At 38.2% G+C, this 140,695-nt stretch overlaps 11 protein-coding genes, 3 long non-coding RNA genes and 2 pseudogenes across 37 annotated transcripts; 9 read left to right on the forward strand and 7 right to left on the reverse strand.

Annotated features, from left to right (window-relative positions):
* Positions 1–518: 518 nt before the first annotated feature.
* Positions 519–14,597, forward strand: LOC111345929 (uncharacterized). 17 transcript variants are annotated; one of them, XM_088741045.1, is made up of 25 exons: positions 519–730; positions 1,263–1,301; positions 1,812–1,871; positions 2,075–2,113; positions 2,365–2,424; positions 2,628–2,666; positions 2,918–2,977; positions 3,181–3,219; positions 3,471–3,530; positions 3,734–3,772; positions 4,024–4,083; positions 4,287–4,325; positions 4,577–4,636; positions 4,840–4,878; positions 5,130–5,189; positions 5,395–5,433; positions 9,553–9,612; positions 9,816–9,854; positions 10,106–10,165; positions 10,370–10,408; positions 10,659–10,718; positions 10,922–10,960; positions 11,212–11,271; positions 11,961–12,065; positions 12,592–14,597. In XM_088741045.1, the coding sequence occupies exons 1-25, from the start codon at positions 709–711 to the stop codon at positions 12,660–12,662; spliced, it is 1,287 nt and encodes a 428-aa protein (XP_088597171.1). In that variant the 5' UTR covers positions 519–708; the 3' UTR covers positions 12,663–14,597. The 17 variants fall into 17 exon arrangements, with proteins under 17 accessions (XP_088597171.1, XP_088597178.1, XP_088597176.1 ...); XM_088741052.1 differs by lacking the exons at positions 10,659–10,718; positions 10,922–10,960; XM_088741050.1 differs by lacking the exons at positions 10,370–10,408; positions 10,659–10,718.
* LOC148718404 (uncharacterized) lies at positions 14,274–15,614 on the reverse strand (annotated as a pseudogene).
* Positions 15,615–15,743: 129 nt separating this feature from the next.
* On the forward strand, positions 15,744–20,405 carry LOC148718405 (uncharacterized; annotated as a pseudogene).
* A 14,650-nt stretch (positions 20,406–35,055) lies between these two features.
* On the forward strand, positions 35,056–61,423 carry LOC111323464 (uncharacterized). Of its 2 annotated transcripts, none has more exons than XM_022926814.2 (16): positions 35,056–35,280; positions 35,968–36,540; positions 40,159–40,248; positions 40,556–40,636; positions 45,381–45,479; positions 50,505–50,741; positions 52,997–53,206; positions 53,519–53,613; positions 54,213–54,613; positions 55,085–55,358; positions 55,703–55,853; positions 56,384–56,449; positions 57,164–57,496; positions 58,044–58,185; positions 58,525–58,646; positions 59,260–61,423. In XM_022926814.2, exons 1-16 carry the CDS (start codon positions 35,071–35,073, stop codon positions 59,560–59,562), a joined length of 3,387 nt encoding a protein of 1,128 aa, XP_022782549.2. In that variant the 5' UTR covers positions 35,056–35,070; the 3' UTR covers positions 59,563–61,423. The 2 variants fall into 2 exon arrangements, with proteins under 2 accessions (XP_022782549.2, XP_022782550.2); XM_022926815.2 differs by having other exon boundaries at positions 55,703–55,790.
* LOC148718406 (uncharacterized) lies at positions 38,740–42,329 on the reverse strand. Its single transcript, XR_015993649.1, has 2 exons — positions 41,844–42,329; positions 38,740–40,608 (listed from the first exon to the last, which is right to left on the reverse strand). It is a non-coding gene; the product is annotated as an uncharacterized LOC148718406 (long non-coding RNA).
* Positions 60,318–71,858, reverse strand: LOC111323465 (serine hydroxymethyltransferase, mitochondrial). The gene is made up of 16 exons (XM_088740189.1): positions 71,707–71,858; positions 70,639–70,818; positions 69,869–69,948; positions 68,991–69,106; positions 68,336–68,420; positions 67,804–67,885; positions 66,978–67,100; positions 66,766–66,834; positions 66,225–66,295; positions 65,992–66,055; positions 65,403–65,504; positions 64,752–64,851; positions 64,422–64,465; positions 63,986–64,097; positions 63,553–63,660; positions 60,318–62,581 (listed from the first exon to the last, which is right to left on the reverse strand). The coding sequence occupies exons 1-16, from the start codon at positions 71,740–71,742 to the stop codon at positions 62,451–62,453; spliced, it is 1,503 nt and encodes a 500-aa protein (XP_088596315.1). The 5' UTR covers positions 71,743–71,858; the 3' UTR covers positions 60,318–62,450.
* Positions 71,859–71,967: 109 nt separating this feature from the next.
* Positions 71,968–81,068, forward strand: LOC111323453 (disks large-associated protein 1). Of its 2 annotated transcripts, none has more exons than XM_022926800.2 (6): positions 71,968–72,278; positions 72,771–73,362; positions 77,161–77,252; positions 77,710–77,784; positions 77,959–78,042; positions 78,172–81,068. In XM_022926800.2, the coding sequence occupies exons 2-6, from the start codon at positions 73,071–73,073 to the stop codon at positions 78,409–78,411; spliced, it is 783 nt and encodes a 260-aa protein (XP_022782535.2). In that variant the 5' UTR covers positions 71,968–72,278; positions 72,771–73,070; the 3' UTR covers positions 78,412–81,068. The 2 variants fall into 2 exon arrangements, with proteins under 2 accessions (XP_022782535.2, XP_022782536.2); XM_022926801.2 differs by having other exon boundaries at positions 71,968–72,179.
* An 876-nt stretch (positions 81,069–81,944) lies between these two features.
* On the reverse strand, positions 81,945–84,264 carry LOC111323454 (LITAF domain-containing protein). Its single transcript, XM_022926802.2, has 2 exons — positions 83,911–84,264; positions 81,945–83,075 (listed from the first exon to the last, which is right to left on the reverse strand). The coding sequence occupies exons 1-2, from the start codon at positions 84,207–84,209 to the stop codon at positions 82,967–82,969; spliced, it is 408 nt and encodes a 135-aa protein (XP_022782537.2). The 5' UTR covers positions 84,210–84,264; the 3' UTR covers positions 81,945–82,966.
* Positions 84,265–84,841: 577 nt separating this feature from the next.
* LOC111323452 (uncharacterized) lies at positions 84,842–94,185 on the reverse strand. 3 transcript variants are annotated; one of them, XM_088740188.1, is made up of 8 exons: positions 94,034–94,049; positions 93,881–93,942; positions 90,960–91,096; positions 90,352–90,506; positions 89,766–90,260; positions 88,057–89,093; positions 87,185–87,233; positions 84,842–86,532 (listed from the first exon to the last, which is right to left on the reverse strand). In XM_088740188.1, exons 3-8 carry the CDS (start codon positions 91,053–91,055, stop codon positions 86,415–86,417), a joined length of 1,950 nt encoding a protein of 649 aa, XP_088596314.1. In that variant the 5' UTR covers positions 91,056–91,096; positions 93,881–93,942; positions 94,034–94,049; the 3' UTR covers positions 84,842–86,414. The 3 variants fall into 3 exon arrangements, with proteins under 3 accessions (XP_088596314.1, XP_088596313.1, XP_088596312.1); XM_088740187.1 differs by lacking the exon at positions 93,881–93,942 and having other exon boundaries at positions 94,034–94,185; XM_088740186.1 differs by lacking the exons at positions 93,881–93,942; positions 94,034–94,049 and having other exon boundaries at positions 90,960–91,106.
* LOC148718407 (uncharacterized) lies at positions 91,875–93,707 on the reverse strand. Its single transcript, XM_088741545.1, has one exon. It carries the CDS (start codon positions 93,705–93,707, stop codon positions 91,875–91,877), a length of 1,833 nt encoding a protein of 610 aa, XP_088597671.1.
* A 459-nt stretch (positions 94,186–94,644) lies between the features above and the next one.
* LOC111321420 (uncharacterized) lies at positions 94,645–97,917 on the forward strand. The gene is made up of 2 exons (XM_088741249.1): positions 94,645–95,591; positions 96,710–97,917. The coding sequence occupies exons 1-2, from the start codon at positions 95,375–95,377 to the stop codon at positions 97,729–97,731; spliced, it is 1,239 nt and encodes a 412-aa protein (XP_088597375.1). The 5' UTR covers positions 94,645–95,374; the 3' UTR covers positions 97,732–97,917.
* A 3,474-nt stretch (positions 97,918–101,391) lies between these two features.
* Positions 101,392–104,684, forward strand: LOC148718408 (uncharacterized). 2 transcript variants are annotated; one of them, XM_088741250.1, is made up of 3 exons: positions 101,392–102,547; positions 102,691–103,023; positions 103,831–104,684. In XM_088741250.1, coding segments are annotated over exons 1-3 (567 nt in total). In that variant the 5' UTR covers positions 101,392–102,314; the 3' UTR covers positions 103,832–104,684. The 2 variants fall into 2 exon arrangements, with proteins under 2 accessions (XP_088597376.1, XP_088597377.1); XM_088741251.1 differs by lacking the exon at positions 102,691–103,023 and having other exon boundaries at positions 101,392–102,623.
* On the reverse strand, positions 104,450–105,297 carry LOC111323455 (uncharacterized). Its single transcript, XR_002694164.2, has 2 exons — positions 105,157–105,297; positions 104,450–104,831 (listed from the first exon to the last, which is right to left on the reverse strand). It is a non-coding gene; the product is annotated as an uncharacterized LOC111323455 (long non-coding RNA).
* A 49-nt stretch (positions 105,298–105,346) lies between these two features.
* On the forward strand, positions 105,347–107,950 carry LOC148718409 (uncharacterized). The gene is made up of 3 exons (XR_015994043.1): positions 105,347–105,840; positions 106,245–106,398; positions 106,495–107,950. It is a non-coding gene; the product is annotated as an uncharacterized LOC148718409 (long non-coding RNA).
* A 10,569-nt stretch (positions 107,951–118,519) lies between these two features.
* LOC111323451 (GDP-fucose protein O-fucosyltransferase 2) lies at positions 118,520–122,730 on the forward strand. Of its 2 annotated transcripts, none has more exons than XM_022926797.2 (4): positions 118,520–119,222; positions 120,497–120,563; positions 121,360–121,666; positions 122,353–122,730. In XM_022926797.2, exons 1-4 carry the CDS (start codon positions 118,552–118,554, stop codon positions 122,628–122,630), a joined length of 1,323 nt encoding a protein of 440 aa, XP_022782532.2. In that variant the 5' UTR covers positions 118,520–118,551; the 3' UTR covers positions 122,631–122,730. The 2 variants fall into 2 exon arrangements, with proteins under 2 accessions (XP_022782532.2, XP_022782533.2); XM_022926798.2 differs by lacking the exon at positions 120,497–120,563 and adding an exon at positions 120,610–120,676.
* Positions 122,731–126,597: 3,867 nt separating this feature from the next.
* Positions 126,598–139,599, forward strand: LOC111323460 (KAT8 regulatory NSL complex subunit 1). 2 transcript variants are annotated; one of them, XM_022926806.2, is made up of 8 exons: positions 126,600–126,832; positions 129,187–130,796; positions 132,868–133,589; positions 134,127–134,232; positions 135,173–135,255; positions 136,677–136,811; positions 137,457–137,752; positions 138,202–139,599. In XM_022926806.2, the coding sequence occupies exons 2-8, from the start codon at positions 129,730–129,732 to the stop codon at positions 138,952–138,954; spliced, it is 3,162 nt and encodes a 1,053-aa protein (XP_022782541.2). In that variant the 5' UTR covers positions 126,600–126,832; positions 129,187–129,729; the 3' UTR covers positions 138,955–139,599. The 2 variants fall into 2 exon arrangements, with proteins under 2 accessions (XP_088596896.1, XP_022782541.2); XM_088740770.1 differs by lacking the exon at positions 136,677–136,811 and having other exon boundaries at positions 126,598–126,832.
* The last annotated feature ends 1,096 nt before the right edge of the window (positions 139,600–140,695 follow it).

A 140,695-nucleotide genomic window follows, 5' to 3' on the forward strand; every position in this document is an offset into this window, starting at 1 on the left:
ACAAATGCAAATTAATCTTGCGTAACCTCACTTGTTTACTTGAAAATCAAAGTTGAATGGTATCTTTTACAGAATGGTTTCAAATACAGAAAGAGTTTGCAACACCATTTGAAGAAATGTCGCCACCAGAGCTAAACAAAATGTCCTCAGAAATTTTATCTGTCAGTAAAAAAACGAGATGGCAGTTTTTACAACAAAAAATCACTTACTGCGATCCGAGCCGCGTTGGATTGTTACGCGCAGGAAATGTTGAAATGTTGGAATCGTATGAATTAAAATCAATTTTTGGTGGTGTATATTATCTCACTGTTTTAGTATATACTAAAACAACTATTCACCTCAGTGTCGGTGGTTAGCGGTGGATATTTACCTCGCCGCTTCGCGGCTCGGTAAATATCCACCACCAACCACCTCCACTTCGGAGAATAGTTGTTAAACACATGAGATAGAAAAAGGCTCAATTGGTCAGCGGTTGATAGGGCTGAATTGTTAAGCATGGTCTATGCCATCATAAGCTTTTCTAATCATTACGGTGGCCAATTTACCATTTCAACTTTGTTGATATATCCAAATTATTTCGTTACTCCCACCGACGCAGCCCCAAACAGTTTCTTTCGAAACTATCAGCCTTTCATCATATAGTGTATCTAAGCTTTCCTTGCGACCATTTTTTACAAAGTCGAAGGAAACGAGTTCAATTTTAACTTCATGGAAACACGTCGAGAAGGAGGTAAAAACAGTGCTTGTATATTCGAGTTGATGAGCAGTCTCAGATACTCTATCTCTTTATCTCTTTGTGCCATAAGGCACATAAGGCTTTGAAGTTGTCTTTCCATCCACTTCGGCGCGTCTTGGATTAAATAGTCTGGGCTATTTTGTCAAAATGTATCGGTAATTCTCCCTGCGTTAAAAATGCTCGACTTGGAAAACGTGACAAACTCCAAGATAACTGATTTCCAATGTTCATTGTTTGTTGAAGATCACTTGCAGAGCTCATCCCTTGAATTTTTATAGTAAATGAAAGAGCACAAACTCATTGGAACACATTGTAGTCTAGCATTTTGATCAAACACTATGATATACATAAGAAAACACATGTGTGGACAATTTTTCTATCCCCTCTACTCTTGTTCCTCTGAGATTTCAAGGTTCTGACTGGTATTTTCCTTGACTCATGATCACATGTAAATCAGTGACAGTGCAACTTAGCATTAATAACTACATCAATCATTGCTCATATTTTTATTTCCCCATATAACTAGGTCCTTTTGGTGGTGGAGGAGTGCCTCCAATAGATGGAGGTTGGTGTTACATCAATTTATAATAACACAACTTAGTATTAATAGCTGCAACAATCATAGCTCTTATATTTTTTTTTCCCATTTATCTAGCTCTATATGGTGGTCAAGATGCACCTCAAGTTCATGGAGCTTTGTGTGGCATCAATTTATAATACTAACACCTTAGTATTAATAACTGCAACAATCATAGATCTTATATTTTTTTCCCCCATTTATCTAGCTCGATATGGTGGTCGAGGTGCACCTCAAGTTTATGGAGGTTTATGTTGCATCGATTTTTAATACCAACAACTTAGTATTAATGACTGCAACAATGATAGGTGTGCCTTAAGTACATGCACCATAACCTCTGAACAAAGCATTAACTGGTGTAAGAGCTGAATTGTTTCATTTAGGATCCATTTACTTGAAAGAAGTGAATAAAAATTAATATAGTAATTAACATCATATAGTGATTTAGTATTTATTACTATAAGAAACATGGCTCTTCTTTTTTTCCTATTTATCTAGCTGCAACTAGTAACCCATGGGTATCCAATATGCCCATGACACAGCCTTTCCAAGGGGCAGGTTTGTGTTGTTTTTTTTTTTTGTAATAATAATAATTTTCAAACTACTGGAGGCCTAGATGTTATAAGAATCTAAACTACTTATCAGGCTTCTTTTAAAGAGCCGGTATGGAGGTTTGTCTTGCATCAATTTATAATACTAACAACTTACTATTAATAACTGCAACATTAATAGCTCTTATATTTTTTTCCCCATTTATCTAGCTCCTTATGGAGGTCAAGATGCACCTCAAGTCTATGGAGGTTTGTGTTGCATCAATTTTTAATACTAACAACTTAGTATTAATAACTGCAACAATCATAGGTGCACCTTAAGTACATGCACCACAACCTCTGTACAAAGCATTAACTGGTGTAAGAGCTGAATTGTTTCATTTAGGATCTGTTTACTTGAAAAAAGTGAATGAAAATTATTATAGTAATTAACATCATAGAGTGATTTAGTATTTATTACTATAAGAAACATGGCTCTTCTCTTATTCCTGTTTATTTAGGTGCCACTAGTAACCCAAGGGTGTCCAATATGCCCATGACACAGCCTTTCCAAGGGGCAGGTTTGTGTTGTTTTCTTTTTTTGTAATAATAATAATTTTCAAACTACTGGAGGCCTAGATGTTATAAGAATCTAAACTACTTATCGGGCTTCTTTTAAAGAGCCGGTATGGAGGTTTGTCTTGCATCAATTTATAATACTAACAACTTACTATTAATAACTGCAACATTAATAGCTCTTATATTTTTTTCCCCATTTATCTAGCTCCTTATGGAGGTCAAGATGCACCTCAAGTCTATGGAGGTTTGTGTTGCATCAATTTTTAATACTAACAACTTAGTATTAATAACTGCAACAATCATAGGTGCACCTTAAGTACATGCACCACAACCTCTGAACAAAGCATTAACTGGTGTAAGAGCTGAATTGTTTCATTTAGGATCTGTTTACTTGAAAGAAGTGAATGAAAATTATTATAGTAATTAACATCATAGAGTGATTTAGTATTTATTACTATAAGAAACATGGCTCTTCTCTTATTCCTGTTTATTTAGCTGCCACTAGTAACCCAAGGGTGTCCAATATGCCCATGACACAGCCTTTCCAAGGGGCAGGTTTGTGTTGCTTTTTTTTTTTGTAATAATAATAATTTTCAAACTACTGGAGGCCTAGATGTTATAAGAATCTAAACTACTTATCGGGCTTCTTTTAAAGAGCCGGTATGGAGGTTTGTCTTGCATCAATTTATAATACTAACAACTTACTATTAATAACTGCAACATTAATAGCTCTTATATTTTTTTCCCCATTTATCTAGCTCCTTATGGAGGTCAAGATGCACCTCAAGTCTATGGAGGTTTGTGTTGCATCAATTTTTAATACTAACAACTTAGTATTAATGACTGCAACAATCATAGGTGCACCTTAAGTACATGCACCACAACCTCTGAACAAAGCATTAACTGGTGTAAGAGCTGAATTGTTTCATTTAGGATCTGTTTACTTGAAAAAAGTGAATGAAAATTATTATAGTAATTAACATCATAGAGTGATTTAGTATTTATTACTATAAGAAACATGGCTCTTCTCTTATTCCTGTTTATTTAGCTGCCACTAGTAACCCAAGGGTGTCCAATATGGCCATGACACAGCCTTTCCAAGGGGCAGGTTTGTGTTGTTTTCTTTTTTTGTAATAATAATAATTTTCAAACTACTGGAGGCCTAGATGTTATAAGAATCTAAACTACTTATCGGGCTTCTTTTAAAGAGCCGGTATGGAGGTTTGTCTTGCATCAATTTATAATACTAACAACTTACTATTAATAACTGCAACATTAATAGCTCTTATATTTTTTTCCCCATTTATCTAGCTCCTTATGGAGGTCAAGATGCACCTCAAGTCTATGGAGGTTTGTGTTGCATCAATTTTTAATAATAACAACTTAGTATTAATAACTGCAACAATCATAGGTGCACCTTAAGTACATGCACCACAACCTCTGAACAAAGCATTAACTGGTGTAAGAGCTGAATTGTTTCATTTAGGATCTGTTTACTTGAAAGAAGTGAATGAAAATTATTATAGTAATTAACATCATAGAGTGATTTAGTATTTATTACTATAAGAAACATGACTCTTCTCTTATTCCTGTTTATTTAGCTGCCACTAGTAACCCAAGGGTGTCCAATATGGCCATGACACAGCCTTTCCAAGGGGCAGGTTTGTGTTGTTTTCTTTTTTTGTAATAATAATAATTTTCAAACTACTGGAGGCCTAGATGTTATAAGAATCTAAACTACTTATTGGGCTTCTTTTAAAGAGCCGGTATGGAGGTTTGTCTTGCATCAATTTATAATACTAACAACTTACTATTAATAACTGCAACATTAATAGCTCTTACATTTTTTTCCCCATTTATCTAGCTCCTTATGGAGGTCAAGATGCACCTAAAGTCTATGGAGGTTTGTGTTGCATCAATTTTTAATACTAACAACTTAGTATTAATAACTGCAACAATCATAGGTGCACCTTAAGTACATGCACCACAACCTCTGAACAAAGCATTAACTGGTGTAAGAGCTGAATTGTTTCATTTAGGATCTGTTTACTTGAAAGAAGTGAATGAAAATTATTATAGTAATTAACATCATAGAGTGATTTAGTATTTATTACTATAAGAAACATGGCTCTTCTTTTATTCCTGTTCATTTAGGTGCCACTAGTAACCCAAGGGTGTCCAATATGCCCATGACACAGGCTTTCCAAGGGGCAGGTTTGTGTTGTTTTCTTTTTTTGTAATAATAATAATTTTCAAACTACTGGAGGCCTAGATGTTATAAGAATCTAAACTACTTATCAGGCTTGTTTTAAAGAGCCGGTATGGAGGTTTGTCTTGCATCAATTTATAATACTAACAACTTACTATTAATAACTGCAACATTAATAGCTCTTATATTTTTTTCCCCATTTATCTAGCTCCTTATGGAGGTCGAGATGCACCTCAAGTATATGGAGGTTTGTGTTGCATCAATTTTTAATACTAACAACTTAGTATTAATAACTGCAACAATCGTAGGTGTGCCTTAAGTTTATGCACCACAACCTCTGAACAAAGCATTAACTGGTGTAAGAGCTGAATTGTTTCATTTAGGATCTGTTTACTTGAAAGAAGTGAATGAAAATTATTATAGTAATTAACATCATAGAGTGATTTAGTATTTATTACTATAAGAAACATGGCTCTTCTTTTATTCCTGTTTATTTAGGTGCCACTAGTAACCCAAGGGTGTCCAATATGCCCATGACACAGCCTTTCCAAGGGGCAGGTTTGTGTTGTTTTCTTTTTTTGTAATAATAATAATTTTCAAACTACTGGAGGCCTAGATGTTATAAGAATCTAAACTACTTATCGGGCTTCTTTTAAAGAGCCGGTATGGAGGTTTGTCTTGCATCAATTTATAATACTAACAACTTACTATTAATAACTGCATTTAATCATAGCTCTTAAAATTTTTTTCCCCATTTATCTAGCTCTATATGGTGGCCGAGATGCACCTCAAGTCTATGGAGGTTTGTGTTGCATCAATTTTTAATACTAACAACTTAGTATAATAACTGCAACAATCATAGGTGCACCTTAAGTACATGCACCACAACCTCTAAACAAAGCATTAACTGGTTGGTCATTTTACAGTATTTTGCATGTCACGGAGGGCACAATTCAGAAGAGAATATCATGGATTGCTCCCCAGCTTAATATAATTCAGTTCCCTGAGGACTTCTAATGGATAGAACAGCTAATGATTGTTTTAAATCAAACTATTTCCAAACGACTTCTTCCACATGTGGGGGGAATTAGTCATTCATTTAGACTGTCACGGAGGGGACCAGAGAAACTATGAAAACTGAAAGTTTAAATTTAATGTCAGATTTCTGTGAATGTATAATGGCAGCAACAATAATTTAGTACATAGTTTATTTAGATGTTAATAAATAATAAAACTGCCTTAAATGGAAAAGGCCTTCCTCCTCTCTTACATTGTACAGGAACAGTAAGTGCTCGTGGTTATTGTCACGGAGGGGACTGTCACGGAGGGGACCTTTTGTCCAGTAGGCAGCAGTGATCAATTTGAACCAATTTAAACCAATTTTCCAGCCTTAATATGAGTTTACAGCCCCAGTTTAATTAATTTTTTTTCAAGATATTCTTTAAAGCTTGACCACATCAAAAAGGTTGGCCATCGTATGTATCGTCAAGCCTTCAGAAACATTTAATTTATGGCTGGAAAGTATTCTGGAAAGTTGTGTCATGCTGTTTTGTTCATATGATACAACACATTTCTTAAAAAAACCTTCATGTCTTTTTTAGTTTTTATTTGGAAACTTTAGGTTAATGTAAAGTACTCAAGATAGCACCAGTGGTTCAATAAGACCTGGTGCATACAAAAACATACAACATTTTTAAAACTTACATGTATAACTAAAAATGTAAGCAACTCAGATATTTCAAGGTTTTGTGTCTCTGTCTCTCTCTCTCAATAAAAAGGCTTAAAACTGCATTGTAGACTGCAAGTATGCATGCATGCATGATGTGCAAGATGTAAATAATTATAATAATTATATAAGCTGAATATTGAACAAAAGTGCCACAGATTCAGAGGTGATAATGACTTACAAGTTTTAATACTTGTATATGTACTGTTGTACAGCTAACTGTTGACAATATCCAGTTAATACTAAAGTAGTCTAAAATCCAGTACACTCTAAGTGAATAATAATTATAAATAAATAAATAATAATAATAATAAATAAACCTCCAAAAAGCTCAAATCTCATTTTCATAAATACTCTGAAAGACAGACAGTTATCATGGGCTTTCTTGTGCTCATAATTAGTGCTGCTTTTTGAAAAACAGGTGCACTTTCTCAACTTCACCCTGCACTGAAAAAGTAAATGGGCGATTGCCTTCCAGCATTACAGGACCATAAAAAATACAACTGCAATGCACCCTGTCCACGTCATCTTGTCTTGGCCAGTCATTTTCTGGCAATCTTTGTTGGCAATCTTTGCGAACTCTTCAGCACTGTTTACAACTTCATGGCCTTGCAGAATTGTTCTCCAAACAGCATGCTTAACAGCTCCTCCAACTCCATCAACAGCCCCTTTACCATGTGCTGTCTCGAAGAAGCTCCAAGTTGCCTGAATGCCAAAATCAAGAGGATGGTACAATACATTGGCCAAGTTAAATCTGTTCTTGAACTGAGAGGCAGCTCCATCACTCCAATAATGCACCTGTTTGAAAGCAACTTTCTCACTAACAGCATTCAAAATTGCTTTGTTGAACACATAAACGCTTGCTTTATCATGAGACAGCTCATCTGAAATAAGAGCGTATGAGAGATGCTTCAGTTGCTTTTGGTCATCTTTGTAGTATACCACTGCAGTAAATACTGTGACTGCCTCATTGGACCAGTGCGATGCCATGATTGCACGTTGGTGACATAGCTGAAAGTTTTCTGAAAAATCCTCATGAATAATGATTTCATCTTGTTTAAGTTCCTCCTTGAGGTGCCTTACCTCTTGAAACTGACGCCTGATATTGTAGACATGGGGACTAAATGGCCTCAGCTGGGCTTGCAGATCTTCCTTGGCTTCACCAATAGTACACTCCACAAGATTTTTCTTCACAACCCCTTCCACTGTTTGCCACTGATAATATGATACTAAACTATCCTCATCTAGATCTTCAAAAAGACGATCTGTTGGCTTAGTGATGCCACAGCTATTGCACACTCTGTCAACACACTTGCAAGAGTCAAGACTGCATACTGTCTATGCAACAGCTTCTTCACTTGATATACAGTCAGATGTGCCAAGTTTTGACAATCCCAGGAGGAGAAGATCTATATTCTCATGATACTTACAAATGCAAACTTCCTGGCCAAATGCAGATGATGAAATGACTTGGGGAGGTCGAAGTTCTGCAAACTTGGATTTGGCAATCTGAATGTTGCTTTCTTCCTTGAACAGCTCGTGGGCTTCTCCAATTTTGAACAAAAGCAATCTTTATTGCCTGTGTTCCCCTTTACCATCAGGTAGTTTGACAGACACATAATCCTTCTTCCCTGGAGGCATCCTGCTGATGTCATCTCTTATGTAGAAGTCTTCTACCTCTTGTATTTGATCACTAGTCAGAGCATCACATCTTTTCTTTCTGTCTTTCTTGTGTTCTTTTCTACTCTTGGAGTTGTTGTCACATAAATCTACCACTGCCTTTCGTTTTCGGGGGGACAGATCTTGAACCATCTTTGCTAAAACTTGTACTTTTTTTTGAGGGCATTTTGGCAGGTGCTTCTTTGCTCTGCTAAGTGCCTTTCCAAGCATCTGGGGGCTGATCCTATCAGAATCTTTCGTTGTTTTCTTGACTGACTCTGCCATTTTTTTTTTCTCTGCTTTCTTTTCTTTTCTCTTTCTTGGGCTCTAAGAACTTCAGGTTGAGTTGCTTTTTTCTTCAAGTAATCCTTTTTCTTTCGGTCTCTATCTTTCTTTTTAACCATCTCATCATTTTCATCATTTTCTTTCAATCTTTCTCTGTATTTCTTTGTCCTCTCTTTAGAACTCATTTCAACTCTAAAGCAACTGCCAGTGCTGTGGTGATCATGCTCAGAGCCTACAATCCCAAAATCCTTTACTTTTTCTCCATGTATTAGTCATGAAATGTGCAACCCTTCCTTTGACAGTAAAAATGTACTACTCACATCCACTTTTGATGTGAATTAACTTGAATTTTAAACTCAATAGTTACATTAATTTCTCTCTTAAGTGAGGAGAGTATAGTTTAATTGTTACATTACATTTATCTTCAGTGACAGTTAATTTTTCTCCATTACAGTGATGTCCCCTCTGTGACAGTAATGTCCCCTCTGTGACAGTAATGTCCCCTCTGTGACAGAAAAGTCCCCTCCGTGACAAAAAATGTCCCCTCCGTGACAGAAAAGTCCCCTCTGTGACAAAAGTTCCCCTCCGTGACATTTTTATCTTTTTAAAGTAATTAAAAGGAAAAAGAAGTGGAAGAAACTCTTTACCACTTTTGAGTTTGTATGCCTATACTTCAATAAATTAACAGAAGTTCCTGCAGTTATCCCCATTTATTTTAGAAAGATCATAATTTTTGTGGGTATTTTTGTCACGGAGGGGACAATTCAATGTTGGACAAAGCATTACATCTCTTCCGCACAAAGCCAAGAAACAAATTTAATAACATAGGAAGTCTGGGTAAACAACTTAATGTCCTGACAGTTATTATTAGATTTCTTCTCAAGACAGATGTACAATATTTATTTAGTGTATGTCCCCTCCGTGACAGGTTTTTTGGTATCAAGGTTAATTTATGATAATTTATGACACAAAATTATAGTGCTGACATCTCAAAAGTATCATTTTATACAAATTTGGCATTTAACCAGTACAGAAATAGAGCTTAATTGTCCTTATAGTCAATTTTATTTCTTAAAGCTTTATGTCCAAAATACTGTGGAATTACCCTGGTGTAAGAGCTGAATTGTTTCATTTAGGATCCGTTTACTTTAAAGAAGTGAATAAAAATCAATATAGTAATTAACATCATATAGTGATTTAGTATTTATTACTATAAGAAACATGGCTCTTCTTTTATTCCTATTTATCTAGCTGCAACTAGTAACCCATGGGTATCCAATATGCCCATGACACAGCCTTTCCAAGGGGCAGGTTTGTGTTGTTTTCTTTTTTTGTAATAATAATAATTTTCAAACTACTGAAGGCCTAGATGTTATAAGAACCTAAACTACTTATCAGGCTTCTTTTAAAGAGCCGGTATGGAGGTTTGTCTTGCATCAATTTATAATACTAACAACTTACTATTAATAACTGCAACATTAATAGCTCTTATATTTTTTTCCCTATTTATCTAGCTCCTTATGGAGGTCAAGATGCACCTAAAGTCTATGGAGGTTTGTGTTGCATCAATTTTTAATAATAACAACTTGGTATTAATAACTGCAACAATCATAGGTGCACCTTAAGTACATGCACCACAACCTCTGAACAAAGCATTAACTGGTGTAAGAGCTGAATTGTTTCATTTAGGATCTGTTTACTTGAAAGAAGTGAATGAAAATTATTATAGTAATTAACATCATAGAGTGATTTAGTATTTATTACTATAAGAAACATGGCTCTTCTTTTATTCCTGTTTATTTAGGTGCCACTAGTAACCCAAGGGTGTCCAATATGCCCATGACACAGGCTTTCCAAGGGGCAGGTTTGTGTTGTTTTCTTTTTTTGTAATAATAATAATTTTCAAACTACTGGAGGCCTAGATGCTATAAGAATCTAAACTACTTATCAGGCTTCTTTTAAAGAGCCGGTATGGAGGTTTGTCTTGCATCAATTTATAATACTAACAACTTACTATTAATAACTGCATCAATCATAGCTCTTAAAATTTTTTTCCCCATTTATCTAGCTCTATATGGTGACCGAGATGCACCTCAAGTCTATGGAGGTTTGTGTTGCATCAATTTTTAATACTAACAACTTAGTATAATAACTGCAACAATCATAGGTGCGCCTTAAGTACATGCACCACAATCTCTAAACAAAGCATTAACTGGTGTAAGAGCTGAATTGTTTCATTTAGGATCCGTTTACTTTAAAGAAGTGAATAAAAATTAATATAGTAATTAACATCATAGAGTGATTTAGTATTTAGTACTATAAGAAACATGGCTCTTCTTTTATTCCTATTTATCTAGCTGCCACTAGTAACCCAAGGGTGTCCAATATGCCCATGACACAGGCTTTCCAAGGGGCAGGTTTGTGTTGTTTTCTTTTTTTGTAATAATAATAATTTTCAAACTACTGAAGGCCTAGATGTTATAAGAACCTAAACTACTTATCAGGCTTCTTTTAAAGAGCCGGTATGGAGGTTTGTCTTGCATCAATTTATAATACTAACAACTTACTATTAATAACTGCAACATTAATAGCTCTTATATTTTTTTCCCCATTTATCTAGCTCCTTATGGAGGTCAAGATGCACCTCAAGTCTATGGAGGTTTGTGTTGCATCAATTTTTAATACTAAAAACCTAGTATTAATAACTGCGACAATCATAGGTGCGCCTTAAGTTTATGCACCACAACCTCTGAACAAAGCATTAACTGGTGTAAGAGCTGAATTGTTTCATTTAGGATCTGTTTACTTGAAAGAAGTGAATGAAAATTATTATAGTAATTAACATCATATAGTGATTTAGTATTTATTACTATAAGAAACATGGCTCTTCTTTTATTCCTATTTATCTAGCTGCCACTAGTAACCCAAGGGTATCCAATATGCCCATGACACAGCCTTTCCAAGGGGCAGGTGTGTGTTTTTTTTTTCTTTTTTGAAATAGTAATAATTTTCAAACTACTGAAGGCCTTGGTGTTATAAGAACCTAAACTACTTATCAGGCTTCTTTTAAAGAGCGGGTGACCAGTTATTTTTACCAACTTTTCAAGTTATAAATATTACTGGCTATTATTTCACTGAGACCTGGGACTGAAATATTTACTGTTAAAGTAGTTATCCAACGAGTTTTTTAATTTTTATGGAAAAATATCTCTTTTCTCCTTCTAACCAGTGTTGTGAAGATATCTATTGCATGTTACTGGTTTGAAAATGCACCGTATGTTAAAGAAATCCTGCTATGTTTTCCATTCCATTCTTATGGCCAAGCAAAAAGGGTATAAGCATCAATTGAGAAACGTTGCGGTTGGCAACATGGCGTCCACACTTGGAAAACCTACCCCGGTGGGGGCCTATGTGGCCGGCACACCCCAGCATGGGGAAAGGTAACAAAGTTACCTGCCATTTCTTATTTTTTACCTTCTATGAAAAACTTCAGCAAGAACCCTGCTTATGAGATAACATTTTCAATGTTCTAGAATGTTCTTGAAACATGTTATTATGCAGGCAGATCATAAAAGATTCTGCATGCCTGCTTTCGTACGGAGTCAAAGGCCATAGATTGTTCATTTTTATTTTGCTCTTCCTTTTCTCCTGTTTTTAAGGCGGTCCCAGAAGGCACTTTCCTACAGGAGACTTCATGCAACATGTTATGAACTTGGAGAAGAGGGTTCAGAACATGGAAAGGACTATACATCCAGCAGGAGTGGGTAAGTAAAAGAAGTAAAATTGGTTCCTGAATATGGCGATGCCATGAGAAAATTGAGATGTAAGAAGACAGAATTGTCAAGATGATGAATTATAGAGTGTAACCTGTATTTAATGGCACCATATTGAGTGGTCACCCTGTATCAAGAGGTCCGTTGTCAAAGTCCCAAATTTGTTTCCCCTTAATCACAGCACCTCTAATGAGCAGACACCTCTCCTGAGTGTTGGTGGTCAGTCACTGAGTCCCTGCAGTCTGTTTGTATTTTCCTCCTCCTCTATTGAATGGTCACTCGAGTAAAATCTTATTAGTAAAATTTTGTCCTCTTTAATCTTCCAAAATCAATGGTAGAAGTATTATTGGACGTTCAATTATGGCATAATTTGGCGTTTTTTTATAGTAACCCTCTTTTGTATAACCTGTATTAAATTGGTCACTCTACCATTCCCCGTGGGTAACCCTTTGGTGTAATTTATCATAGTCATGTGCATCTTAGTGATTAGTATTTTTTCTTTATTTATTATGCAAAGATGTCTGCATGAATTGCAGTCAACAAGAACAAATGTGTAACTGTCTTTCAAGTTCCACTGGATTAGTGTAGAAGTAGAGGATTCACCGTAGCTGATTTATCGCCACAGGTTTACTACGAATCAACTTAACGGCCCGCTCCCAGTTGGCTTGTTAGCTCAATTTTTTTTTTTTTTTTCTATTTTCTAGTTGATAATGAGGTCATGCAGACTTCGAAACGTCGTAGTTTTTTACCGTTAATTTTTATTATCAAATGTTTTTCTATTTCACTTTTAAATTGTAGATCATGTTTATATAGATTAAAATAGATTGTAACTGTAATAATAGATTGTAATAATATTATTATTTTATCTGATAGATTTACCGTGTCTAATTAACAATTGGTTCATGCTTTAGCGTGCACTATCGAGTTATGGAGCACGCGGGAAGTTTGGAGAGCACGAAAGAAGCGTAAGAGTTGCCCGAGGCGATAGCCGAGGGAAACTCTAGCTTCTTGAGGCTCAGTTACACGAGGCTCAGTTACACGAGGCTCAGTTACACGAGGCTCAGTTACACGAGGCTCAGTTACACGAGGCTCAGTTACCACTTCATTACATCCATTTTGAAATCGCCTGAATACAGGACTTGTCAATTCAAATATTGTACTGATGCAGTACAGGAACTTATATATTCACCGTAGCTGATTTATCGCCACAGGTTTACTACGAATCAACTTAACGGCCCGCTCCCAGTTGGCTTGTTAGCTCAATTTTTTTTTTTTTTTTTTTTTTTTCTATTTGCTAGGTGATAATGAGGTCATGCAGACTTCGAAACGTCGTAGTTTTTTACCGTTAATTTTTATTATCAAATGTTTTTCTATTTCACTTTTAAATTGTAGATCATGTTTATATAGATTAAAATAGATTGTAACTGTAATAATAGATTGTAATAATATTATTATTTTATCTGATAGATTTACCGTGTCTAATTAACAATTGGTTCATGCTTTAGCGTGCACTATCGAGTTATGGAGCACGCGGGAAGTTTGGAGAGCACGAAAGAAGCGTAAGAGTTGCCCGAGGCGATAGCCGAGGGAAACTCTAGCTTCTTGAGGCTCAGTTACACGAGGCTCAGTTACACGAGGCTCAGTTACACGAGGCTCAGTTACACGAGGCTCAGTTACACGAGGCTCAGTTACCACTTCATTACATCCATTTTGAAATCGCCTGAATACAGGACTTGTCAATTCAAATATTGTACTGATGCAGTACAGGAACTTATATATTCACCGTAGCTGATTTATCGCCACAGGTTTACTACGAATCAACTTAACGGCCCGCTCCCAGTTGGCTTGTTAGCTCAATTTTTTTTTTTTTTTTTTTTTTTTTCTATTTGCTAGGTGATAATGAGGTCATGCAGACTTCGAAACGTCGTAGTTTTTTACCGTTAATTTTTATTATCAAATGTTTTTCTATTTCACTTTTAAATTGTAGATCATGTTTATATAGATTAAAATAGATTGTAACTGTAATAATAGATTGTAATAATATTATTATTTTATCTGATAGATTTACCGTGTCTAAATAAAAATAAAGTTCAAGTTCAAGTTTTTTAGAGCGCTGCACTAGTATCGCAAAGGTCAGTGGTTCGAATCCCGTATAGGCCTGATTTTCTCTTTTTCAGGGAGATAGATAGAGATAGATAGTTTATTAGAATAGCGAACATGGCAGTCCGTAGTCTTTTTTTTTCAAAATTTATATTTTTTAATCTAAGTCTTTTTTGAAACAGGGTAAATTCGGCACGTTTTGGCTTTGCAAAACGAGAAATTTAAGGCATTTTCGAGAGGTTTTAAATTTTGAAATATAATTTAATGTTCAGTTTGGCTTTGAAAGCCAAACTGAACATTAAATTATTGGCCGGAACATTGAAATATTGGCCGGAAAATAACGTTAAGTCTACGGTCAGGCTTTGAAGTTTGTCAATGAAGTTTGACAATGCAAAGTTTAAATGAATGTTGTGTCTTACCTGTTCTTGTGGTTTTAGTTGATTCTCTCATTATCCTTTCGTGTCCTAGTGATGAAAATTGTTCGTGAGGGCCGGTGCATACAGCGATGCAAAGAAACCTTTGTATCTAGTCTTTCTGGACTTCATAAAGTTGGGCGATATGTTCGATAATGTTTCCAAAGGGATCGTTTCCGTAGTGCTGACACCACATATATTCTTGTAGGTAGCCATCGAAAAGTCCTTTGGATGTTCCTGTTTGGGGCAAACCTCGCTTGATTTCCCACCATGTATTTTCGATGCCCTGTGTGTGCGCACCGGTGTGTGGGTCAACGAGGTTTAGGCTGTGGTTTACTGTGAGATGATCATAGACCTCGTCATTTAGGCAATTGTAAGCTCTCCATAAGTCGCTCATCATGCGTGTCCCCGGCAATATTTGAGCGCGTATGATGGGCAAAAGTGTATCTTTGTCCCTACGCTCTACCGGAACAAGGAAGCAAACGTTGGTTTGTCGGCAAATTCCACTGAATACCCACTTTCCTTCGATGGCGCGACCTCAGTGATACTTCATCTTGCCAAACTTGGACTCATCAATCTCTACAGTTTTACCACGTCCACCAATAGGCCCCGCATGATGATTCGTGATTCTGTTGGCACAAACCTCTCGGCAATAGTTATACCAATCTACCACCGTTTCTTTTGACGTAGTTTCGTCGTCAAGTGAGGTCTCGTACACTGCTTGAGCATTTGTAAATTTGTGCGCCCAGGCGTAGGTTAGGGCTAATACTTTTTCGATGGAGACTCTGCTACCAGAAAACCATGAATTCCGGCGCATTGAAGCCATTCCATCGCAACCCTTTTTTGAACATCGCCACTCGTACCCATCTCGCGATGAAGCACGTCGCGTCCAGCTAAGTTCATTGCTGCACCAATCTCGAGGACATTTTACCGACGTCGCAAGCAGGTTGTGATCCTTACACCACTATATGCACCGGTCATGATCCGATAATATCCGAGAAAGTCGAATAAAATTCATTCTCTCCATCTCCGAGTTGTTGTTGCTCTTTCCATCTTCTTCTTTCGTTGATTTTATTAGAAAGAGGTATGAATAAATTTTGTTTTCTATGTGGTATTTGGCCAATCGTAGAGAAGAAGAAATGCATTCTTAAGTGCAAAGGGGACCTTTGGTGCATTATATCAATGCACATATTGTTATGAAAATTTTTCTACTGAAAGGTAAAAGAAAAAGTAGCTTTTGAAGAGGAACTCCTAACTGGTTTGCGTAGCATAGTGGTAAGGCTATGGTTTGATAATGGTCTGATAATAACGCGTTGTCTGAGGAGCGATGGTTCAAGGCTCAGCAGAACTGCCAAGAAGGTAAAAAGGAAAGAAAAGAGAAAGAAAAAAATAGAGGAGAAGTCATTGGGAACAAATGGGAGAAGGAAGAAGAACGTGAGAATGGAATGGAGTCGAAAAAGCCGCTTTCAATCAATTTCTCTTTTATTGAAGTAGTAAGTACTTATTAGTAATGTATATATGCTAAACCCATGGGAATAAGTCATTGTCTTAAAAACAATTGGGTGTATACATAATTAATGATATTGAATGCATAATTAATGTATGGGGTTATATGGTACTCTTTCCCGATTGTGCTCTAAGTCATCTAATTGAAGAAGACAAAGAGAGCCATCCAGAATAAATATAAAAAAGATCATGATTGTATTTAAGAATAGAAAACTTCGATCCAAGTATAAGAAAATAGTGATAAGGTCAGGTCCCATTTCATCTGTTTTACATAAAATTGTCAAACATTATAAGCAATGGAGATTAAGTTATATTCAGAGACAAGACAGTTTCTATTCACTCTGTTTTAAGAAAAGTAAAATTTCTCCTGTGACATATAATGTATCTATGCAAAAGCTATTATTGTCAGGGGATGTTGAATTAAATCCAGGTCTCATCATGAGAAACACTATTCAAAGCATTTCATTTGATAATGCAGATTTTGTATTGCACTATAGAATGCCTAGATATGGATTACGACCATTGCATGTTGGCGGAGGAGATTGTTTGTTTAAATCTATATCTCTTCAGTTATATGGTGATTCAAGTCATCATGCAGAAATCAGAGCTTTAGGAGTTACTTATTTGACTGACAATCCAGAACAATTCATAGAAAGTATAGAAGACACACCATGGGTTCAGTATTTATCTGATATGTCTAAGCAAGGCACATGGGCTGATAACATTATCATACAAGCAGTTGCTGATGCAATAAACTTAAAGATTCATATCATAGAATCAAGTCAAAATTTCCAAGAAATAACCTTAATTGAGCCTGCACATAGTAATTTGTTACAAAACAGGAGATCAATATTCATAGGTCATATATGAGAGATGCATTATGTTTCAACATGTTCAACTGACAGTAGCAATGATATCAATGACGATAGCAACAAACTTAATGAAAAATTAGACAATTGTAAAAGCAAAAGGCAACAAAAAGCTGATCATATGAAACAATACAGAATATCTACTACATCTCCTGAGAAAAGAGCCAAAATTAATGCATCTCCAGAGAAAAAAAGCTAAGTGTAATGAATATGAACGAAATCATAGAGCAAGTTTAACATCTCCAGAGAAAAAAGCTAAGTGTAATGAATATGAACGAAATCTAGAGCAAGTCTAGCATCTCCAGAGAAAAAAGCTAAGCGTAATGAATATGAACGAAATCTAGAGCAAGTCTAGCATCTCCAGAGAAAAAAGCTAAGCGTAATGAATATGAACGAAATCTAGAGCAAGTCTAGCATCTCCAGAGAAAAAAGCTAAGCGTAATGAATATGAACGAAATCGTAGAGCAAGTTTAGCATCTCCAGAGAAAAAAGCTAAGCGTAATGAATATGAACGAAATCTAGAGCAAGTTTAGCATCTCCAGAGAAAAAAGCTAATCATAATGAATATGAACGAAATCTAGAGCAAGTCTAGCATCTCCAGAGAATAAAGCTAAGTGTAATGAATATGAACGAAATCGTAAAGCAACTTTAGCATCTCCTTAGAGAAAAGCTAAGCATAATGAATATGAACGAAATTGAAGATTATCAAAAACCAATATATCTGTTGAATGTTAATTCAATTAATAAATTCCATGAAATAGTGAAGGAGGGTCTATTTTACATCTGTACTTGTTGTGACCAGTTGTGGTATAGACATAGTGTAGCTTATGCGGACAAACTTAGACAGTCCAATCCTGATATCACTAAATATTTATGTAATAAAGCCATTGTTGATAACAAAGAGTGGATTTGTAACACTTGTAAGAAACATTTGATAAAAAAACAAGGTCCCACCATGAGCTGTGGCTAATGGTATGTCTTTTCCAAAAAAGCCAGATTTCTTTGACTTGACTGAATTAAAATGTCGACTACTTGCACCAAGGATTGCATTTCAAAAGCTTATGCAAGCTCCTAGAGGTAGACAGCTAAAAATATGTGGTAATATTGTTAATGTGCCAGCAGATGTGACTCATACAGTAAACACGTTACCAAGATTACAGAGGCACACAGCTACTATCAAAGTTAATTTAAAGAGAAAACTCCAGTACAAAAGTTCTGCATTGTCTTTGTATATAAGACCACACAAGGTCATGCGAGCAGCAAAATGGTTAATGACAAATAGCAGTTTATATAAAGATGAAGGAATAGTATTTGATAATGATTGGATCAACAAATATAACATTGAAATTGGACAAAGTAATAATGATGATAACACCAACAGTGTGGAGTCACGATCAGATCAGAATAATGCCTCCACAGATCTCACTTATTTAAATGTAGATGAATATGATGTATTAAATGAAGATGAAGTAGAACCAATTGCTGGTGTAACTGATACTATGTTAACTGCAACAGACTTTTTAGAAGAAAATAAACGGCAAAATATTCTCAATGTTGCTCCGGCTGAATAGACCATTGAGTGTTTTTAGGGATAAATATTGTGAAGAGTTAGCATATCCTGGAATATTTCTTGGACAGCCTTGACCAGAAATGAAACATCGACAAGTCAAAGTTACCTTTAGTGATATTTGTAAGTCAGAACTTAAAGACGATCAGATAGACGAGCTGCCATGTGCATTGAAAATATTTTCTATAAAACAAAGAAGCTACAAATGAAAATCCTTAAGGAAAATCACACATTGCTCTTAGAAAATGTAAAGGAAACAATAAAAATATTAAGGCAGGGCAATTGAAACGACAAGGAGCTTTAGACAGATTAATTCTTCATGATGAGGGCTATAAATTTCTAAATGCATTAAGAGGTTCAGCTCCATATTTTGAGAAAGCTAAAAGAGATTTGTTTGCTATGATAAGACAGCTGGGTCCTGCTACACTGTTTTGTAGTTTGTCATCTGCTGAAACCCAGTGGTTACACTTACTAAGAATCCTTGGAGAAGTAGTTGATAAAAAGTAATATACAGATGAACAAATAGAGAATTTTAACTGGGAGAATAGAAGCCGATTAATTCAAAGTGACCCTGTAACATGTGCCAGGCATTTTGATTTTCAAGTGAATCAATTTCTGACAAACTTTCTCTTGAGTTCTGCTGAACCTTTAGGTAAAATATCTGACTGGTTTTACAGGGTCGAATATCAACAAAGAGGATCACCTCATATCTGCATGCAAATATGGCTTGAAGAGGCTCCACAGTTTCAAGTACTTACTGATACAGAAGTAACAGCATTTACTGATAAAATCATCTCATGTCATAAACCAGTAGATAATCCAGAATTATTGAATCTTGTTAATATACAGATACATAGACATTCACATGTCGTAAGAATACAAACAGTCCATGTAGATTCAACTATCCACAACCTCCAATGAGGCAAACAATGATAATTCATCCATTGGATAAAGAGACACCAGTTCCTGTAAGTACCACAAAAGTGTCAATATATCTATAAGATAGAGAGCTTTCAGTTAATCCATAAAACTCAAGTAAAAATTACATGATTGCACAAAATTGTAGACACTCTTTTGTTTTCTATTATTTGCTTTGCACTATTTAGTACAAAATAGTAATTAATGTTTCACGGATTTACTGAAAGCAATCTACTTCCAACCTAAATTTACTATCAATTTTTTTAAAATTAATAGTGAGCAATCTCAAACTTTGTCGGCATTAAATAGTTGATGAAACTAAAATTCATTAACTCTGATAAGGTTTGAAAAATTTATAGCAGTTCATTTTTTCAAAAGTTATGTTTTCTATTTACAATACTGTAGCCAAATGAACTTTTTGAACATTTTTCTCTCATAATCTTTATTTCTTACTTGAACTAAGCATCAATATCAATTTTTCAATACACCTCAAATAGCAATACATTATAAAATAGCACTGTGTAATCTAAAGAGCTATAGCTTTATTTCCCACATATGTTGATTGCACCAAATAAGTTTCATTTACTGAAAACTACTTAACATTATAGTTTCTTATTTATAGATGGTACCAAATTGTCAATACCAAAATATTAATACCATGTCGAATTGCTGTTGCAAGAGTTATTTTTGCAGTAAATGTTTGTCAATTTCACATTTGTTACTGTTATATGGCACTGACCATTAAAATATAGCAGCAAATTTGAATAACAAGTTTTCTGGACTAATCAGCCTCATGTTAAAGTAGAAACACAAAAATGTTTTCATGCACATGAATGGAAGGCTAGTCAGAACAAAACAATAGTCATCCAAATTAACTTTATTAAAATTCATACACTGTAATTTCTAAACAGTGTCAAGTTTGTTATTGTTCAGAAATTAATAAAACTTATTAGCAATTTGTTATAGAATATTTTCAATACAGCAGTTTTTATTAACCCATAAAACAAAATAAATAGTACAATACTAAAATACTTGCAATAAAGGCGATTTGAGAGTTTTATAATGCTATTAAGTACTGCAAAGTGTACATCACAGGTTAATGACCGTTATGAAAACTGCTCTATTTTGTTGAAACCTTTCGATTTGTTACGGTTCGTTACAGTTTAAAGTTTATATATTGTACAACATCAGCACAATAAAATGATTTGTATTGTTCTTTAAACCCTGTTTTACTTCATTGTGTCAGATAAATTATTATTATTTTACAAACGAACAAGCAGGTGTTACAGCTCCCCACTTCGGGCATCGGAAATATGTATTTCTTTCAATTTTTATGGCATTTCCAAACGCAAGTCCCCTCACTTTTCTACCTGCCCCACAATAACGTTGACATTTTAGCATTGATATTTTATGGGATCATAATATTTTAGTTCACAATTGTAACATTTTGTTTTTCAAGGCTATTTGCACTAGCCACATGCAGTCTTATACCCCATTCACACCAGAAAACCTGTTTAGTTAAACCAGGTTTAACTGAATAAAAATCAGAAGCAGAGAACTGAAAAACTAAACTTTCCACAAGATTCAAGCAATTGCTAAATTGTATTTTCAATGTGCCACATTTGAAGTCAACCAAATATTGATTTGAGCAGCTTCTATGGAGCTGTTGTGTTAAACCATGTTTAACAAAACAGCTTTAAAGCATGTTTAGGCTTTGGTGTGAATGGGGTATTAGACTGCGTATTTTTTTGTTTGTCAACACAACTTTCCGCCTTACTTCTTTGTAGCAACTTGCAATGTTTACCCCGTGGCGATCCCAGAACTACGGTGGCTCACAATGGTCACTACACAAAAAAGGTCAACTGCATATTAAACACTGCAACCCATACAAATAAAAGATGTTGCTGCAAATAAAAAACAATGTTGCTGCAAATAAAGCCATGCATGACAAGAAAAGCTACATGGAAACTAGTACCCAGTCTTTCTCTCGTGTGGCGGAAATAGAAAAGGCAAACGACAAATCGGAAATGCAAATAATCGAGGGTTATTTTCATCAAGGGTATCAAAATAATGTTATTCTAGAATTTTTAAGAGTATACCCTAACATTACAATCAATTTAAGTACGTTAAAGCGTCGGCTAGATTGCAGAATACCCGGCCACTAACTTACATGTCATTGAATAAGAATAGCCTCTATTGTGTTATGCTCCGTTCTTCAAAGCCTCCCGACACAGGTAAATGAGGTGGCCCAAAGCGTTGTCTTCGCGCTGATGGTCTTCGAAGGGTCAGGAACGAGGTGAATGAGCAGGAAGTGAAAGATGTTATCACGCGTGAAGTAAGCAACGGGTGTGGATCTCTCGGCTACAGAGCAATATGGCACCTCCTTCGATTAGAATACTATTTGCACCACAGGGGTCCCATACAATCAGTTTGTGTAGCCGATTGTTGCTTTATAGTGAATGTAACAGATTTACCGTTTGCCTCACCTATTGTGATATATTGCTGACTGTGTATATAAATCAATGATAAATAAACAGAGAATTACTTTACCTGTGGTGCAAAGTCGTCTTTTTGCTTCAAAAATGTTTTTTTACTTAGCGATTTTGAATAAGTCTGAGTTCGTCATTAATGTAACGCATAAAAGAAAGAGAAGGGTGGAATCCTTGTCTTGAAAGAGTTCCAGCGCCCGAGCGAGTTTTCCCCCCAAAATTGCATCGCTCCGCTTTCAAACTTCGCAGCATTAAGGTAAAAAGATTCACGATTCTCCTCGTACCTTCCAATCGAAAATTTATCCAAACGGACCGGAGCTAGCCCTCGAAGAAAATCAAAATCCCACAGTATTTTAGCGTCCGGGATACGTAGCAAGATTCTCATGTGCCATCCAGAAACCTTCGCGCAGTTGCCCTTTTCTGATTGGGCGACGATATTTTGAAGCAAGAATAGAAGTATTTAGAGGAGGAAAATGGCAAAATGACAGCTCTTCAAATATCACCTAAAATAGAGAGTTTGTATGGATTGGGTAGACAGGCCAAAAAATTTTAAGGGTTTGTATGGAATTTTTGCAACTTTTGCAAGGCTCCAATTTGGACACTTTTCCGCTGAAAACTCTCAAACTTGACTGGGTAGCTTTTTATTCAGTACCATTTCAGTTGAAATGTGTAGATTTTCGATGTAATCAGTATAAGAAACTCGTCCCAGTCCTCTCACGTTTCTGCAATGGGCTATAGGTGGTTTGCACGTGACGTCATTGCTGCCATATTGGTGGACGTATAATAGATATATCATGAGCTTCTACTGTTCATCCACCAGCATTTTTATATACCTTTCACCATTGTTCCTTGTGTCTCAAGAGGTTGGTTGCAAATCACCTAAAGTAAAATATTAGAATTGTCCTGCTTCACCAAATGTTTTATGATTACCTTTTTTTATGATTACCTTTATGATTACCCATGATTACCTTATAATAAAATTAATTTAACCTTGGCTAAGATTTATTTCCTCTGATTTAAATTTTGGGAAGCACATTCAAATAAAAATGATTTGTAGAAAGCAGACCGCCTAGCCAATTTACTTCGACAGAGCTTCAATGAAAGGAATAATATGACGTCAGGATGGGGAAAGACGCTGGAAATTATCTTTGGCTCAGTAGTTGTAGTTTGAACAATGGCGGACGAAATTTAGTGAGTTTTAATCAAATTTTTTTCGGACTTTTTTTACCGCGATAGGTCTGAATGGTATTTTTTCTTTTCGTTTAGGATCTAAACTTAAATTGTCGACATAAAAACAGCTGAAAAAATCGGGAGAGTTGAAAAGACTTACCCCCGCTCCGCGGACTACTCCACGGACTACTCCGCGGACTACCCTCACGGACTACCCTCACGGACTACCCTCACGGACTACCCTCACGGACTACCCAAATAATGAATCAAATTTACTTTTACGGGGGAAGAGACACAAGCCTACCTGCTCAACTGGTTTTGCTAAGAGCAGGCCTGCGGCCCAGCGGCCCACGGCCTGCGGCCCGAAGGCCCGGTGGCCCAGTCCTGATTTTCCACGGTTTTTTTGTCCAGCAGCAAATCCACGCGCATGCACAGATCTGCATCGGGTTTGAGCGTACAAAATAGACGACAGTGAGTTTGAATTCGTTTTACCATTTAATCATTTGAATCCTTGTTTCTGTTTGTTGCGCTTTGTTCTGATAAAAACGTTTTCATTCTCTGTTTACCAGTGAAAATATCATAACAACAAAGGAAAAGAAAATATGAACCAGGGGTAAAATTGAAGCACAACACAAGCAACAAATTTGAATTTCTTGATGGTGGGGTTTGATTTTTTCACTCTTCGCCGTGATCGAAAAGTACTCCTTTTACACCCGAAATAATGTACCGTTTTTCTTCGCCCAACCTCGAATAAGGAGCTGCCTCCTCGATGTCCGAAAGCGTAACGTCGGCAAATCGATCGGTCGCTCGACCAAGCATGCAGAGTTCGCTTGTTGACCTTGGTGACGATGAGATTGAAATCGATTAAGTACCACTAAGAGACTTACCCGAACACAGAGTTTCCTTCGTAATTTACAAAAACTTTCAATGAACTGTTAAAATTCTTCTACCATCTAAAACTGGTGCAAATTGAAGAAGTGCCCAGCCTCGAATAAGGGCCCACCGCCCTTGAGGACCAAAAATTTCATAAGCGCCCAGGGCGCTTACCGTATTTGAATAAATATGGTACTTACATCGCCGGAAAGCAATGTTTGAGAACACGCTTTCCTTTTGGGGTGGAGTTCCTATAAATAGACCGACATGTCTCTGTATAGAAAAGATACGCAGTTCGCATATCGCATTACTTATGATATTTTCACTTTCAAAGTATGGTTTGAAAATAACTGTCATCGTTCGATAATGAAAGTCCTCTATTGTGCTCTCGGTTTCTGTTGAGAGATTAATGAACAGAGAATCAAAACGTTTTAATCTGAACAACATGCAACAAACAGAAACAAGGATTCAAATGATTAAATGTTAAACGAATTCAACTCGCAGGCCGTTGCGGGCAGCTGGGCCTTCGGGCGGCCAGGCCGTTGGGCCGTCGCAGGCCGTATGCCGTGAGCCGCGGGCCGCTGGGCCGCGAGCCTGCTTTTAGCAAAACCCTTGCTCAACCTGCACGATCACAACAGCCGCCATTTTCTTTTCACCTACGTCCTTGACTCAGTCTTTTCTTTCATATTCGCTCCATTCTTAATCGGCCATCAGTCTTAACAGAATAAATGGTATTTCCGACATAAATCTACCTCACCTAAAACATGAGTAGATGTTTATCCCTTAAATAGTATCACAACTGCGACAGGAGTCTGGCGTTTCTACCAAGTAAGATCTTATGATATTCACGTGATGTCCACACAGGTTTTCCCTTCAATCAACTTTACAGTACGAAATGACCTACACATGGATACACTAGAAAACCTTTGCTTGGAAATCCATAAGCCAAACTCAAAATCTTTTGCGATTGTTACTTGGTACAGACCACCTGACTCTCCTATTGACATCTTTTCACCTTTTGAATCCCTAATTGGGAAATTGGATAGTGAAAATGTAGAATTTTTTGTACTGGGAGACATGAACTGTGACATGATCATTACTCGATATGACAATAACACATCCAAATTAAGGAGTATTGCTGATATCTACGGACTCGAGCAGCTCATCTCTGAACCGACGAGGATAACACCCACCTCATCAACTCTAATTGATTTAATCTATACCAACTGCCCGGATAAGATTGCATGTTCGGGAGTTTGTCATATCGGAATAAGTGATCATAGCATGGTGTATGTATATAGAAAACTTGCCCTGAATGGGATGTCTAACGGAAATAATTCTATTACATATAGAAATTTCCGAAATTTCGATCGTCAAAAGTTTCGTTATGATATACTATCTCAATGTTGGGATAATGTATGCGAGTCTTCCAACCCAAACGTGATGTGGCAGTAATGGAAATGTACATTTCTGGCTATCGCTGACAGACATGCCCCACTGAAAACGATGCGCGTTCGTTCACGGAGTTCTCCGTGGATTACCTCTGAATTGAAAGACCTTATGCATAATAGAGACATTAAAAATCAAAGCTAGCAGGACAAATGATCCTTACGATTGGGCTATATTTAAGAAACAAAGAAATATAGTCAATAAGCAAATACGCTCAGCTAACAAGTTGATTACCAAAATAGTTTTAATAAGCACACCAGCGACTCCCGAAAGACCTGGCAGACTATAAACGAGCTAACTTCTCGGAAATCTGGGAAAACGCCAGTGGCGTCACCAAAAGTGAACAGATTAACGATAACTAATCCGTTGGAGCTATCAAACGAATTCAATAACCACTTTTCTAATATTGGTCCAAAACTTGCCAGTGAGATAAATTGTGATAGTGGTAGCTATCAAAGATATCTTACAGCAACAGATAAACGGTTTAAGCTCCAACCCACCAATCCAACTAAAGTATTTTCACTTTTAAATAAACTAGACAAGTCAAAGGCAACGGGCCTTGACAAAATATCAGCTAGGTTTGTCAGGGAATGTGCTGATCTTATTTGTGTGCCGATATGCGATATTTTCAATCAAACTATTAGCCAAGGGACGTTCCCAGACGACTGGAAATATGCAAGGATTACCCCTCTTTATAAACAGGGTGACCGCGGTGATGCTAACAATTACCGCCCAATATCGGTGATTCCAATAATGGCGAAGGTGTTTGAAACGATAGTTTATGAACAGTTATATGCCTATTTGGAAGAGCACGATATTCTATCTCAAAACCAATCAGGGTTTCGTGCTAATCATTCAACTGTAACAGCTTTGTTGGAAGCGACAGATTCTTAGGCATATAATATTGATAACGAGAAAATCAATGGAGTAATTTTTCTAGATCTGAAAAAAGCTTTTGACACTGTTGATTATCAGATCCTTCTATCGAAACTAAACTATTATGGTATACATGGCAAATCTTTCAGATGATTTCAGTCATATTTGGAAAACCGAACACAAAAATGCTCTGTGAACGGATCGCTATCCTATAGCTACTCATTTACTTGCGGCGTCCCTCAAGGGACCATCCTCGGTCCATTATTGTTCTTATTATATATCAACGATCTTCCAAATTGCTTATCAAATTGTAAACCGAGAATGTATGCCGATGACACGCACCTCACACATGCAGGAAGCAATCTTGAGAACGTTCAGTTTTGTCTAAATGAAGACCTAGAAAACGTCTTCAACTGGCCACAAGCGAACAAACTCACGTTGAACATGACTAAAACCGAATTCATGAACAATACTCAAGTGAGCCAGGTTACAGCTACAAATCGCTTGGTGTAATAATAGACGATAAACTCGATTGGCATCGTCACATCGAAAAACTAACGAAAAAGATCGCCTCTGATATCGGGGCCCTAAAGCGAATTAGGCACCTGATTCCAGCATCAACCTTACATCTCATCTACCAAGCTTTAGTAAAACCTCACTTTGATTACTGTGACATTGTTTGGGGTAGCTGTGGGAAAACGCTACGAGACAAACTGCAGAAATTGCAGAATAGAGCAGCTCGTGTGTTGACATTCTCTAACTATGATGCTGATGCAACTGAGCTACTCGAGTTTTTAGGGTGGAAAAATCTTGCACGCCAGCAGGAAATCCATAAAGCCACTATGATGTTTAGATGTCTGCACGGGCTGGCTCCAAGGTATCTATATTCAAAGTTTACTTGGAGTGACTCTGCTTATGACCTCAGGGACTCTGAAAATAAGCTTAATGTTCCACTACCGCGCACTAATTATTACAGAAAAAGCTTTAGCTACAATGGCGCCAAATTATGGAACAGTTTACCACGCGATATAAGGAACAAAGAGTCTCTGGGGTTATTTAAACGTAAGATCAATGACATTCTTTAAGTCTAACGCACGGCATTCACGGAAAACAGCTTTAGTGTTATAGTATGTAGTTTTAATTTTAAATATCTTAGCGTATGTGATATGTATTTTTATAGGCTGATCGTGTTTAAATAAAGTGATACATCAGCGAAAAGCACCGGTGCATGACTTGATTGGTCAAAACATGATCATTATGATAATAAATTACGACTAATTTAATTCACTCCATTTTCACTGCATTAATTTACAGTGGGGAAGGACTAGAAGGAAACATACGAACCATTCATTCTAGTCCACCCTCCCACCCATCCCACCCCAGGGGAGGACATCCATCACACAGTAATCTCGTGTGTGGGAAGTTAACGTCTCCTACCCCAACCCTGCAGGAGACGGGACCCCCATTTATTCGTCCCTATCCGAGAAGACTAGAATATCTAACCATTTCTTGATGTTATAGAAAGGTAGCAAATTCTTCTCAATTATTTTAAGACCCTGAGTGTTGGCTGGAACCCTCGACCTCAAGGAATATTGAATAGACACGCTAACCTATACCGAAAAAACCCAATTGTAACACAGTTGACGGAGAAATTAGAAAATTAGAGGAAATGCAACAACTTTTGTGGGATCGAGTTGCTTATTTTGATAATAATAATAATAATAATAATAATAATAATAATGATAATAAATATGTAAATTGCAGCTCCCCCAGAGCGGCTTTTCAGCCACAATGAAAAGGATGTTTCCGATATCCCGAAAGCCTTTGTTTGCAAATGAAGGTAAGAGCAAAGTTTTTGGTCTGAAGGATGTTTCATCAATTATGGTGCTGCAAGAAAAGTAAATATAAAAATAAGCAAGTAAATTAATACACAAAAAAGAAAGAAGAATGTCAAAAAAGAAAACATCAGCAATTACGTGGCGTAGGACTCGGCAAATGATATCAGAGTTTAGTTATATTCAGGAGCTCCTGTTTATGGTAGATTCTTAATTTGTCTGGTAACAAAAAAGTATATTACCAGTTAACCGAGCAGTGAGAAGAGAGAAAGACTTCCCCAGAGTTTCTTTATCCTCATAGTGTAAAGAAGAAGATAAGTAACAATTTATTATTTAGAATTAAAGACGAAATAAAACTTTGTATTAAATAAAATGTTTTTTTGGCGTGATGAAAAAAAAATGGAGATAACGGGTTTTGATCTCATGATCCTCTGATTTTCAGTCAGCCGCTCTTCAGTCAGCCGCTCTTCAGTCATCGCATAAATTAGTCATGGCGTGCAGACATGTTTTTGCAGTCGTGCTTCTATTGACTATTTTCAGCGTTTTACTCAGCCAATTTACTTCAATTACACCTGAATTCGATCGCTCTACAGTAAGACTCTTCATTGGGAAGGAAATATCTGCTCCACCTACGTTCAACTGTAAGTCAAAGCCTTCGAAATGCACACCTTGCGAATTGTATTTGAAGCTCCACGCGTTGTTGCGGTTCGTCAAGCTTGGCCAATTTTGTTTGTGTATACTTCTGTCTGGCGATATTGCCGTCAAACCAGGAACTAATAATCTTCAACCTCCTGTAGGCTTCAGAGGTTTATCAGTCTCCCACTGGAACATCCAACGACTGACTGACACCAAATTGGAAGAACTATCGCTAATGCTCACCTCGAACAACAACAGTGATGCTAAACTCGACGTCTTAATTCTCACTGAGACGTTCGGATCAAGTAAAATTCCAGACAGCTATTACATGATACCCGGCTACACACTACACAGAAAAGATCGAATCGGGAAGAAAGGTGGCGGCATAATTGCGTATGTAAATGAAAAGTTATGGCTTTACGTCGAAGAGATTTGGAACTGGATGATCTTGAAACTCTCTGGCTTCAAATTTGTCCTCATAAATCAAAGAGACCGATTTTGATATCTGGTGTTTACCGTCCACCTTCAGCCAACAAAGATTATAATGAGAGCTTGGGTAAAAATATTGAAAATGCCCATCTCGAAAACAATGAATTGATTATTCTGGGAGACTTCGATTTGGATTATATTGATTTCAACTGTTCTTCAAAACATTGTCTCGCAAAGGCACTGAACAGTCTTGGATCAACGCAGATGGTAAATGGGGTAACAAGACCTGCCTCTGATGCGTGCTTAGACCATATTTATTCTAGTCATCCTGCTAGAATTAGAGAAGTATCCATGGGTAAATCTGGACTTTCCGATCACCTTCCGGTCACCATCTTGAGGTGCTACAAAACCATGGATGCACAACGTAAACAACATTCCAAAATCAAATACAGAAATATCAACAAAATGAACAAAGAGTGCTTTCTGCGAGACCTAAGAGAAGGCCCTTGGGATATCTCCTTTGTTTTTCGAGATGCCGATGACATTGTTGAATCTTAGTACAAAATCTTTAATGACATTCTTGATAATCACGCACCTTTAAAGTCCAAGAGTGTGAAGAAAATCAATCAGCCGAAATGGTTCACTAATGATCTATACAACGAAATAAATAAACGCGACAATCTTCTAAAGAGGGCCAGGAGAACACAAAATGAGCAAGATTGATCTGCTTTTAAACTGGTTAAAAACAAAGTGACGAGGAAACTAAGAAATGCGAAGGAACAGTACTTTAAAACTCAGTTCAGTAAAAATCAAAAATGTTCAAAGAAACTTTGGTCTTTAATTAAAGACCTATCTAAAGATAAAAAGAATAACGACGACTCCGTCCCTATTGCTGACGAAAACAACAACTTGATAAAGGATGACCATTCAATCGCTGAACGCTTTAACCGCTTCTTCGTTGATATATAGAAACGTCTCATAAAGGCGACACCTGTACTTCATTATGAGGCTCTTCCTGGTCCACCAGACAAATCTAACAGTCAAATTGAGAATCTTATTCCGCAAATAACTCCTAGTGAGGTTAAAGATTATCCTCTAAGTATACCTACACACAAAGCCACGGGAATCGATGGGCTTGGTGCCAGAGTTCTAAGGATTGCAGCTCCTGAAATATCATGCTCCATAGCTAAAATTATAAATCACTGTATTGAAACTTGTACATTTCCCTCACAATGGAAAATAGAAAAGGTTAAACCTCTATTCAAGAATCAAGGAAACAAGCGAGATATTCAAAACTATCGTCCTACTAGTATTTTGCCTATTCTTTCTAAAGTCTTTGAAAGACACATCTTCAATGCTGTGAACACCTACTTAACAGAAAATTCACTTTTATACCGCTTCCAAACAAGGTTCCGTAAAAACCACTCTACGGATACTACTTTGTTGTTTCTTCTGGACCAAGTCCTTCTTGACCTTGATAAGAACAACGTCAGCGGCTTAGTTTTTGTGGACTATAGCAAGGCATTCGACTTGATCAATCATGACATTCTCCTGGTAAAGTTAAGATCATATGGATTTCCAGATGATGTTGTAAAGCTATTGCAGAGCTATCTACTCAATCGCAAACAGTGTGTTACTGTAAATAACTCGACTTCGTCACAACTTATGCTAACCAATGGAGTTCCTCAAGGTAGCATATTAGGACCTCTACTGTTTTTAATTTTCGTCAATGATCTTCCCGAAGCTGTTGGATCGGATTCAACTATTCATGCTTACGCGGATGACACCACATTTAAAGCCAGCGCTAATATCGACAATGCACCTTTGGAATTGGAACGACGTCTTCAAGAATACATGGATAAATTAAGTAAATGGTCTAGCGAAAATGGGATGGTCCTAAACGCTGTTAAAACCAAAGCATTACTTATCACCGGAAAGAGGCTACATTCATCATCAGCTGATGACAATCACCTATCAGTGACCCTTGATGGGGCCGAAATAGAACAAGTAGCTTCTTATAAATTGCTTGGTGTAACACTCGATCAAGATCTTACATTTAGTGACCACATTTCTAGCTTAAAGGCCAAGCTTTCTCAGCGTATTGGTTTATTGAAAAAGATAAAGATATACCTTTCAATAAAGGAAAGACTCTTATACTATAACGTTTTGATTAAACCCGTCCTTATATACGGGAGCATGGTTTGGAATATCTGCGATGCTAAAGAACTCCACTGTCTCCTAAGGTTACAGAAAAGGGCTGCCCGAGTAATTCTTGGAGTGGACTCTTATTCTAGAAGTGTTGTAAACTTTAGTAAACTAGGCTGGTTGCCTTTTTTTGATGAAATCAAACTAAATAAATGTACAATGATTTTTAAGAGCCTTAAAGGCGATGTTCCGATTTACATCAGAGACTTGCTCAAGACGAACAGTTCTGTACACAATAGGTCTACTAGACATGGCAATTTAAATTTAGTGTGTCCCAAATACCTAAGAAATAACGATGGTGGCAAGGCATTCAGTGTTGACGCAGTTAAGTTATGGAACAGCCTTCCCCATGATATCAAAAATAAGCCTAGTATAAAACTATTCAAAACAGCTGTGAAAAAGCATTTTCTAAGCTCATATAAAAACCTGGACAACTTTGAAACAATATTAAGCAATAGCACATTATCTAATTTTAATTTTTTAAAAATTAATTTTATCTTTCTGAATATTTTTAATCTATCCTGCTATTTCTATTATAGAATTTTGTAATTATTTATATATTTATTTATTCATCAGTTTTTTGTAATGCTGTATAATCTAGTTAGAGGGCCTCAGGTTTGTCAGCTATACAGCTGTTACGTGTCCCCCTTTTTAAATAAAGTCCTTACTTACTTACTTACTTACCACTGAGCTACACTTCCTACGAAGGAGGCAGCAGAGTAGCCGCAGGCAGGAATTGAATTCTACGGAATTTTGAATTATTCCAGACACACCTGCCGAAATCTAATTGTAGTGAGCGGTAGGAAGGCAAGAATCTGAACCTGGAATCTCACCAGACTGCAAATCCATTTCCCTAATCGCTCGGCCACGCCGCCTCCTCCTTGAACTACACATCTATTTATATTGACAAAGTTGTCCAGAATTTATTAGCATAACAAAAGTTAATCGCTTTACCAAATGTAAGGTTAAATTAAGTTGTGAATGGTCAGAAATGATGTACGCATACATTACATACCGCACATATAAAAGGCATAAAATTGGGGGCTTTCCCTTCATGGCCAACTCTGTTGGTAACTTATTTTGAATTTCAAAATACCCTCTGGAACTGGTATATTTTAACCACATTGCTAACGTTAATTACATAACTTCAAAGTATACCGGTGACTTGTTCAATAAAAACATTTCATTCTATAATCCCCTCCTCAGAGATAACTTTGTCATCTTTGAGCCACTATTGGAGTTTACAAGTATTTCACATGGGTTGTTAAGTAGAGCAAGTTAAGCAGATTAAACGTTCTGGGTCGTCAAAATTTGACTCTTACATTTCAAGTCTTCTTTGTTAACACAGGGATCCCAATCGACAAAAAAACTAATGAAACAATTGTACTATCAGTTTGAGAAAAGTTCAATGTCAGGGATTCAGTCTTGATGTAGTCTCCCTCGCAGCCATTTTTTTTGAATGTCACGCAACGCTCTCCCAAAAGAACGGCTGCTGACAACCGAACTGCATTCCTTTCTCATTGTCCTTGCGGTTAGGTCGCGGTCTATTGAACAGACCAATCACATACCAGAAAATCTGAATGACGTAAGGTTTCACGCGAAAATGTGGATGTGGCAGATGATCTAGCTATCATGTTGGGAGAAACACTGAAGAAATTTGTCGATGAGAGCTCGAAATGTTTCTTATGTTCATCGTTGTGCCTTGGTAAAGATAGAGTATATATTTTTGGGAAAACTTCTTACAATTTGGTTAAAATTATAGAATTTACGCTTAACATAGACGTCAACTGCTACGCCAACGACACGAACGCTAGATTGTTTGAGCGGTTGTTAAAGTCTCAGCGAGCAACTGAGAAAGTAGAGGAAGCTAAAAACTGAACTGAAACTCTTTATTCGCACTATTTCAAGAGGTTACTACAGATTATAAAAGTCAGAATATATAAGTAACAGTAAATTACATCAATAATCAAAAGGAAATACAAGACGCCTTTCAATCTAGGCCAAGGGCTAAACGCTTGCTTCGCCCTACAGATGGAGATGAGGAGGAAAAAAGCGCGTGCTTACCGTCAACAAACCGGGCGAAGCTTCGAGAACACTGCAATTTTGAACTGCGGTATTAGATACGTATGATGCACGATCCTCGCAGTAGATAGCGCTATCTACTGCGAGGATCGTGCATCATACGTATCTAATACCGCAGTTCAAAATATATGAACTTCATATATTTCATTGTATCTGACTTATCACTTTCACGGGTTTATTACGAATCAACTTAACGGCCTGCTCCTAGTTGGCTTGTTAGCTCAATTGGTAGAGCGCTGCACTAGTATCGCACAGGTCAGTGGTTCGAATCCCGTACAGGCCTGATTTTTTTCAGGTCTGATTTTCGCTATTGCTTAAATAGCGCTATCTACTGCGAGGATCGTGCATCATACGTTTCTAATACCGCAGTTCAAAATATATGAACTTCATATATTTCATTGTATTTGAATAACAATAATATGACCACTTTCATCGGAAACATGGTCAAACACGAGCTGGAGTGCTTGATATATTAACGATTTCCCGGATCCTGTAGGCAACTTAACAAAAACATCTTCTTTCTCGACTAAAACTTTTTTAATTGCAAGCTTCTGGTGAGCATTAAGCTCGAAAATTTTGAACTTTGACGACGCTTTGCGAAAAGCTCCTTCAAGCACCGCCATTTGTCTTGTGTTTTCCACATGAGGATCGCGATAGAAAACGATATCTGATTGGACGAGTCTCAAAAGGTGAGTCGGGCGCGAAAAGGTTCCTGAAAATGGTACCCGAGCTGTGATTGGCCAATTCGGAGAAAGGAATGTAGTTCGGTTGTCAGCAGCCGTTCTTTTGGGGGAGCGTTGCGTGACATCCAAAAAAAATGGCTGCGAGGGAGACTAGTCTTGACCGGATAGATGATTAAAGAGTTATGACGTGTTTAAAAATAGAGACATTGCCACCAAAGATGCACGCAACGGTAAACGGTTTTGAATGTAGAGAATATAAAGTAAAGTCTCTTGTTTAGAATGAAGAGAATAAAAGAAATCTTGGTAGTGAAAGGGTTTGACCGGTTATTAATATATAAGAGTATTTCAAATTCATTTTCAGCAGTATTAAGTGGTGTATGACTCTTGCTCGGTGGTCGAATATGTCTGAAGCATTAAAAGGTATAAAACTTTAAAATGAACCTCAATTGAAGTCTTGTTCTACGTTTACAGCACCACTACTGTCACAGGAGTCTGTGAACAATCACATTGTAAGAAATGAACGATTATTGCAATTAGGTTCCATTATGCCATCAGTGCTCAGGACCAAAACAAGCTTAAAAAAACAGACGTTTCGGCTGTATGTCTAATAAACTGAAAGTGCCCAAAGATCAAGAAATTTTCAAGGTGAGCAATTTTCCTTTTCTCATTAAATGTAAGAATAAATTTGGCGGTATGTTAAAATCGAAAAACGGGCGTTAATCAATTAGATCTTCCCCACCCCTTTTACGACAACTTTAGTTATGGCGTCACTCAAGGGCTGAGGACCTGCTTTGTTTTGACCAAACCTTAATATACTCAAACCTGAACTGTATAGCTATCAAAATGACTTGCAAAAAGGTGAAATCAAGCGAAGCTTGAGAAAATCAGTTTCAATCATGTCGAAAATCTCCGACGAAAGAAGCAAGACAGGAATTATTCGCAAGGAGGGCTCGATGCGCGATAAACTCCGATTGAAAATACGGCAGAGAATTCATAACTTGCCGAGCGGGGAAGGAGATGAAAATGTTAACACTCTGAACCAAGCAGAGTCGGTCAGAACACGGCGCGATCATGGTAGGAAAGCTTCGTCCCGAGATGAGGTACAGGTAAGAAAGTTTCCTTCTCTTCTGTTCACTTTCGCCTAATTTATTTGAATTTCTGCATACGAATTTTGCGCTGCAAAATAAGGAAGTGAAAGACCAAGCCTCGGCTTGATGTGGTCCAATTAATCTTAATTTTTCTTTAATGTAGTTTTCATCCTTCTTCAGACCATAGATGTACATTTTCACTGCGAGATTTGTTTCAAATAACGATATGGTGTTATTTCTGTTGCGCAAAATAAGTCAGAACTGTGAATTAAAATTGCGATCGGTCATTTTCTTCACTTAACAAGTTTTTTTTTTCTTATTTGCCACCTGTTTTGTAGTACCTGCCGTTTCAGTTACTCAGTTCACTTGCTCGCAGAACCTTTTAGATAATAGGGATAAAACTTTTCATATTTTAAACTTTGCTTCGGTGCCGCTCTTACTTTAAATTTGCGATTAAAAGCTTAGAAGCCTCGCTCAAGCTTAAAACAGACGCGTGCATTTCAGACTCGCGCGTTTTCCCGCCAAAACAACTTGTCATATTTCTGCCCTTGTTATCGCATGCTGTGCCAACTTTCACAATTTTCATTACCTTTTATATTTAATGATTCTCTATCAAATGAAGGGTTAGTTGGTCGAAACAGGTACTTTTCTGAAGAGTTATGAAGTAAAGTAGGAGTAATAAAATTGCAGTTTTATGTTTAACAGACTGTAAAAGAATTACTTTCCAATGATTCGAACTCCAAACACGGTAAAAAGGAATGCGACGGCCATAGAAAAATCAGAGAACATTCACAACATTTCGGAGAGACCAGAAACCGAGAGGTCCTTGGAAGGAATCGCAGAAACACGCTTACCGACCGGAGGAAAGAGACAGATGGTACAAGACCACGGGTGGAAAATCCCAACGGCAGGCCTTTGGGGGAATACCCCAGGGGTAAGCCGCATCGCAGAGATGAAGTACTCCCTAAAGATAAGTCGAGCTGTGAAGGTGAAGGGTCTTTAAGGAGATACATCAAAGATAAGCCTTACCCCAAGGATAGGTCACACCCCAGAGATAAAACAAACCGCGGGGATATGTCAAACCCCGTGGATATGTCTGTACCTCACGGCTCGGGTAACAAGGAAAACTTTGACACGAGACATAATACGCAACGAGATGAAAATCACGGCGAGAGCATCGGAGGTGGTCGGAGTAACAGTAAACTTCCCCTTTCTCCAAAGCCACATAAATTGGGACAACCGCTTCACAAGGAAGAGAAATGCTCATTGAAGTCACAGGTAAGGTATTCGTACAGTTTATTGACTGAGTGGGAGTTCCGGACGGGTAAATCATATCAAACTGTTTCCCCACTGCGATGGACATTTGTTTTTGTCGGTTCCAGCCTGGCGCGGCCGCTAACCCAGATGCGCTCCTGAGCAAATTTTCAAAATGGCGGACAAGCCTAAGAGAGAGATAAGAGAAGCAAAGCGATTCTGCAATGAATACTCAGCATACACCCCTGTTAAAAAGGTCATTTCACAGAGAAATGATACAAAATTGTATGATATTGAAGTCACGGAGGTTGAAAAACCCAACAAAAGACTGAAAATTCACTACATTGGCTACAGTACACGCTTCGATGAGTGGAGACCCTTCAGGGTTCTGTCCTCGTGTACCGGTTCACAAGAGCCAATACAAAAGACCAAACGATACACAATAGCTAACCGATAACCCCTAAACAAAGAAAGAACAATGGTAATTCCCTTGTGAACCGGTAGACCAGGACAGAACCCCCTTCGGGGACGGTGAAGCATCTGAATATTTTCCTTCGAAATTGTATAGATTAGAAGGCTGCAACAAAAATTTATTGGACGACGTTTAGGGTAAAAACAGCAATCTAACCTGAAAAAAATGTACTTATTTCGACTCTTTCGGAAAATAACTTTACAAATCTTACTTGTTTATCTCGTAAGTAAACGATGGTGAAGCGCTTTCCGAGCTACCCGATTCTTCTCCCACTGCTTTCACGCTTATAAAACAGGAAACGAGCAAAAGGAGGAGGGTGTGGCTGTTTTGACTAGCCATTTGACGAGGTTCAATCTGCTCCTTGTTCGACAATTTACATATCAAAACAAAGAAAATTTGTCCCTCTCTTTGATTTTGGCGGTACATTTTCAATTTGCGCTTGCGTAAGAGAGAAATCGCCCAAGACTCCTTGCTCGGTCTTGTTTTGACCACGAACGCCTTCTTAATTTTGACGGACCCGCTCGAGAAAAGGTGAAAATGACGAGGGAAAAACTTTACTTTGTGGTACGAAAATACACAAAATGGAAAGCCATGATATTATAGTTCAATATTTCGGTGGTACATTGTTAACTTTTTATACAGAGAGTCGGCAAGATGATATAACATCCAAAAATCGCACTCGATTTGAGTGGACCGATGAAGTGGGCGTGGTCACGAAATTCAGTAAGAGACTATTTGTACCCCGTGAGTTTGATATGTTTACCACAAGGTCATGACTTACTTGCATCATGACCGCACGCTGGACAACTACTAAAAAGACTCTACAATGAAAAAATTTTCCTTTTTTTTCTTCAAGTCAAAAACAATAACCTTATAATTCATCGAGGAACGCGAATCATTGGTTTTTTTATTTGCTTTTTTTTTTCAAGCTGAAGTCAAATGAAATCGAATCAAATAAAATCAATCAATTTTATTATGTGCATACATAGAAGGAAGCGTCGGAGGTTATCTCTATCGAGGACGCTCCCTACATAAAATATAAAATATGTATACTGCAATGTAAAATTTAAGAGTCATTAAGAAATAGGTTAAAAAAAAATATATATATATATATCTATATTATAGCTCTTTGGCATACAAAGCTTTGCTTTCATGTCCAAATTGAGCACTCTATCTAGGATGAGTCATTGCTTTTGCAATTGCGCATGCTCGCTAGTTTACTCTGGTTTGAGCACTCTGGCATGGCTTAGACGATACCACAAAGGTCGGGTCGTTTGGGGTGACCGTCTCGGTTCTCCCACATCATAGCATCAGCACTGCACTGATGAGACCCAGAAGGCCGAAACGGCACTGTCTGCACTATTATTTTATTACGCCAAGGGTTGCCCCAAGGCTCCTCTTGGGCGCATTCAAATGCCATCACCTCCTTTCTAATAAAACTCACCTTAAATGAGCTGTGGGCCGCCCGGAACCTCGACACTTTCGAATCTAAACGGCCATCCGCTCAAACCATTATCTCTAGAATTAACACCCGCATTCGCCAACGCATAACAGCCGCCTTTCACATTGCACCTCGCGCCATCTTAACCACATTCTGGGCTTACCGGAATGTCCTGTGCTCCTTTGCGAATCAGCAACTTATAATAAAGATTTAAACCCCCCCCCAACAAGCCCCTTCGTCGGGTCTCCTTAATTGGTGCATTGTACAGAGGCTCCCCCCCATCTGTAAATAGTGTAAAGAATAAGAAACCTTTCCTGAACAACTAGCACTTACGCCTTTAATGTAATCCAACTCGTCCACAAGCTACGAACAATGAACCCCTAGTAATGCATTAGTTCCCCAAAGCGCCGCACTGCACAGCGGTATTCACCTTCAATGTTCTGTTATTTACGATCGAATGTAATTTCCCCTGATTTGTTGTGATCCCAATCACCGTATCTAAATTATCCAATTATTATAATCAATCATTGTAAGTAATTAACTACCTCTGTAAATAAAACATTAATTAAAAAAAAAAAAAAAGTACTGTCTGCAGTTAGCTATATGTATATATAGCATATTTTACGAAATTTTTACAATACTTTCTAAGCTTACTACGAAAAACGTTAAAATCCTGTTCGTGCACTATCTCTTTAGGAAAAGCATTCCATTGTTTCACAATCTCTTTAGGAAGAGCATTCCATTGTCTCACAACTCTAACAAAGAATGAGTGCGAAAAACAATTTACTCTAGCTAATGGCTGTCTTAATTTAAATGAATGGTTTGATCTTGTTTTACCACAACTATTAAATTCGAAATAATCATTATAGTTGAGGCCATTAAGACCATGAATAGTCTTCTAGCACTCTAGCAAGGATAGATAAGATCTCCTTGACTGAAGGCTGGACCACCCAAGCATTGCCAGTCTTTCTTCGTACGGCGAGTCCATAGATCATGACATCGGGAGAGCGTATTTCGAGGCTCTAAGTTGTACTCTTTCAAGAGCATCAATGTTCTTTTGTAAATATGCTGACCAGAGAGGGACAGCATATTCCAGAATGGGCATAACCAAGGCCTTGTACAGACGAGAAAAGACTTCCTTGTTCCCTGCACCAACATTCCTCTTAAGGAAACCCACAATCTCATTGGCTTTATTAACAACTTTCTGCGTATGGGTGTTCCAGGATAGATTTGAAGACAGTGAGACCCCCAAATAGACCGTTTCGGTGACACACTGAAGCGTACAACCAGATAGCTCGTAAGGATAGCTGGTGTCATCTCTCGTATGGGTAACACGTAGGACCTCACATTTGTCAGGGTGAAAACTAGGTTGCCAATTTTCGCTCCATTTCTGTAGCGTGTTGAGGTCACATTGAGTCCACAATTTTAATTTAAGTACTCGGAAAATGCAAAAGAGCCATGTAAGTGCAGGGACAGACGGCTTTTTACGGACCGGCTCAAGTCAAACCCTACGGCCTTTTTGATGAACTTGCAACCCATCCGGAAGGGATGCAATATTCCCAGTCTTTGCTATGAAAACCCAGACGAGCTCCTACAATGTGGATCAAGGGCTTCAGAACAAACTTGAACCTTTTTTCTTGTATATATACAACCTATCTTTGACCTCTGTACAATTTTTTATCAGGAGAGTTTCAATGTGTTTGCATATCGTTTTTGTTTCTTTCTTTAGAAACAAGCTGCATCGTCCGGTAAAAGTGAATTTTTGTCGTCTCTGGTGAAATTAAAGGACGCTCTACAGGCTCACAGTAAAGATCAAAAGGTAACAGCAGGCGCTTTGAAAATAAGAAGGGGAAAACACAAAATATTGTCTGGATGAAGAATTAAACTTAAACAAATATCAGTTTGTGCCATGTATGTGCAAACCCGCCATGTAACACTGAAGTCTTCTTTAAAGTCATTGTCACGTTATCACGTTTTCTTAAAGCGTCATGCTTGTTATCAAGAGACATTCAAAAAACGACTGGAAGATTTATAAGGTGAATAGGAAACCATCTACATCTGATCCAATTAGTCTGCTCGTCGTGATGAATAGGTTTTGAAAATTTTGGAATATTCTCTTGTTTTAGAGTCCAAAGGAACTATCAATGTCCAAGAGTCAGGTGGAAGTGAACAGTCATCCCTATAAAGATGATGCAGTAAAGACAAATGTGAGTTGACGTTTTCAACGTAAGTTTTTTACTGTGGCTCGTGCAGAGACATTTACAGACTGGAGAGGAAATGCTGTTTATTTTTTTCTTCAATTTTCGTGAATATATTTCTAACCGAAATTTTTTCTTTCTCTCTCTACTTGGTATGTTTTTTGTATTTATGTACCTGATCCTGTTAATTAGCCAATCATGTTCAGAGACCTCAGTTTAACCTGATATCGAGGATGACGTGGATGCATTTGTAACCACTCGTTTTTGGAGTAGAGTTCAGTCTTTTTTGAGCCTTTTATTGTTTCAAAATTGTGGCGTGTGTTTTACGTGAGTTTGAGACTTCTGGACGGCTTTATTAACAGCCAAGAGTTGCGTTTTTGAATTTAATACATTTATTTCAAGTTTAATAACGGAGTTTGGACTCTAGACGCAAAATGTTTTTCACAAATAGTTTCTTTTACTTTTCACCATTGCATCACATGCACCACTCTTTCAACCAATCAGATGCAAAATTAAAACCAATCACAATTTGGTGTTACTTTGAGTTCTCATTGGCTCTTAAAGCTATTGTCCTTTCCTCTGATTGGCTACTGTGATCTCATTGATTTTGGTTTTATAACACTCAGTCAAACAGAGCTCTAGAGACACTTGGTGTTATTACTCGAGTAGGGAAAGCGCTTTCATCCTACACGTGGCTTCTGGTCCACAAAGACACTGTTTAAGACGATAAACATTGAATTGTCTACGCGTTTTAAGATTCAAGACCCCAAGTTATCACCATGCTTTTTGTTAAGAGGGGAGGGGAAGGGGTCGCGTCTCTCCCCTACCCCCCCGGCGGAAAATTAGCAAGGACTTTGTGGTATTTAAGTTGGTCCTTTGGTGGTCTGCCACAAATCTTAACACGAGATGTTCCTCTTACTATAATCCTTTCTGAAAATCATTTGAAAAAGCTTTGTCGTGAGTGCGGTAATTCGTAAAAGAGCAAAGTGACACGACAGTCAAAATTGATTGTGTCTGAGCCTCTTGAAATGGACTAAACCCGTCAAGAAATTTCCTGTTCATTTCTCAGGAATTGCGACAATATTGATCTAAGTTTTGTTCTGCTGAAATTTCTGTCAAAAAAGATAAATAATAGATGGTTTTCAATAGCTCGCCCACGTTTGTTTGCAGTTACAGCTTGTGAAAAAATTTACATTACAGAAGTAAGAAAACTCACTTTGAAGGCGTTAAAAATCTTCCTTTACACAGTTGGTGTTAGTCTTTTAAATTCCCACTGTTTGTCACAGGGCGTTTTTTTTCCCGTCTACTCGCCCACTCTAAAAGGAAATTTCCAGAGCTTCCAAAACCAGATTGTGATAAGGTTGTAGATTGAAGATGATGTGTTCACGGAATTCTCTAATTTACCGAGAATCCTCTTCATTTTTTTCGTGCGGGAGGATTTCTCTCAAGATAGAAACTTTTGTTTCCAACGCGACGCAAAAAAGAAAGAAAAAAAATTGATGAAAGATTACATTTCCTGGCTACGTGGGCAGCAAATCCTTCTTGGCGCTTTTAGGATAGGAAAGATATCCCTGCTTGATATGCCTGATGAATTTCCTGTAAACGGCAGTTGTTTTTTGACACAGCAAACTATGGACACAATTATGCCTCAAAAGCGAACGCACAAAGGTCATTAGGCGATTCACGCAGCCCTGACCTTATTTCGCACGACACGTTGTTGATGTTTACCTAACAAATTTGGATTTTATTAGGAAACCGCTTACCAGAAAAATAGCAAACCATTTTGAGGCTCAGCTGCTTAGCTGTCAGTCAAGAATTTTTTTTAGTTTATCGGAAAAAATAAATCATACATTTAGTCAGCTCCGAGCGCGATGTTCTATCTTGTTAAAAAAAATCAGTTGAAATAAGAAATTATAATAGAGGTTCCTCACGCTCATTACGTGCCTTTTCATAATTTAAGTCGCTCCTACAGAAATTGCCTATCGGGGAAATCCTACTTTTAGGATGAATTCAAATGAGTTTGATTGTTATTCAAATTGATGTAACCGGAGTTATCGCGGTCTAAACAGACATTTGGTCTTTGGTCGTGGATCAAAGAGGAAATAGAAGTCTTTGCTGCCTTGCAATGCGAATGGAAAATTGAACCTGGCGCCAGAGCCGGCGGAATTTTTTCCCTGCCATTCGAGAACTTGAGGATTTTTGGGAAAAAGTAGTCGCAATTGATTTAAAGGTATTTTTTTCATCTTGAGTCATGCTGTATAACCGTTTACACATCAAAAATATTTGGCTTTATCGTACGGAAATCGTTCAAGTTGATATCAAGGATTCGTCAACTATGAAGACGACTTCTTTCGTTGTTTGAAAATTTGGCTTGAAAATTACTTCGTCGCTTGATTCCTGCACCGCGGAATTGATAAATAATTCTGTTTTCGTTGTTTCTTGGTAAGAGACGATATTTGTCTGGCTTTTCAGTGTACAGTGTATATTTATGTACAAAGAGATTGCTGGAATCCATGTCAAGCGCAGAAACTTTGACAATGAGACTTTCAGGCGTTTTAAAATTTAAAAAAATTAAGTAACTCAAAGTTTCGTTGGCATAAATTGAAACACTTTTATCATGCTAAAAGTTCTTAATATAGAGATCGACAATTATGGTTTTTAGCTCGATACGATTGCGGCTTAAATCTTCAATGTAACAAGAGGTATTTCTTCTGCATAAATCGTGAAGAGGAAACGTTTACTGTAATAAGAGAAGTCGGTTACTGTGTAGTCTCGAACTTTCGGCGATTTTTTGTAAGTTCATGATTATTTTCCTCCCGATGTGCTTTAACTTCTCTGCATGAAAGCTGAACGGCATTTGGAAGTTACGTCCAGTGCGTTTATTATCGAGCGGAAAATGGAATCGAAGTAAATATTGGTAGAATTGACAAAAAAAAACCCGCAATATTACCGAGGGAAATTTTCCAAATTTAACGAGGCATCTCCTCACAGAATAATAATTTTGTTTCTCATTCTTCTCTTAAAGTTTTGTCAGAGAAGAAATTATTCGATTTCCTGCGACCAATGGGTTTTACTACACCTGCTTCGCTACTAATTGATGTATTTGCGACCAAAATAACTCCCATCTTTTATTTTTCATAAAATGAAATGAAATGGTTTGGGAAGATTTTAAGTTCTCACGAAATGAAGCAGTAAAAGGAAATCAGGATAACTTTTGAGAAATCGTCGAGGAGTCGAAACTGGCGGTGTTTATCAATTAGAATTCATTTGTCGGTTTTCATCAGATGTTGTGTGGTGTGATCACTCTGGGCCAAAAACAATACCGCTCTCAAATAGATTACAGTTTTAACAATGAAGTCACATCAAAATACGCCAACATTAGTGCGTTTTTATTTGTTCCCTCCACCGGTACTAGAGCTTCATTAGTTTTGGGAAACAGGTGTTCCTGTGTCAAACCTCGCTTTGAAAACGAGACCGTGACATGAGCTTGCGTTGGAAACGAGGCTGTCGGAAAACCTTGACAGAATAACATCTCGTTTTGAACACGAGGCCACGACTCGATGAGCCAACTTTTTTCATATTTTGGAAAAAAATAAAGTTTTTCCTCTAAACTTCGCTGTATATGGTAAAATTTGAAGGCCACTAGTTTAAAGGCCCTCAAAAATATCATATTGCTCAACTCAGACACCCAGGTAATTATTTATAATTTTAGAAAATGTCACGGTTTTCGTTGTTAGTCTTTATTCCATCTTATGAATCTTCACTGAGAAGATCTTGACAATTAATCTCTTAGAAGATCTTTCTTGCTCAAAAATTTGCAACATGCAACATTTCAAAAGACGACTGAGGCAGAATTGTCCAGTATTCAACTCAAACTTTGACGAAAACATGGCCAACAAGATGTCTTTTGTCGCCAGTGATTTTTTTTTTCTTCTTTCGGTAAAATTGAAATAGTTATTCATTGTGGGTTTTTCTCACCGTGTTTCTAATCACTAGAGCTTTATGTTTTGATTCTCAATTTATTTGAGTTCTACCTGCTCGATTTTCATCAAAACTCCGACATCGGCATTGCACTTTTTCCATGGTAAGGTTGGAAGTTTTTCGCGCTTGAAAAAAATATGTTCTTCTCTGTTTGCTCTCCATCTCGGTATTAACACGGTTCAAATTATTTAAGTTGAACCAATGAAGTGCGGTATTTTCAGAATCGTTTTTCAAATTATTTCGATTAAATTAAGAAAGCTTGTTGTTTTGTCAACAACGTAGTTCGCGCCGTTGTGGATAGAAATTACCATTAATCGCAGAAACATCTAGACGAAAGTTGGCGGTTTTCAGAGAAGCAATCAGAGTTTGTCTGAAAATGTGAAATAGTTACAAGTTATCTATAACCATTGCTGTCAAAAAAAAACCAATATAGTTGTTATGAAACATTTAATATAATCTAACTAGCAGGTTAAGAAAAAGTTTTGCCGCGTCTCGCGAACAAATGGGATATTGTAGCAATGCACTATTTGGCTTAAGTCATAGCAATTATGTTTACGAAGAACTTTTGGCTATGAATTATTCACCAAGAAGCGCAGAGAAATAGAATTGATTTTATTCTCCGTAATCTTAATTCGACCGCAGCTTGAGGATCTTGCAGAGTTGACCCATAACCGCGTCCTTGAGATCAGCTCGCGATAATGAAATATATTTATGTTCATTTTATCGCGCACCGTAGTTTTCCAAGTTCAATGATAAAAGTTGTTTCTTGCAGGGTTCCCCGTTAGCAAAGCCGCTTTCACTGAGTACTGACGATTTCAGAGAAGACGCGACAATGTGGCGAATCACAACAACTCGAAAGCTTGCGGAATTTGTAAGTTGACAATTTATTTCCTGTAGTAAATTAGATTTTACGACGTTAACACATGTTATTGACTAACATATTTACTCCGGTGTAAGTTAAATTGCGTGCCTTTCGTAAATACAGGAAGACAACGTTTCTTCACAGAATTTCCTGCCGTATACATCTTCCTTTTTTTGTTTCAGCACTGATTCATTTGTCAGGTAGCCATGTTTTGAGTAACTTCGTTTATAGTTTTTGATTTATCAAAGTCGACCGAAGTCTTCGGAAGAACTTAAGAGGAGAAATAGTTCTCAAAACATGAGTTCTGCCGACGCAGTAATCATCCAGCTACAAAAACAAGACTAAAAATTTCTTCGTGGATTTTATTTCGGTTTTTCTTAGTTTTGCTATCTTCTTAGTAGACGTGGGGTAACATACGTATTTGGTGGTTATTAAATGACGTATTTCGTGCTTAAAAAACCGCTTTTCTTTCATAGGAAAATCAATCTTGGAGCATATTTCCAGTATTAAAATGCAAAATTGAAAACATTTTTTATTCTAAATCGTTGATGTATGCATAATACTAGAATAGTCAATACACATTCTTAACCACGTGACTTCGCTTTATTCGTACAACTGCGCATTAAAGTCTGAGTCCGATGATTCCCCCGGTGAAAAAGAGAATTCCCAGGGTTTCCATAGTAGTGTTGTAATAAACTTTAAGCGAAATATGAGTCCAGGTTTTAAAGGGGCCGTCCCGAAAAAATGCCAAACATCGAAATGTTACATAAATGGCACTTCGGTTAAATTTGAATCGTTACATTGTTACTTTGTGCTAAAAGGTCACGTGTTTACTTTTCGAGGTTTTTTGTCGCGTATGTTTTATTCTTTGTCAATGATTTTGAATAAAGGAAATTCAATCCATCAAATTCTTTGTACCAAAATAACGGAAATTCTATTGGTTATTTAATCTAAATCCATTAGTTCTTGACAAATGAAGGAATGGCATTTATTTTCCCAACAAACTCTAGGTAAGCCGAGAATTACATTGTAGCATATCGGAAAATCTAAACTGAGAACTATTGTTTTCTTTTTAAGGAATAAAAAACCGTTTCAAATAGCTTATTTGATAAGAATGTTTGATAACTGTACCGAATTTTCTAAATATATTCAGATCGATATTAATGTTCAGCCGGATGAATTTAGACTTTCTTTCAGCTTTTCTCCTTTAATAAATTATTTCGCAATATTACAATAATGATTGATCATGGGTTTTGATTTACTTCATAATTCTATAATCGAAATCAATCGAGCTACGACAAATGATAGAACAGCGGAAGGGTTAGCCAAAAAGTCGGTCATCTTCTGCCGAGATTACACCGAGCAGAAGCCGAGCGTCACAGTCGTGTTTCATCGGGGGTTTGTTCGCGGAGATGCTCCCTCCAGAGCAAATCGATGAATTGAAATTCAATTCGCTCTCGCAAGCCTTCACGACTATGACCTTTTTCGAAGAAGAACTCGTCTGCTGGCGGACGAATGAAGGAATGTGTTCCTATCAAAGACAAACTCGGTCTGTCAGATACGAGGTTTGTGTTTTTTTGGAAGCGTTGATAGTTTCTTGCAAGTACGCAAAAAATGGTCTAATTTTTTATGTACTCGCAAGGGTAACTAGGGAATTCCGCATCTGTTTGTTCAATGTGTCAGAGTGCTTTAACCCAAGTTTGGCAGCGTCGGTGTAATTTATTATATGGTCAAACAAATGATTTTCGAAATATTTATTCAGGACAATTTATCTGGAGCGATCGGCTCGAGTATAAAAGTAGAGGAAGACTTGAGCTTTCTGGAACCATAACAAAAAGAAAGGAACGAAAAGATAAGAATCTTATTCCTGATTTAATCAAACAAAAGATAGAAATGTGTCTTACTTAATTAACACACAAATTGTTCCTAGATGATTCGGAAGCCATAAAACTAATAATTTTTATAGCACTTTGTGATACTACAATGTTAGATTTATGGAAAAAACAAACTTTTCTGTCTTGATGCAAGGACGCTGATTAATTCTTTGCGTCAGGGATGTCTTTGGAAAGAAAAGTCTTCGTTTTGTCGTTTTTTTTTTCAGTCGTTTCAGATGTACTGGGTTGAGAATTTTTCGATTATATTTATTAAATCCAGCTGCGTGCAATTTTTTTTTCTACGTGATAAATGATATGTGTCTATTTCAAGCATGTATTTACCTCTAGTTGTCAAATATTGATCATATTCACCCCAGACGCCCGTAGCATTTCTATTCACTTTAAATTGTTGTAGTCATTCAAATCTAAGGTCGAGGTGAGCAGGCGTTATTTTCGAGTTGGCTCATACATTTCTCGTGGCCATCAAACGAAAATGGAATAAGTGCTTTATCTTATAAAACGAACCCAGGTGACAGTCGTTATTTTCGTAGCTTTGTACAGCTAGTGGATTGAGAGGAAAAGTTAATCCTGACCGCTCATCGTATTTCCATAATGGCGCCTACAAACGATTTGTCTCTTTTCGCGCACCGCAATCATGCTCTTTGTATGTTCTGTGTTGACAAGAGTTAATTTTTACCAATGGCGAGTCAGTGTAATTATCACACTTAGTAAATTATAGATCATCTTTATTATAAGCTTTAAAATATCACCGACCGTTGAGTGAGTGGAAAGATTTGTGCTTCACAAACTTTCTTTTGCGCTTTACGTTTTTTTTACCATGAATAGTGCTTACCCATGGTGCTTTGCAATACTCGACAAATTTTACGACTTCTTCGGTGAAACTTCGGCAAGTCGTTTTTCAACCTTGTTCCCCAGAACACGAGTTACAGCACTCGCAAAGTGGTCGAAAAGCCTGTTTTTTGAAAACTCCGGAGGGAAGGGAAGTTGTACATGGAGTTATCAGGACACGAGGTGCGAACGGGATACAGAACTGAAAATTCTGAAGTTTACTGAGCGGTTGTATTTAGCCACGTAGAACCCCTTTCTAACCACCTGCTAAGGAGCCAAGTCGATTATAGCTTTCGTTCGGTAATAAAATAGGTACGGGATGCAGGATTCCGGATAATCATACAATTCTGTGGACCTTCGATTTCTTCAAGAAATAGATTCAATGTTACTGTGCGTCTGTTCTGTATTATATCACAGATGAGTTCATAATGTGATAAGAACAAAAAACTCGCACACAAGGCGTAGTCGACTCTGTTATTGATGTTCTCACCACATCAAGTTTGACGTTTTCTGTGATCTATTGGTGACGTCACCATTTGTGATGGTGACGTCACCAATGCGTCTGTTCTCTAATAGATCACATATGAGAACCAATCAGAATGTATGTATGATGCAGCTTATCATCTGAAGAGTAATGATCAATGCGTTCGTTATTTAATAGATGACCTTGCGTCAGATGCTTAGTTAGTGGCATGGAAACGAGCGAAAAGGTGGGCGTCAAAAACGCCAGGGCCCAGGCCTCTGCAGCCGTACCTTTGACAATTGCATTCGCCCAGTTTGCCACTCTTTTGAGGGTTTTCGCTCGTCACTTAAACCAATAAGGTTCTAGGTTTACGTTAAGTGGATAAAGTTTGAAAACACAGAGGTATAGCGGAGTTTTTAGGAAGGAGAAATAACCCAGCAAAAAAATTGAATACCGAAAACGCCTTTTGACTTACGGCAAAAAAAATTCTTAGCCTGCCCTTAAATTTGCGTCGATTGGGAAGTTGGTCTCTGATTTATGGCTGGGTGGAGATGGTGGGGGATGATACTGTACACGACGGGGTGGGGCGTGGGTTGAGTAACTTGTTGAGGAAATGAAAATATGAGGTTTAAACTTTCATTGCATCAAGTTGAGAAGGAACGGTTTTATTTGTTCAAATTCGAAGAGCCAAGCGATCGGTCAGAAAAAAAAAAAGCACGATCACTTTATTAGGCACTGATTGCCGCTACCACATGTTAAAATCTGGTTTTCATTTTTACCTTTGAACAGTGTAGAGTAATGATTATAATGGCCTGTTCTTCTTCTGAAAGTGATATAATTTTCTGTTACTAGACAGAGCTAAAAACAGTAGTAAACGGAATCAATTTGATTTTGTACACAAAACAGATAATGCGTAATTTTAACCACGATGAAAAATGATGGCTTTTTACTCTATTCTAATGATTTTCTGTGAATCGGACGGAAAATGAGGCGTAGCAAATCGCCTCTTAACAGTAATTATCTTTGTTCAATACAATCTGTGATTCTTACAGACTTGAGAATAAGATCAATGCAAATATAAAAGACTCACCTCCGCGACCAATTTTTTAGTTCAATGCAGATACTACAAATAATCAGTTCCGTATAGATAACTTGAATAAATCAAGCTTTCAGATTGGTCCTTTCTATCCACAACATTAAAAATTTAAAAGTGATGGCGTTCTCCAAGAATAGCTTGACGCCTAGAATTTTATGGAGCCTGATGTGAGTTAATATATTCTGTTAGTAGAGTTTCCTTCAAATATCAGGTGAAACCAAGCGAGACGTGACAATAACTAGTCTTTTTTCGCAATGGGATTTCAACATTAACTGACAAAGTCTTTTCGTCGTGTCATTTTGGCTGCGTTTGTGTCAGAAATTGCACGGATTGTCAGTGAAGATCATGATTTTTGTACTGTGGAGTGGTATTTCAGATTTATAAGTAGAGGATAAAACCGATTCTCAGTATGTCGACTGACACAGAACCAGATGTAAAGGAAAAATCGGAAAACGATTCGGTAAGAGAAACTTTAATTCTGCATTCAGTATGTCTGCCATTTGTTGTGTTGAAATAGTTTGCTTAGAAAGGCCGCATTGAACAATTCATCAGCCATTACTTCTTTCAAAGAGGATTAAAACTTGATTGGAATGAAACTTTATACGAGTTAATTCGACTCAAAACCTCCCCTAATTTATCCCCTGAGGCGAAAAGCGAGTTTTTAGTCGCTGTTGATATCAACGCCGTTTAATGCTGGCCTCCTGGCGCGTGCTAAAGTTGCAACAAATTGAAACGGTTGTTTGTATTTTCAGGAGCACAAGATGGCGTCCGTGCGAGACGATTTGGATATCAATCCGATGATGGATAATCCAGTGTTTTCGACAGGGAGTTCTGTTAATCTGTTTTGCCCTTTGTGTCATGAAATGTTTGTGAACCCTCGACTGTTGCCATGTCTGCATACGTTTTGTAAAAGATGTTTGGAAAACCTTGTGGTCCCGAGGTCAAGTTCGCTCAGCTGCCCTGCTTGTCGTACAGATGTCCCTCTCACGGTACGTCTGAGCGTTTCGTTTTGTTTAATTTTTATCATAACCTCGTCTCCTTCAACTTTAGTTACTTCGAGAAACTATAGCCTATCCCAACAGTCATTTGATGATTTGTTTGACTATATCGAAACCATTGTTGAAATATCGTTTACGCAAAGATGACCAGATAAACCATCGCTGGATTTTAAAGGCCTTCTTTGTCAATACCATATGTACCCTTATTGCCGCTTGCCTTCATAAAAATTTCTCTCTATTTTACAAAGAAGCTTATTTTTCCACAAAGCCTAATGTAGCTCGCATCGTAACACCTGAAATAATTTATCCTATCTCAAAATTTGTCTTCGTTGCTTACCATTTCATCAGGATTTTTTGCACGTGTCTTAGGAGTGGACAGTTTCCATTTCATACATAATGAAAGGGTCATCATGATATTTAGTCAAAATAAAAGAAACCCCGAAACTTGAATTAAGCAATACGTTCGATTTTTAACGAAGTTTTTTCAAAGGCGTGTTAGGCTGAGTTTGTTTCCGAAATTAATGCCAGGTATGATGTTAGACTGACTAGCTAGACTAATTTCTATTCATTGAAATTCGAAAACGCGTCAATAACTTTATTTTGCATTCTGCCGACCCGTGTGGGTTTAAGATCGATGAAAAATGTAACAAACTGAACATAATGCAACGCATAAAAGGCTCTTTTTCGTCCTAAACAACGAGCTGAAGCTTTGAGGACAAGCTTTCCTCGACTGTGGCTTTTACATGGAATTCATCCGTACCAAACTCCGTTGTAGTACCGCCCCCGCAGATTCAACCATGCATTTTATTTGTATTCATAATAAGTAAAGATCAAAAGACAATCGAGAGGCCTAAAATAAAACTATATAACCCCAGGTTATTATTGTGCGAAACTGTGCAATAGTACCTTTAAATTAAAAATCATCAAATTCAGAATCAACATGCGTGTTCGATTGAACTCGTTAGACACAAGAAATCAGCTTTGGAATCGTTGTTTGCTAATTTGAAAAATTTCTGGAATACACCGTGCAATTTCTCTACGAGTTTCCTCAAAAATGGTTGGTGGCGGTGTTCTGCCGCCTATAGTCTGCAAGTTTAGCCTGCGTGTGGGCTATAATGTTTTTGTTTCGCTTTAGGAACGGCTCAGCCACCTTTACCTCCATTGACAGCCGTTTATGGAAAATGCTATCGAAACCATTGCTAAGTTATGTCATTATGCACCATTCGGTTTGGTTTATAAACTCTTTTTGTGTCTGATGTTTAGCTGACAAAACCACTCTAAGAATCACGCGCCGATTTTACGCTCCTTAAAAATCTCTACAGTTCTCGGTGTTTTGAATTACCACTCATAAAGTTTATAGTTTAAAACGAGATCAGAAAGTTTTCAGAGATATCATTTTGTTATTTGCGACAGTTTCTCATCCATCTGCACACGCAAGTAGTGTAAAATAGCTAGGCCATTGAGTTGCGGAGAAGTGAAGGTTCATTCGACAACTTTACGTTGCAATTTCCGAAAGCCTGTTTTAATAACTCATTAACTGGGTCAATTCTTCCAGAAATAATCAACGGCTAGGCCTGTGAAAGCCCTTCGCATAGCAAAACTACACGTGTGTTTCTTTGCTTGCTAAAATTACACGTATTGTTACTTGAACCGTATTGTTACTTGAACTTAACCGCCTCCCGGTTAGTTAACCGCCTCCCGGTTAGCTCAATGGATAGAGCGCTGGACTGTTGTGCGGGAGGTCGAGGGTTCGAGCCCCGGCCGGACCAACACTCAGGGTCTTAAAATAATTGAGAAGAATTTGCTACCTTTCTATAACATCAAGAAATGGTTAGATATTCTAGTCTTCTCGGATAGGGACGAATAAATGGAGGTCCCGTCTCCTGCAGGGTTGGGGTAGGAGACGTTAATTTCCCACACACGAGATTACTGTGTGATGGATGTCCTCCCCTGGGGTGGGATGGGTGGGATATAGGGCGCACTTAATTTGGAGCCTCGCTCTGTTGTGCGACCCTCACCACACTCTGGTGAAAGTGATTAAATAAATAAATTGAAGTTTTCGTGGCCTTACAAATTCGTGAAACTCGAAAATCAAATTAATCTGCACGTGACTTTTTCTTAACGCCGCATAGCTTGCTTAAGCAAATAGACTCGTTGATATCTTAACCATGGTTTAGTTTTACTTTCCTTTCATTTCATTCTCTAATTTTGTTCTTAATATTTTTTTGTGCTATTTTTTTTTTCAGGAGCGTGGTGTCGGCGCTTTCCCGCCAAATTTCGTGGTAACCACCATGATGGACGTGGCGGCAGTGCGCGCGCACGATAAGAACCCGATCATGTGTAGCAGCTGTGAAGACAAACTCCCTGCGGCTGCGCGGTGTATCGAATGCATGGACTTTCTCTGTCATGACTGTAGAAATGCTCACATGAGACTGAGGCTAACCAAGACTCACAGGGTAAGCGCAAACGTTTTGAAAAAAAATTTGAGAATAGCTTTTGAAATGTAATTTTGTATATGATTGGTCAGTTGGGCGAGTGGTGCGAATAATATGGCCCCATCAGAAAGTGTAGTATAGCAAACCCAATGCAATCCTGGAATACTTTCGGCACCAAATTTAAAACTGATCCATCTCAAAAACAGAAACATTTGTTAAGAGTGACAAATCTATGCGAGTCTCTGAACTCCTAAAAACAGATTTATTGTTTCACCCATAGAATGGGCGAGAAGAAAATAAGATCTTATTTTAATTGTTTTGCGGTTATTTTAGGTTGTGTCCTTAGACGAACTCAAATCCAGTCCACGTCCTGAAGATTTACTCCATCGTCCAATCTTCTGCATGGAACATACCCATGAAAAGCTAAGGTACGTTGCAGTCAGAAACGACTCTGCAGTAATAACAGATAAGAATTATATTGAAATATAACACTTAACACAGCACACTAGAAATGATTACGGTGTCAAAATCGAATTAGAACGCTCTTTGGGAATTGGAGCAAAGAACGTGAAGTAATTGAAAAGGGAAAACTGTGCAAAAACATCATCGCTGATGTTCATTTTAGGAAACATTTAAACTGTGTCAGGTGTGGGAAAAAGTAGCTGGAACTGTAGAAGAACGGAGGAAAACCTGTCTAGGAACCTGGCGAAGGAAGGCAACTCGATGCAAGAACTTAACTGCTATGGTCCAAGGAGCTGGGAGTGAATTGCCCAATTTAAAGTCGTCTAGTATTTTACAGTTACCATTAACCAGAAAAATTCCTTGTTACTGCAGTCACTTCGACAAAATTTGCCAATCACATTATTAGAACGAGCAATGCAAGCCAAGGTGGCAAAGAGTTTAGAAGGAATTCACTAATGTTTTTCTTTAATCGGATTGGTCAGGTTGTGCCCTTTAAGTAACTGCCTTATAGGAGAGCTCTTAAACAAACAAAGTTCACTGCTGACCGCTGGTCCCGTTTTTACAGGTACTACTGCGAGAGCTGCGAACAAGCTATTTGTCGCGAGTGCACCATGACTTCTCACTCGACGGAACGTCACAAATACACCCAGTTGACTGATACCATCGACAAGCAGACTCAAAACATTTCTCAGCTGGCAGAGAAACTCAAAAGGAAGGTCCCAATTGTCACGCAATCTACCAAAGACGTGGAGGAAGTCACATGCCGACTCGAGGCCCGGGCGGAAGTGGCAAAGTCTGAGATTCAGAAATGCTTTCCTCGTATTTTAAAAGCTCTACAAGATCGCGAAAAAGGAATGATGGCTGAAGTAGAGACTATGGTACAAAGAAAATCAAAAGTCCTGGGATTACAACAGGAAAGATTGGAAAATGAATTAAAACGTCTTACAACTACCTGCAACTTTACAGGTAAGTGTGTTTCACAGGTCTGCAAGGCGTATTCACGGCTGAAGATGAACCATGTTCATCTCACTGGCACAAAATAACGTACATTGCAATTGGATTGGGCAAGACTAAATACTTTAAAACTTCTTAAAATCAAAATTATGGGACTTTCTGATTTGACGGGTACATTTATGGAAGCCTAGAAGCGGAGCCGTGGCTGGTTAAGTTTTACTGCCCCACATTTTAGTTTGGTTACCCACAAGTTGTGTTTTTTTTAGAAATTGTGACCGCAGAGAGACTTGCCGCCTTCGAAAAATACAGTTTTACCGACCAAACAAATTACACGTCGACTAGTTTTCCTTGGCTTGATTGGTTACCGCATTTTCTTAGGTATGGAGCTCCACTAGCGGGTTTTGCGGGCAGGAGTTTTGTTTTGACATTCGACTTGGGTTTTACTCAACTTTTTCTAAAGGAAAGACATTTTACGTCTTTTAGAGGAAGTTTTGAGGCATGGAAACTCTGTGGAAATCCTTGTCATAAAGAAACAGCTTTGTGACAGACTAAATGACCTCATCTCCACCAAGTTTCAAGGAGAGCCCGAAGAAAACGACGTCATCTACTTTGTGGCCAACCAGGATGAAGTTCTGAAGGCACTTGAGAACCTTGGGCAGATTAAAACGAGTAACGCCTTCCCCACCAATTGTACGGTAGCCGATGACATGAAGAATGCAACGAAGGGAAGGAGATCAAAATTTACAGTTCTTACGCGGTAAGAAAAGTTTATCATTGAAATCAAATCCAAGAAGTAAATTTGCTCATGGTATCGATGCTGGTTAGGCCTCATAGTTATTTCAGAAGATTTATGACAGGCAACTTTTTCTTTAAAACTTTGGTCAATTTCAATCAGTTTTAATTTACGTGCGCATGGTAGATAAAACTAGCCACTTTGATTTTATCCCTGCCTAATCTTGTGTTCTTGTCTATGAATTCTCATAAAAAGCATTTCCTGATTGACCTTTCCGCGAACTTTAATATTGGTTTCACGAAATTCAGCTACAAAGGGCTCTAGTGCTAATGTGCTCTAGTGCTTTAACCTCGTTGTGATATTTTTAGTGATCACAGTGGGGCCCAGTGTACTGGTGGCGGTGAGGATGTAATGGTTGATGTGTACACGTCAGATGGAAGAACCGTGCCTGCCGAAGTAAGACCGCTTGGCTCCTCCCCAGGCTCTTCACATGCGCTCTCTCGCTACAACTCACAAAATGTTAGCATTTCATTTGAGATTCACGTGTGGCATGCACTGTAATAATTCATGCGCAGAATAATTACTAACTGTCTTTCTTTCATGACGTGACTCCTCCGTGGTCGTTGTTTTGGTTGTCACGCAACGTTTGGGGAGAAACATTGCATGACAATCCAGACAACAGCCGCGCCGAGGCGTAAATGTTTTATGTTCAATCTCACTTTTTGATCGCACCGTGATTTTGTTTTTTGCACCTTTTTTTTGTTTCACATTAGCAATCACTGTGGTGTCACAATTAGGTATTATTGTAGTGGATGTTGTGTTGTTGTTGTCTTTGCTTCTTTTTAGCCTGTCATTCGGAATGTCACGCAGCACTACCCCGTTGCAGTACAGCAGCGAAAAGGGTTGCGTGACCAACATGACAGGGCTTAAAAACTTATTTGTGCGGTAGACAGATTTTGGCTGAGTGGCAGGCGCTAAATAAAAACGCGAGTAAGGCTCGCGCTTTCAAAATGGTAGTTTTTGAGGATGTGTTGCCCAATTTTTTGCAGGTTGAGGACCACAGAAATGGTTCTTACGGAGTCAGTTACAGTCCTTTTAATGTTGGAATGCACAAGGTGAATTTATTAAGAACATAGTGGGAGGTGCACTTGCGTAATGGTCAGTACACTGGAGCTTGCATCGAGACGCCCGGCCACGAGACCTGGCCTGGTCAATGCGTTGTGTTCTTCGGCAAGCCACTTTACTCTCACACAACCTCGTTCCCAGGATCTCTCATCGTCCCGCCTCCTGGAGCGAGGGGGGCGGAAGACGAGAGACCCTGGGACGAAGTTGTACTCTCACAGTGCATCTCTAAAGGGCGACGCCACGCATGGGTCCTTGTCCTTGTCCCACGCATGGGTTTATGTCCTTGTTCTTGTCCTGTTTGCTACAACCTTATTGCATCTATGACTTCTATGTGTCATACCCAGTAAAGCTGTTGAAAAAGAAAAAAAAGATGTTTACTCTCGGCACGCTTGATTGTTTCCTTTCTTTTCACCTCCGTCGATATTAACCCTTTCCAGTCTAACATCATCATGCATATTCTCGATACTGTTTTGTATTTTTTTTCCCTGAGTGCTGAAAAGAGGAATTTTTTTAACAATCAACTGAAACTGGCTCAGTGATAACATGGCCACTTATCTGGTGCCGAGGCCCCTCTGAATCAGAAATCACTTGCTGTGCGGACGCGCAAATTATATTGAGTGTTATGTACGAAAAGAAAGTAACAGTTACTCGCACAAATTAAATTTTAGAAGGGTTTTGACGTTGAGAATTTCTCTCCCTCTTAGGTGTCCGTGACTGTCCGAGACAAGCACATTCAAGGTAGTCCTTTCAAAGTCAATGTTGTCAACAGCGGGGAGTCGTATCTCAAGTTTGGCAAAAAAGGAACGGAAATTGGAGAATTCAACGGGATATTTGGCGTTGCTGTTGACGACGAAGGGCGCATCATCATCACAGACTGCCACAACCACAGAGTGCAAGTTTTCAATCAAAATGGCGGATTCATGTTCCAGTTTGGACGCAAAGGGGAGGGTAGTGGACAGTTCCAATGTCCCACTGGGGTAGGGGTGGATCCTGATGGGAGGATTGTTGTCTGCGAAAGACTGGGCAGCAGAATGCAGGCAAGAAATGATTGAATTGTAACGTGGAATATAAACATACGTGGTATGAGCTAAAACAACAACAGCAATTTCGATTCGATTTTCGCTCTCTGATTGTTTAAATTGCACTTGTATTAAAGGTGATGAGCTCGTTCCGATTCCCTTCATTTAGGGGAAAAGAAGAAAAGGCATAAAATTGATTCGAGTGGCCTGTCCAGATTTTAATCTTCAAAAAAAATTTCCTCCCAAAACAGTTAACGGCATTGAAATACATTTTGACAACTTAATGCACTCGATTAATTCATTTTTTTCTCGCACAGTAGTCAGTTTTGCGTCCATAGGTCCTGTACTTGGTCCAAAAAATTCGCGTCACCTTCTCAACTAATGAGAAGCAGATATGACTAACGCATCTCACCTACGCTTTATCAGACCATGTTTACGTGTTCATACTTTGAGTGCTGATTGGCTCCTAGAGATATGTTTTTTTTTTCTCTGATTGGCCGATGGTGTCCCTGTAGTTGGGCTCTCAATTTTTTTTCTCAGTTCCTACCTATTTTTACCTTTGTAGATATTTGATCGAGATGGAATGTTCCTTCATAAATTCTCCGTTCCAGACCTTAAGGCCTCCACACTAGCAGTAGATGCTAATAGAAGAATCATTGTTGCTGACTCAGCAAATCGCTGTATTCACGTCATCTCACTGGATACAGGTTAGCAATGCTTAAATTGACTTCTTACACCTTGCGCGGGACAGGGCGCTGCAAGCGCCTTTTTTCGCTTTGTGAAGGAGAAGAGAAAAAGCGCGAGGTCGCGAGGCAAGCACGATGGGCACGTTACGCGCGAGACGGGGCGCGTGTGATTCCCTCCGGCCTCCACTCGTCTGAAAAATGTTAAACTGAAATCTGTCCCGCCTGCCTCTCAACAATATTTTCCTTAATTCATACTTCAGTATGTGATCTGTATTTTCATTTCTTGCATTTAAGTCAATTTTCGCGGTTCGCGTGTTTATAATTACGAATTTGTTAAAAAAATGAAATGTCTGTCTTCAGGTCAGTCTTTCAAGTTTGGTTCTTTTGGAGACGGCAATGGCGAACTGAATTACCCATGCTACGTTGCGGTGAATTCTCAGGGTCACATCATTGTGTCGGACATGCACAGCCACCGTATTCAGGTACGTTATGCCGTCATTCATAGGTTAATTTAAAGACTCTGGTCAAATAATTCTACACATCATGCATTAATTCGAGATCTTTGCAATCATATCCCTATTATGCAAACAGTAGCATAACCAAACTTACAGTAGCACAACCGCGAGGAAAGAAAGGCGCTCCTACGCGAGTAATTTAAATTTAGCCCCGTCCCGGGGGCAGGACTGTCATGTTGAGGAAAAATCTGAGGATAGTGAAGAAAAAATTAAGTAGTAGGTGCCAGTTTCAAACGTAATAAATGGATGACGCTTGATCAAGCAATTTTCAAGTGAGTGTTGAAAGTTATATGGGATTGCATTGGTTTTGCCTTGCTTCGCTTTGTGATTGGTCCAGAAAACTCGCACCACCCTCTCAACCAATCACAACCAATCACGACACTCTTGTTTTCCCGCGCTTTAGGCGGTTTTAACTTTGAGTTCTCCCTGGCTCCCTGCAATTCTTTGCTTTGTTCTGATTGGTCGCTGTGACCGCTTTTGTTTTGTTTTGTTTTTTTTCTCCAACGACACGCCCTGTCTTACAAGTAGACTTTGGCTAATATATGAGGAAATAATTTGAATATCATCCCTTTTCATTCAGGTATTTGATCCACGTGGTCGTTTCATGTTCAATTTCGGCCGCAAGGGGAGTCAGGACGGGGAGTTAATGCGCCCCACTGGGGTAGCAGTGGGTCATGACGGAAACATTATTGTCGCCGACCGAGACAATCATCGGATTCAAGTCTTTTCCAGTGAGGGACGTTTTGTCACGAAATTTGGTACTAAGGGGGATGGTGACGGTCAACTGAACGACCCCCATGGCCTCGCTTTGACGCCGGAAGGAAATATAATTGTTGCAGACTTTCGAAATAATCGTGTCCAACTTTTTGGGCAACCGGCATGAAAGTAGAGTTTTGAAAACGTTCGCTTAGTGAAAATGTGCAAGTATTCGTACGGGACACAAGTTCCGAACACTAGAGAGAGAATGGGCACTGGATAGGTTGCGGAGATGGCAAATATTTGGAGTACGGCTGTAGAGTTAGATCGCCCTGGGCACGTGTTTGGTGGAATGTAAACATGTGACCAGAATCTCGCATAGTTCCATTTCTCCGAGGAGTTGGTGTTAATTTAGGTATATAATATCAGTTATTTAAACTATGAAATGGTTTCAAGGAATTTTTGGGAAGGAGTGCAACAAATCAATCCCTAGTTTTCTTCTTGCTGTATCTTACATATCCTGTTGTATCTAATTAAAGTTTTAGGCGTATAGATACAAGCTAAGAGGCAAAACGCCTTAACTTCATTTATTTTTAATCAAAATTCGCTTCAGTCTCCTTTCGGTCTCTCATGAAACGCGCATGGGGCGCAAGGCGGGGGTGGAGGCGAATCTCCCAAAGTCTGGTATTTAAAAAAATAGAAAAAAAAAAAACTCCCATAAAGGGGAAATATTTATAACAACAAAATTTGGCATCTCATCGTACTTAAATAAGTAACAATACATTTTCTAAATTCGTCACATCTGTAGTGTTGAAAGTAAGGAAATTTGGGCAGAAAGGCACCACCACCCACCCCTGCTGAGGTCTGTTAAAAGTCCGTGTGCCATGGTGTGAATGGTGGTACGATTCTATCCCAACTTTCAATTCCTTTTTTTTTGGGGGGGGGGGGGGGGAGGGTGGTGATGTGAAATAAATCTAATAAGTTTGAACCGAAAAAAGGACAATTACCAAAGGTAAAACTAAACCAATGCCTATTTAATCTAGAAAAGCTAAACAAGTGCCTTGCTTTTGTTTTTGGAAGAAGCTTTGGTTTTACATAAAAAAAATTTAAATTCTCATCTTATTGGCAATTTTTCTCACAATAATCTGTGGGTAGCTTGCCTTGCAGAATATTCTTTAGTCGTTGACTTTTCCAGTGCCTTTTAAAGCAAAAATTGTAACAAAAATTCAATACAATTTGGAAAAGTGCCGATTACCGGTAATCAAACAAGCCTGTGTTGCAATCTGTGGAATAACTTCTGTTCTAGCTTGACATTTTTATCTTCTATTTTTGTATGTTTTATAATACATTTTTGTTTTATTTTTTATAATTTAAAAGATCTTTTAGAGGCATTGGTAATGATTTTGAGACAGGGACCACTCTCATACAGGAAACTGTAATGACTTTAAACTTTACTTATAAAACAGTAACTTTACCCTTATTAGCTTTCATGAAAATCATATCCTTAATGATTCCTTTTGTTCTATAGGAGATTAAGTCAAAAGTGATATATTTCACATGATCAAACTGTTTCACTGTTTCACAGAGGCTAGCTTTGATAACATAACCAGCTATCATTTCAGCAAAACATGACCATCAAAGTTTGATCTCTGATTAAAGGCTTAGCTGCAAATTCTTTGCAATAGCTTGCACGAGTTTTAAGAATTATTGTGTTTATTGAGATCAGAGGAATAAAAGAATTCATTAAAGTTAGAGGTAACAGAAGTTTGATCAAATCATATTTTTACTGAAAAATTGCAACAAAATCACACTTTTGCATTGATGTAAGCGTAGAATTCCCAGTTGTTTTTTATTAATCAGGGCCATTTGCTGTTCCACATAAAAATATGTCACAAGCATTTTAAGATTTATATTCATTTTTGTATCAATTAAGCACGTTGTCTTTAGAAGTAAAGGCTTTGAATAGAATACATTTAGCTGAGTTAAGACAGGTAGGGTGAAATAATTTCCATTCAATAAAGCAAAAATAAAACCATTTCACAAGTTAATTCCATTCCATAAGTCTATCCCATTCTCAAGTTTGCATTTAGTAATTAAATAATGTAATTCTTAGGAGTTGTGGTGTTTTTTGGGATCTCTCTCAACAATCGACCACAATGTCAATAACAGGGCAATTTTGTAAAATTCAGAAGGTCACAAACTGGTCAGCAACAGTCCTTTACCATTCCTCCAACTGCTACTGATTAGGAAACCATTCTAAGTTTCAGGAGATGTAAAACAATCCCTACCTGACCACCTCACTAAAAACAGGTAAACTATACCCAACCTTCCCCACTGGGCAAAAGTGAGGAAGGTAGACAAATGCATAATTCCAATATTTTATTACAAATTCAGGTAAAGCTGTATAATAGACTGAAATATGTTGTGTTTATAGATATCTGTCATACTTTTCAAACGTTTTGCATGCCCTCTAATGAATGATAAATCTAAGGTATTCCCAAATGTTACCAATTCTGATGAAGCAAAAAGCAACATTACCAAATTGGCAAGAATTTGGCACTAACTTGTTTAATGACTCTTTCTTCGAGAAAAACTCCTCATAACTTTCCCACACTACTTGTGTACAAGCACCTGGTAGTTTTCACTTCATAGACAATATCAGGATGCCACTGCTTTGGTAAAAATATTGCTTATAAGGCAGGATGAGTTCCCAAGTCATCCTTTCATAGATAAAATTTCACTCCCCTATCTTTGGATAAAACCAACCAAAACTTTTTAAAGAGAATTATCTTAAGATGTATTCGTATGCATATTATTTGGCCTTCCAAGTTCTTCAAGCTGCTAGACTTCCCCTTAACTTAATGAAAAAAGCTGACAAGTGCAATGCAGTATTACCAAGTTCTCTGGGCCAGTCATCAAAGATTCATTAGGATCTCAATGGAGAATTCGTTTCTTTCAGCAACAATTTCAGAAATAGCAAATTACCTCATTTCAGCAAGCTCTTCACTGAACGAAAGTTCTGATCCTGAAAGATTAGAGATCATTACTCATTCTTGTTATCAATTGCCTCTCAAATCAGCGACTTTCAAATCCAGGCATTGTGAAACCTCTTGCAAAACTCTCCACATTTGCCCTGAGAGAGTCAATTTTTGCCTTTGTTTCTGGGTTTGATTCAATGTGTGAAAGGAAGTCCTTCATGGCATCACCTTCAGAAATAGAGAAATAAACTGTCAAAGGTTTAACTACTTGGCATGAAGCTTACGGAGTTACTGTGTTGTGAATGGACAAACAGTTATGTGAAAATCAGCAGCAATTTGAGTGTTATTGAGAACATTAAATGTCATTACAGTTAAAAGTTGTCTCAATTTGAAAAAATTGAGAGCCACTTGCATAATGTACACAAAACTGTGTGTATATGCATTACATAATTCTACACACAGAAGTTAATAAAAACAGTCATTGACAATAAACCTCATTACTGTGGCATGGCATCCGAGTAGCAGCCTTTAACACTCATTAACAATTATAGTAAAAGATTATATTGATACCCTGCAAGACCTCTTCTGTTCTGAAAAGTTTGAATCCCATTTGAATGTTAAGTCTGGGTTGGGGTCAAGAAGGTAAAGTTTGTACCAAGTCAAGTGGCACAGAGCTGAATGATGACAAAGGTATGTGAGCGCTCAAGTGTGCGAGGTTTAAAATTTAGTGAAATTTGCAAAAATAATAAGGAACTGGCTTTGAAAACCAATTGTCATCAAAGGCATTTTCCTATTTCCAAAGTTTTTAAGAAGAAAATTAATTTTCAAAAATATTTAAGGGGTGTACAAAGTTATTGGAAGTTGCTCTGCAATGAGAAAAGCAGCAAGGAAAACAACACCTCAAAGCAACAGAATAGAAAATCAACTAAGCAAACAACTCAAACTCCATGTTTCTGCAATAAAATCTACTGCCTGCCCACCCAGCAGGACCTCATCCCAATTTCCTTAGCATTAAGCGACTAGGAGAATTTCTACAGTAACTCCTTCCTGGAAGGGATGGCATCTGACAGTTTGCTGGTACCCATTGATACTCATGAATGGAGAGAGGCACCGTGAAAGTAAAGTGTTTTTTGTCCAACAACAGGACCTGTTGACAGCCTGGCAAATGTTTTATACCTTAGCCCAAATTGAAACCCCACCTGTTGCACTTTGTGCCTCTACTGCTATATTCACTCCTCGGTCCAAATACTCCACAACCTTCACAAAGTCCTCTTCTTTGAAGTTACGGGAAGTAAGGGCAGGTGCTCCTGTCAAGAAAAGAACATTCAATCTTACATTTCAAGGTACTTTCTCATAATCAAAACTACACAAATCTGACCATGTAGATAGTGAGAATACACCAAACCATCAACTGGGTATACTTTTTAATGGTACATGACTATCATCGATGGGGTAGCTTGCAGTGCAGGCGTCCTATTAGGACAAGTTAACATAACAGTTACAAGTTTGCCATTGTTTATCTTGCCAGCCAAGTTTGATTTAGAGCTCTAGAAGGCAATGGCGGAATGGGGTCAGGAAAAGTGATCACTGATGGCCGGATCAAGGTCAAAATTAAAGAAACAATTGCTGTACCTAATCTTAGTCCTCCAGGTTTCAAGGCACTCTTGTCCCCAGGGCAGGTATTTTTGTTTGCAGTGATTGATGCCATTTCTAGAACTTTCTCCACACGAGCTCCATCAATACCCTAATGAACAAAATAGCAACATCAATTTCGATCAGCCCTTCTTTTAAAAAGTTGAATTTAACACTGTAAGGGCCAGTTATATTTAAACAAGGTATAACCCAAACCACAGTTTTACACAATCAGTGGGGCTCAGGCTTTCTCTATTTGTTACATGACGTATCGGCACAAGCAGCATTGTCTGTACTCTTGTTGACAGTGGCAAATTGGCCAATCAGATTACGACATTACTTCCAATTGCGGCAAAAAAAAAAAAAAAACATGTGTCCTGCAATGCTAATAATGACGAGAGCCTGCTCAGAGACTACGGTAGACACTGGTGCTCACCCTTGGTCTAAGATCAAGTAGAAGAAGATGATTGTCTGTACCACCTGTCAATGAAACAACAAAACGAGTACATGTCTAACATTAAATGAATTGCTATTGCCAAAAAAATAATTTATTACGTTATTTATTATGTTTATGTTATGTTAATATGTTTTCATGGGACAACTAACAGTAGATAGGCTACAGCTTGACTTCACCTGCCAGGAAGTTATGTTGGGGTACATAACAAGCTAATCACAAGACTAGACATACTTTCTAGAAGTACTTTCTGCCATAAAAAAATCTTGTACACAGAACACTAATCTAGGAGTGGGTTTCTCCAAGCCTGACCTGATACTATAGAATATCCTAAATCAGTCAAAGCTTTAGCCATTGATTTGGCATTCTTTAAAACCTGAAGTTGATATTCTTTAAACATAGGGCTTTTTGCCTGAAAGAAGAAACAAAAAAAAAATTAAATACTATAAATTTATTGACTCTTTAGTTATCTCATGCCTCTACTGCATTGCAACACATTGCCAATTTGACTTTATAAATGTATTCCTGAACAATTTAAGAAAGATCAGACTACATTGTCCGAAAAAAACTTCACTACATAGTTTGTAACTTTCCAGTGTTTGTATCTTTCTGTCCCTCCAGCAACCATGACACAAATGCTGATTTACAATTTACACTAGTCTTGTCTTAGTGTATGACTCTATTTTATTTCCCGACAGAAACTTGCAAGAAACTCATTTGTTCCAGGCACATGTGGCCCATAGCAACATTCATGAGTGCCGGTCAAAAGCAAGCAACATAATTATGAACATATGTAACTCAATGTATGAAACACAATTTGCAGCAGAGAATAATGCAACACTGGAAGGGGGAGGCATACTTTGTTGTATCTCAGAATTTGCAAACCAGTGTAGATTACAGAAACTGACAAGGATGACAAAAAGGATGCTTTGATTGATGCTTGTCAAATGAGCTGTCACACACCTGTTTTAGTGCCACACCCACTCCAGCGATAGCATGGTTGTGTGGCCCTCCCTGGAGAGATGGAAACACTGCAAAGTCAATGTTCTTGTCAAAATCATACATGATATCTGATGGAAAGTCAGGGATTTCACCATATTTCTGGAAGACCTAAGTCACTAACATAAATTTAATCTGATTTCTCGCTTTTTCTGTTAAACTTAGCTGATACACTCTTATACAGCTGTTTGGGGAAAGGTTGTTGGAAAAAGCAAAAGTGCACGCAACTAACCAAAAAGGAACTGTGGGTAGTTCCCAGTTCTGGTCGGTGACCTCAGGATTTCAGGCAAAACAGCACTGTAGGGAAAAGGCCTGGCAGGTTTAATGAAGGGTTTTTTCCTTCCCAAGACTGAATTTTGAACTAACTTGACAAAAAACTTATAAAAGAATGAACTCTGTGACCCTAATGGATAACAAAAATGTCTTAAACTCGATGAGAACAAATTTGATGTGACCTAAAGAAAAAATTTTAACAATGAAAGTAATATTCCATTGTTTTATTCCTTTTGTATTCACATGCACAGTGATTCAACAAACAATACAGATTACAAAGGATATCTTTCCCAGTTTTCTTGTTTTTTCCTTTGACGCCAACACGATAAAATATTAAACCAGCCCTGAAGATAAAGCCAAAAGAAATATTTCATTATAATGTTGAAGGACTCAAAAGGTTCATCTAAATCATTTTTGTCATGATCATTTTTTAAAGGAGAAATTGAATGTAAACTTCTCCCAACTAGTAACAAGAAAACTTGTGAATTAGGTAAGGAGAATCTGAATTAGTACCTGACAGCTCTTAAAGTCTTGTGAGTTGTTGATGTCACTACATGGGAGTGATCAAATGGACTGGGGATCACCTGCATAAATTTTAAACAAAGTGAAGCCTTGTTAAAGTTCACAAAGCAACCAGGTAGACAATCAGACATGGTTTGATGTTACTCTGGTTAAAGATTTAATGAATGTAACCGGGAAATCACAATTCATTGACCCAATGTTTTGACACTCCTGTCTATAGTGCCTTCACCAGGGGTGATCTAAAAGGAACTCTTGTTGCAACGATTAGATCACCTTTGATGAAGGCACTAGGCAGGAGTGTCAAAAAGTTGGGTCTATGAGTGGTAATTCCCTGGTTACATTTAATTAAATCCTTAGATGAGAGTAGCATCAAACGGTGTCTCAAGGTGACGACAATAACTTAAAAAAAAAGATGTTGGAAGAGATAAGATTTGATGCATACTCTCCAACAAACATTGTCTTTGAGGGACTCTGACTTCTTAAAACACACAATAGAAGGTGTCTTTATAGTTTCTGACAAACTAATGCTTACCCCAGCTGCTACAAGGCCACTGATATGAGCCATATCTGCCAGTAAAACTGCTTTATGCTCATCAGCAATCTGAGGAGCAAAAGAAATGAGTTATTAACCAATTATTTCCTTACAAAAGCTCTTAACAATTACTGAACATTGAACAAGATTGAACTTATATTAGAAAAGAGAACCATCCTACCTCTTATATGTACAGTTTTCTCGAACCATACCTTTCTCATTCGCTCATAGTCATAAAGTCTGGAGTAAGCACTGGCTCCTGCTATAATCAGTTTAGGACGGAAAAGACGAGCAGTCTCTTCTAATTTGTCATAGTCTATTAAGCCTGTGTCTTCCTGAAACACATCACAAAAAAGGTACAAAATTAATAATAAAAAAAAAAAAAAAAAAAAGAATCAAAGTTAATTCTCAGATTTTCTAACACATTTTGCAATTCTTTTACTGCTTTTACCTTAAGTTCCAGAAGTAATGACACATTGAAAAAAAAAATTAACAAAATTTAAGTTTTTCTACAAATCCTAAGAGTGGCTACCAAAATTAACGAAAAAAAATTCTCTGTTATCCAGAAAAAATGGACATGGTAAATAAAGATTGGCCTGTTGAAACAGCAATCTTAAATAAAAGCATTTAACAAGCTAAAAAGGCTGCTTGATGACATGGATTAAAGTAACAATGGTCAATATTTAGTTCTTAGTAACTGAGCGGGAGGTCTGTATGGGAGAATCTTGACCGAGGTCGTCAGTACAGACCGAACACAGTGAGGTCTGTACCAGTGACCGAGGTCAAGATTCTCCCATACAGACTGACCTAGCTCAGTTAATAAGATGTTTATTATATGGCTGTGTCTTGTATGCCAACTTTTTATATTCTTTGTACCTTTTTTTTCTAGACCGGTCTACATGTTGGTCTAGATGGGAAAATCTAGAAAGCTTTCAATATTGATTTCAGCCAATCAAATTTGAGAATTCGGTAGTTCCCAGTCCTTGTGAGACACAGCCATATAATAATATTGGTTATTATATACGTAGAGTTACTCACATTAAGCCTGTATGGCATTGACTCAAAGTAAATTGATGTCGCTGAAATCCTCTTAGTATCAGTCATGAAGCCATGGGTTAAACTGTAACAAAAGATTAGGCAATGGAATACTTCCTATCATACAAAATTATCAACAAATATTTAATCGCTGTCTTGCTTACAGCTTAAATGGAAGGTTGGCACCTGAGCTACTAAATTCAACAGTGACTTTAAGTGTGTGTTAACCACAAACAGGGTTACCATTCATATGTGGTATTTACTTTCAAAGATTCCATATCCTCTCAAGACTTACAACCCCATATACGTGCTAGCTTTGTGCCTGTGCAATAGAAGCTTTGGCGACATTTCACAGCCACCATAGGGAGGAGTTGGAGATACAGTTTCAAATTGATCCTTTATTAACTCTTGAGATCAGATACTATGCCCCCCCTGATCTTATTGATCCAGTTATCTATTCTCCTTACCTATGACTGGATAATGTATTCAAATAGCAAAAAGAAGTTATATGTTAGAGTCAAATGTTCTAACTTACTGTCCCCCATGAGGCAAATCAAGCCCCATTATTCTGTCATGGGGCTTCAAAAGACCAGTATAGGCAGCAAAATTAGCAGGCGACCCTGAAATGAAATTGCCATGATAATATATTAAGTATTTTAACCCTTTACTATCAACCTTAACATCAGTATGCATACAATCTTAGAAATACGTCAGTCTCTGTCCCTAGAATCCACACTCAAAGGTTGAAGAACGTTTTTAGTAAATTTAGGATAATTTTTAAATATGACATGTAATAGTTTCCCTTGTGAGTTTATGTTGTAACTTAGGATATGTGATTTTATCTTAAGAAATAAAGATTATGATTTGATTTTTTGATTTGATTCTCCATACTGAAATTTGGCCACTAAATTTCTTCTCTGCACCTCTGGCAAGTTGTAGTCTTTTCATAACAAAGTGTCCGTGATCTAACGCTAAAGTAGGAGAAACCTTTGCTAAAAGAATTTTACAATATTGTACAAACTTTTCTTTCCAACTTTGTTACTAGGTAAGTTTAGTTTTGCATCTGTCAACCATTTATTGTTTTGAGCTTGCCATATAGCAACTTAGAATAAAAAAAGCTTTCAGCCTTGTAAAATATACCTGATTTCAAAGACCATAACTGTCAGCTACTGTCTCTGAGAAGTTTTTACCTGAGTATGGTTGAACATTCACTCCCCACTCCTTTGGATCCAGATTAAAGGCCTCAAGTGCCCTCTTCTGAACAAGCAGTTCAATTTTATCAATTATCTGTGTTCCTCCATAATATCTGTAAAAAGAAAACCACAGATTTTGTATTGATTTCCAGAGTTAACAAACCAGCATTCCTTGCTGAGATCATTCTGGTCACCAAAGTCAGTGGAAAAAACATTTATTAATCAAGAGACTACTGAAATTTACGACACAAGTTGATGATTTGGCAACCTGTACTCTGCAGTCATGTACCGAGTTGCCAGTTTTTATCATCACTAGGACATTACAGTCTATAGTTGAAGTTAAAATTACAAATAATTGCCAAATCACTTGGAATTAAACATTGAGAAGTCCCATGAAACTCCAAAATACTGCTAGTTATGTTGATTATTTTTAGTGATTAACAGAGTGTAGTCAGCATGATATATTACAGTGTCCTTTTCTCCACAACTTCAATTTTATTTCTGATGACTACTTAATTATTACAGGTGAGCAAGTGATAACTTTAAAATATTTGTAATGAATGATACTGAGTCAATTCTCACTAATGAACAGTTATGTGTTAGCCCTTTACTCCAACCAAGGGATAAAGCTCAAAACATCAGCTTTGAAACTCTTTTTAACAGCCAATTTACATTATTGACTCCATTCACAAAACCAAATTATCTTGTTGTACCTCCCACTGATGAAGCACCACAGTTTCTTTAGAAACTAACCCCCTTTGAAATGGTTGTTTGAACCCTTGAAATCATTATGCATATTAAATTCTGTGTGGGTACAGTTCTACTTAATATGAGTCTAATGACAAATTGTTACACGAGATCAGAAAATATTTCACCTTTGACCAGGGTACCCTTCAGAATACTTGTTGTTTAAGCAAGATCCCATAGCTTCTAAGGCAGCACGACTGCAGAAATTCTATAACCAAAGATAAAAGCCAATTATTTTAAGACTGATTGTTGGTTCACCCTGGGACTCCACTCTAAACATGCTATACAGTAGGTTGGAGCTCAACCAATTAAGCTTATCAACCAACAAGAGAAGCAATTTTGAAATTTTATTCACCAACAGGCAGCCAGTGGGAGAACTTATACTCAATACAGTGATTATCATTATCACTGTTATGAGGTTGATATTGCAAATTGAAACTGATATGCATGTAGGATCGATGGTCTAAACCAGAAAAAAAATTTATTTATGCATAACTTCAAATATCTTTGTTCAGCTTAAAAATTGAATGGTTATTACTTCACTCACATCTTTGAAAATATTTTCCACAAATAGAAATACATTACTATAGAAATATGTTATGTAACAAACTAGAAACTATTTCCCACACAAAAATAGAAATAGCAATTAAGTGTAAAAGTAAACCATAAGGGATTATTAATGATTGAATGGCACTGCACAATAAGTATACAATTAATAACTTCCAAAAGAGAGACACCTATAGAAATAAATCACACACAAAAAAATTAGAATATTCTTGAAAATCTAAACACAGTTTTCATAATAATCATCACCATTAGTGTCATCATCACAGCCTTAATTCCTTTTCCCTACATAGGTAGCAGACCCCACAAAAAAGAGAGAATTTTCATTTCAAACCTCTGAGGCAATGAGTTCTAGTCCCCTAACTTGACGATCCTTTTCCTGTTGAATCAAGTCGTACATTTGTGGGTCATCATCTTCAAGTTTCTCTTGGCCTGTCCATATAGTGGCCCTCACTGAAGTAGATCGGCAAAGAGATTGCAACACTGTGTTACTTAGGAGAGTATCATAACAGGGCTGTGAATAAAATGAAAACCAACTGAATGTTAAGTATGTAAAGGCTTCCCCAACCTTTTCATTTGCAAGAGGTACCAAAGTGGAAGTTTTCCTTACAATAACAATACAGCTTTGAGCAGAAAGGTTGGGCAAAGTAAGTACATTATTAAAGAAGGTATACTGCAAGATTTAACACCAAATTCTTGTGGCTAAAGTTTCAAGAATTCTATGGGAGCCAGCAGAGAGAATTGATATCTAGGTCTTGGACGTGAATGGGTAAAAAATATTTACTTTGAGAGTCTGTCAAATAATAATCAATAAAATTTCAGTTTGGAAAACAACACCCTCTGTCACCATTTACCCAAATGCTTTGTATAAGGGAGTAAATGCAACCTACATGATACCCAGTGAGGTACTCTGTTAGAGGAATCAAGATAAGGTGCTTGAGGTATGAAATGGCTTTTCATCACTAAAATCTCCTTCCAAAAAAACAACTTACATTACACACACACAAAAAAAATGAAAACGAGAACTTATTTTTCTTAAATTTGCACTACAATATTTTGTTTGATGCGTAACCGTTTCATTCAGATAAAGAGTAAACTAAATCAGTGATTTTACAGACAGGGGGGGTCAACTGGCACCACAAACAATTGTTGTGTAAAATTTACAAAATTAAAAAGCAGAAATAAAACGTTTAATTAAATAAATCTCTTTTTAAATTATCACGAGTCCTTGGTCAAGAGCACCCTTAAATCACAACAATTTGATTAGATTTTTACGATTGTGCAATACGTCTCCTGATGTTCAGGTGTTCGGAAAATCAGTGACTGGCCTTCTGAAGATTTTCTTTGCGTGTATAACTACGAAGTAATTTCGTGATAAAGTCATTCTTTAAAATGCACTTACCTTCAGCGATCCGAGTTTACGCGTCAAGGAAAACATTGGTAAAACTTACGATAAAGAAATAAATTACAAAAATAAATAAATGGTGCTCGCAGATGTGGTGTTTCTCGAAATTTTTGCTGAAGCCAACGAGAACTAAGTGGGCCTGCTGTAGTAATGGTCAGTGGTAAGAATATATTCTCCTCCCCTCCCCTCATAGTTTGAGAATTCACCTCGATCCAGCCTTTTCTCGGTCTTTACCGCGATTCACACATCCGCTTGATTCCGCTCTTCAGTTTCTTTACACGAGGCGTTTTAAAATTTGCCGAGCTTTCATCGTTGTTTGCAGTTTTCTCAGGGGTCAAACGCATATTGCTGTTTTGCAAACATTTCAAGCTCTACGTAACATCTCCTGGGTTTCAAACGAGAGGCTTTTTCTTCGGACGGTATGCGGTTTTTTTCGCCGTGCAGGTGGTAGAGTATCGTAAACAGACTAAGTAAGTAGAGCGTTACGCGTTTTGTACGTGATTGAAGTTGAGGACAATGGGCAGTTAGATTTTTCGAACCACCGACAGATTACTCCGACACCTAGGAAGGTATATTGCTACAGTTTTAAGGACCTCTTGAAAGTATTTAACATTTCTTTGCATGGAGAACTGCAATCGTGGTGAACTTTCGATGCTTTTTGGTTGTTTCGAATCGCGGGAAGAAGTATGCTTGGTGGTCGTGGGAAAAAACTTGTGTTTATCGTATCAGACTTTTTGCTGCGAAAGTATTTTGAGACCTGATGGTGAAGTTTGATAGCGTTAACTTGAAGTAGCCTTTTTTAGCAAAGGTGAACATTATAACCCCTTATTTTATGTCGACATAGTTAGTTTTGGATCGTGAAAGGCATATTTCGAGATGCCGGTCAAACGAATCGGATTTTTCCCATGGATTTGTTGATTTTTATTTATCAATAGAGGTCAATTTTTTTTAACCGTTTGGTGGCATATACTGCCGCAGCTGAGTAGTCACTGTGTTTAAAGGTTTGTACGTCTTTCAAAGTGATGAATTATTCACCAAATTATCTCATTTCTCACATGCAGGGGTCGGTGCATAACCACAAAGCCAGATTCCACTCATCTCCCTTCACTACGAATTACGAAACGCCCAACTCGGGAACAACGAAGAGTACGTTCGAGGGCGAAGGTCGTTTTAGTGGTTTTCTTGCCTAAATTTTGCTGCACTGTATTGGATCAAGGACTATAAAATCAATATAATATAGGTGACGACATTTGCTCCATTCAATACGTACGTCGTCTGACTCAGGTAATTCAGCACGTTTGTTCGTTCACCGTATCTCGTGCGTCGGCAAAGCGATCGAATTTGCTGCGTTGTATAAAAAGATGAATGGTAGTATTCTAGTGAATGGAAGTCAGAGATCAGAATTAGTCATTTTAGTCAAGGGAAAACGATATGGACCTGTAATGGCTTCTGCTCCCGCAAACAAGGAAAATGTTTCTCCTGAGAAAGACATAGAGTGTTTGTCAGACAGTTTCCAAAAGAGTCTTACAATGAATCACGTCGAGAAAGATGGACGTTATTTTCTGGATGTAATGGAGAAGGAAAGCGAACGATTAACGCGGCTTTGCCAGGCTACAGAGCAAGAGATGGCGAGTAAATCGCTCCCAGAAGATGGTGAGATATTTTGAGTTTATTGTTGGGAAAGTGTACAATGTATTCAATGAAAGGTACGCCTCTGATCCAAACTGGTGTACACAAAGACTATTTTCACCACTTTTGCGTAATCATCTTTGTGGAAAATATCTACTCGAAGCGATCCGCATGAAATCCGAACGGCGTATTTCTAAATTGGATTGTCTCTTACGATCATGTTTACTTTTGCTGTCTTCGTGTTAATTTCTGGCAGTGTGGTTTAGTCTAAAAAATTTCCTTTAACATTACTACAGTTTTTTTTTTCTGTTAATTATCGGGGAAGGAAAAATTATCGTTCTCAATTCAAGCGAGGAAGAAAGGTATTCATTCTTTAATTTGTCGGTGGAGGAGTTTATGTGCAGTATCATCAGCTGTGGCTACGAATCTGCACAGCCTAAGCTTTATGTCAAAAATTTTGCTCAGAATTTTCTTTGTGTACTTAACATCCTGTGATTTAACTGTTTTTTCAAGAGGCTTGATAAACATGCTCAAAAAAGTATCTGACATCATGTGTGAAAGCATATCTAGGGCATGTACCAACAATAGAATTAAACGGGGATGGGAGACTTTTTTAACTTTAATCAGCTGTTTACATCTAAATTGTCCACACCTTAAATTATTGTCAGTCATTTCTAGCTAGGAAATATTGGGAAATGAAAAAAATGTAAAAAAAAAATGGTACTGTTGAGCTCCCCATTGCTTTCTCAGCATGATTTTGAGGAGTATGGTAATAAATTTGATATTCACTTTTTCATACTTACATGTGTACAACTGGAAGACAACTGCTTTTTGTAAGTAGTTTGATTTATGCAAATCAGTCTTATGTGAATATCATTTTTAGTTAACTTTCAAATGGTAGAAAGCTCATTAGCAAATATCCAACTGAAGAAATCATCATTTTACTCAGAAGGATTTAGTTGTATCCATTTTTTTCTCCACATAAATACCAACTCGTTGATATTATCAAATGACACTTGTACATCCAATTTCAATGTCATGTTGGTAAACTGACTATTTATTGTGTAAATTATTTTGTGGTAAACCTTACCTACAATATATTTTAAACTTTTCATGAGTTATGTCACAACGACTTTTTTTATGATTTCAAAATATTTAACAATTTTGATGGTAGTCACTTACTAGGGACCAGAGATGAGATTTGATTGATAAATTTCATACTTTCAGATGAAAGCATACTTCTTAACTTGCAACCAATTTTATATTTGGTGAAAGTAACATTTGAACTCTCAATTGATTTTGTTAAGTCATTACTCCTCATGAATTTTTTTTGGTAAATACCAGACTTATGTAGTTGTGATTGTATGTCTCCAGACACCATCAACTGCCTAGAGAATTTACCTATATATGTTAGGTAGGACTTTCCTTTACATTTACTACTCCAGGATTTCTCTATATGACAAGTTTCCAAGAGTCTCCTTAAAAGGAAACAAGATAAGCAAGTTTTATTTAAGATGTTTTATAAATTGATATTGCACATTTGAATTTACTTGTTACAATATATTGCAAAGCAGCTTGGTTTTTAACTAAGTTTCCAGTTCACCTGAATTTCAGATTTTACCTTAAGAAGTTGCCTTATTCTGTAGGTATGACTCTCAGTGATACCAAACTAACTCCCAATCAAAAGAGATTTGCTTAAAGAAACTTAAAAGAAAATTTCAACATGAGGCGTTAACAAGATTAGGTACGAAATTACAAATTGACAAACTAAATTGTAGCAAGAGAAAACTTAGGCATGGAGAAAGGAGTCGACTTCTACTGAAGAATTTATGGTGCTGTGTCAGTGGGGGGTATTACATGGTAATTTGGTTTTATCAGTGGAATCAACAAAGTAAATTGGCCACCTTAAAGAGTTTCTAAAGCTGATATTTTAAGCTAGAACTCTGATGAATGGCTAATGTTTGAAGTGTCAGCATTCAAATTCTTTACAGAGGCCAATTCACATTTACTCAGCAACTCAGTTGATAAAACCAAATTAAGCAGGGATAGTTAAAAAAGACAACCAGATTTTTAGTTTGTATCAAGTCTCTATAATTGCATTGTGATAGTGAATCTTAAATGTTGAGGAATGAATCTTTTGTCAACAGTTTTCATGGAAACTATATGCATATCTGCTGCACACAAGTTTCATCCTAATAACTTTTTCTTTCTGGCTCAGTTAGACAAGTCAAGTGACCTGTCTTAACAAGATCCTAAGTAGGTGTCTTAAGCAATACCAGAACCTAGTCTCCTTTTGAGATTTGTTATTAAAACAAATTTTTTCCTCTCCATTGGATAGCAATTTTAATTACCCTGTATAGTACTTGCTACCTTTACTGTTATAGTTTTTATGATGGTGTGACAATGATAGCTGTTAATTTATACTGTGTCATCAGAAGATATTATCTATTTACTTGGAAAACAGCTTTCATAATACAAATGTTTGTTAGAATTTATACTTTGAAACTCTTAGTGTGGTATACTGGAAAATGGAACTTAATTTTTTGAATTGGTGTTTCATCACAGACAAGAATTTTTGTATTGTGGTTCCCAATATATATGTCTGGACATATTTCCTGTAGTGCATCATTACTATAGATTTTTAAGAGTGACACTTTTCTCATGGTTAAATATCAAGTTCTTAAATATTTCTTTAGTCTGGGTTTGTTTAAATATAACTTTTATTGTTGGTAATTAAATTGAATAATTTCCCCTTGAGTAATGTTTGGAAGTATGAATTTTTAATTCCTTTATGGCAGGTAAAAAGGAACATTTGTTTGAACTTTGACAGCATGCATAAAAAATAATTTGTGATATTGTACCTTGTGTAAGTTCTTACCAAAAATTTATTTTTGTCGGTATTCTATTAAAATTTTCAAACTAGGTATTGATATTGAGGTTTAGAGGTCTGGAATTCCCTCATGAAGAGACAAAAATGATTGTTTTACAGAACATTATTGTTAAGTCCATGGGTAAATTCCATTTAAGATGTGTTTTAAAATGATTTGTGATGTTCCGTGATGCTCCTCACATACATGAGTGGATTTGCAATATTTTTTCCTCTCTTTAAAATGGATACAATTTAACATCCATATACTTTATATTAGACCAAAATATTTTTGAGCCTGTATATTGAAAAAAGTAGGCTTAAATTAAATATATAATTTGGATATATCAAAAAAGTTGAAATGGTAAATTGGCCACCGTAACAATTACAAAAGCTGACGTTTCGAGCGTTAGCCCTTCGTTGCTCCGACGAAGGGCTAATGCTCGAAACGTCAGTTTTGTAATCGTTATGGTGGCCAATTTACCATTTCAACTTTGTTGATATATCTAAATTCTTTTGTTACCCCCACCAATGCAGCCCTAAACAGTTTCTTTAGAAACTATCAGCCTTTATTCCTTTAAATTAAATATAGCCTGTTATATTGTGGTGTTAAAAATTTTTTTTGCCTTGTGGTTTTTTGTTTCCTCCATTTTTGTTAGAAGCTGAGTATTGCAGCACATATTGAGAAAGCTATTGATTCAATATTTTCTACTCTTTTGTTTAGACGGAAATTTAATTTCATAAAATTGTATCAACTTTTTTCTGACAATCACAAACACACATTCAAAAATCCTTTTTACTGCACAGTTTTACTCTTTTCTTTGAGTAGTTTCAAAGAGAGAGGTTAAATTTGTTTGAATTTACAACACCTTATATATAGCAAACCAGTGTTAAATGAAATTGTTAGCAATTTTAACATTTTGTACATATGTTGTCTCTCTGTCTTTCTCTCCAAGCATGTGGAAAAATTAGAGCAGCCAATGGGAAGGCCAAGCTTCTGGTCAATAAAAAGTTCAAGCAATTCAAAGGACTATGTGATACAAATTTGGTAAGCTTTGTATACAAATTAAATATAGTTTATAGTACTGGCTCTACAGTAGAGGGGTAAAAACCCAGGGGAAACACTCAAGCTTGTAGCTGATCGTCCAGAGTGGAGGGATAATTTTATTTTACGGACAAATTACTCTCCACCTGACTTTGATGATGACTTCTACTTATGTGTAGGTTTTCAAAGCAACAGTCGTGTGTGTTTGCAACAATAGTCCTTTTCAGGGCTACCTGTACATTCCCCACTCCCTTCCTGAAGTTAAAACTGATATTAGCTCCCAATATAAGCTCCATGATGGATTCAGTGGGAAAACGTTTGTCGTCATTTTTGGTGTTAAGACTAATTTTATTCACAAGTGAAGTTGACCAAAAAAAAAAACACCAAGTCAAAACAACAGAGCCTTGGAAATTAACAGTGGTGAATGGTTGATAGTATATTTCATGATTCATTTTGTTAGGGTGATGGTGAAACAAATGGTAGAAGGCCAACAAATGGGGATCTTGCAGGTTTCTGGGATATGGTTATGATTCAGGTAAGATTCTGAGTATTTTTTTGTATGGTAATAGGATTACATGGAGTTTAATACCAGTTTTAGTTGAGAACCACATCTCATTTCAAATTAATCTTGCTGCATGCACCATACCTGATACATGCACATTGCATTTCTATTACCTAAATAAAATTGAGATCATTTTCCCTTTTGTAGGTCGATGATGTTAATAGCATGTTCTCCAAGATTGATGATCTACGTAAAAATGGATGGATACTACCACAGTCTTCCACTGATGAGGTAAAATATTATCAATAATCGTGTCAGTACCTCAGGGTGAAAAAGATTATTCTTCAACTAAATCTTGCTGTGAAAACGTTTGGCCCTAACTTTGTTGTATTTATGTGTGAGTATACTTTGATTCTACAGACTGATTTTTCAAAACGATCATCATTAACACGTCAGTCCTCACTAACAAGGCAATCATCAGTGGGAAAAGGTTCAATAAGAAGGCAAAAATCAAAAGAAGAAGTGAAAGCCTCTGAGGCTGAGCAGAGAGCAGCAGCACGACAAAGGTTGGCTGCAGCAAAACGAACAGCCAGACAAAGAATGCAACAGAAAAGTAATCCTCTGGACAATGTAGAAATATTTTGTTCACCCAAAAAGTAAAGTTACTGTTAGTAGTTATTTGAAAGTGAATGTTTAAAGTCAGAGTATAGTTTTAGAAGCATATTTATTGAAGAATTTTTTAAATTGGAGTACTGTAAAATGCCGTTTAAAGTTATTATCAAAGGTCTTTTCCAATTTGCCAAAATAAATGCATAGTTAAATGATAAGAATTAATTTGTAAAGCTTTCAGTGCACAGGATGTTAACTTATTATCAGGATTTCTCTTTTCCAAAATTTGAAAGATACTTATTTTGAAGGAGTGTGAAAAATGCTCAAGCTGGATTACACATTATCATTTTCACTTTATTTCATCAACAGAACATCCCATCTAACATTTCTTACCTTTTGAAAGGAGAAATATGCTTCAGTGATCAAATAATTCTTGTCTGTACCACTAAAATACATAGACTGAATTTTCACTCAGAACATTTTTTTAGGATTCTCAAGAGTAACCTGATGGTTTGAAATTTATCTGTACTCTCCTGAAAATTTGATCGCCCATACGATCATGATTGTGCTTAGCAACCTGGTCACTTACCTGTGACAAAGCAAAAGCTCTTTCATCCATTTCCATCTCTTGGGGTTATCTATTGAACAACAGATTTAGAAAAAGGGTTTCAAACATTTTTGTTTTACAAACAGTTGCTTTTTGTGACAATTTTCAGCACCCTGGTTACTGCGTTGTTTTCAAAATGGCAAAATCCATAACTAAATCGTTAGCTTAAGATCTTAAAGCATGGGTTGTACCAGTACTGAATTGTTATAAATACTTTGAAATGGCAAAGATAAAAATTATCTGCTTTCTTAAGCATGCCTATTCGATTTGGTATATCTGACTAGTGATCTATGTTTTTAGTTTCTACACATTGGCCTACAGCTGTTTATTGAGCTAATACTCGCTGGTAAGTTAGTTTGTCTAATCTTATCAGTGATTTCCTTGGCAAAAGAAAATGGAGGAAAAAAAATTGTTACTTGTTAATTATCCTTGAAAGTTTAAAAGGCTTAGGCGTTTATTTAATGGCAGGATTTAGAGTTTGTTTATTAAACCAAAGAATTGGAGATGTAGCTATACTCAAAAAAATAAGATAGGGGCCAAGTGTTGACTCTTGGAATATCATGTTTCACTAGTAACTCGCAATTCATCATTAAAATCATATAACGTCAGTGGAATCAGATCACATTTAGGGAATGTAAATATGGGCAGTGAAACATGATAAGAAAATTCTGCTTCTATTTTTACTTTGGTCTTGGAGATGTGTGTATCATAAATTTAAAAATTATATTATGAACATTTTTGAAATCAACATTGATAAAATTGTTATTTATTTGCATTTTGTTTTGTTGGTAAAGGAAGTTGAGAACATTGATGTACCACCTATGTTCTGCCTGTAATAGTATATTTAGAGTATAGTTTTCTCATGATAACCTTTGTATGTCATGGACATTGTGAAAGGAATGTGGACCCCATTACCCCACTTTAAGTGATAGTTTGGTAAAAAATTCAAAGAGAAGCATCAATCCATATTATATTGAAGTGAAATTTCAGATACTCTGTAAATTTTAAAAACTAGTGGATAGTCTGTGTGTTACTATTAATTTTTTTGCACTTGTACATTTAGTTTAAGGAAGGGAAGTGTTATCGACAGTCCTATAGGATTATTAAGTTATCAAGGTAAAAAAAAAAAAGTCTATCAAACATGGCTTTCCCAGAAGTAAAAATATCCATATGAAACTACTATTTCTGCATCATTTATTTTCAAGCTTGAGTCACTCCTAAATTGAAAATGGATAAAATCCACTCAACAAGATTTAATCCCCTTGGGAGTGACCTGCATCTAATTTCTTCTTATTCCATCACCCCTGAATCAAACTTTTAGGTCGTGAGTACAAAGGAAATGATCATGGACTAAAGCAGTTCTTGATTATAAGACAAATTCTCCTTATCGGCTCCTTAAAAATTGTACTGAAAAGTCTCCTTCTTGCTTCAATATTTTCATGCAATGAGAGTGACTGTGAGGTAAATACCCACAGTGTTGATTTATCATCGTTGCTCGTAATTTGAACACCAAATTGTCTGAGCTGTCTTGTGATGTAGTGTCTGGCAGATAGCCAGGAAAATTACTTTTCTAGGTCTCGGAGCATAAATGTCAATGATTCAAAGTTATTAATAATGTTGTATCTACCACCTTCTAGTAGGACTGTTGTTAACACTTCTTTTTCGTGATCAAAACTTAATGAGTCAAGGAGTTTGTTAATATTTATTGTCTACCATGAGTGAATCTCAAAACTACTTCCATGTTGTCAGCAAAGATTATTCTTTTAAAAGTCCTTTTTGAGTATGGTAATTTTCCATCCTGCAGATCTTGTGTTGATGGCAGAAGTAGTTGTGTATACATAAGTTTAGGCTTATTTTTTACATGTTTGTATCATTTTGAAGTTTATTGAACTACTCTGCAGACCTTTCTTGAAAGTGGTTTTATCTCCTTCAAAATTAGAAGCAGAATCAGTACAATTGTATGCTTCCTGTGGCTTGTTTGAGCTTATCATGTTTAGTGTGTTCAGTTTATCTTCATCATATTAAATCATAATGATCACAACATTCTGGCTAGTCTGCAGTTAAGAAATTGAGAGGAAAAAATAAAGTTTTTTTAAAGGGATTCTAACCATTATCATTATTACCCCTCATTCACCAAGGTTGATGTTGGTATTGTGACTTGCAAATCTGTACTAGATTGTGCAATCATTGCACATCTACTGAGAGCTGTAATAGTGGGTCTTTTTAGGGTTCATACAAGTTTCAGAAAACCTGGAAAGTCGTGGAATTTTTCAATATTTTTCTTTGACCTGGGTAAAGATAGAATTTGAATTTAGGTCAAAGAAAGTCATTGCAAATTTACTGAGTAGACCAAAGAAAAAATTAGTAATGAAATGATGGTTCTCAAATGGAAACTGACCTCTGGATTGCAAGTGATGTTAATAATGATGAAAACTGATTATGAGAGTCAAATATTGCCATCTGCCTGCCTGCCTGTTTCCACCATCGCCCTCTTACAATTTTAAGTAAACAATTAGCATAATAAAATACAGAAAACTGAAACATCAAAATAGTCCTGAAATAGGTTATGGAAATTTAAGTTATGGAGGTTGTATAAGGCAGAAAGAGTGTGGATATTGTGTGTTCAAATGCAGCATTTTTCTCGGGTGCCCAAAATTGCTTGGAATTCTTCAAAACTTCAACAGGTAAAAGGATTACTTTAGAGCTGTCAAGCTTAAAATAATGAAAACACTGCAAATGCAAACTCCTTAAAACCTTCAAGTAATGTTAAACAGTATAACAAGACCTGGGGTGGATCCAGGGGTGGTTTGGTCAAACCCCCTAAATTTTCCCTCAAAATGCTGGACATCATGTTTCCGAAGAACTAATTTTCAAATCTCCCAGGGGAAGATGCCCTCGAACAATTCTCCGAACCCCCCTTGACTACATCCTGGGTTTGCCCCAGAAGACTTGTGACAAAGACTTGCAGACCATAATGTGCAGTGAGCAAAATGGAATGTTTATTTCCACAGTGATTAACACACACCAGTTCACATCTTGATTAGAGTTACTGTAACAAATACAACTCAAAGCTTGACTTATATAACCTTCATTACATCAAAAGATTTGTTCTTGACAAGGTAAATATTAAATACAAATTTGAGATCTAACTACTAGCTACTAGGCAAAATTAACCAATTACAAAATTGTCCATCTAAATAACATGGTAATCATTGCAATACCATAAGTCAAATTAATGTAGCGATGTCATGATGTATGTACAAAAAGAAGAATGTGTTAGTTAATAAAAGTACTTGAATGGATGAAGTACAGTTTAATTCAGTTTGACCATATAATTGATTTGTAAGAATAATGGGAGTCTCAATTTTATTGATAACAAGGCCCAGCTTGTTTGTAGGCTACATAACATTATCCACTGGATCAATCTCTATACAATAAACAGCACAGTACATTTCATTAACACTTAGCTACTTGATAGGTATGTGTACATTAGATAGTGTCACCTGCCCATTGAAAACTGGGGCCCAGTATGTTTACAAAAAGAATTATCACCAGGCCTGGGCTGTTGATACCACGGGACACCTGACTGGGCCCAGTTTGTTTAAAGATAGAGTTAAATGTCACAAAAATTTACCAATTAATCAAAACTGTGACTAAATCTAAGGGAAAAAAATACATAATGGCACCGCAATGCAGTCATAAATGGAAAAATATCAGCTGATGTGACTGACATGGAATGAAAAGACATGACTAGCAAGATCATTAATGTCCTGAAGCTATTAACCTGTGTAATAATAATCATGATGCATATGTTCTACTATATATTGCTAAAAACATGCTGCTGATAACCAAATCACATTTTAGAATATATTCATAGAGGTGATTGATAATTAAACAAAGCAGTACATGAAACTTGCAATCAACGTGTAGGATTTAAATGACAATTTACAACCCCACAGCATTACCCAGAAGTTATACTTCGACTGGTTGGGTGTCCTGTTACACTCGGCGATAAACACCCACTTGACGGCTGCAGTTAGGACAGGAGTGAATAACATCTTTGCAGGCATCAATACAAAATGGAATCAGGCAACATCCAAGCCAACCACTGCAATGAAACAACAAAAAATTGTCCAAAATAAGTCAACTCTAGTTACTTCATTTGTGAGACAGATCTCTGCATTTGCATAGGTGCAATTAGCCTTATTCCAGATCAACAATATATTGTAATAACTTGGATGTCTGTTCGATTGAGTTGCTCTTCTTGTACAAAGAAAAGGAATTGTTTAAGTAAAAGATTGCTAAACCAATGATTACTGTAAAAATGCAGAGCAGAATGCACAAGGAAAGCCCTCACACAATGTTATCAGTAGTACTGAAACCAACACAAAGTAATTAGTAACCTATTGTACGTACAGTAACATAATCAGTAGTATTACTGTAAGTATGGTTATGTAGATTGTGTTAATATAATTGCATTGTTCACTTCACAAATATGTCTCTGAAGTTGGAAAAACAAAATTATAAAAAAAAAAAAAAAACCTCTGTTGTCAAGTTGAGAAGTCAAACAGCTGTGTGAACCGTGAATCCAGTTCATATATTTGTAACACAAACTTTACATGAATCACGGTGTATTTCTATGCTTTCTCATTTCAAAACCATTTCAAATTCATAACAACCAACAGTATCGCGTACGTGTTACTATTTCCTTTTTACCCTAAAATTCCCTCATTTGCAATCTTAAAATAATATTTTTCAAACTTTCGAAACCTCGGCCAATCTCTCTGAACCTGAAGACAAAATTGAAAGTGAAATAAAAAATCAAACGAATCGATGATAAATAAATCCAACTAATTCAAAGAGTAGGCTAATATTGAAAAACATTACAATAAGTACTCGATAACCAGGTCGAAAAACAAAAATCAACCAAGTTTTGAGATTACCCCATTAGTGCAACACCGCCACAAGCAATCCAAGTTAATGTCCCAGAAACGTAAGTGGTGGCCGTAACAATAGTAGCTTGGCAATACGGACAAGTCATTGCAGTGGGGTTTTCAAAAAATCTCATTCCCATCACAATATGAGTTGGTTGCGTATGAATAATGGTTGTTGTCCCTGGCTGTCCTTGAAAGCCGGGTTGTTGGGGATAGGCCACTCCAGTCTGTTTAGCACCATAGTCTGGTGGACCTGGATAAGCGGGTGGAAGAGGCTGAGTAACATTTGCTTGTTGAGATGGGTCCATTTTGAGGAGGAAACCCCGTAGATTGATCTGCAATGCCGAAAAGTAGGATTAATTGTGGTTTCCAGGCTACTTCGGCCGAGGTATCATGACGTCATATCTAAAGCTGGACAAAATTTAGGTAAAAGCTTCTCGCTGACGTTAATATCATTACCGGTATTTGTAGTAGATACCCAACAAATACCTCGTTCCAGATTGGTCGATGACGAATACTCGAATGAGTCACAGATTCCGAGTCTCGAAATTAAAGCTTAATTAAAATAGTTAAAAGGGGCCCATTTCTCAGTTATTACGATCTAAGACGTCCCTCGCAAAGTGTCGTAAAGCGCATTAGAGCGTATTTATATGGATAATGCGTTGTGTAAATGCTGCATCATCATCAAAAACATTCAGCTTGGTTTGTCTATCGTATTTATTAACGGAGTATGCCTTTTCGTGCATCTTAACCGTAAACTTCTGGCGTGGTAAAGATTAGGCTTCCGGCTTCCAGCCCCCCACCTTCCCCCCCGTCTCTAGTAAAATCCAGAAGCTAGAAGATAAGTGGAACCAGAGGTATTGAAGAAACACACAAACACAACCACACGCGCTCAAACACGACGAAACGTAAATCAGATAAATTTATAACTCAGAATCAGTTACTTTTGATCAAAGTTTATTTTCAACCCATTTTACCCCGTACTTACTATCTCTTTCACTTAACATCTAATCATACAAAGAGCACAAGTTGCTGCAGTTCCCGAGGACCCCGGGAAACGAAAGTAATACATATGGGGATTTCTTCGCCCACTTAAAGGCAATGGTTTACGTTTCGCGGGTGTAGTCGTATTTTTGTCCCTGGCTCTAGTATGCCTGGTCATCTTTAGCACTTACTAAGCATATTTAAAACAGAGTTTAAGACAGATTCTATTGGTTATACGAAACGCGGTTGCAGTTATGCAGACTTTTTTCAGTAGGATCGTCCTGCCTGGCTAACTTTTCAAGCAAACCGTGTCAAAAAAAAAATTACCAACGTAATGGGCTCCTGACAAAATCTATCCTTCGGTCTACTTATCTGAGTCAAATTTACGCCTAATGGTTGCCAACCGAAATCGTCCTCTCATTTTTCAAGAAGAGACCGGTCATAATCCACCACCTTGGAGGGAGGAGAACGGAAGATATTTGGGAATCACATTGTCTTCAGGGGGGGACGGAGAGGGATCAGTCGTCGCCAAAACAGTTTAAAGTGTGGAGGGGACTATAGAAAAAGGACTACCAATGAGGGCTAATCAAAAATACTACCGAGTTTCGAGGGGAATCAGGTAAATTTGAATGTGACTCAACCAAAATTCTCCGAACCCCACCCATGGCGATATAAGATAATGGGTCCCTAACTGGATAACACACCTAATATATTAAAGCTTCCAATATTCTCAACGGGATATTTGATTGACGTTACACTGAACTCACAGGGCACCCAATGAGAATTACATTATTATAAAGAAATATTAACTGTCTTTACGTCCTCAAGAAATATTAATTTTGATACTTTTCTATTGTGTTAACGAATCTTTGACGGACCTAACAGAGAAATTTTCAATGGAGTGTTGAACTTTTGCCATGCAGCACTCTCTGATTGGTACAAAACCGCGACCTTGGCACAATCGGTCTTAGTAAGATCGATTGTGCCAAGGTCACTCCTGTTTTCCCGCACCCGAAGCAACTAGGTTGTTATTGGCCCCTTATGACTTCTACCTTTGCTCTGATTGGCTGTTGCGTTTACTTTGCTTTATCTTACGACGCCCAATCAAAAAGGTGTTCGACTTGCCAAGTAGCTAGAGAAAGTTCTAACTGAGCCCCCAGAGAAATTTCCCCTTCATCACACTCTATGGTTGGCTAAAATACTTACTCAAACCTTTCGACCAATCAGAAACGAGCTAAAATCAACTGTGACTCGGTTCACTTGCGTCAGTTTACCCGCGCTGGGGTCGTCACGTGCACTAATTTTGAGTTCTGATTGCTCCTTGCGCTATCTATCACTACTTTTGGATTGGTCGTTTGGATTGGTTTGGTATTAGTTAGTTAAAAGACACTCCATCGAAAACCACACTAAACTAGCGTAACATAACAACTGACATTTGTCATTTCCAAATGCATACATTGAAGTTTCTTGCAACCGACGCCGCACAAATGAATTCTCATCTGTTGTCTCTTTTGATGTAATGTAATCTTTTAGTACTGAGAGATGCGTAAGTTGCTTCTGTTGTTGCTCCCCCAATTGAATGGATTCATCTTATGCAAGATTCCAGGAATCCAGGAATTGTTGGTTTTGGCATACACACAGCTCTTGCTAAAGTAGAATAAGGGTAATGAGTTCAAGTTAGTAAGAGGTCAACTAAGATATAGAAATCTTTTATACCCAGCAAACAAGGGAAACTCAAACTATAATCATATGAAACGTAAGTTTTTAGGGATTTATAATTTATCTATGCGGTTTCAAGCTAGTTAATGATGGTTATTGCAATAGTGGTAGATTTCTTTGTTTTCAGTTCCCCAGCGTTTCATAAAACGCCAAATGCTTACTTTGGCTATCATGATAACCGCTGACTAGTTAGCTCGTGTTGTAGAGCGCCGGAATGCCGTGTAGGAGGTCGAGGACTCAAATCCCAGACCGGACCAACACTCAAACTTTTAAAATAACTGAGGAGAATGTGCTGCTAAATGAGGGGAAAGCCCTGGAAACGAGGTTGTCCGGTGTTATAGCCTGGCCTCAATTTTGAAAATGAGGGCATCTGCAAAAATATCCTTCAAAAGTTGTAAACTGTTTCGATGCAGTCTGGCCAAAGTCCCAGCAAATTATTGCAAAGCACCACGATTCATTGGCTGTGAAGCTACATAGATCCTTCATTATTCATTATTTGATAATGAAAGGTAAAGCTTGTGTTTTGAGCAAGCCCCTCCTTTCTTTACCCTATTGCAGTTCTGAAGAATACACATCTTACCTTGCTGCTTGTGTTTTTTGATTCTTCTGCCTGGCTGAAATAATACCATCTACAAAAAAAATAAGTAACATTTATTAATTAATGCGTGATAAAGCAGGAAAACATGACGGCGCACTGCAGAGACAGAAGCGGGAGGCGAAGCCACAATACATACATACATACATAGGTTAATTGACCACTCCTCATAGGGGCCTTTCAGAGCCAACGCCCACCCATTCCACCCCAGGGGAGGACATCCACCACACAGGTAGTCTCGTGCGTAGGAAACTAACGTCTCCTATCCCTAACCCTGCAGGAGACGGGGCCTACGGTTTATTCGTCCTTATCCGAGAAGACTAGAATATCTATCCATTTCTTGTTATACAAAGGTAGCAAATTCTCCTCAGTTATATTAAGACCAGGAGTATTGGTCCGGGCTCGAACCCTCGACCTCCCACACAACACAATCCGGCGCACTAACCAATTGAGCCACAATATACTGGAACCCCATCAAAAAGTCAGCCCAGAATAGTCGGCGATGACAGACCTTCGCAGTGAGTGAGTATGTTTTTTTTTTTTTCGGAAAAATGGGAGCTTCCTAAATTCCCCATATGTGACTCATATCCAGTCGTCCTCGTAGCACTCAGGTGAAAGGGGGCGCAAGGCGTAATGGGTAGCTTTTTCTTTCCTAGTGTGCTTTCATGCCACGAGTGCTTTAAAGACGACTAGGAAAAAGTCAGGCACCACACTGGAGTCTCCCTCATGCCTGACTCATACTCATAGCACGTAAGTAGCAGAGGTGTGAAAGATATAATGTGCAACCCTCGCTCCTGCGCTGTTCTTCCATGCCACGAGCGCCATGAAGTATACTAAGAAAAATTTAAGAACCATCCCTAAAGCGTCTCGCAGAGTCTTTCCATTGTGCTTCAGGGAACAAAGCTTCGCTCTCATTTCAAATATCTTCTCTATTGGCATGACTTCTGCCTTCTTTCCATCCGCTGGGACCTTCTTGATGTTTTCAATGATGACATTCTTCTTTTCCTCATACGTCTTCTTGTCCTTTTTCATTTGAGCAATCTTCCCTTCGTCTCTAATCCCCTTCTCTTTCATCTCCTCTTCCTTGATCAGCATGTCCAGGTACTCACAAAAGGAGTCGTTGTAGGGAATCATGGCATTCTGCTTGAGGAAGACACCAAAGTAGCTGGCACATTGATAGATGAACTGCTTTTCTTCTTCAAGTTCCTTGATGTTCTTCTCCAACTCTCTGATGAACGATTGCTTTTGGGACTTCAAGTCGGTCTTCGTCTTGATTTTCGACTGTGCTTCGTCAGACAGGAATTCCTTCTCAACGACACTGGCTGTGTATCGGATATGCATGTGCTCTCTGTAGTTGTGTCCACAGAACCTGCACTTGCCATCACTCATAGCGCAGCAGCCATGGAGCTGATCGTTGTTGGTTGTCTCGATCGGAACTCCTGAGAGACTGCAGTGGGAATGGCAGACTTGCTCATAGATGGTGTTGTGTCGGCCTGATTTACCGACAGGTACAAACTTCGTGCAAGACGAGGCGGCACAAACTGTCTTGGGATAGTCAAGAGGTTCTATGTTCAGGTCAAAGCCCCTAAATCTGAGTTCCTTCTGGAAGGCCTCGATGTCTTTGTCAAATGCCTGGCACTGGTCTTTCACATCTTTGATCTTCTTTAAATTCATCTCAATAAGCTCAACTGCCTGACCCATTGGCTTGCTCAGGGCAATGATGCAATTCCTCGCCTCATTAAGGCTTAGGGTCTTCTTAGTATCATGGGGCGTCATACTCTTTACACGTTCGAAAAGTCTGCAGGTGGTATCGCACGACTTCACCCAACTTTTGGAGTAGAGATCGACGTCCTCAGATGTGAACTTAATTCCACTCTTATGGCAGGCTAGAAACCTGTCGAGGGAATAAATATATCTTATTAACCAAGCGCTAGGGCTATACTGGGAGAATATCGGTCCGAGGTCTTGACAGTACGGACCAAGCGCAGCGAGGTCCGTACAAAAAAGACCGAGGGCTGATATTCTTCCAGTACGGTCCCGAGCAAGCTTGGTTAATAAGAGATTTATTACACGACTGAAGTTCAAAGGGACACAAGTGCGGTATCATTCGGGACCATTCGGGACAGTGCCCGGTCCAATACTGAAAGAATATTGACCGGCAATAGAGCATTTTGATTGGTTGATTTTAGTTATTGGCCCTCTGACTGCCCGAGTCGTGTAATAAAAAATGATAATAATAATCTGGCTCGATTCCACTATATGGACTAAAGTAAATTCTGATGATCTGTTTTAAGAAAACGTGCGAATTTTCGCAATAAACGAGAGAATAAAGTCGACTCAATGGTCCATCTTGAAATATTCAGCTTACTCTCAATTTCGTATCTGCTGCTCACTTTAATATTCTCCATTCTTTTATGTTCTTTTATGTTCTTTTCTGTTTTACTGAACTACCAGTTTGAAGTAAAATAAAAGGAAGTTTGTTAATTGAAGGTAGTTTTACACGGCGCAAAAATTGACTCCAAATATCGAGAATATGCTTCTTTACGCTAGGTAAACACCAAATTACCTGAAAGCTTCGTTGTCAAAACAAAAATAATTTGAAGGAGAAACATCTATTCCGATACTATTTTGATCGAGGAGCTTTTTGAGTACTGGAAGGCTGTCTCCTGGTCTGTAAAAGGTGCCCCTGGAGTTGGTAAAGGCAAACATGATGTTGGAAACCAAGGACTTGTGGAGGTGAGTCAGCAGTTCCAAGACGCAAAACTTAAACGCCACTGTCAACCTTGCGTTGTTTGGCTTGAGAAGCACAACCACGGCGTTGATTTTGTCATAGCAAGTAAGAAAGGCCAAGATGTTATCGAAGTTCTCCTTGTCCTTCTCAATGCCTCTACAGTCCCCAATGCCCGGAGTGTCAATAAGGTGGAAGATCGTGGTATTCGTCTCAATTCTGTACTCCTGAGAGAATTGGGTAGCAGACTGACCACTGGAGAGAACTTCATTATCATCAGCAGACCCAAAGGCGATGTCCTTCTCTTCTCCATTTTCATTCGTGAAAGTAAACCTAACAAAATAATAAAATATGTATACCTTAACCTTCCTGGAGAGGATCGTCACCCAATAATCAGCACTGACTCTCTTTCAAATATTTTTACCTAGATGGTATCAAGATGGTAAAATCAGGGTCTTTCATGGCATCTTCAAGAGACTCGTGTTTTGCATAGTTGGCAATACCATTAATCCACGTGGACTTGCCCACTCCAGTTTCTCCCAGAATGAGAATGGTGAAATCTCCTTTGGCTGCAGATGCCTGCAGGTTCAATAATTAGAGAAGCTTATTACACAGAGTATACAGCGTGTCAACAAGCCACTTAACTGAGTTTTTTCTTTTTCCTACAGGAGTGATTATCAACTGCGTTTTTTGAAACTTATCCTGGATTGCTTTGGTTTTTCTTTACCTCGCTATGATTGGTCCAAAAAACTCGCGCCACTTTCTCAACCAATCAGATGTAAAACTGGAAAACCAAGCACGACTTAGACGCCCGCGTTTTCCCGCGCTTTAGGCAGTTTGGTTGCTTTTACTTTGAGTTCTTAGGGGCTCTTAGACGTATTTTCCATTCGAAAAGCGCTTTAACTACTAGACAAAAGGTAATCCCTCTCTCCCAGTTCAGCCACTCGCACAGGTCGAGAGGAAATAATTATGCCAGCGCCGCTGCTGTCTCGGTCCATTTCACATTGATCTGATATATTTTTAAGAATTCACCTCGAGTTGAGGGCCTTTTACGCTTGGATTGTGTCTAACAGCTTTGCCATCAGTTACGTCGTTAGAAACTTCAGCTTTAATTCCAGAACTAGCCATATTGCTGTAAACTTTCAAAATGAATGCGGCTAAAGCTGATACTGAAAACATAAAATGATAAAACTTTTGTAAATCCTGAGGCTGAAGGTTTGTTACTGTACCTCCAATTTGATGAAGACGAATCAACTACCCATGGCTTGAGAAGGAAGTTAGGATAAGGTCAATTTTTATCACTTGGAGGGGTGGGGTGGGGGGTCGGAAGATTTTAGTTGCGTCACGATACAATTTACCAAAAAGCTCTCTATTAGTCTTGTTCCCCACTCCGCCACTAAGTTGACAGTTATTTAGCAGTCAATTTTGTATAGTTCCCCTTTGTACTCTGACGACCAATCCCCCTGTCCTCCCCTTGAAAACCATCTGATCCCAAAGTCCTTCGCCCTCCCCTCCCCCCAGGCGTTAAGAGAGGGAAAGATTCTGAGGATAACTTGTCAGAAAACAACTCAGAAAAGACCGCAAGGATTAACCGTTTCTCCCATCACCATACAAATCAATTATTTCGCAAACAGGGTTTCTCGCAAATCTAGAAAAAAGATCGTAACTTAACCTTCACGAATCGAGAATATTGAAAAATTTTGAGATTGAAAAAATCATCTGGTGAGAATTTCGCTTTTGAATCATCAGAAAACAACCATCAGTTCCGAGAAAAGCTTTTCTGGAGAGTTTCGAGACTCGTAGCTGTACATGTATAAGGGTCAAGGGAATTTTTCTATGAAAACATTCTTGAATACCTGTGACAACAAATCATAGTGATCAGTTGAAAGTTCTATGCCAGAAACGATCTCTTTCGGTGGCAGGTTTATAATTTCAAGATAATTTCGTTTAGGGGAAAACCCCGTATTGATGGCGAAAGTGAATAAGGGGAAATCGATTAGGGAGAATCCCGTTTTCATGGCGAAAGTGAATTAGTGGCAATCGATTAGACAAAAATCCCATTTTCTTTAGGTCAATGAAGACAGAGCCAGTCATTTGCTGTTTATCCATGTGTTCCAAAATCTGATCAGTGAGATCTGGTGGAATTTCACCAGTTGAAATAGTCAAATTTATGATATAGGTAATGGGTTTCGCTATCACAGGAGCTGCATCCTTTAAAAGTCTTGCAGACATTCCATCTAGACCAGTGGTTTTCTTTGATTTAAGTCTCTTCAGTTCGTCACAGACAAACTTTTCGTTCACTTCTCCCATAGAAAAGTTTTTGTTTACTCTGGGTGTTTGTGGTTTTATGAAAGTGCTTAGTCGAAAACGTTCACACAGTTTGCCGGCGATGGAAGTGAAGAAGTGATTGAACTTTGATGCAAACAAGCTGCTGATTTTTGACGCATCGGCAGTTTTCTTGTTTGGCATGATTTCTTTCAGGGTTTTCCACATCGTTTTAAGATCTTGGGTTTCCGTTAAGCGAGAAGAATAATAATCCGATTTCGCTTTCTTCATTTTCTTGCTAACGGTGTTGCGTAAGCGCTTGTATTTGCCCCAGTGCAGTTCTTGATTTGTTTTGATCGCTTTTTTGTGATGGTAATCCCTTTCTATCATTAATTCTTTAATACTTGGTGTTAGCCATGGAACTGAAAACCCGCGAACTCTTCCCGTGGCAACAGGCGCGTGTTTGTCAGCAACTGACAAAAAAAGATCTTTGAAAACAATCCAAGCTTCATTAGACGTTGGTTTCATTTCGAGAATATCCCATGGTATCTTATTTAAATCATCACTAAAGACTGCGGGATCGTAGTTTTTGTAATTTCTGCTCTGAATAATTTTCGGCGGAGGGCGCTTGATGTTGTGGAGTTTTCTGACTCCGAAGATAGCACAGTGATCAGAAAAGCCGACTGGAATAACACCACAGGTGTACAGTTCTGGTCTTGATGTTAGAAATAGGTCAATTAAAGTTCTGGTCTCCTCAGTAATTCGAGTGGGCTTTGTGATTATTTGTTTCAGATGAAAAGATTTTGTTGTCTGTTGGAAATGCTTTGTCGCAGAAGTCGGGTTCAAATAATTCAAGTTAAAGTCTCCAATAAGAACAATTTCACTATCATTACTCATGACGTTGTTTAGAATTTCTTCGACCCAGCAAGTAAAAGCGGCTGGGTCAGCATCTGGTGTTTTGTAGATTGCTCCAAATAAAATCTTCTTCGTTTTTGGCTGGCACACTTCAAACCAAATTGATTCAAAGTTGTCGTTCCGTGTTTGGATTGTACTTTCTTCAAGCCGACTGTAATTTAGTTGTTCTACTATGCATACCGCGACGCCACCGCCATTTTCGACTTTGTCTTTTCGCATAACATTGTAGCCAGGGAGAGTTATTTCCGCGTCGGTGAACGAGTCATCAAGCCAAGTCTCGTTTATTGTCACGATGTGCGGTTTGTGCTCGTCGCAGAATAGTCTAAGTTCGTCCATTTTGTTTCGTAGGCTGCAAATGTTGAGATGAAGTAAGCGAAGACCTTTCATCAGAGATGGCGAGGGCTGTGTTGGTCCAGGATTTAGTGAAACGTCGTTAGACAGGAGAATTAGGTTTGCAGCTAATGCCATATTCAATAATTTCGTTGCATTTATGAGTTTGACACTTCCCGTTGTTTGCGATCGAGCCTTCTTGCTGGCTTGTTTATCGCCGAGTGGTTTCACTGCTTTGATGTTTACTGTGTTCGCAGTCTTTGCTACCATCAGTTTAGATAATCTTTCATCTCTGGGTAGTTTCGGTAGACATTCGGCCAGTTTACAAACTATCAAACTAACTAAGAGATACACTAAAATGGAGCAAACGGCGGACGGAACGCAAACGCAAAACATTCGCCATATTCTCTTGTAGGTTTGCGCACTCCAAAAAACGTACTCACCCTGCGGGAACCTTCAAACAGTTAATAATAATAGTGATATTTCTTTGAATGTACTTGCATCACTAAAACGAAAGCCACAGCCATATCATTGAGGATTAAAATTGACTGAGAGAACGCAATGTCTGAAAATGGTAACATGGGCTTACTTCCTACCTCTATCACTTCCAGTTCGCTTCAACTTTCACTGATCACCGCTTCAGATTAAAAGAGACAGCTACTAAGAATTGGTGGAACTATATTGCGGCCGATGATGTGATACGAGGTATTGCAATCCTTTTTCGGTAAAAATACAGGAAGTGAAAATGAAATTTGAAACGAAAAGAGTTTAACTAACATTTCATTGGCTAAAGTAATTGTTCTCGTCTGAAACAAGTCAAACAATGCTGACTGTATGTCGGTGCCAACCCACGTGAAAGTAATTTTCAGAAAGCTTTTCCTACTTACCCTGCGTTTCCATATGAAGGCCCATGCTGGTCAAAATTACACTCTAAATAAATGCTATTGGCTGGACTGTTTTTTCATGCTACTATCATGTTTTAGTGTATCTGTGTCGCTTTCTTGTTTGCATTAATATTTGATTTATTTGTGTATCAAGCAAGAAAAAATTACAAATTACAAATTTTTTTAATGTATATGTACATATTTTTTTGTATCATGATAGTATAAATTTTTTTCCATGGTACTCAAAAATTTTGGGGATTGTGTGCTCATTTTTTGGATCCATGATGCATTGCGGTCATTCTGGAGAGAAGTATGGGTTGAGGGTAAGTTCCCGCCAAAACGGGCTGTCGTCGCTGCCATCTTGGAATATGTCTTCGTCAAGTAGAGAAACGAGAATAGCTAATATAGCATTAAACGCCATCCGAGAGATTAATTCTCTATTAAATACATCAGCCAGACAATCATCTTCTTCTGGTACCGATAACCAATCTCCAGGGCAAGCTGGAAGTAGACCTAGCATTGTTCTCAGCGAGCTTCGTTCTCGTTTCCGAACTCTGTCGGGCAACGCAACCAATGCTCCCCGGAATGTTGCATCGTCATCCCGTAATATTGGAAGAGCAAATCGTACTGCAACAAGGGATTGTGCGATCAAAGATATTGTAATTGTCGGGGTAAACACTGAAAAAACACCATAAGCAAGAGAAGAAAAGCTGCAACTGGAAAGAAAGAATCGAGTCATTTCAGGTTTTGCGATTTACAAAACGTGGAATGATACTTTACTTTACTTTAATCATTTTTCTCAACAAACTTAACATATATACAAAGCTGAGGGGAAGGCCAAGAAACAGGAAAGGGTTCCCTTACAAAAGGCCACCCAAAAAAGAAAAACACTACACATACCTATATATATTTGTAATAATATAGTAATAATTATATTAATGATAACAATAAAAATAATAATAATTACTTTAATAATTACTTTGTACAGCAAAGTAAAAGCACAATTCCCAGATGATTGCAAGGATATCGATTTTGAGTTTGTAAAGAACTGTTATGGGACACAAGCCTCGATTAGCGAATGGAGTAAAAATTTATGGCAGCATACTGTTGAAATCTATTGCATCCACCACCACTGTCTATGTTCGTTTATTTGCTGATGACTTTGATGACTCCGAGTTTGATAAAAGCCCTTTTGAATTTGATGAAAAAAAGTTAGAAAAAGAAGATGACCCAAGTGCTATACTTCATGATGCTGATAAGACTACTGCAGGTAATATTGTAAGGTAGTAGTTAATTCTATTGTATTGTCTTTGGTTTTAATAGTTGCATTGGTATTGTGTTAGGTTTTTTTAAATTATTACAATCATCAAATCTGTCTGGCATTATTAGAGCGCCATATACATGTAATTATTGAAACAACAAAGTACTATACCAACAACAAATATATATGAAATACATATATATGAACTGCGGTTCTGAAATGTATATGTGCACGATCCTTCGCAGTAAAGCACTGTTTAAGCAATAGTGAAAATCAGACCTGAAAAAAATTCAGGCCTGTATGGGAATTTTTTTTTTTTTTTTTTTTTTTTTTTTTCAGGTCTGATTTTCACTATTGCTTAAATAGTGCTTTACTGCGAAGGATCGTGCACATATACGTTTCATAACCGCAGTTCATATATATGTATTTCATATATATTTGTTGTTTGATTTATCATCTACGGGTTTATGTCGAATTAATTTGATGGCCTGCTCCCAGTTGGCTTGTTAGCTCAATTGGTAGAGTGCTGCACTAGTATCGCAGAGGTCAGTGGTTCGTATCCCGTACAGGTCTGAATTTTTTTCAGGTATGATTTTCACTATTGCTTAAATAGTGCTTTACTGCGAAGGATCGTGCACATATACATAAAGTACTATACATGTAGCTCAAAATGGGACTAAATGATCCTCAAATTTACATTTTGATTTGTTCATACTTTGAATGTTTATTATAAATAAAAGGCCAATAGATTTTTTAACAGACAAACGTTTTCGAACTTGTTCAGTTCATCATCAGAACTAAAAAAAATGGAAATAAACATCCAAGTAATCCCATAAGGGGATAGTGTTAAGTGGAATGCTTCAATTTGTTTTAAACAAAACTATTCTCTTATGGGATTACTTAACACTCTGCAATTTAGATGTTCATTTCCAAATTTTTTTAGTCCAGATGATGAACTGAACAATTTTAAAAGAACATTAGACTGTTAAAAAATCTATTAGCTTTTTAAGTATAATATTCAAACAACACTAGGCGATTACATTATGTTAAATTTCTGTCTTTCTTTCCACGTTTTCATTGTATATAATAATGAACACTATAAGAACTGAGTATATTGTGCTTTTCAGTTGACAAGAGGGAAACTATTGACCTTACTGAAGATAAGGAGTTTACAGAAATAGATGTAATCACCCAAGAGATCATAAATCACTGTGTAAATGATGTGCAAAACCCTGTTGAAATACTAAAGTATGCTCAAGGGAAGATTCTAAATGGTAGACCATTGGAGACAGCAGATGTATCAATTGAAATCGAAGGGGAAACCAATTTTATTCTGGTTGACAGAGAGAATTTACTGGAATCGGTATTTGAGGAAATAAGCACAATAAGTAACTTCAGGTTACCATTGGAAGTGAACTTTATTGGCGAGGCTGCAAGGGACTTTGGAGGCCCTAGGAAGGAGTTTTTTCGATTGATGCTGATTGAGATTAAAGACAACCTTTTTGAAGGTGGAGTGTTACGGGAAGATTTGTCTGAAGAATACAAGCCAGCTGGCATTGTAATGGGGCTGAGTGTTCTTCAGAATGGTAAAATTCCTCAATTCTTCCCTGAAAACATTCTTAAAGAACCAGCAAATGGCCACACATTATCATGTGTAAGAAATCTCATGAGAGGGTTTCGTAAAGTTGGTGTTCTCCGGCTATTGATGAAACTACCCACTTTCATGTATCTCTTCATTCCAAGTGAGGCAAGTGCTCTCAGTGTGAAGAAGCTTGCTAATCTTCTCACTCCTAAATTCTGTGAGGAAGGCTCAAATGCAAGAAAATACCAGAAGGAAGTATATGCTGCATTTATTCGTTGCATTAAAGAAGTTGCTGCTGGAAGGAGAGTGTCAGGAAATAACACCCTTAACCTTGGTCATGTGCTGCAGTTTATGTGTGGAACAGATGAAGAACCTACACTAGGATTTGTTTTACCACCAGAAATCAATTTCATTGAATGTGGTGATGCATTTATGCCCACAGCCAATACATGCATAAATGTTGTCAATCTACCCATCCCAAGCTACTCCAAACAGCTTCCAGGTGACGAGTTTTTGTTCAACCTTTATGACTTGGCTTTCAGTAGTTCCTACTTTGGTGTTGTGTAATTTTACAAAAACTGTGGGCTAGGAAAAAAAAGGGGGAGATCGACTGTTTGTTATGAAGGGAACATGTTTTGAATCATGGTTTTAACCTTTTGCATGTTAACAGTTTGTTCTAACTTAAAACATTGTCATAATAACACCTTTGGTTGTGGTTTCATATATTTACAAAGTTTTAAATATATCTTATTAACCAAGTGCGAGGGCCGTACTGGGAGAATATGGGCCCAAGGTCTTGACAGTATGGACCGAGCGCAGCGAGGTCCGTACAAAAAAGACCGAGGGCGGATATTCTTCCAGTACGGTCCCGAGCAAGCTTGGTTAATAAGAGATTTATTACACAACTGAAGTTCAAAGGGACACAAGTGCGGTATCATTCGGGACCATTCGGGACAGTGCCCGGTCCAACACTGAGAGAATATTGACCGGCAATAGAGCATTTTGATTGGTTGATTTTAGTTATTGGCCCTCTGACTTCCCAAGTCGTGTAATAAAATTTGTTATTATTGTTTACTGAGATGTTTTTACAATCAGAATGTCCACTGTGCCTACATACAAACCCAAGCTTTTAAGTTGTGTAGGAATAATTTATATTATATTTTTGGGAGTTTATAAAAATTGTTGTTCATGGTTATCACTGCTATTCATAAAAATGATATACCAAATAAAGTTTTCCATTTTATCATGATGTAATTATTTCCTTTCTTAGTTTTGATGTCATTGTGATTGTTGCCTATACTGGAATGACTAACTACTGTTGTAGACATCTCACAATGTATGGCATCCTGAGCCACACGAGACAGCATTGTCAGCGTATGGTTTCAGAATTCAAAACCAATGGCACTCAATTTTAATGTTTTTCTTTGCCTTTTCACAATCCTTTTGCTTATGAAAAAAACATAAAACAATGAAAACTACTTCATAAATAATGAGATGAAAACTAGTGAACACTAATGTAGGCTGCAGTGGTGTTTAATGAACCAGTGATAGTTGAGATCAGGTCAGGCAGTGAAAGGTGTGTACTGTCGTTTCAGATGTTAGTCCTTCGTTGGAGTACCAGTAATTCTTATAAATATCATGCAGAAATATACATTATTTTCTACTTAATGAAGTGATAAAATCCTCAACTTTGTTTTAAACAGTTAACCATTCTCGTTGCCAAAGAGGAGGTGGGTGGGTTAAAATTTCGTATCCAAAACTTTATTTGGTGATATGTGAAAAGAAGAATTCTTCAATTTGAGCAGTTTTAACTAACTTCAAATTCCCAATGGACGATGATTGGCTATGAATACAATGGGTGTTTAACCCAACTACTCGGCCGAATATTATGTAGATTTCATCAATAAATAACAAAAATAATTGCCATAAAAAAAACTATTTGATAAGCTGAAAACAACACAGGAAATTAATTTCTAAAGTGAATTTGTAGTAAGGGACCCTTCATTATTTCTGGGAGGAGGGGATGGTTGATTAAATGGGGGGACTTGAATTTTTTTTTAAGCCTACAAAAGAGGGTCTTGAAATACACTCTTGAGCTATCTTGGGGTTGCAAAATTTTTCTATCGGAATTAAAGGGCAGTCATTGAAAAAATGTGTTTATCGTAGTTGGACCCTTTAACAAAAAGGTACCTTTGCTAATTAATCCCCCACCACCCCATCCCCTCCATAAATAATGAACAGTCCCTAAGAGTCAACCATGGAATTGTGGAAAGTAAAAATAATTCAGAAATATTTCTTTATTCACTCAGAATCTGCCTTGATTTTTTTTTTATTTTCTATTTTTTAGTGTAACTAAGTATTCACGTTTAGAAATGAAGAAATGAGATCTACGCATTGCAAATAGCTAAGCTGTCCCTGATATTCATCATTATCCAAGGGATCAGGTAATTGTAACATTTGTTCTCCTGAAATTGCACATGTTGGTGGATTCAATTGTACCTGATAGTCAACATCCTCCACAGGGACTAACCCTTCAGGATCACAGCCATCTTGATCTAATTCACTTTCTGATAGTGAGGGTTTAGGGGGGTTGACATTCTGTTGCATACCAGCTGTCCATAACTGAAGTGGGGAATTGTTTTTCTCTGTAGAAACTGGCCTGTTATTTATCTGTGCAACAAATTGTTGAAGGGAAATATTGATCCTTGGAAGGTAGATATAGTGTAAACAATACAAATGCAAATCATTCAAAGGATCAAGAATGCCAGTTTTCTCCATTTCATTAAACAACTGTGCATAGAAACATAGGACCCCAGAATAAACATCTCTATGACTTCTCTCCAATCGGCAGTTATGAACAGAGGACCCAGTGATGATACTTCCCCTGTTTAAGCCCTGTTTTTTCCAACATGAATTGAGCAACATGCACATTCTCCATTCCATAGTCGCATCTTGCTCTGGAAGGTAATCCATATTTATGAGTTCCCTCAACAAAGAGTTTTAAAACAGTTTCAGCTCTAGTGTTGTCACAGCATTTGCAGTAAAGTATTAAACGCGAGAATCCATCAATGCAAAGATGAACTACAAGCTTCCACCTAATTAGTTTGTGAGCACCATCAAAGTGCTAGAGTGAATTGGGTCCAGGTACACTGTACTTGCGACGGTATATAACTAATCTCCATCTTAACGAAGTGCCAATAGGATCCATTCTTCAAAACATTCGCGTACTCTTGACGGCTGAACCCTAATACCTCGACTTGTCAAGGCACCAATAAATCTCCTTCGGCCAGTATTTGGTGTGAGAAACCCCCCTCTTGCTTGATTTGTGTCAGGTGCAGTCAATTCTTTATGGATGAGGTCTAACTGTTCATCTGAAATGTTTGAAAACGTTTCAAGTTTATCATCTATTTCAAACATCTTTCTCCTTCTTTGAAGTGTACATACACTGATACCGAGCAGCTTGGCTATTTTTCCCAAGAAAAATGAATTGTACGTAAGTATTCTATTTGGTCCTTTCTGATCACAATGATTGCTCTTCCAGGTCCCTCTCTGCCTTCCACAGGTGGAGTAAAAAAACTACCTGATGAGCTTCCACTTGCTACAGTTTCATGAGAAAGGAGAACATCGTGAAGGGACTGCACATTACTCTTTAGGAGATGCAAAGACTCTTTCAATGTATAGTTTTCTGGAGCTCCATCGAGATCGTGTTTAAATTATCAAAGTAAGTGTTGCATAAGCATCCTGTAATCTATGTTTTGTTATTTCGATGATTTCTTCTGTCCAAGTTGTTTCTTGGAAATTTATAAGAAGATTAACAACTCCTTTTAAATTCTGAAGGAAGAGTTGTAATCCTCGCTGATTTCGTTCCCTAAATATAGTATGCCTTGACATTTTTGCGGTTGTAAAATCACAACTTTGAAAACAAGATGGCGGCGCTCGACTCATACCTCTCTCCGCGATGAAAGCAATGCATCATGGATCCAAAAAATTAGCACACAACCCCCAAAATTTTTGAGTACCACGGAAAAAAATTTATACTATCATGATACAAAAAAAAATATGGCCATCAGACCCAGAGTCCAGCGCACTGACCACTGGACTACTCACGCCTCACGAGGAGAGAGAGGGAGAGAGATCAGCTCTTTTTTGTCGCTGTTTTATCTGAAATGGATTGAGGTAATGTTTATATGAGGAAAGAGTAAGTTTTTGTTTGCGGAATAACCATGAATTTTTTTTTCATAAGGTATGTAATAAAATCTACCGATAAACACGATTTACTGCGAAATCATCATTGCGTTTCGGTTTCGAAATATTGCAAAATTAGTCATAAATCGCTTGGAAATAATTCACTCAAGTCTTTCCAGTTGTATTTATGTGGAATTAGGGTAATGTTGATACGAGGGAAGAGTAAGTTTATGTTTGAATAACCATGAAATTTTGTTCATATGGTAAGCAAGGTTTGAGTGAGCGACACGTGATCAAAAAATTGCAAGAAAGTTTCCTTTCTTTAGCTTCTACTTCATCAGAGAAACTTCACTTCTTTAAGCCAAAATCAATAGATGATAAAAAGTTTATTAGTGAAAATCGGAATGGAAAAGGTTGTTTGCTGGAGCATTCTGGTTTTCGTTAATACGTGTAAGGGTTGTGGCAATTTTTGTAAAATGTTTGAATATTTGAAGAGCTTTGGTTGCTGTGGTTCTTTTAAATTCCCCGAAAACATTTTCCCGGAAGGGGAAGTTTCGAATAAGTAAGAAGCTAACGTGTCTCATAAAAATTTGTTTAAGTTTTCATGCTCAATGTAAATGTCCGAGAATCCTGAACTTTGTGACCAGTTCTCGGAATTTCCGAGTAAACCCATTCTCGATGAGAATGTTTTGTTTGATGATTCATGACTGACTTACTTGGTCTCTAGTATTGATTAAGTATTTTCAAGTTCGGTCTATGGTTCAGTCTGTGTTCAATTTTGCAATCTTTTGGGGGTAGAAAGAGTGGTGATTTAAGTGAAAGACGATGTCATTTTGAGAATAGAGAGCTTTAGATTCGAGTGCGAGAACGAGTACGAGTACGAGTTTTAACCGCGCGAGATCTGGCACTAGTATCTCGTACTCGAAGTCGTGCTGACGGAAATTGTAACTTTAGATTGTGAACAAATGTATCGATCCGAGTGCGAGGGTTTTACTGTAACAATCTCACCATGTTTAGCCAAAAAAACTATCCTAGAAGCATCCGTTTACCTCCTTAGAGATGAAGAGATTGACGAAGAAGACTTCCTGGCGACTTATGAAATCACAACGATGAGAAGGCAACATCTTTACAAGCAGTATGAAAGGATTGACGATGTTTTTGACGCCATTTCTCCTGAAGAGTTTGTAGCCGAGCTCAGGTTTGGCATCACAGAATTGCCTCTCCTTCTTCGGGCATTAGCAATTCCAGTAATGTTTACTTGTGCCAATAGCACGGTATGTTCAGGAACGAAAGGACTGTTGATTTTATTGAAACTTTTTTCTTACCTATGTCGTCTTTCAGATATGATTCCTCTCTTTGGTCGTTCAGTACCCAAGCTAAGCTTAATCTTAAACGAGGTGATCAGCTTTATTTACACAAACCATGGATACTTGCTCAGAGATCTCGATCAACCCTGGCTGAGAAGCCAACATCTGGAAGACTTTGCTCTTGCTGTCCATGGAAAGGGAACAGCTCTTGCGAATTGCTAGGGGTTTGTAGACTTGACAGTTCGCCTAATTTGTCGCCCAGGAGAGAACCAGCGTGTACCCAATGGGCACAAAAGGGTACCTGCCCTAAAGGTTCAATCACTTGTTGCACCAAATGGTTTAACAGCCAATTTGTATGGACCAGTTGGTAAGCTAATACGATTATTTGCATCGTTCTGCTGTAATGCCTCCCCTCATTTAAGCTCCCAAATTTGAAACTGAATTGAAGTGTCAACATCTTAAATCCGCGAATTGGCGCCCCCTCGAATAAGCACTCCCTTCAAATAAGTGCCCCTCCTATTGACCAAAAATTTAAAATAAGTACCCCCCTCAAATAAGTGCCCCCTCCCCTCCTCTCATTTTGTGGATTAGTACTGAGACAGCAAAGGATGCTTAGTTTTCATCATGCAGTATTAGATTTGTACATTGCACTAATGGTGAGTTAAACTCTAGGATCAGTTTTTATGTCAATAAATAGTTAATTTTGTTTATGTGTAGATGATGTATTAAAAAAATGGTCATGTCAGGCCACCATTTGGGAAAAACTGAATAAGCGCCCCCTCTCAATTAAGTCCCCCCCTTGAATAAGCGCCCCCATTTTCTCATAAATTTGAATTAGGCTCCCTGGGCGCTAATTGATTTGAGGATCTATAGTATCTACACCTACAGGAGTGGGCTGGAAAGATCAAATCTTTCAGGAAACATTTTTGGTAGTCAGCCCCTTGGTAAGAGCTTCATTAAATGTAGCCTACTCTTGAATCCTTACACAAATATCTATAACGCAGCCCCTACTAAATCAAAATGGCTATTAACCAATTAACTCGGAAAATTGAAAAAAAAAACAAAAATTAAATCACAGTCTGTAACTCAACAGTTACCAGCAGCTACAAGAGTGTTATAACACTAGCTACTGATGTAAATCCAAGTATGTTTACTCTATAAATTTTCATTTCAGAGGGTAAAAGGCATGATGCTGGTATGTTAAGAATGTCTGGCCTCCTTCATAACCTTCAGCAGCATTCATTTGATACCAGTGGACAACCACTGTGTATATATGGCGACCTCGCCTATCCACTCAGAATTCATCTTCAAGGATGAAGTAAAGTCAGGGAAGCTGTGGAGTGGGTGTTTAGCAACATAGTAACATATTTCGCTTTCATAGATTTTAAGAAGAACTTTAAGATTGGATTAAGTCCAGTAGGTGTAATGTATTCAGTGTGTGCTCTGCTTAGGAATGCATGTACCTGCTTATATGGATCAACTACAAGCACCTATTTTGATGTTCAACCTCCTACATTAGATGATTATTTTCAGGTTTAAAGCTCTTGATTTGCTACATCATAGTTAGTATTAACTATGGTTACATTTAAGCAATGCAATTTGGCAAAGTGATGAGAAGATAAAAGAGAAAAATTGAACCAAATTATAATTGTAATTATATTTTCTGCTTGTAAATTTCTATGTATAGTTACCTATGAAAGGGGCAATTGATGAATATGGGATGTGGATCCATGGCCATCAATTTTTTTTCCTTACTGGAGAATTTTCAAATCTAAATTAATTTACTTGAGAAATCAAAATTGTAAATGTATAATTTTTAATTTCAAAACAGCTGAACTGACTTTGTAATAATAATACAGTACATTTCTATGATACAACCACATATACATTTGTAAAAAGATGTAAAAATAATGTATTCAGATACTTTACCATACAAACTCTTCCTTAGTTTTCATTTCTTAAATATAATGGTATTAATATGACAATAATTAATGAGAAGCTAATAAAATGTTTCAGTGTTCAAGGTTTTTATCATAGTGTTCGGCGATTTTCGTCCAAGATATACCTCTCTCTTTTAAGTCTGGTCAGTACTTGTGAGGCTCTTCAACCAGTACTTCTCTGAGAAGCATAGTTTCGTGTTTCCTTTCCAAATAAAAAGTTCTCGTTTCGCTATCGCTACGAATTGAAGGAAGTTGGGAAAGTTTCAACCACATCACAACAATTCACTGTTTATACCTCTCATGCATGGTTGAATTTCAAAGGGTGAAAGTGCCTTTTAAGGCCCTCATTTTTCAATTTAAATTTATTCGACTGCGATATGTTGTTTACGTGTGTAGACCTCAGAATTTCGTGAAAATAGGTCGACCAAAAAGTAACAAAAACGAATGGAATCGGGGTTTGTAATAACATTCAATAAGATAAAACCTCTGTATACGGCTTTAAGTTTCATTTTGCTGACTTAGAAAAAGACTAGGATAAGTTTAAAATACAAAATACTCACCTGTCGAAACTCGTTCTCTGGAGGACGACTTCTGGTCAAAATCTCGCTGTCGACGGGCGGCGGACGACGAGTTTCCCACTCCCGTGACAGTGTCACGGAGAACTACGCATGCGCAATGTGAGCAAGCTAGTAAACTCGTACTCGCACTCGTTCTCGTACTCGAATCTAAAGCTCTCTAATGACACAGCTAAAACTTTAAGTGAAAGAACACCGAGTACTACTAGCGTAAGCAGAAGCGTAGGAGCGTCACATATCGACATTCCTATCCTATGCAGAATGCAGGAAGTTTGCCAAGTGGCCTAGTCTGCCTTGAGTCTCCTATAGCTCAGTGGTAACCATAAGGTCGCAGGTTGGACTGTTTATCGGGAGCACAAGGAGTTCTTTTCTCTCCGAGTATGCCTGTGTCATCCCCTGAATAACATCATCTTTCACTATCCCATGTTCGAATCTATCCATGATACCGACGTTCGATTTCCGAGAAACTGCTTAAACTCCTTCTTAACTCATTAGTCATTGATTTTTCCTCATGAAATTAGATATGTGATAATTGAAAAACCCTTGGGCGGCCATAATTTCGTAATATTTCATCGGTTTATGCTTTTAGGGTCAGCTTGAACTGCATCTTGCTTAAAAGTTTACTGCGAGATGTCTAGTCCTGGAAAGAAAGATGAAGTTCCTAAACAGGTTAGTGGGACTAAGTCAAGCGTAAAAGGCTCTCAAGTCGTGGTAAATACCTAAATATGTCCAATCAGCCTAAAATTACTGCAGGAGACAACATTCATTCATTCGAAGGGCAAACGGTCGATACTGTAACCCTAGAAACTCTTTACTGTGGCTAAGTTCCAACTCAGTTGAGGAAACCCAATTGTCTTGTAATGGTTTCCACCGACACAATACCACAGTTTCTTTTGAAACTTACCCCCTTATTGCATGAGATTACAGTTTGACTATAACTGGGCAATAAGCAGCTGGCTTTCTTGTGCGGCGCCGTCGTATTTTCCTCGTTACTTTCTCTCGACCGATGGCTGAACTGGGAAAGAGGGACCGTCTTGAGCATCAACGAGCTTCTCTTGTTATTGAACCCATAGGCGTCTGCAGCCAAAGGAGAATTCACCATCCTTATTCTGGGAGAGACTGGAGTGGGCAAGTCCACGTGGATTAATGATATTGCCAACTATGCAAAGCATGAGTCTCTCCAAGATGCCTTCAACGCCATGATTTCACCGTCCTGGTTCCATCTAGGTATAAATATTTGAATGAGAGTCTATGCTGATTATTGTGTTGAAGTTTAATTTCCATATGGAAGGTTTTGAGACATGTATTTTTGATTTATTTCAGTTTCACTTTGACTGATGAAAATGGGGAGGATAGCGAAATCGCCTTCGGAGAGGCCGATAAAAATGAAGTCTTCACTGGGGGACAATCTGCCACCCAATTCCCTCAGGAGCACAGAATCGAGACCAACACTACAATCTTTAACCTTATTGACACTCCGGGCATTGGGGTCTGTAGAGGCATTGAGAAGGACAAGGAGAACTTCGATAACATCTTGGCCTTTTCTACCTGCTATGAAAAGATCAACGCCGTGGTTGTGCTTCTCAAGCCAAACAACGCAAGATTGACAGTGGCCTTCAAGTTTTGTCTTGGAACTGCTGACTCGAGTCCTTGATTTCCAACATTATGTTTGCCTTTATCAACTCCAGAGGGACGTTCTACAGACCAGAAGACAGCCTTAAAGAGCTCCCGAAACAACATGAAATCGTAACAGATGTCTCTTCTCGAATTATTTTTGTTTTGACAACGAGGCTTTTAGGTACTTTGGTATTTACTTAAAGTAAAGGAACTTGATAATTATCGATATTTGGACTCATTTTTTGCGCCGTTTAAAAATACCTTTAGTATAGGTGGACTACAAAAAAGTAGCTCGGTAAGAAAGAAAAACGCAACAAAGGCAATTTATAATGATAATTTAACTGAGTGGAGTGCGTTAGCCCTTCGCTCCGACGAAGGGCTAACGCTCGAAGCGTCAGCTTTTGTAATCGTTACGGTGGCCAATTTACCATTTCAACTTTGTTGATATATCCAAATTATCAAGGAATATGAGGCGACGTTCTAAACATTTACTCACGTTTAGTCAATACAAATATTAATATTGTCTGTCTGCTCAATTGGTTCGGAAATTTGACACCCGTTTTACCATTTGTGTATGGTTCACGAAAATTCCTGTGCGGTACGCAGTGTTCTTGAAAACTCTAAATCTGTCTATATTACTTTTATTTTTGTAAGCATGTGCTACATCAGTATGAGTATGTATGGGAATGAGTCAGATATGGGGGATTTGGGAAGCTTCAATTTCCCGCCAAAAAAAACGGCTTATTCACTCACTGCTAATTATTCTCAGTGTCAATTAGGGTATAGCAGTGTTGATTAGGGCAGCAACGAAGGTCTATCATCGCTGACCATAGATGGTGTTCTAGAATGTTGTGGCTTCACCTCCCGCTTCTGTCTCTGCAGTGCACCACCATGTTTTCCTTAATATCTATTACACAGTAATTCGTTAATGTTACCTTTGTTTTTGTACATGGTATTATTTCAGCCACACAGAGGTGTCACAAAACCAAAGCAGCAAGGTAAGATGTGTATTCTTTAAAACTGCAGGCGGGTAAAGTAGATAGATAGATAGACGTTTATTGAGAAGAATACCTTAATAGCAGCTGGAAGCTGAATTGCAAAGGTGTACAAATTATGTAATAGAACTATACAATAAAATCAAACCTAAAAGGGAACTAATTTACATATACAATTGTAATAAATGTTAGTTAAAATGTCTTGCGCTTGCCGGAATGAAAGTATCTCTGAACCGATTTGTTTTAAAGGAAACTCTAAATGGTCTGCGTTGTCGTAACTCCATAAGTTGACCTCGGTTATCGAAAGGCAGTAAGTGGTACAAACAATCCAAGGGATTGGAGACGATGTTGTTAAAGAATTTTAAGCAAAGGTCTTCTCTCCGATCCCTTAGGGTTTTCAGCTCTGCCATCTGAAGCACTTCTCTATAATGATTATCATAACCGTATATAATTTTCAAGGCTCTCTTTTGGACACGCTCTAAACCTAAGCTCAAATAATTGGGGAGGCTATAATGGTAGACCTGACATCCATAAAGTAAGACAGATTGAATACAAGCAACATAAAAATTAACTAATTCAGGTGATGGTACCTTAGCTCGCTTTAACTGAGTTAAAAAGTAAAGGCGCTTAGCGGCCTTTTTTATCGTCTCAGTAACGTGAGTGTTCCACTTGAGGTTGTCTTGAAAATACACACCCAGTAATTTTACGACACTAACGGCACTAACCTTAGAGCCATTAATTTCTATCAGATCGTAGGAAGGAGGGGAGCGCACAAAGGAAACTCTTAGCTCATTACATTTTTTCGGATGGAGTTGAAATGAATTGAGTGTTGACCAGGTAGCTACTTCGTTTATCATAGACTGAGCATTGCTAGGACCACCCTTGCTTATGATTTCATACACTGTCGTGTCATCTACATATTTTATACAATCACTGGCTGATGGTACTTTCAAATCGTTTATCATAACTAAGAATAGCCACGGTCCCAATTTTGTTCCCTGCGGTACTCCTGCTCGGACCGATCCCCACTCTGAGAGACAATCATGTGCAAGTTTGACCCTTTGTTTCCTATCTTTAAGAAAGGCTATTATCCAATTAATGATGTAAGGGTTAATGTTGTAGGTCGAGAGTTTCGATAACAAGAGGCTGTGGTCTATCAGATCGAAGGCTTTTCTATAGTCCAACGCAAAGATTCGCACGGTGTTCCCCGTTCCGTCTGTTGCTTGCGCCCAATTGTGCATCAGATTTATTAATGCGTGCGCAGTGGAGGATCCTGGAATACACCCAAATTGATCGGGTTCCAGGCGTTTTAGAAGTGCTGGTTTCACATGTTCATGGACGACGTAGTGTTCGGCAATTTTGGACAACGTTGGCGTCAATGAAATAGGTCTCAAATCCTTCGCCTCATCCTCAACTATCTTTGTTTTGGGAAGAGGGGTGATGTTTGCACATTTCCAAATGTCTGGTAAAGTGCCTTGACTAATAGAGGAATTGATGATACAACGAAGGGGTTGAGCAAGTTCAGGAGCGAAGTCACGCAAGACCCAGTTTGGGATATTATCTGGTCCCCCAGCTTTGGAGGAGATGACTGTAGTGTATAGGATGCCAACGAGCATGAAGTATGCGCGATGTAATGCGAGGCGTGATGGTGTGATGTAATACCCTCGAGACCTGCATATATACAGCATGTGTTTAATTATTTAGGGAGTTCTCTTAGGTACGTGAATAAAACCGATTTCATTTTAACCGCTGTGTACTACATTGGCGACGAGGATTTTGAGAATTGTGTAGATTTAGAGGACTTCAAGGATTTCGAGGTTTTTGTCCAAGGTTTCAGGAGTTTCGTCCGAGAATTCGTAAGTGATTTCGCCAGGGATTTTATTCAGAAATGCCGGGACACGGTGGATCAGACGAAACGACAAGCGGTGCTGTTGGCAGTTCTGTTAATGGTTCTGGAATGGCTACAGTTGCTTTAGATGTCAGTGGATTGGAACCATTTAATCCGAAGGGAGAGGCACACAATTTAAGTCAGCGGTGGAAGAGATGGAAGCGAGCGTTCGATTTGTACGTGACGGGAAAAGGTATTTCGAACGACGCTCAAAAGCGAGCTCTTCTGTTGCACGTTGCTGGTATGGACGTTCAAGAAATTTATTTCACATTAGCCGGTGATGGCGAGGATGTGAGTTTTCAGGCAACACTTCAGGTACTTGACAATTATTTTGTTCCCAAGTCAAACGTTCCTTTTGAGAGACATTTGTTTAGACAAATTTCGCAGGAGAGTGGAGAAACTGTGGACCAGTTTGTGTGCAGATTGCGTCAGCGAGCAGCGACTTGTGAGTTTGGCGTCAACGAGGACGACTACATTCGGGATCAACTCATAGACAAGTGTTACTCCAGCCACTTGCGCCGGAAGTTCCTGGAAAAGGAAGGGACTGTTACTTTGGGTGATTTGTTGCGGGTTGCGAGATCCCAAGAAGCAGTTCATAGACAACTGAAACAATTCAACACGGACCAGGTAGACCGGGTCAATGCAATGAGAGGAAAAGTGGATGGAAACAAGAATCCCAGAAAATTGAAGACGTGCTTTAGTTGCGGACGGGAAGGACACTTTAGTCAGGATTGGAGGTGCCCGGCGCGAGGTCAGACTTGCGGGAAGTGCGGTACGATAGGCCATTTCAAAGTCAAATGCCCCCAATTCCATCAGCGAGGCGGCGCCCAGTCGGGATCCAAAGGAACGAGGAATAGCAGAGGTGGATTTGGTCGGGGTGGACGTGGACGCGGAAGACTGGGGCAAGAGGCAAATCTAGTGACTCGCGGACCTGCCTCCCGAGAAGAAGACAAAAAAGATTTTGCAACACCAGCTCGTCAGCCAAGACCCGATTATGCCTTTTCAGTGGAACAGTTGGATGACCACAGGGAAGAAAGAAGTGCGTTGGTAACGCTGATGATCGGTGGTGTGTACGTACCAGATGTTCTTATTGATTCGGGAGCTTCATGTAATGTTATGGGACAGCGGACCTGGGAATTACTAAAGCAGAAGGGGATCAAGTGTGAATCTCGGAAGTCTGCGAAAGAAATTTTTGCTTATGGTGGCGTAGAACCGTTATCGACCCTAGGAACTTTTACAGCAGATGTCACGCACGCTGGGTGTGAGTTTAAAGACGGAAGTAAGGCTGAATTTATAGTGGTTGAAGGCGATGGTCGTACGCTGTTGGGGCGCGAAACTGCCGAGGTGCTAAACCTGCTACGTGTTGGTCCTTTTCAGGCAAACAGTGTTGACGGAGGACGACCAGACGACAGCATTAGAGGAAAATACAAGGAGTTATTTAGTGGTGTTGGTCTTTTGAAGGGTTACGAATTAAAACTGCATGTTGATGAGTCAGTGAAGCCTGTAGCGCAGCATGTACGTAGGATTCCTTTTGGGTTGCGAGAGAAGGTTGATGCAAAGCTTGATGAACTTTTGAGGCTGGATATCATAGAGGAAGTGCCGGAAGGGCCGTCAGGATGGATATCGCCATTGGTGGTTGTTCCCAAAGGTGACGGTGACGTGAGGGTCTGTGTTGACATGCGCCGAGCGAATGAAGCAATCGTCAGGGAGCGGCATCCAATTCCAACCGTCGAGGAGCTGTTACATGACTTGAATGGAAGTACTATGTTTAGCAAGATTGATCTCAAGTGGGGTTTTCACCAGATCCTGCTCAGCGAGGAAAGTCGTCACATTACTACTTTCGTCACGCACCGAGGGCTGTATCGGTACAAGCGGTTGATGTTTGGGGTGACATCGGCACCAGAAAAGTATCAGCAAATCATCAGAGACGTGTTAAGGGGTTGTGCTGGGGTTGCCAACATTGCGGACGATCTTATTGTTCATGGAGGTGACGTGGAGGAACACGACAAGCGTCTTTTTGCTGTGTTGGATAGACTGAGTGAAGTGGGGTTGACGGTGAACGGAGACAAGTGCCAGTTTAGGTTGTCGAAGCTTACGTTCTTTGGCCATGAGTTGACTAGTGACGGTATAAATCCATGCGAAGAGAAAATAGCCGCTATTAGAGATGCAAGACCTCCCAAAGACGCAAGCGAAGTACGATCGTTTATGGGTATTGTCCAGTATTCTTCGAAGTTCATGCCAGACGTAGCGTCCGTAGCGAAGCCTATTCAAGAGTTGACCAGGAAGGGCGTAGTGTTTCACTGGGGAAATGAGCAACAAGCAGCTTTTGAGGAACTAAAGCGTCTAATCACCCAGGCGGAGACACTGGCTTATTTTAAGGTTGGCTGCAGAACGCGAATCATTGCTGATGCATCCCCAGTTGGCTTAGGGGCAGTTCTCACCCAGCAGCAGAGAGGCATGTGGAGAGTTGTCTCGTACGCATCAAGGAGCTTAACTGACGTCGAACGGCGCTACAGCCAAACGGAGAAGGAAGCGCTGGCCTTGGTTTGGGCATGTGAACGGTTTAACATGTATGTTTCTGGACAGGACTTCGAGTTGGAGACCGACCACAAGCCTCTGGAGCGTATCTACTCCAGTACTTCGAGACCTTGCGCCAGGATAGAGAGATGGGTCTTAAGGCTACAAGGGTACGATTTTAAAGTAGTGTACCGCCCAGGAAAGACTAATATAGCAGACGCGTTGTCTCGCTTGAATTCGGATCACGTGGACCATGGAGAGGAGTATGACTATGTTAGAGCAATTGTTGAGGACTGTGTACCCGTTGCTCTATCACCTAGAGAGATTGAGGAAGCTTCCTATGATGACGAGGAATTGACCCAGGTGAAGAAATGTGTTAAGACAGGGAACTGGGACCAGTGTATACTTCCCTCGTATGCACAGGTCAAGGACGAATTATGTCTGTATGGTGAACTCTTGCTTCGAGGCACAAGGATTGTGGTTCCCAGGCTCTTGCGCGACAGGATGGTGCGGTTAGCACACGAAGGGCACCAGGGTATAGTAAAAACGAAGTATCGTCTCCGCAGTAAAGTTTGGTGGCCAAGAATGGACAAAGACGTCGAGAAGTTTTGTAGAATTTGTCATGGCTGCCAGGTCACTTCTGGATTTGACCCCCCAGAGCCGATGTCTCGCGTTTTTCCTCCAAGTGGCCCTTGGCAGGACTGTGGAGCAGATCTACTAGGACCCCTACCCACAGGAGAGAGTATTTTGGTGGTGGTCGATTACTATAGTCGATTCCTAGAGGTTGCTATAATGAAGTCTACGACAAGTTCCAAGGTCATCGAAGCACTTGCACCCATGTTTGCAAGATTCGGTTTTCCGTTCTCGCTAAGGACAGATAATGGCCCCCAATTCGTGTCTGAAGAGTTTGAAGCCTTTTTACGTACGAATGGTATCGAACACCGGAAAACGACTCCATTGTGGCCACAAGCCAATGGAGAGGTGGAACGCCAGAATCGCTCGTTACTGAAATGCATACAGATCGCACATTTGGAAGGAAGGAACTGGAGAACTGAGTTGATGGTATGGTTGACGGCGTACAGATCCACTCCGCAAACGACGACAGGGACTACACCCTGTTATATGATGTTTGGTCGCGAAATGAGATCCAAGCTGCCAGAGCTAAAGAGAGAGACAGTTGGTGTGCCAGGCGAGGAAGTGCAAGAGCGAGATTGGTCCTGTAAATTAAAGGGAAAAGCTTACGCTGACCTTAAGAGGGGTGCCACGCCCAAAAGCATAAGTGTTGGCGACACCGTTCTTGTGAAAGCAGAGAAAACCAACAAGCTGTCTACCAACTTTAACCCTGATCCCTTTAAGGTTGTTCATAAGACGGGGTCAGAGGTAACGCTCAGGAACGAGACTGGCATTGAACTGAAAAGAAACACTGTGTTTGTAAAGAAGTATAACGAGCACGGAGATGTATCCTATGGCAACGAAGACCAAGTGGTACAGGCAGGTTCTGCAGTACGAGTGGATGACCCAGGGGCAAGCAAAATTTCAGAGACGACAGTCGTACCGGTGCCAAAAGAGATTCCTAGAACGTCTGAAGATTCTCAAGAACAACCTAGGCATTTCCCAGACAATGAAAATACCGGAGTGGGAAGGCCTGTTCGGAGGTCGACCCGGACTGTAAGACCGCCCGATCGTTATAAAGCCATATGAACTGAATATGATATGAACTGAATATCTTCAATTTCTTGTCCTTTTATCGAGCGACTGGTTTAATTTAAAGACTTTGATTTGTATGTTGAACATTTAGGAAAGGAGGGAATGTAGTGTATAGGATGCCAACGAGCATGAAGTATGCGCGATGTAATGCGAGGCGTGATGGTGTGATGTAATACCCTCGAGACCTGCATATATACAGCATGTGTTTAATTATTTAGGGAGTTCTCTTAGGTACGTGAATAAAACCGATTTCATTTTAACCGCTGTGTACTACAATGACCGTACTAAGGCATTTGAAGGTAGCTTCCAGTGAAATAATGGGATTTTTAAAACCCTCAGTGCTCACAGTTTCGATATTATCTAAAAGTGGGTCAAACGAAGCTTGAGGTTCCAGCAGAGCTGTATTGATTTCATTAGCCAAGATCTTAAGGTTGATTGAGGTAGCTGGTTTACTTGCTAGGAGCTGATTTGCGACACTTGTAGATGTTTTGTTCATTCCACGTAACCGCCTACATTCGGACCACCACTTTGTTCCGGTAGTAGTGGAACAATGGTTTGTTGTCTTGGTAATATGCTCTTTGACGGTGTGCTATAAGTGCCTTGAGTTTGGGTGAAATCCATGGTGCGTCGTTTCGGTGGAACTTAACTCGCTTTTTGGGAAGGATAGAATCTAACCCTATGTGAATTAGGTGACTGAAGTGAGCATACTGTTCTTGGACGCTATCTATAGTGTCGATTAATGACCAGTCGACCCCCGTCATATAACGACCAAAAGCCTGTTTGGACTCAGCGTTAACAGCACGTGTAGTAACCGTTATGTATGCAGGAATATTGGCCTTCGATCTAATTTTTGGAAACAAACCAACAGTACAATGATCGGATAGTCCGAATGGCGGGAATGGAGAAGGTTTCTCGTAGTGTTCTGTAAGATTAGTTAACACTTTGTCGAGTGTACGATTCCCTCTTGTTGGAAAATGGACGACTTGCGTGAGGCGGAACTGCTTAATAACTGGTGAAACATTTGCCCTGTTCCAGTCGCCAGCGAGAATTATACCTGCGCCAGGGATATCACTCTCTATCCTAGAGAGAGAATCCATCATGTAATCAAGGAGGAGCTCATCTTTGGCAGGTGGTGGAGGATGGTATACTGTACCAATGATAAGGCAGCTATAACCCCGAGGCAATCGGTTGGGCGTGATCTTGGCCCACAAAACCTCAGGGCCCTCGGGGTCAGGGAACTCATAGTCCCGTAGAATTGAGAATTTGATGGAATCTTCTACATATAGAGCCACACCCCCATGTAGCCTGTGGGTCCTATCTTTGCGTATAATGTTGTAGCCACTAATGTCAACTACGCTGTCATCAATAGAATCTTTCAGCCATGTCTCCGTTATACAACAAAGATCAAATTTGGGGGTGTTCAAAAAAATACGAAGTTCGTCTATTTTTGGCGCCAAACTCATTACATTAGACACAGCTATTGACGGTACGAATTGCAAGGTGTTTTTGCTGGCGTCGTTGTAAAGGAGGGAGGGGTCTGTTTATAACACCGTTTACCTTTCATTGTCATCCTAGCCAAAATGAACTTCTGAAACATCAGTCAATTTAAGTCACAAAAAGTCTTCCGTTATTGCAGTTACAACCATCAATTAGACCACATAGCTAAATTATAAATCTCAAAGAGCCTAGGTTTCATATTTTTATATTTTACTTTTCCATTCTTTTGCTGGGTATAAAAGATTTTCGCAACTTAGTTGACCTCTTACTAAAACTCATTAATCTTATTCCACCCTAGCAGGGGCAATGTCTATGCCAAAACCAACAGTTCCCGGAATCCTGGAATCTCACAGTGCTAAAGGGTTTCATAATTCATCGAGGAAACAGGAGTTGAGAGTTTCTTCATGTTAAACCTTCACCGCCTGCATTTGCAACTAACAAAAACTGTTTTCTCAGTTATTTTGTTATGCTAGTTTAGTGTGCTATTCTAATAAGTGTCATAAAACCAATACCAAACCAATCCAAACAGCCAATCAGGATAAAAGTAGATAGGAACCAATCAGAACTCAAAGTAAGTAAACGTGACCGGCTCCCAGCACGGGTAAATTAAAGAAAGTGATCAAGTCTTGGCCAAGTCACAGTTGGTTTTAGCCAGTATCTGATTGGTTTATATTAGAGGTTTGCGAAAATTTCTTAGCCAATCACAAAGTGTGGTGAGGGTTAAATTTTTATAGAAGCTCAATAGAACTTGGTCTACCCTACAAGAAGAGTGTTTTCGATTGAGTGGGGTAAGATCAATATTAAAACCAAAGGAATTGCAACAGCCAATCCGATGGAAGGTAGTTGTTACAAGGAGCCAATGGGAATCTACTGAAAGAAAAAACAACAACGACAACAACAAAAAACAAAACAAAACAAAACAGGCTGCTTCGAGCAATCGAAAACATGAGTGACAATTAGTTTTGCATCTGATTGGTTCTGAGAGTATTAGTGGCGTCAGCTTTTTGGACTAATCCGAGAGAGCGAGGCAGAGCAAAACCAAAACAACACCAGAATACATTCGACACTGCTCTGAAAATCGCTCTATTATGTATGTAAAGATTTGTTAACACAAGTTAAAAATATTAGAAATAATAAATATATTTTTTATAATCATTTAATTTCTCATTTGGGTGCTATGTAAGTTCAGTATAACTTCAATCGAACATCTCTTTGAGAATACTGTAAGCTACAGTATATTCGGTTTACTTTCTAGTTATTAAAGACGATAGGGAGATTTTGGTAAGCAACCACTGTGCGTGGACATGTATCAAGTAATTAGACAGAGATAGATTCTTTTTGAAACGGCTTCTTCAGTGAGTTAGTTAGTCAAGCAGGAAATTCTGGAAAAGGTGTGCGTCTGTAACCACGTTTCGTTTAAGCAGTACTATCCGTTTTAAATTTGCTGTAGTGCCAGAGATAAACAGGTACTGGAGTTAAAGAAAACAATTCGAACACACCCTAGAAACTTAACTCCAGTGCCTTTTACAGGGCAAACAAATCCCCTTTTATTTTACGTTCGTTTCCCGGCTTCTTTAGGAACTGCAGCGACTTTCACTCTATGGATATTTGACAAAATGTCAAATAAAAGAGATTGTTAAGGGAGGATAAAATTGGATTAAAATAAACTTTGTTGCAGTAATGGTAATTGTGTTACATGTTTTACGTTTTGTGTGTGTGCATATGCATGTGCTAGTGTGTTTCTGCCATTCAGATCTAACGCGTTTCTGCAAACTTCTGGATCATACTTGATACCTTGGGCGCGAAGTGAGGAGGAGTTGGACCTCGATTCCAACCAAAGGCCGAAGTCCAATTCTATACAAAAAGTCACACTTGATTCACTATCGGATTTAGCTGTTTACGTGAAACATCAGACGCCAGCTTTCCCTTTCACGTTCCATGTAAGATAGCGTGAACCTTGCTGCTTTAACTTTCCGTGAGCTCACGTCATGGTGGATTTAAAGGCGCCCATGTATGACCTACAAGGATTAGTCTTGGAGCCCTTTTCCCGACAATTTGGTTCTACTCTGCAAGGGAAAAAAAGTGAAGAAAATCTTACGTACACGGCAAGAAAGACACGTAGAAACGGCAAAGCACAATCGACAAACGTGAAAAAATGGCGGGAAAAACAAGGTCACGTGGTCACTCTTGCCGTTCACGTGGTCACTCTTGCCGTTCACGTGGTCACTCTTGCCGTTCTCGTTTCACGTAAACGCTGTGCTCTAAATCTCCCTAATGTACATTGACGGCGGGGGGGAGGGGAGGAGGGAGTGACTACCAGGAGTGATGTGGGGCTAGATGCGGGGCTAGATGTGGGTCTCTAACTGCACGAATCAGTATTAATATATCTTTCGTGTTTTAGGGATTATGTTTTACTGATACCCCAGCGTTGTAGGTTTTCATCGCTGACGATGATGCTCTGTGGACTTTGACCCGTGCATAGCAAATTTTATGAACACATGGGTGCAATTCGTGATTGATATGCACGAATGATTTTTTTCAAGTTTTCGTGATTCAAACATCACTATCTCAGTGATGCTCAGTCGAGAAAAATAGCAGCACCAGTAAAATTAATGATAACGATAAAAACAAAAAGACAAACAAACGAACAAATGAATAACAACAACAAACACAAAAGAACAAAAAAAAAAAAGAAAACCTTACCAGACAAAAAACAAAACAAAAACTAAACCCCCTTAAAATAGATAAATAATTAAATAAATAAATAAATAAACAAACAAATAAAAATGAAGGAAACAAAAATAATGAAAAAGTATAGGAATTAGGAATTGGACTGAACATTACCTGTCTCAGTAATCGCTACGATGACTTTCATTTCTTCTGCTGATAAGCTCATATAGATGTAAGCTTGTAACTGGTTATTTCGTTGCCTCTCTAAGGAAGGCATAGGAGAAACAATTTTTTTTCTCAGGCAATATTGTTTAAGTCTACACAATGTAATAATTAAAAGACTGATATTGTATTCACTTCGTTCAGTTTTCGTGTTGATTGACAATTGGTGTATTTTGACAATAGCTATTTCTCCTCTGGACCAATCAGATTGAAGAATTGTCTTTATAAAATTTTGAATCAACAACAGTTTCCCGCGGTCCTGCCATCATGGCTGTTTGGCACATATGCTTGGCGGTCTTCGTATTTATGAATCAGTACTCTGTCGTTTTCAGCCAAGATGTTGAGGACGACTCTATTGCATTTAGCACTTCTAGTCAACATCGGCTTAATGTAGATTCATTACAAGCTGATAATGACACGAAATTTGATAAGAGATATCTTCTTTACGATGTGAATCCTGGGGAAGGATTTAACCTCAGACGGGATGTGTACATGAGAGTGGCAAATATGATGAAACTTCTACGAGAAAAACAAAACTGGATCCTTGTCGTTCCGCCTTGGAGAAAACTTTACCACTGGCGATCGCCGATCGAGCAAAATGCCCTTCCTTGGCGAACATTTTTCGACCTGGAAAGCTTGAATCGATACGTGCCTGTCATTGAGTTCGAAGAATTCGTGAAAGAAACCGGTGAAACAGCCATAGATGAGATCCTCTATTTACAGGGTTACGCTGAAGGGTGGACAGATGGACATTGGGAAGAGAAGATAGATGATAGAGATTGCATCGATAGACCTGTTTACCACAAAGATGAAAGCGGATACTATAGAGGTTACTTCTGGGGAAGGGAAGACATATTCGCGCGTAAATTTAAATGTGTCTCTGTGCAGGGCACTTCGGCAATTTTAGTACCTACACTTCTGGAGAAGACCAAGTCAAGGTAAGAATGTCTTTTATTCGAATTCGCTATTTAGATGTTTTTCAGAGCTCCATTCTCTGTGGTGTTTCGTCACAATAACACAAAGTTCAATATTTATATTGAATGAACGAGATCAAAGGCACTTAAAATTGATTCATTTACACGTGTACGTTTCTTTCATTGTTTTGGCCGGTATGTTGTGACGAGTTGCAGACAATTTACTTACGGGTGGAAAGTACCGTACATCACAGAGGCTTTCAAACAAATTTTCCAATTGTAAACTGTAAAATATTTCTGGCAAAATTGTAGTCAATATGTCAACTTATCAGCTGAAGTCGTTTCAGTATAAATTTAATGTATTAAAATAACATCAGTACAAAGGACAAACAAGATTCCAGGGGGTTCTTTTCATTTCTACGAAATTAAATTTTTATTACCTGAAAAAAGAATAATTTTATTTATGTCAAAATTTGTTCAAAACTTTTTTGTGAGAAAATTGATGTGATCTTTTTTTTTAAGAAGCAAAGTTCTTCAGACCTTGAACAGAAATAGTACACATTTATGAAGGCACATTTAGGGTTTTACAAATGCAATATTCCATTTTTTGTTTTTTTTGTTTTCAACTTCCAATGATAAGATGCCTGAAAGTATTAAGTACTGGTCAGGAAACTTGGGGCAAAGTTAGGGAAAAATGACCTTGTTTTGATCTATTACCTTTAAGAGTCTTGCCTGCAACACTGCCTGTACAATTGATGAAAATGTTTTACTTATATTGTTGAAAATTTGGGTAGGAGACCTGTTGGGTCTTTGTGTTGTATTCTTAGGCAAGATACTTTACTCTTGGATTACCATTCCCCTCACAGGAGAATCAATAGGTGCTGGTAAAATGTTGGGGAAAAATGATGAAACACGGCTAATCCTCGGTTTAAAAACCTGTGAAGCTCACAAGTAACGTAAAACAAAGACAACAAAACATTATAAACAATAGCGTACAGCAAAGCAATACCTCATGAAACAAAGAAAACCTCGTCAGGTTTTTACACTGAGGATGACCCCGAAATACTGGGTATATCCACAACAGACTGTTACTAGCATCCCATCCAAACTCCGAAATGGTCGAGCTTAAGCTTCAACCAACCTTCCAAGATAGCACCTTTGGAAACAAAAAAGGAAAAATTGTATGTAAGGATGTAAGCGGTTTTGAACCATCTTTGCATTTTCCACCAAAACAGACTAAACAGATTGCATGACCTGTTATTAATATATCCTTAAATAATTATTTCACTGCATTACAGATCAGTGTTTGTAGAGAGGTTTGAGGAAGTATTGCACATCATTTACGGACAAAAGGATTATTGGGAGGTACTGTAACTTAGGTTTCTTTTTGTGTTTTCCTTTGTGGTTTCAGGTCTGTGTTTATCGACAGATTTGAAAGGGTTATGCACATTCATTATGGTCAGGTGGAATTTTATAAGGTAATCTGAATTTTCTTGAGTTTTGCAAAGGGATCTTATCCTTATCATTTATTTACTCTCAATGTCTGATTGGTTATTCTTCCATCTTGCTGTTATACATTCCCTCCTAAAGTAGTTGATAAAGTTTAATTTTTTTTCTAACCGTTTGACCCCTGAAAGTGATTAAGATGTTATTTCTCCCAATAATATTACCGGAGAATCACACGGTAAGCAGGGTTTATAGAGGTCTTGGAAAACCTGGAAAGTCCTGGAATTTTATTTTGACATTTTCCAGGACTGGAAAGTCATGAAAAAAAGACTATAGGGCCCGGATAGTCCTGGAAATTTGCTTAAATCAAGCAGTAAAGTTTTCAGAATTTATGTTATAAGAAATGTGTATAGACCATAAGGAAGAGAATTGACTTTGAAATCTTGGGAATAAAAGGGTCAAAGGTCAAATGAACCATGAAAAGTACTGGAAAATTCCTTGAAATTTGTTTCTGAAAAAGGGTACAAACCCTGAGTAAGGTTGATTCGAAAACAAATTCTCTCTGTCAACAGCTTAGGTAATGCATGGGGTATAGTATAAAGGGTATAGCTGCTAATGTTTGGGTGTAAAAGGTTAATGTTAAAAGAATTTTTGATTGAGATAAACAGAGTTTAGTTCCATTTTCCACTTGGTAAAGATGGTTATTTTGTTTCAGGCAAGGAGAAGCTTGGTGTTTGCCAAGCATTTAAGAGATGAAGGGGACAAGTTTCGTAGAGAAGTTTTAAAATCTGATGATGAGAGAGATGCTACAGTCATGGATCTAGACTGGACCAAGAATCAGAAAAAAGAAGGGTCGGCCAATGGAGGCCCATATTTAGCAGTTCACTTGAGGAGAGCTGATTTTCTCTATGCTCACCCTGATGGCGTTCCATCTCTAGACAATGCCATCAAGCAGATAAAGGATATTTTAGAAAAGGAGAAGCTTGATATGGTATTCCTTGCAACAGATGCTGATAAAAAAGGTAAGGCATATGCAACTAGTTGAAATTGTGCCCTTGTGTTTAGAAAATTAGGATATTTTGTTTAAAAAACCCCTGGAAATAATTCCTTTATTTTTCACCTAAAAAATGTTTTTGAAATTTCCGGGCCATTATCTCTAAAGGATGGCAAGGTATGCCACCAAAATTGCTCTTATCATTCATCTTCTTTTAACAGGGTGGTGGTAAAAAGTTCTTGATTTTTTTTTTGTCAAAATTCTCAAACTTGGCCCAGTAACTGGTATTATTACATTGCTGGTGGTGCCCATGGGCGTTCTGATTGGCTATCCACCCATCTTGGCTGCTCAGGATTGCCTACATTCATCCAGCGCATGATAAAAATTGAATTAGTACTGAGTTTGTAATTCTAGGACAGTGTTGGAGATGGAGACACAAAAAGGGGCTGAAGATAGTCAAATCAAAGAAAACAGAAACCACTCTTGTGAGTTCACTGTGCTACAAACACAGTTGGCTTTCCTTCAAAGTAAATGAGTCATGCGAAATCTTTTTGCAATATAATAAATCCTTTGTGGACCAAGCTTGTGCAGTCAAGATGGCAGGATACTAGCCTTGTTCCTTTTTCTACATTGTTATTAAAATATGTGTATGATTACCCTGTGACAAGTATATGCATAATAACATTAGCCCTGGTAACATATTTTGTCTTTCAGAGGTTACATATTTGAAGAGTAAACTACCCCTGGTGAAGTATGACCCATCAAAGGAAATTTTGCATAACTATGGTGATGGTGGAGTTGCCATCATAGATCAGTGGATTTGTGCACATGCCCAATACTTTGTTGGGACGTGTGAATCCACATTTTCATTTCGTATTCATGAAGAAAGGGACATATTAGGTTTCCATGGTGACAAGACCTTTAATTGTCTTTGTGGAGATAAACAACTTGGAAAATGTGAACAACCATCAAAATGGAGAGTAGTATATTAAAAATGTGATGAATTTATTTTTAAGCTTTTCTGCATTCCTCTTTCAGTTAGTCATAAAAAAAGGATTACTAAATAAATAAATTATGGGATTGTTTTGGGAACAGATATGAAACATTTGTGCAAGATAAGAATGGTGGTAAGAGTTTTTAGGGAATGGTACCAGGGGTCACTTTGTTAACCCTGTAACTCCTGTGAGTGACCAAGACAGAATTTCTCCTTACAATATCAAGCAGAAAAGTGATAGTCAGTGAGGAGAATTTACGAATGAGATCTCGGGGATGAAAGGATCAGCTCCTCATTCACAGGAGGAACCAAAAACAAATTTCTCTTTACAGTAAGGATTTTTCCTTTGAGGAGAAAGTTGATGAGGAGTAGAAATATCAACTAAAGAAGACTGTTTGATGTAATACCAACTTCTTAGAGCTAAGAGATGTATGGCAGTCTTGGGGGAGAATCAATCTCTTGACCTTGGGAGTGAGTATAAGATTGGTGCATCTGTCGTCCACACTATAATGATGAGGATCACAAAGTTGCATTTTAACTTATTTTTACTTGAAGGACTACATACAGTCTATCATTTCCTGCTTGGCATATAGAGGAAGTGAAGAAAAACCACTTGCAGATAATAGTTTTATGCAGCATGATCTCATGTGATGCTGATTGTTTTCCTCAGCTTATTTTTTCTCACCCAAAGGACTAGGCAAGAAAATACAGCTTTATATGCTAGATTGTACCTGTTAAGTTATAGGATGACAGGGGTGGATCCAGGAATTTTTGATTGGGGGGGGTCCAAACTTTGGTACAGAAAGGACTGTTGGACCGAGGCAAATTACTTCTCCCCCACACCCCCTCCCACCAGTCGCAGTTGCACGTTATATTCCTTGCCCACGTACTGTTTACTTGGATTCATTAAAAAAATCAGCCAGTTAAAAAGTGATCTACGATCCTGTCTATGTAAGAATTTCAGTATCAAATTTGTAAGCGTCAGGTCTGATAGGGGGGGCCCGGATCCGCCACTGGATGATGACTTTAGGTATCTGTCATTACTTGCTTTAAAGGCTTCCAGCAGGCTTTCTTGTTTCCTGAAAACCTGCTTGATCAAGGATAGGCTTTCATTAAGGTTGAAATGAATTCCACACAGTGTCGATGTTGTTTTTGCTTTTCCTTCTCATATTAATGCTGATGTATGTTTTCTGTCCAGCTTAAAACTGTGTATGATGCACTGCACTGTTGCTAAGCTGAAGGATTCAAACTATTTCATATTTAACCTTTTCACTCCAATAAAAGAAATATCATCTCCACTGGCCACCATCCTGACATTTCTTACAATTTTGGAATTAAGAATTTGGGGTGACATTCCTTTATCTGATATTTCTTCTTGTCACCTATATGCCTGATGACACAAGCCTTACGATATTGTTAAGAGAAGTTCATATTTGGTCACTTCCCAGATCGAATGGGTAATAAGGACAGGAACAATCGGTGTTAACTGATTTGAGGTCAAATTACTATTGGGACCTCTTGAGGTCCCAATTGTAATTTTCACTGTCTGCCATATAATTCTTATGAAAATAGTTTGGAGAATTAGGTATTGGATCAACCACTAATCCCAGGGCTGTGGTCTTGCAGTGCCTGGTGGCTCCTGGCGCCTTGCTTTTTCCCTTGGGCAACTTAGGAATCTTAGTTTTTTTCAGAAAAAGCATATGCTGGGCACCGTGAATTTCACTGTTTCCGAGCACTGGGCTCCCTTCAATTTGCCCTAGAGCACAGCCTTAAATCCCCTAGTTGATATTTTTCTTTATCCTCATTACTTGCCTGCTTGACATTGTGTTGATATTGTGAGGAGAAATTCTGTCTTGGTCACTCATGGAAGTTAAAGGTCAAACAATAACCTGGGACAATTTCTAGTGGAGACTGATGAACCTGCTTTGAATACTGTGCTAAAAGGCTGAAACCTTAAATCAATCTGTTCATTCAAGGACAAGAAAAGTTAAGGAGATAACTGTCAAACAACTAAAGGAATATCATTGGAAAATTTCCTCACCTAGTAACTGCCATTTACAGTTTTGTCCAACAGTGTCTTCCATTGACAGCCAGTTATTGTTTACCCTCAGGGATAGGCAACACAAGAAATGATGCAAGTATAACTGGTGTAACCAGGTCCGGCAGTAAAACTTTTAAATAAAAGCTACATGTTGCCAGCAAAAGCTAATAAAATGACTGATGACTCAGTTGAAATCAACTAGCAATGAAAATAATTGATTGGAAACGATGTACATGGTACTGGTAATAATAAATAGCTTTCAGCATTATGTAATTCCTACTTGACTTATGGAAAAACACAAACTTAATTGAATGGTAACAACATTAAAAATAGAACAGTAGAAAGAAAAACAATAAAGAATTATTTCACAGTTGCTTGACAATAAATAGAAATGCAAATTCTAGTTGCTACATCATATGACATGGAGAAGATGAACACTCGGCCACCAGATTTTGGGAAGTGCAAGGGGATGGGGCCAGTGTTGGACTTTTCTTCTTAGTTATTTTGGCAAACCGCACTTTTCATTAGAGGGAAACACCTCAAGGAGGTTTGCGCTAGATCACTGTGCTGTAAAGGCCATAAATTCTATCTCGGGGTGGATCAATGTCATCCAGCCACGTATTGTACGATTGGAGAATATTTACAAGTGGATATAATAAATGTTAGTACCTACACCTTTAAAATAAAAGTCACCTCTACTCTGGAACAACAAATGTTCAAGAGCTAAATAATGAAACCTTGACTGGCAGCACGCACCTGCTAAGGTAAAATAGGTGAGTGACACCAGGGAGGGGTTCAGGACACTACTATGGTCATGTCTTAGATTTTGGTCAAAAAAGAGGATTGTGGGATTCCTCTGTTGACCTGGCAGTGCTTGAGATAACAATTAACCTTAGCTGAATTATCTGTCAAGATAGCAGTTCTTGGAAACTTGTATTGATACTTGCCATGCATAGATTGCATGATATCAAAGCTTTTAAGGGGGTGAGAGGTTTAAAAAGTTTCTGGTTGAATTAAATATGAGATAAAGGAGCCCTGACCTTTACAGATCATAAATGGTTTTTGAACAAATAAGGTAAGACGTGTCATTTTTTGTTGTGTAAGATTGGTCAAGATAAGAAAAAGTAAAAATATTAATTCAATGTGATTGTCCTTTTTTGTGTGTGAATGTGAAAGAGTTTTGGATATTATTCTTGATGTGTGAAAAGGCCAAATATTTTCATGTGACTGAGTTTTACAAAGGAGTATAGGGGACCCTCAGCCTTGTGAACAGGCTGTCTTTTAAGAGTGGAGTTCAGTGACCTTCTGTAACATTTGGGCGCTGGTGGCCATGGCTTATGGTGTACAAGTGGAAGTCACCAATTAAAATTGTGTCATAGTAAGGAAGACATAGATAAGGTCAGTGTGACACAATTTATGATGACTGTCTAACTGAAAAGAATGATAATCCTTCACGGGAAGAGAATTGATCAATATTTCCAAGAACAACTCAATTTGCCTGAAAGCAAATGATTTCTTTAGTAGGATGAAATAGGGACAAAATAAAAGAGGAATAATTACAAAACGGATAGGTGGATAAACTGCTGACCATGCTAAAACTTCTAAATAAATTATTCCAATAATCATGGCTGTTTGTATTTCTTTATTTGGTTTAAATTGTATTTCTGTTAATCATTTGAATGAGTGAAATCTGTGATTCATATACTTCCCAAAGGCCGCACTAGTAGTTATTGATGATTTTTTTGGTATCACTCTCCAGACAACAATTTTTTAGAAGTAGAGTTGTAATGATCCCGTATTGCCAGATTTAACCCGTCCCGGGGATCCTCAGAGCAAGACCCCATATAAGGAATTGCAAAGAGAGGCTAGGCTACTGAGCTACAAGGCTCCCAAGATTATTTTTTTTGCCATGATTGTGATGGGGAAGGCCCTCTCGTGCGCACACTGAAAAAAATTATTTCTGTTTGGTCTGGAAAATGTTAAGTTTTCAAAATTTTGACAAAAAATACTTAGTGACTAGCTTTGATGAACAAAAACGTTGGAACACAGAGAAAATGAAGGAAAATTTTGGTGTTTACGGACGCGCACGTCCAAGCCTATGGACTGGGAACAAGACAAAACAGGCCTTGGAGGAACACGGAATCTTTTTGTCTTCCAAGGTATGATTTCCTTTTAATCTAAAGTTTTTTTCCACTAAAAAAGACTTAACGCCATTCTTAAGGTATTTGATCGTGAAAGAAAGTCTGCGCATCTCGCATTGCAAAAGCAAACCCAGAAAAGTCACGACATCCCGAACTTGATTCATAGTTTCGCTCGCGCTGATCAAAGAGATAATTACTCTTTCTTCTGATAATTCTGGATAGGGACTCGATTCCCACGTTGGCGATGGAATCATCGATTTTTATTGTTGATTATAAAGGATGAATGTTTTACTCTTATGAGATATCCCGAAAAGGGCAGGAACTATTTTTCAACTTTTTTTTGCGTCTTTGATAGACATGTTTTTTTTTTTAAAAGCAGGTTGATACGTGGTCGATAGTGCGTGACAAAATAGTTTACTGGGGTGGGGTAGGTAGAGTGTTTGGCGCCTCGTATGAGTAACGCAAGTTTCGTCATCCTTGAACGTTCTTGCGTTTTTTTTATATTGTTTCTTTATATACGACTTTTGTATGAAAGAAATCAAAACTTAAGGTTAACAGAAATGATAAATGTGGAAAATTAACTGTCTTTAGGGTTTCAAATATTTCGCCTGAACAGATCTGATTTTCACTCAAACTAGAACTTCTTTTCTATTTTTCTGTGCGAGTTTGAAACTAGTCAAAGATTTGGGGACAAAACTTTTGTTCAGAGTGAGGAACAAATAAAAATTTTGGGGGGTTTGAGTCTACAAGAAATAGTGGAATTGTAATTACGAAATTAAAATGCCTTCAATGATCTGAAATCAAACGATACTGGGAAGAAATTGAAGCAGTTATTAAAGACACAATCATTGAAAGATTATTTGAAAATGCTAAAACTATTGTAATCACAATTTTTAAATGCAGTGGTTGAGAAACAGTTCTCTCCATAGAGGTTCTGAAATAAATGAAAGCTGTAGAAATAAAAAAAAAAGTATTGGCAATTTGAGTTTGAATGATTAAATGGTGATTCAAGTAAGGTCTTTCTTCAAAACTTCTGTAGGATTCATAGATGAGTTTCTGAGATTGTTCTGAATGAAATATTCAAATGCAATTTTGTGAGTTTTACAAATTTTGAGTTTTACTCAAATTTTGTGAGTCTGACTTTGATCCTGGACATACGATTGTGGAGAAATTTCTGCCAAGTCTACTGAAATAAAGGGTCTGAAATAATGATTTTGCCAAGGAAAACTTGTAAATCACCTGTGTTCAGGACGGAAAATTAGTTGTGTGATCTTTCACCTTTTCAGGAAGTTAACAGTTATTTTTGTCCAAAATAATTTCATTTACCAAATAGGAAAAATTTGTCCATAGTCTGCAGCCTCTTTTGGTAGACATACACATATTCTGCTGTTGATTTCATATTTTCTGACAAACAAAAGGCAGCAAGTTGATTAATATTGAAAAAGCAAACTATACTTCTCACTTTTGCCACACAGGATGCAGACACTAGGCAGGCTGTTTCTTCTAACACTGGTAATTGAAACCATGTGAGCGAAGCAGACAGATCCTTTTATGTTTTTAAAGTATTCCGTTCGATGGAAAATATACAGTTAATTACGATTTCTATGTATTAATACTATACACCCATGAAAACAAAGGGGTTTGTGTGGTTAACAACGGAGAAGCTGGGAAGAATTACTCCTTGTTGTCATACTTCCGGTACGAGGGCTAAAATATGCAAATCATGAAAAAATAGTCTGAAGTTTCCTCTTAAAATGATAACTCTTGGGTTCAAGTTCGGCATTTGTGATCACGAAATCACGAAAACACCTCTTAAACAGACAATATAACACTAATGAACTGACTGCAAATTGCGTTAATAAATTGTGCCGGAAAAATTTATGGAAACGAAATTGGATATTCGCTGTTTCATTGATTGATCGATCGTCGAATTACGAGTGATTTTGAGACGTCACATTAGCTGAAAAGGCTTTCAAGTAATGGGGAAATACTTGTTCTTCAAACATCTCCTTGAAGAATTTCGTTTCAGCGAATTCGAGATGAAATGATTGCTCCTGTTCTCGGCCATTTCGGTGCTCTTGTAACGTCTAACCCCACGACATCACAATTCTCCCATCTTTGTCCTAAAACCTTTTCTTCCGTTGTATTATGCAATTCTTTATTTTTAGCGACAGTTATCTTTCCCAGTTTCTATTTATTGTAGATAATACATAGAGGAAAGGTTTCGCGCCGAACGCGATGTCTCTCGCGATGGAGGTGTGTTCAGAACACGCACAGGAAATCTTACACTTCGATTTTGTCTGATGAAATAAGCAATTCTCCTTGCTTTCCTTTGTCTAACGACGGCGCTTTTTGTTTTTTCCACCAATCAGGAAATCTGGACCATAGGGTGGTCGGAGTATTGATGCAATCGCTTAGAGCATGTGATATTTGCACGAGGGTTTTGCTGATACAAGAAGCTTGGAGTGAATTCTTGCGCCGCCATATTGGTTAGCGGGAAAGAAATTTTCATTCGCCTCTAGGGTGGTGTATTTGGTCGTAAAACTGACTGCGATATCATTCCGAAGGATTAAAACACCTCCATCTTTACTTCTTGGTGTTTTGGTGTGGTGTGGATAACGATTCAGCAAGGAATATCAACGACGAAAATTTGGCGTTTTTTGCATATATCAACGTTGGTGTGTTCTTTTGCGAGATTAGAACACGCACTACCAAGACGTGGCGGTCACGTGCTCATCGCGCTAAAAAACGTTTTCTCTCCTACCCTTGAATGAACTTTAAAAAGTTTGAATTTTGGTTGAATTTCGTCGTGTGTTTTAATTTTTTTCATTATTTCCCTGTTGTAAGCAGTCGCGAAAATGCTTTCAACGGGGCCCCATTGCCATCGGCAGTCATTGTGAAGCGAAGTATGGTAGATGGCTCAAATGGCTCCCGCTCTGACCGAGGCAACCGCATCTCCGGAGTCCTCGAGAAAGAATTCAGTGGATCGTCACTGTTCTTCAACTTTACAAGGGGAACTTAAGCAAGAAACTTCGACTCTAGGGTTGGACTTAAAGTTGGTTTCCCAGAACGGACTTGTACGATTGATTAGCGACAATAACATTGCAGACATTACAAATACTATCAAGCCTTCGGAGCAGAACACACCCATAGTTTCACGACTCAACGGAGATTTTAAGGGGAAAAGTGAGATGCCAAACGGACACTGTGATGATAAACTGGAAAAGAGTGCCACTGATATGTCGAGCTACTCCGCTGCAACAGAAGAAAAGCGAAATTCGTCCCTTGATCTTTCGCGTACATGTGCTTCAACGGCGAAGACTTCGGCTGCTACATGCAATACTGTTAGCGAAGATGAAGAACGGAACCGAGTTTCGCAGCATCCGGTTGCCAACTTAGATTGTGGAAAGGCTATTATAACTCAAAGAACCACACAGGCGTTTCGACGTCAAGGAAAGCTGGACGGCCGGGCAAGAAGAATTGAAACGCGCCTTCGCAAACTACAAGCGCGGCAACTGAGTGACCATGTGCTTCAACAATTGGAAAATTTGGTGGAGAAGCGTAGTGAATCGTGCGACTCATCCATCGCTCATCTCGAACCAACATGGAATTCAGGAGTCAGTGCTTTTCCCGAAAGTAAAAGTGCGTCAAATGTTTGTACGGAAATAAAAGCAGATCGCGCTGGCACAAAGTCGACAGTGCCTGGAAATCTTGCCACCCGGGCGAAAAGCAACAACGGAACGTTTGTGGATAACGTAGTGAAAGAGCTGGAGCGCATTTCTGCTGAATCATTTAACGCCGGGGAAAAGAATATTCTGACAGAATTGAGACAACAGGCGGATGCCGTGAATTCGGTGGAAAATTGGAGTTCGCAAGTTGAATTTTTGGAAAGCATTCACGATTCCGATGTGACAGAAGGAAGTTCGGACGAAGAAAGCGACGAGGAAGGTGAATCGAGGAAAACGAAACTACGTAGTAAACGGTGAGTTAAATTTTTTCTATGATGTTGAAAGTTTAAGACTGTCTAGAAACGAAAAAGATCTATATTTCTTTGCATCCTGCTAATTGATCGAGGAATAGCGTGGGAGAGAAATGTCTGCCTCGAAATCCACGATTAAACTTTTCCAATCCATTGAATACTGGCACTTCATGGGTGTCTGCGATTTCGGAGCTTTATTCAAGTTATATTCAATTTTTTTACGCCAAATTATGACTCTTTTCCAAAACGAAAATTATGTAAGAATGAAATGTTCGCGATGCGAGTGAGTCGAGTTTAAATTTCCCTCGCGGACAAAATTTACTTCTGAACTAGCGCCATGGTGAAAGTGGGAAAATATGGTCAAGTTTCAAGTCTTCCCGTTTTTATCGAAAATGTAAAAAAAATGTCAACCCAAACTTATCCATTCAAAATGAGAACCATAGCTAGTTATCGAAACAACGATTTCCCAATTTCAAATGTGTGGAATTTGGTTTACAGCGGCTTGTTGGGCTATCGCTTTTTGTCTCGTTTCCCTGACGTTACAATTCAATTTGCCGATTGCATCTCTACCACTGCGTTCAAATACCTTTCGATGACAAGTGTTACGGCATAATATGAAAATAGTATTATCGACTTGATGTAAAATTGTGCTTACAGTTGATTGTGTAGATCTCACTTCTGGTTTGTATCTTGTTTATTTTCCATTTTTTCTGTCCTGAGCGGAGAAAATTTGCATACATGTTGATGGGAGGAAAGGAAATTTTAATTTTTAAGAATGTAGTTTTCCTAAACCCATCTTCATTTTAGATCTCTTCCAAATACGTACTTTTGGATGTTATTAAGTGGTTTTGTTTAATGTTTTTGGAAAAGCTTCATTTTTTCTCAGCTAAAAGGTGTAAAGTAATGTCTTCTAGTTTGTACTTGTTGTGAATGATTTGTTTCCATCGGGGACTTTTCTTTGTGCCTAGTAAATATTTGAAATCCTGGTCCATATGACAAAAAATAATTAATTTATTTTTGGTTTTTTTGAATGAAAGGCCAGCATAATCATGTTGTAACCTAGTAAGACACTCTATAGTGAAATCTCCCAGTAGATTGGTGTGAAACTTTAGAATTGCTTTGATTCTAGTCACTAATCTGTACTTAAACATTTCAAGCAAGTTAGTGAAAAATCTTTTTGATAGATTTAAAAGTTTTTTTTGCTAGGGCACTCATTGTGTTGTTTGGCATCCGAGGTTTTTAGTGAAAATTAAAAAGGGCATTTAAATTGTATAAAAAGACACTTCAATTTAAAGCAATCCTGTGATGCATTACACAGTTCACATACAACAATGTTCCAGTACCTTCTTTTCATCATCGACCGCCTTGTCAATTGTTTTGTGGACTCTCTGTGGACCATGGGCAACCTCTAAGTAAAATGTGGCCAGCTTGCATTAAGTCAAATAATCTTGTTACAGTCATTGAAACTGTAAATGGATATGAACGCTGAAGTTAAAAGCTACCTCTGTTATAAACAATTACACTCTACTTTAATAGATGCTTAGTCAAGAAGAGCTGAGACTGTTTGTAATTTGTGTTATTTTACAAGCTGGGTTGGTCTTCTCTTGATTCAAATGTTGTTTGCAAAATTGTTTTTTTATATTGGTGAAAAAAATTAATTATATAATCTTCAGGAATCGATCTCAACTTGATTCAAGTATGGGTGCACCTTTTTGGTGTAATATCATGGAAGTGTTGCAACATATTTTTCTGTAAATTTGTTTATCTTGCATTGAAGGTTTATATTAAGGAAGGCAATTGAACCATGCATCATTTTTTTGTGAGAGCTATGTTGAGGTTAACCTCCTTGAGAGCCATTTATTTGTTTCACTCAGCTGGAGGGCTCCTTAGTAAAAAGTGCTAAGTGACTGGTGATCACCTCTGAGATCCTTCTTCCAAATTGTCTGGTGTTTCTTCTGAAGCAAGGGAGAAGTAGATGCACCATCTAAAAGCACCTTTATTCTGATTATCCCTTTGAATTACATGCTTCTCTCAGTATGATTTCTTTTATTGAATTTAATTTTTTTTTAAACAGGGCCAAAATTCTAAGGAGGCAGTATCACTTGGAAGAAGGAATCATTGCCTCTCACTGGTCTTGGCTTCAGTCACAGATTATAAATGTTGAAAGGCAGATCAGGCGCTATGATGAGCTATTCAAAGGAGGGAGGATGAGAAAAGGCATGGTGAAACTCCAAGCTTGCACTGCAAATGCAAATGTAGCAAGAGGAAGTAATGATGTTGATGGAAACAGTATCATCAAAGGCATTAAAAACAATGCTGTTTCGATGTCTCTGGAGGTAGCGAAATCTAAGCAGTATGTGGATCATGGTAAAGATTTACCCAAGGATCCAGAGAATCATGTGCCTAATGGCGTAAAACGACACCTTCTTGATAGTTCACTGCTGAAGGAGGAGGATGTCCCAGTGAAGCACTACAAGGCAGTCTTTGCAACAAACGACTCTACTGACAACAAAGTGTGTGGGTCTTTTTCCTCCACTTCAAATGATGTTTTTCCTCAGTGTGCAAGGACTAGAGGAGTGTATCCTGTCAGGAAACGGCGCTTAGTGCATTTATCACACATCCGACAAAAGCCCAAGCCCCATTCATTGCTCTGTGGCTGTGTAACTCCTACAACACCATGTTTAATATGCTCAAAATCTTCACGAACTTTACCAGTTGTCAGCTCCAGCCAGACTATGGCGGAGAAGGTGGCTTCTTTGGATGCTTCATTCCACCCAGTCCTCTCTTTCTGCACAGGTGAATAGATGATATGTAGTCCCAAAGTAATAGTTACTTTAATTTGTCTGGGACAAATAAATGTCTAAGTTTTCCATAATCAACTGAAGCTAAAGCTTTGTATGAAATCAAGACAAAGTTTCCAGCTGCTTCAGATGTTTTGTACTTAATGAATTGGAGATATGTTTAACGACAAAATTACCATAATAAACTTGTGCAGTTGACTAGGTTTAGATATCCTCTTATTATTCTACTAAGAGACTTGCAGCAGGCTTTGTTTATGTCTGGTCAACAAAGGTGGCATGTGCCTGTCAGAAAACCCAATTTCATGATTTTACTCAACTTCTCAGTATGAGTTTCCACACAGTTTCTATGTGGTTCTTTTACGTTAAACTTTAAGATTTTCATAGTAAATCAGACAATATCTTTGAGTTGATATGAGTTTTTTCACCACCGTTTCATTGAAAGTACATTGAGACTGGAAGGAGAAATTCCCTTTTAGTCAAAGCAATTTAAACGCAGTACTTCAACAAAATCTTTCTTTTTTTTTTTGTTTAGATATACCTCTTCAGCTGCACTTTGGAGCGTTACTGAAGCGGGGTGGGTTTGAAAAGAGGACTAAACCACAAGTGTTGCGCAGTACTTCCCAGATTGTTGAGAAAAAGTAAGTATTTGTATCTGGAATACCTCTTGTGTGTATATGGCAAATAATTTAATTGTCTCAGGTTGCTGTAATAGAAAGCTTAGCTTGGCTTGGCAGGCCATATCTGTCCCACTTTTGATATTCAGCAGAATGTCCTCACGAGGTAGTTCTAGTTCTTGGTATCGCAAGTGAATTTATTAAAGCAGATGTAGCTGTTGTTGTATTGCTGCTGGTCACTTAACATATGGGGGAAAAATTAAGGTGTTAATCTGCTGGCTTGTAATTAGTCAACTGCAAAATCTTTAGCTCGGTTAATGAAAATGGTGTATTTAACTGTGACCTCTTTTTCTCTTCAATTTTGTTTGGAATTTGAAGTATTTTCAATGAAAAAGGTCTTGTAGACTGGACAGTAAGAATTTTAAATTTTGTAACATGCAAGTGTGTAGGACCTGCCATTCTAGTCAAGCATGAACTAGACTATGTCATCACTAAAAATAGCAGAAATATTTTAATCATTGTTGTGTTGTCAGCTGGCATAACAATTGTTTGCCTTGGATCCAGTATATGGTGATAACTTTTCTGAAAAGTTATCACCATAGATAATTTTTTGAGTGTGTTGTCAGGTAATCAACCATATGGTTGTTTTCTTTTGTAGTTGAGTTTTGGATGTGTTGCTATGATGATATGATTTTTTTTAATGCAAATTTTAACAGTATTTTATGCAAATAATGTCACCTCATGAAATTGTTTCTACAATTTTTTTATGCAAATGATGTTACCGTACGAAATTGTTTCTACAATTTTTTTGTAAGGGAATGTGTTTCAGGATTTTAACTAGTTAAAGAACACAGAAAAAGGATGGAATTATTCCATTTGTTACTTATTTGTTGCCTTGCAAGTTTTGTTGGGTTTTTTTTGTAGCTTATAGCCTTGTTTAATTTTAATTTTTTTTTTTTTTCAGGAAAGTGCCTGTAGTATCCAAAACGGGAAAGAGGCATGGACAGCTGGCCAAGGGCACTGCGTCATCTCTTTTGTCCTCTGCTAGTAAGTTATTTGAGCTTACTAATCTGTTGTTATTCCAAAGCGACCCTTCAGTAGTCATAATAAAATAGTCAGTCACAAAATAAATCTCCCTGTGCTCAGTGAGATGAAAAGTAAAGGATGTGGAACTGGAAAACTACACTCTTCCTAGTGAAAGCAGTAAATTCAAACTCTCATCTCTTGCATGAGTAAAATTAAACCCTCTTTTTGTTTCATTGTATTTGGCACTCCTATGACACTTTGAATTTACACAAACAAAAGCTGTAACAAACTGAAACGAATAGAAGCTAAAACAGTTACTTAAATGACACAGCAGCAGAGTTAAACTTGAGGACTTACAGATTTACTTATGACCTTTAGATTTAATTCAATTCAGTGCCAAGAACCTCATGGGACTTCTGCTAAATTGATTTTAAAGTGCAGGGTTTGACACCTATCTACCTGCATCACTAGCCACCGGGCTAGTGATTTCTAAAATTTGCTGGCCCAAAACACAACTTGGCAGCCCAGATCAAGGTCTAGATCAAGCCCAGATCAAGGTCTTCCCTCAAGGACTACTTCAACCCCAAACATGCAAATCTTCCTCTAAACTTATTGGTCTTTTAAAATGATAAAGAATGGTACAATCACTTCAAGTGCAAAGCGATTATGTTTAGTGATGTGCAAGGCAATCCATCGCAATTTTTCTACTAGCCAGTGGGCTATTAAACGTGGTTTTCTAGCCCGACCAAACTAGCCTCGGGCTACCGGGCTAGTGGAGATGTCGAACCCTGAAGTGTAATTTGTACTCAAGTTACTGCCTTTTTTTTTTTTTAATGGAGCTGTTTTTCTCTGTTAGAAAGCTTTAGATTCCAGGTATTAAATCAATGTGCAATTAATATTGATATAAATTTGTTTGATGCAATAACATAATGCTGATGTTATTACTGTATGCAGTGTGAAAATAACCATGTAAGCTTTTCACTTTAAGATCTCACTAGTAATTCTCCTGATTGTTTGCTAAACAATTCTTTTATTAGTCAAGATAATTGGTATTGGATCATCTGATAATTGCCCTGATATTCTTGCTTTATTCTCATCACTTGTCTGCTTGACATTGCATTGATATTGTAAGGAGAAATTCTGTCTTGATCACACATAGGAGATATAGGCTTCAGGAGAAAATGAACCTGCTGTTGGAAGGGGAGCCAAACATGGCAGCTGCCCTATTTTTTTCTCTCGATTCCTTTAAACAAGAGATTTTGTTTTTGAGAACAGACTTGCATGGCTTTGTAGTTCAGTTTTCATGATTCTTAGCGGAAGTCTATGGTGCTATGGGAGTATAAACTTGTTAAGGTTTCTTTCAACTATGCAAGTAATTGAGCAGGTAATATTCAAACAACAGATCTACAAAATGGTTGTTTGTGTTACTCTTGTTGTCTTAGAACTGCACAATCAAAAGTATGAGAGGAAGAGAGGCTACTCTGTTTCCACGCCAAAGGGTACGTCAAGAGCTTCAGAGAACAGGATCAGTCAGGCAGAAGGTGCCAGAAAGAAGCGAGCAGCTGCAATAAGTGCTGGTAAGAAAAGTGAGGAAAGAAAGATGGTTTCGAGGTAGCAGACCTCTTTTACTTCTTGCAGGCATCCTCCATTTGGTTTGATGCATTTTAGCTCAGATTGGAAAAACCCAAAGGGTCCAGTCTGAGATTTAACCCTTAAATCCCATCAGTGACCAAGAAAGAATTTCTCCGTACAGTATCAATACAGCATCTAGTAGACAAGGGATGAGAATAATTATAAGAAAATATTGATTAGAGGATTCTTTCTTGATTCTATAACTTGTGAACAAGCAGCATCAGAATTTAAAGGCAGACAGTAAGGAGAAGTACTAATGACAGGTGGATCCAGGAATTTTTGATTGGGGGGGTCCAAACTTTGGTTCAGAAAGGACTGTTGGACTCTTTGAGGCAAATTACTTCTCCCCCACACCCCCTCCCACCAGTCGCGGCTGTACGTTATAATTCCTTGGCCGCTTGCCGTTTATTTGGATTCATTAAAAAAAAAAAATCAGCCAGTTAAAAGTGATATCCGATCCTCTCTCGAAGTTGTAAGCGTCAGGTTTGATAGGGAGGGTCCAGACCCCCCAGATCCTCCCCCTGGATCCACCACTGAATGAGATATTGAGGGTAAAGTGTTAAATGTTGAGGTTTATTTACCTGCCACAGCTGCTCAGCTGCAGAAACGTGCGAGGAGCTTGTCACTTCCTACTGTGGTGTCTTCTCCTTCCACCCCAACATCCACTCCAAGTCCTACTGCCAGCCTTACTCAGTCCATGCCACCAGCCAGCCTTGGCTCCTTGCTAAAGAAGAAGAAAGGTAGTAATGCGTTTGATATCAACAACATAGTTATCCCATACTCCATGGCGTCTGCAACGAGGGTGGAAAAGCTACAGTATAAGGAAATCCCGACTCCTAGCTGGCGTGTGAATGATGTGATATCTGAAGGTGACGAGAAGATGGAGGTAAGTTTTACTGATTATGATAAGCTTGGAGTAAAAGAAATAAAAGCAATTCATTTTTATTTGAAGGGGGAGGGGTGGGTGAAAATTTACTTCTAAGGGGGAGGGGTGGGTGAAAATTTACTTCTAAAGGGAGGCTGGTGGGTGATAAGGTATGTCTGATAAATTGTTAGCATTCTTACAAGGTTCTCTTGCAACAATGTTTTGGCGGATTTGTTTGTTTTGTTGCTTTTCTCAAGAATCTCTCCAAGTTTAATATTGTAATACGTTTACATAGGGTTGACTTTGTAATTCTTTGGAAAGGTCTCTTTTTCCTTTCTCACTTGTGTTTGAATCATTCTCTATGAGTTAGCTTTTTAGGAATCATAGGTATAAAGTGATAACCTATTGTAGAATTAAAATGTTTCAGAATAGTTACACAGATCGTAAAGCAGATTATATCTTCTCCACAGGTGGATCATGATCAGGCTGAAAAGGAGGAGACAGAAGATACAACAGATGATATGTACATCTCCAGACATCGCCTCTGTGAGGAGCAAGAACGTAAAAGGTTTCTAGGACTGGTCAAAAAGAAAAGAAAGCGTACCTCGAGACAAAGCAGTGAAATCAGTTTTTCAGATCCACAATCCCCTTCAGGGTACCCAGACAGTCAGGGAGGAACCCCCCCTGGGACTCCTGTAAGTAGCACACCATTACCGACATTGACTGGAAACTCTCTCTCACATTCGAACTCTTTTCCTGCCGCCATACCTTACCCTCCTGCATCATCTTTGTCTCCATCTGCAACCACCACACCCACGTCGTCACTGCCATCATCCATGGAGAAATTCCATCGCTCTTTCTCGGACTCCAAGCTTCCGCATCGAAGGTCTTCTTCAACCGAGAGGTCTGAAAAATCTTTGAATGAAGAAGATCTCTGGCCACCCGTGCCACCATGGCCGGATAGAACATTTCCTTTGTCCGAATCGGATTTCTCTTCGCTCAAACTGCCCACTCCACTTCCGACACCTGCATCCTCTGTACCTGCTTCTCCTTCGGCTTCATCACCCGGCAGTCCGATGTGCTCTCCATTAGCAAGCCCAGCTTCCGACGCTAGTAGCGAAAAGAATGAATGGACTGTCAAGCTTGTCACAGACCAGGGGTCGAGCAGCGACACTGGCGGAGCACCTCGTAAAGGAATTGTTTTAAAACTAGCAAAAAGATAATGGAAAAAAAAATCTTAGAAGTGGGTTTTAAAAGTAAATAGAGGTTTTCCAGGCAGTTAGCTTCCTTATATGTCAAGAAAGGGCTTTGGTAAAAAAAAAAAATTGTATATATTTTTGGGTTGCGAATGCAGTTTGAAATGTTGGCTGTGTAAAACAGAGAGCCAACTCGTCAAAAGAAAGTTGTGAAAGAAAGCGAAGAGATTATTTGAACAAGCGTGCTATTGTGGGAGAAGTTAAGTTTCGTTGGTCCCCCCCTTTTGTTGCCCTTTCTTGATTAAGGTGTAGTTTGTTGTCTGTTACTTCCGGATGGGCGTGTTTAAAGTACAAGTCTTGATTTCTGACAATATAACTAAGAGTGATCGAAGAACCGAAAATAGGTAAAAAGAGTGAAGAAAAACAAACAAAAAAAAACCAAAAAGCGAAGTGGGTAAAAGGCATGTATCTTGTACGCAAGCATTCTTTCGCTAAGAGAGAATTTTTCTTCTCACAAGTCACGTTTGTATATAACCTACATATTTCCCTCAAATAAAACACTTGTATTTTATGAGTTTTAAAACACTGTGTATATTGATAACATTGCCATAGATTTGTAGAGGTTTGGTTACAACGGAAATAACAACTTTGTGAATAAATTGATTTATATTAGGCGCTTGGTTTGATTTGATACTCGATGAGGCGTTAATTGTAAAGTTACATGTTGGTGCATGTATTTCTATTGCTAGAACGAAATTTGACCATCACTGTTAGAGGTCAGTATTTCACCAACAATGACATTCTAACACTTAAAAGACGGTTTAGAGAAACAAGGCTTTCTATTTGAAATGGTTAGGGATGGAAATGATTCTGAAGGATTGCAAACTTTTTACTGAGGAATTGTTAGGTTGAGTATTTTTGAAAACGGATCTTATCTTTTTGAGACACCTTGAAGAGGCCACGCAACGGATAAGCAGTAATTTTCCGAGTAAGCTAAGCATTTGCAATCCACTGTCTTAATCCAGGCGTATCGTTTTTATAATAACCACTCTTGTTGTTTTTTATCACCGTGGTAGTGTGAAATAGTTTCATCCAAGTTGCTGTTATTTTAGCACTACATAATAGGCCGAAACTTGTGACTTAAAGCCCATCTCAAAACTTTAGATGCAGTTTTGCTTTGTCGAAACGCATTTTCCGGCAAAATTAAGAATTAATCTCTGGACTGATCTGTCTGAGCATCAACAGCTTGCTTTGAAAGACCAGTTATCTTGCAACGATTGACTGAGGTCGAAACTTAGAGCTCTCATGGTCTTACAGTGGAATCCCGGTATCTCGAACCAAACCTTGTTCCCTTGGATTTGCTTCACTTGTTATTTCACCTCCCATTTCTCAAACACCCAATTTCTTGAACCAATTTGCGTTTCCCCTGGAGGTTCGAGAAATCGGGATTCCACTGTATTACATAACTGATTTTGAGGTCGACATAGAAGTTAATAACTTTCACGGGTTATTAAACGCTTCAAGGTCTTGCCTATCACCTGATGAACACGTGTGCAGTATAAGAAAGAGGTTGGGGGCACTTTGATTTCTGCCGGCTACGGGTGGTCCAATTCAAGTAGCACGGGGTTCGAAGAGAAATTTGATCTATGGAGCTGACTTAACATTGTTGTGCTTTTGATGGGTATTTGCAAAACTTTGAGCCTGATGGAATACTCGCAACTGTGTTGCAAAATCGTCTTCGCATAAAAATCGAAAAAAACCCGCTATA

This window comes from Stylophora pistillata, chromosome 12, assembly GCF_964205215.1.
Source record: "Stylophora pistillata chromosome 12, jaStyPist1.2, whole genome shotgun sequence".
NCBI lineage: Eukaryota > Metazoa > Cnidaria > Anthozoa > Scleractinia > Pocilloporidae > Stylophora > Stylophora pistillata.

Excerpts from the sequence above, each read along its gene's own strand:
- LOC111345929 (XM_088741045.1), top strand. The coding sequence starts at position 709 with ATGGAAACACGTCGAGAAGGAG. Across the intron at positions 4,326-4,576 it reads TGCACCTAAAGTCTATGGAG|GTGCCACTAGTAACCCAAGG; the intron begins GTTTGTGTTGCA and ends CTGTTCATTTAG. Across the intron at positions 5,190-5,394 it reads ACAGCCTTTCCAAGGGGCAG|CTCTATATGGTGGCCGAGAT; the intron begins GTTTGTGTTGTT and ends CCATTTATCTAG.
- LOC111323451 (XM_022926797.2), top strand. The coding sequence starts at position 118,552 with ATGGCTGTTTGGCACATATGCTTGGCGGTCTTCGTATTTATGAATCAG. Across the intron at positions 119,223-120,496 it reads CTGGAGAAGACCAAGTCAAG|ATCAGTGTTTGTAGAGAGGT; the intron begins GTAAGAATGTCT and ends ACTGCATTACAG. Across the intron at positions 121,667-122,352 it reads AACAGATGCTGATAAAAAAG|AGGTTACATATTTGAAGAGT; the intron begins GTAAGGCATATG and ends TTTGTCTTTCAG.
- LOC111321420 (XM_088741249.1), top strand. The coding sequence starts at position 95,375 with ATGGGACACAAGCCTCGATTAGCGAATGGAGTAAAAATTTATGGCAGC. Across the intron at positions 95,592-96,709 it reads TGCTGATAAGACTACTGCAG|TTGACAAGAGGGAAACTATT; the intron begins GTAATATTGTAA and ends TGTGCTTTTCAG.
- LOC111323464 (XM_022926814.2), top strand. The coding sequence starts at position 35,071 with ATGTCGAAAATCTCCGACGAAAGAAGCAAGACAGGAATTATTCGCAAG. Across the intron at positions 55,854-56,383 it reads CTCGCTACAACTCACAAAAT|GTTGAGGACCACAGAAATGG; the intron begins GTTAGCATTTCA and ends AATTTTTTGCAG. Across the intron at positions 57,497-58,043 it reads GACTGGGCAGCAGAATGCAG|ATATTTGATCGAGATGGAAT; the intron begins GCAAGAAATGAT and ends TTACCTTTGTAG.
- LOC148718408 (XM_088741250.1), top strand. The coding sequence starts at position 102,315 with ATGTATCGATCCGAGTGCGAGGGTTTTACTGTAACAATCTCACCATGT. Across the intron at positions 102,548-102,690 it reads GAGTTTGTAGCCGAGCTCAG|ATATGATTCCTCTCTTTGGT; the intron begins GTTTGGCATCAC and ends GTCGTCTTTCAG.
- LOC148718407 (XM_088741545.1), bottom strand. The coding sequence starts at position 93,707 with ATGGTAGCAAAGACTGCGAACACAGTAAACATCAAAGCAGTGAAACCA.
- LOC111323465 (XM_088740189.1), bottom strand. The coding sequence starts at position 71,742 with ATGTTTTCCTTGACGCGTAAACTCGGATCGCTGAAG. Across the intron at positions 67,886-68,335 it reads GATTTGCCTCATGGGGGACA|TTTAACCCATGGCTTCATGA; the intron begins GTAAGTTAGAAC and ends CTTTTGTTACAG. Across the intron at positions 64,852-65,402 it reads TGGGTGTGGCACTAAAACAG|GCAAAAAGCCCTATGTTTAA; the intron begins GTGTGTGACAGC and ends TTCTTCTTTCAG.
- LOC111323452 (XM_088740186.1), bottom strand. The coding sequence starts at position 91,106 with ATGTTTTCAGTATCAGCTTTAGCCGCATTCATTTTGAAAGTTTACAGC. Across the intron at positions 90,507-90,959 it reads TAAAAGGCCCTCAACTCGAG|GCATCTGCAGCCAAAGGAGA; the intron begins GTGAATTCTTAA and ends TTGAACCTGCAG. Across the intron at positions 86,533-87,184 it reads CAAAAAACACAAGCAGCAAG|CAAGAGCTGTGTGTATGCCA; the intron begins GTAAGATGTGTA and ends ATTCTACTTTAG.
- LOC111323453 (XM_022926800.2), top strand. The coding sequence starts at position 73,071 with ATGAATGGTAGTATTCTAGTGAATGGAAGTCAGAGATCAGAATTAGTC. Across the intron at positions 73,363-77,160 it reads TAAATCGCTCCCAGAAGATG|CATGTGGAAAAATTAGAGCA; the intron begins GTGAGATATTTT and ends TTTCTCTCCAAG. Across the intron at positions 77,253-77,709 it reads GACTATGTGATACAAATTTG|GGTGATGGTGAAACAAATGG; the intron begins GTAAGCTTTGTA and ends TCATTTTGTTAG.
- LOC111323460 (XM_022926806.2), top strand. The coding sequence starts at position 129,730 with ATGGCTCAAATGGCTCCCGCTCTGACCGAGGCAACCGCATCTCCGGAG. Across the intron at positions 133,590-134,126 it reads AGTCCTCTCTTTCTGCACAG|ATATACCTCTTCAGCTGCAC; the intron begins GTGAATAGATGA and ends TTTTTTGTTTAG. Across the intron at positions 135,256-136,676 it reads ATCTCTTTTGTCCTCTGCTA|AACTGCACAATCAAAAGTAT; the intron begins GTAAGTTATTTG and ends TTGTTGTCTTAG.
- LOC111323454 (XM_022926802.2), bottom strand. The coding sequence starts at position 84,209 with ATGGACCCATCTCAACAAGCAAATGTTACTCAGCCTCTTCCACCCGCT. Across the intron at positions 83,076-83,910 it reads GGCGGTGTTGCACTAATGGG|TGGTTGGCTTGGATGTTGCC; the intron begins GTAATCTCAAAA and ends GTTTCATTGCAG.